Source organism: Physella acuta, unplaced genomic scaffold, assembly GCF_028476545.2.
Source record: "Physella acuta isolate Inbredline_101_S28 unplaced genomic scaffold, ASM2847654v3 ptg000500l, whole genome shotgun sequence".
Lineage (NCBI taxonomy): Eukaryota > Metazoa > Mollusca > Gastropoda > Physidae > Physella > Physella acuta.
In genome coordinates this window covers 42609-186787 of record NW_026732019.1, presented here as the reverse complement: position 1 = coordinate 186787, position 144179 = coordinate 42609, and the positions used below count along the sequence as shown (strand labels likewise).

Here is a 144179-nt window from a genome sequence, read left to right as displayed (position 1 = left end):
GTGCAGAGGCGTAGCGAGGGGGGGGGCATATGTCCCCGGGCGCCGACCTTAGGGGGGCGGGGCGCCAAATTGAAAGTTTGAGGGGGTGCAAATGAAAATTTCGAGGGGGGGGGGGGGTGCAAATCGAAAGTTTGTCCCCGGGCGCCGGGAAGGGTCGCTACGTCTCTGCTCTGGTGCTGTCTGTCCACGTTGATAGCGGTGACAAAATCAAGCCAACAGCTGAATTACTAACTGAGTCAGTGGCGTAGCCAGGATCGTCTCAAGGGGGGGGGGGGTTTCCAATTTTTACCCGGGGACAAACTTTCGATTTGCACCCCCCTCAAACTTTCGATTTGCACCCCCCTCATACTTTTTATATACCGAGGGGTCTATTGATGGGGGGGGGGGGGGGGGGGGGGTTATGACCCCCCCCCTAACCCACCCCTCCTGCCTACGCCACTGAACTGAGTTCTCCCCAACTGTACATGAATGATCTCCTAGGTCTAAAATAGTTATAGGGGAATGTGTTCGAGGTGTTAAGTAAGTGATAACTTTTATTGAAGCGCCTTTAGATTTACGTTGTTATTTTCTATATATTGTCAACAAAGAGGTAAGACAGTGTCAGACAAGATTTGGCTAATTTCGTCTTGTAGGCTACTACTTCCTAGGAATAATTTTACAATATGTGTTATTTGACTTAGAGTAGGTAAGTGGTATTCAAAGAGGCGCGGGGAGGGGGGGGTGTCAGATTTTCTTCCAGGAATCTCTTCGGGGGGGGGGGGGGGGGAGCACCGAAGAAAGTCTACCGCCCCCCGAACGAAATGGAATTTATATAGAAAATATATACTTTTGACGGTGTCCGCCCCCCCCCCCCCCCGAAAATTTCAAGTGCACTGTGCACCACCGGAGAAAAAAGTCTGGAAGAAACACTGGGGGGGGGGGGGGGGGTTGCCGGTACTTTGTTTTTGAAGAAGGGTGGAATAGAGTTAGGGTGGACATCGTGAGCAAGTGGTTTATGTGGCGTAGTACAGCAAATATGAAGTTAGTCTGTCCTGTATGAAACTCGAAACAAACTACTTAGCTCGATGAGCTGGCTTTCAAGGTTTCCATTGAATAAAGTTTATACTCAATGCAAATAATTATTTTAGGCTATACTGTTTCAGCTAGCAGAGATAGGCCGATATCTAGAGATTAACAAAAAGGGTCTATTAATATTTATCAAAACAGACGATGTTCGACTTTTAAAAATCTAAGTCAAAAGGCAAAGTCCGATAGAATTCTTATTTGAAGGAAGAATATATGCGTATATTTAAACAATTTATAAATATGGCCTATTTGTAGCTTACTAGCCTATCTTTTAAGTTTGAACATTCTTTGTCAATATTAATGACTTTTAACAAGGTGTGTGGAAAAGAATAATCTACATAAAGCATATGTCTACAAGATGTTGTCTATGAAAGGGTGATAGGGCGAAAGGAGGTGGGGGGGGGGGGGGGGGGTAAGATTTTTGTGATAAAGCGAAAATATGATAAACTTGTTAATTTACGTCTTTTTGTGACGAATGTGACTCAACATACAGACGTCATTTATGATCGACCCATTCTAACAATATTGGTTCCAAATGACCTATAGCTTCGAGAATAACACACATTACATTTTTCTACTCACCTCTTTATTCAAAATCAGTTTTAGGTTACAATAAATATTGAGGGCCTATATTGTATGAAAGGTCATGGTTGCCGGCTCAGTCACAGAAACAGCAGTATTTACTAGACAAAGGTATTGAGTACTGAAAGTAGACAGCAGTATTAACTAGACAAAGGTAGTGAGTACTGAAAGTAGACAAACAGGCACTGTAAATAAATACAGAGCAATATAGCCCGACAAGATCCGAAGGTAGCATTCCATTTAAATTAGAAGGAAATATTTTACGTTGGGGTTTTGAATGAAATGTGTGTTATATTCTGAAATAAAACATTAACATATCCCTACATTTTCAAATGTTCAGATCTATTAAATATATTTAACTCCAGACCTTCTTTTATTTTTCGTTAGGTTTCGGATATTAGTATGACCTGAAATATTAAAATTGGGAATCGACTTATAGTTACGTTTGTTTCCGGTTTAAGTTCATTTTATTAAATTTGTCAAACTTTTAGATTATTTTAGACTCTAAATCTAAAGCTATTTAACATATTTTGTATTTGCTCAGACCTGTTATTTAGCCGCGGAATATTGCTTTTAGATCACATATTTAGGCTAGCAATGTCATGCCCTGCTGCCACCCCCCCTTCCAGTGGAAGATGTGCAAGGAGACGGGCGGTGGATGAGTTTGGTGAGTACTCAGAGTACTGACTACTCACTCAGTGACTACACGACTTACTAGATTTCTAGATCTTTTATTTAGTTAATAAATTAATTGAATGAGTTTTTAGACAGGACTACTAATTCTACTACTAGAATTAACTCTAGATCTATCTGATTATGTCAGACAGGGCAACCAATCACAAATGAAAATGGGGTGTAGTTTGTGTGCATGCATGTCATCATGTGCCATTAGAACTCTAGATCTATATCTAATTCTAATTGTCCAATTTGATTATTGAGTATAATATTGAGTCATATTAAATTGGCTTTTGTATTTCCATTATACTGGAATTTGGGTTTTCCCTGTTACAATTAACAATAGACCTAATTAAATGTAGTGATTTATTGTTAAAAAGGACGAAAGTAAAAATTTTAAAAGTGGTTTTGTACATGATGGACCCATGGCCATGGCTAGGCCTACTGGTTATGGTTAGGCCTACTGGTTGACCGTAGAACATTGCATGTGATGGTCACACATTTCCCATCAGTTATCTGCTCCCAATAATAAGTAGTCATATTAATTTTACCATATTTATTTTTGCATTTATTCATGAAATATTGACAGCTTTTTTTTACAACAATTTCAATAAGGCATATTATTTTGCATTTTATTTCTTCTCCCCTGTGACATGATTTCCTGCGTATTCACTATCATTTAGACCAGGGGTTGCCAAACTTTTCAGTCCGAGGGCCGCATTAACTATCAGTTCGGGGGCCAGTTTATTCCAGGCATGTTCCTCAGCCATCACCAACAAACATTTATTCCGTGGACAAAAAGATCTCTGTGGGCCGGATGAGAGGACCTCGAGGGCCGCTTCTGGCCCGCAGGCCATAGTTTGGAGACCCCTGATTTAGACTATGAGAGAAAAAAAGTCATGTGACCTAGATCCCCCCCCCCCCCCCCTGCTTTGGCTATGCCAAAAAATAAAGTAGAAACATGAGTAGCAACTAATTAAAATGGACATGGTTATGCAATTTCACTTGATATTTACCTTTTCTTAATTTAAAAATGGTAATTTGAAAACATTGTGACCTACTTAGGGCTGAGACTAAATAATGCATAATTATTAATTTAAAAATTACTAATGACTAGTATGCATAATGTATCATTTACTTAACAGTAATTATTTTTATAAAAATATAACTTATTAAAAAATATTTCTACTCTCATCCTACTTCCTTTAGCTGTTGCAATAAATGTTATTGTTATGTTGATATTATTCCCAGAGGTTATTGCATGGAATTATTGACATGATAGCTATCTGAGAAGCATATTAGAGAGATTCCCAGCAGACTGATAATAACCTCGACCTTTTTTTTTGTTAAAATTTATTGATTACCAACCAAAAATCTTGAGTCTAGTTAAAGTTAGTTCTGTTTAGTTGTTTTTTTTATCTAAAATTGGCAAAAAACATAAGAATATTAAAAGTAGAGTAGAGGTCAATACAAAAGAATGTAGGTCCTAGATTGGACTAGAGTCAAATATTTAAATTAGTCAATCAATAGACCTAATCAACAAGTAAAGTTTTTACCCCTGAACAGTCAGAACTGTAATTGTTAACAAGTTCTTGACCCCTGAAAGTATTAAATGAAAGATGTTGGCTGACAGACTGAAACCACATCCTTATAATAAAAGTAGAAAGAAAAAAAAAATTATTGAATATGTTTGTATTTAATTTTCACCTCCAGCACAATTCATTTCTGCACGATGCAAAAGAGAAAGAACCAGAGGTTGTACTGATAGGGGACTCCCTTATTGCTCAGATGTGCCAGTCTCAGGTATATAAAAAAATATAATCCAGATAATAAATAATGATTGTCTATCTGTTGTAAATTAATACGAGCCGACCAGCGGCATATCATATGCCGCTATTTAGTTGTTGTTTTTTCTACTTTTCAGTTATTCATAATTTGTGCATTCGACACTTCCAATGCTGCCACTGAAAATATTTCTTTAAAACACTATAAGTAGCCCGTTAAGGACGATACCCCCCCCCCCCCTCCTTACACCCCCCCCTCCATTAAAGTAAACTCCACTTAGTTACCCCCCCCCCCCAAAGTTTAAAATTATTTCAAACTAAATTATCTGCCCCTAATAGTCGTCACTAAACCCGGATCTGTTTGTAAACATTTAGAGTGAACCACAGCTCACCAAACCATGTAGGGGTGGGGGTGGTAGGGAGCGCGCTTACAGCTTGTTTTCTAACGTCTCCCAGAAGAGAATTATATATATAGATGGTATAAAAAAATTAGTGTTTATAACCACTAATTTAAAAGTTAACCTGTCTGCACCTGAATAATATTGTTGATTGTGTTGTTGATGTATTTATTTGTTCTGAGCTAGCTGTGGCAACAGATGTTTGAACCCTTACACTGCCTCAACTTTGGCATTGGTGGAGATAGAACACAGCATGTTCTATGGAGAATTCATAATGGAGAGCTTGATCAAGTTGAGCCAAAGGTAGATTTTGTTTTGTTAGAAGATAGACTTCAAGGCTCACGTTTAGTTTGTTAAATAAGTAAAAAACAATTTAAACAATAAGTCTATTTAACATTGTTTGTTATGTTGCAGTAGATAGATAAAAATCCAGCAATTGAAATATTTTTTAAAATTTGCAGGTCATTGTCTTAATGGTTGGCACCAATAACTTTGATGACTCAGCAGAACAAGTTGTGGAAGGAATTTTAGCTATAGTAAAGCTGATTAAAGAGAAGCAGCCTGCTTCACATCTTATTGTTCTGGTAAGTTATGTGAGCTAAGGACATTTAGTTTTGCTACTACACAACTTGGTATTAGGAAGAAACTAGCATTAACTACACATATTGATATTTATGTTTATTCATTTGGAAGTTTTAATGTAAAATATTTGTTATAAAATTTAACATGTTACTCTACAGAATCTTTCAACCAATCTGAACATGTTTTTTTTTGTAATTAATTTGAAATAAAGACAAGACTTATTTAGAAACAGATTCTGGTTAAAAATTCTCTCAAAATTTAATGTATTTCTAAGAACAAAAAAAAAAAAAATGAATATAAACATGAAACTGACAGAAATTACTGAATTTGTATATTTTTTTTTACATTTTGTCATACAATAAACAAATAATATATCTAGACACTTTTCAAAATTTTAAAACAAACTAAATATTCACAAATATAAATTGTTTTTGCTGCACACTAGGACTTTGACCAAGTAACAAATCATATTGCTTTCCTCTAAAAGATTACTTATTGCACTAAACTATCTACAAGCTATTTACCCTATAACCTGCCCAACATGAGCACTACATTAATTGGAAGCTGCATTCTACTACCTGTTCTCATTTGCTTGAATCAGCATGTTATATGTCCATTATGTTCTGATTACTGTGTGGTCATCATGTTCTGATTATTGTGTGGTCATCATGTTCTGATTGTTGTGTGGTCATCTTGTTGTTTACTGTGTGGTCATCATGTTGATTGATGTGTGGTCATCTTGTTTTTATTACTGTTCGGTCATCATGTTCTGATTGTTGTGTGGTCATCTTGTTGTTTACTGTGTGGTCATCATGTTGATTGATGTGTGGTCATCTTGTTTTTATTACTGTTCGGTCATCATGTTCTGATTGTTGTGTGGTCATCTTGTTGTTTACTGTGTGGTCATCATGTTGATTGATGTGTAGTCATCTTGTTTTTATTACTGTTCGGTCATCATGTTCTGATTGATGTGTGGTCATGATGTTCTGTTTGATGTGTGGTCATCATGTTCTGATTGCTGTGTGGTCATCATGTTCTGTTTGTCATCTGGACTTCAGCATGCTCTATTTATCAAATGTTGTAGGCCTACTTGCTGCGTACACAGTAGTGAATACTTGGACTCGATATCAACCTTACTCATATGTTTCTCAATCTTTCATCAGGGTTTATTACCTAGGGGAGAGAAGCCTAATCCAGTTAGAGAAAAACATTCCGCCATCAACAAGCGTCTTGCTGAGGAACTTGAAGGGGCTGCGCTCACAAGTTTTCTAAAAATTGACGACAAGGAATTCATGTCCAGTGAAGGTATTATCAGAAGGAGCGTAATGTATGACTTCCTGCATCTGACGGCGCAGGAAGGATATCAAAAACTGTGTGAGCCTCTTCTAGAGGAAATTCAAAATCTATTAGGCACATTTATTAAGGTTGAGAGCACTGTGGATACTGCATCTTTGGCTGGGGATCTGGACCATTCACCCAGTAACTAGCTAGGTCACCAGGTGGATTTATAAGAAATCTTTTTACCTTACTTTTTGAGTGTCCAAGAAACAGCACTGTCGCAAGCTTGTCGCCTAAACATCAGTTGTGTGTTTTAACAGCTTCAGGTATCTTGTCTAACTGTTTAGTTACTGTTAGGACCACCACAGAGTTATTTTTCATTATCAAATTAGATGAGTATATCAACGTTTTAAATAGCTATTTAAACACAAGTTATGTTTACCTAAAAAGTAAATTTTGCTCTATTAAATCGCTTTCATGACACTTTCCATAGTTCTTAAGCACAATTTTTGTAACGGGCTATCTCTTTTAATTTTGAATCTAGTTCTGTAGAACTTGATTTATTTTCTGTCATTGGCTCTTTGTGCTTGATATTTATTGTTCATGAAAGCAATTCTGTGTTTCAAGCTGTTTTTTTTCTAAACCAGTGTCAATAAAGGCTTTTTCTTAAAAGTGGTCGACAGAATAAATTATTTTAATCATTTGAAGATTGTTTTGGTAACACTACCAATTCATTAAGTTAAAAAGATCTAGTTATGCATTGCATGTTGATTTGAGAAATTGTCTCTATCATGTCGTCCAAAATGTTATACTGATTGTGAATGAATACAGGAAAATAAGCCAAAACAGCCTGACATGTGATTCATTTTGTAGAGTATACAAGATTTTTAAAAAGTTTCAAGAAAAGAGTGCATTCAGTTATAGGCTGAGATTAATATTTTGTCTTATACTAGTAGTATTTATGTATGCTAAATTTATAAATTAGTTTTTCTGTTTTTTTCTATATTTAAAAGTTATATTATTTAGAACGACAATCTCTATTGAAAACTTGATTGAAGTTTGGCTCAGTAAAGATATGTATCATAATACTTGGTCACAACAGTAGACCAGTTAATCTGGCCATCAAAGTTTGTTTCAAATCTGTTTTGTAAGAATTGCCAAAGGGTTGCTATTCTTTGGACAGCCAACTCAGACTATATATACAAATGTAACTGGTATACTCCTTTTGTTTCTCCTTGAATATCAGTACACATCTATATTTGAAGCATGACCACTATCTGCTATTAGTCTTGTATTCTAAAAATATTTAGTTTGACAAGTGTAATCATTATTTAATCAGGTGCCAGTTTTTATGACTAAGTCTTGGAAAAGACTAAGTCTAGTATGGTCTGTACAAAAAAAGCTCTTACTAATGTTTATTTGTTAGAATGTCAGGGTCTACTCTTTATTTTGTCATGTTGGTTTTTTAGTTTCCTACAAAAATTGTTTTATTCTTTAATTTTTTTCCTGTGCTCCACTTACTATATTTTTTTTTAACCAAATGAATTGTAACAAAAGTTGCAGCTTTTGATGTATAAAAAATGTTGTGTTAATGATGAACGAATTATTAGCCATGTTGTGCATGTGTCATGCCGAAGATAGTATCAGTTTTCATATTTGCATTTTGTTATTATTTTTTTAATTTCCATCAGTGACTTGAAGATTTTGACTTCTTTTATGCTGCCAGTTTTAGCTTACCATAATCTGTCTTACCATATTCATGATTTTATATATAATATTGTACCTCAAATCAACCTCATACCATGGGGTATTTCCTAATATTTCCTAATTAAAAAAAATAAATAAAAATTCCTTAACATTCCAGTAAAAAATAAATACTAAGTGCACTGATCATTACTGATTTTAAAAGTTATCTGAAATTTTTATGTTGTGTATTTTATCAGTATAGTAACATTTCAAGTATTCAACAAAAACTAATTTGCTCAAAAAAAAAAACAACCACCCCAGTTTTAATTGTTAAATAATTAAATTTAGATACTATCATTTAATGCTTCATTTTTTTTTGTTTCGCTAATTTTGTCTCGCTAGTTTATGTCAATGATTTTCAACACACATATTTATATGTAATTATATTAGGTAATGCCCAGATTTTACAGCTGAAGAGAGTGACGCAAAAGTTTAAGGATGGGGCAACAACACTTCAATCTTTCATTTAATCATCTACTTTTTATTTCTACATGTATTGTAATCGAATCATTTTAATCCTAGATAATTCCTACATTTCAAAATTTTAAAAGGAGTTTTAATTGTGCATTAAAAAAAATTTACGATGCTTTATTTCAAACTCAGTTGGAAACAAAATAATTGTAGTTTTGATTTGGATTTACTGGATTTACAATGTGTGTGGTTTTTTGCATTTTAAAAATTAAATTTCTAAAAATGTTGTAAAGCATCATTGCTTTAGTTTGAGCTGACGGAGTAAACTGTTTTTTCACACGCCTTAATGAAAAACTAGGAGGTGCAGACAATTGACCAATTTTGTTAGATATTCAGTTAAAAACACAAAGCTTAAGCAAGGTATTTTTATGTGTTAAAATAACAATTACCTTTTTCACAAAATGTAGAAAATCTGATGTTGGAGCCATGTATTTTATAGAACACTAGTCTGCTTGTTTGAGCACAGATGTTATGTTGGAAACATTTATTTTTATAACTTGAGTAAATTCTGCTTAGATCCCTGAGCCATGTGACCTGATGCTATCCGTGTAAAGATAAATGTACTGTATATGCATACACACCGCAGGTTATCTGTGCAAGACTTTGTATTTTATCATGTTTTTTCTTGTCAAGGTGCAATAAAAATATTTAGTTAACAATTGGACGTTATGTTGTCAATTTTTGTCTGGCCTTTGTGATTTTTACAGAACATTTCATATTAATATATGCCAATGAGTTATTTCTTCTGTGTTCTTAATTGGAATATTGAAAGGGATTTCCTGAAACACAACCAGGAATAATTTGTCAGCATGTTTATGCACTATGTGCCCCATTGACTGATTTCAGTCTGCTTTTCTTTCTGGATTCATGTCATAGCTTTTGACCAGCCAAGAACAATTTGCAAGGCAGCAGTTTAATTTTGGAGTTTTCTATCATAGACGAGTAGCTGTCTGTCCTCAGCTAATGAGCTCATCTTCCAAGAGTTTACAGCTCCAACCACTGGACAGATATTTTTATGAATTTGTATTTTAAAAGTATTGAAATGTTATACAAATGATGACGAAACTATGTGTGCCATGAAACTAATGGACCAAGAAGCTGACAACTTTGAGCTCGAAGATCAATTTGGGCAGATGAAGTGGAGTTAATTTGTTTTTGAGTTTTCACCAACCTAAGTAAAAGTAGCAGTTTTATTTCAGAAGTATTCACATTTGTATTCTACAAGTCTTCACATTTTGTGATGTGTGATGATTTGGAGGAAGGGGGTGAAAAATATTTAAAAATCTTATTTAATCCAATTTATTTATAGCTTTAAAAAAAGCTTCAAAAATATAAAAAATGGAACAGGTGAATGCACCAAAATAAATAACCAGAAAGTAAATAATTAAACAAATAAAAAGGTTAAGGTTTATTTTGGTCATTTACATTAATAAATGGTGCTCTCTTGCTAATGCTATTAGCTGATTCCTAAAACAATTCATTGGGTGTTATTTTATTAGATTTAGATCTGAATATAGATCTATATTACTCATGAAAAGTCATGACTGGTAGGCCGATATATTTTTTAAACCTATAAATATTTCACAAATTTTAAAAATATATTTTGGTAAATTGTTTCAATAGTTTGGCCCTATCGCTAGTCTAGATCTAGCTATATCTTAAACTATATTATATATTTTTTCGTTAAATAAATTTTTGTAAAATTCAATTTTTTTAAAATGCAGCTGTATGTAGTCAGGGTAAACTAAAATCAAGAATCTAGAGTTAGATCTAGATCTAGATCTTGAATCTAGAGATACTCGAGATCTAAATAGAATCTAGATCTAGATTTCTAGATCGAGAACTAGAATATATAATCTAGATCTAGAAAACTATAATCAGTACAAACAATGTCTACCCCTGCCAATAGTAGTTGGCTGAAGGAGTGGATGTTGATGGTAGGCCTGCTTCTGCTACTGCTAGTGCACTGCTGCTACCGCCTGCTAGCCTGCTATAAAATCTGCTATTATAATATTAATAATATTATTATTAGCCTATAGTTTATAGTTATAGGCCTATTGATTCTATATAAATATTTTAATATTATTTAATATTTATTATTCAGTAGGCTCTATATTCAATTTTTTTATTGGGATATTTTTAAGATGTTATTTCGTGTTTTTAAAAATTCAACTGCAATTTTGAGGGGTGTTGTAGGCTGAGGTGTGACGTCATTTTAGGGGTGGGGGTCTGGCTTTTTGTGATGATGTGTGACAGAAGGGGGGAGGTAAAAATCGTCAAAAAAAGCATGACGTTATTTATGGATGATAATGGCAAACAATATCTGTATAATAGTGTGGAATATTAGTACTTTATAAATGCACATGCGTTTTTTAAGAAATCGGAAATAGCGTAAATTACTACGTCCGGTCAACCGAAATTACTCAAAAATTGACAGAAGGCAGAGAATTAGATCTTTTACTTACATGTGAAATTTAATTCATCTATCAGATCAGTACTTAAGTTGTAAGCTTTTGAAAAATTGAAAGTAGAATAAGTTCCACTTCCCATTACCAGAAATCGCTGAAAAGTTGATACAGAACTACAAATTTTGATATAATACTTATATATGAAATTTCCTCAACCTAGCTGTAACGGTACTCAAGTTATCAAGTTCACAGACATACACAAACATACATAGACGAAATTGCAAAACTATGTTGTGAAAATCTCGATTTCTATTTTTTGCATGATTACAATACTTCTTCTGTAGGCTACTTCTTCTATGAGAAAATAAAGAAGCAGTTGAGTAGTAAAGACATAGATCTAGATCTAACAGTTACATAGCATTCACAAATTTGAAGTAAAGATAAAGAAATAATATTACATAAATCTAGATCACAATGGGATAGAATAAAAATATATTTACATGAATGAGAAATTTTGCAATGAGTCAGTTTAAGAGGTCATTAAATGGCTGTTTTAGTTTTGAATATATTTTCAGATTGGCCCTATATTTTATTAGGAAGATTGTAACATTGGCCTACAATTTCATGCTAGTAATAGGTCTATTTAGTATGAAATGTACGGAGGAAGAAACAGTAGTAGTAATGTTAGACCATTTTTCTACATCTGGTTACATACTAGTACATAGATCTAGTTCCTTTAGGCCTTAGGATCGCCAACTTCGGTTTCCTTTCAGCAGCTCCTGTGACACTGCTGATTCTAAGTTGAGAAGATCTAGATCTAGGTAATGTCCTGTCCATTGGGTCCATCATCTGTGTGAAGAGAGGGGGTCTGATACATGGACAACATCTGGCACTTCTTATCTTAACGCCCAGGCATTGTGCTTGGATTTCCATAGCACAATCATCCAATAGTCTATTACTCTTACACTATGGAGCCATTATTATTAGTGCATAGTTTAAAACAATCCCGCACATTTCTCATGGGAAAAAAACAAGTTCCATTTATTGACTAATTAACACTCTTGTTTGTTATGAATACCATCCACAGCACAACAGTTTTATCAGTGAAGGAAAGCAACAACAGCCTGAAGTAGTGCTGTTAGGCGACTCTCTTATTGCTAACATGTGCTTGTCACCGGTGAGTCACTTAATTGACATTTGTCACTTGGAAATATTGATTTTTTTTTTTAACTTATTGAAATGCCATAAGCTAGCTCAGGAAACTTTTATGACAGCATAACCACCCTAACCATTACTACTTCTAGACTTGACGATAACACTTGTTAGGAAACTCAAACCACACCCTCTCCACAGCAACACAGGTTCTACCACAAAATGTCATTTTATGCACATCATCATTCATTATATCTCTTGCACCAACATTCATTTGCACCTAACTACTCTTGCAAACCCTACTCGTAACAACACTGACACAATACATGCCTAGAAGAAATACAGCAGAATAAAAACCTTGATACAATACTTCGGCATATTGTCCTACCAAATATTTTTATTATTACTCTACACTTCATATTTTACATTTTAGTATTTAATTTGTTTATTTGCTACTTAGAACACCCAGAGCTTAGATGATATTTTGCTATTGATTATGTGATTGATTGATTAATTGATTAATTGATTGATTAACTGATTGATTGATATTCAACCAGCTGTGGCAACAGATGTTTGAACCTTTGAACTGTCTCAACTTGGGTATAGGGGGTGACACGACAGAGAATGTTCTTTGGAGGATTCAAAATGGGGAGTTTGATAACATTCAGCCAAAGGTGGGTTGTGTTATTGTTTGGCTTGGTTACTCTTCTTGATTTGAGGAAGTAAATTATATGTGGTAGTTAATGTTGCAGTTTTTTTTATATAAAGATTTTGAATCGAAAGTTACCCAAATGTGTTGCAAAAAATATTCTTCTGTATTAGGCCTATATTATAAATATTGACTGTCATCAGATTTGTTAATAGGCTTGTATTTAAATAATAAACAGTTTTTTATATCCATACCAGTGTCTTATAACGAACTCTTCTAAAAAAAACTTATTTTATTTGATACCGTCAACATTAACCCTATCCCTAATCCTAAACATTTCCACGACAGCCCTAAACTAATATACAATGATACTTCCAATCTAACAAAATATACAATGATACTTCCAATCTAACAATTTTTTTGTTTTGCAGTGGTAGGAAAAAAATCACCCAATAAATGCAATGTTTTACAGTTTTTTTTCCAGGTTATTGCCATTTTAGTTGGCACTAATAACGTCGACCATTCAGCAGATAGGGTTGTAGAAGGAATCTTGGACATTGTGCGAGCATTAAGAGTAAAGCAGCCTTCTTCACACATTATTGTTATGGTGATAGGCAAGTAAGGATGACACCTCTGGACTATTTCCAATACAGAATTATGGGAAGTGACACAAGGTTTCAAAGAAACGATTATCTTTTTTATGCACTGTCTATGTATGAATATTATAAGGTGAAGGCTTCCATTTCTGCATGTGGAAAACTGGTTCAAGGGCAAGATGGTCAGGTCGAAGATATTCATTTGTATCTGAAAAATGTTCGTGGAACCGCAGCCTATTGGCGAACGGCACTTAATGAACTGATTGGGCAAATACGATGTCTGGGGCCACCTACGTATTTTGTAATGCTGAGCTGTAATGATTTACACTGGCTTGACATGCGCAAAGCTTTGTTAGTTGCTGACGGAAGGCCGGATGAGAATCCGAACAATTTGACCACGTATGAATTACAGCGATTGAACAATTTCCTGTTCTAGTTAGTCGGCATTTTATGATACGACTCAATGCGCTGATGAAGTTTGTAAAAAACAACCAGGTGGTGTTTGTTCGTCGTTTAAAGGATTACTGGTGGCGAATAGAGTTTCAAAACCGTGGTAGTCCCCACTTAAACATATGTTATTGTGGATTGAAACCCAACCCTCTTTTGATACGCCAGAGGGAATCGCACTTTTGGATCAAATATGCCAGTGTGAGATCCCGTTAGAGAGTTCTGATTTGTATGAACTTGTCAAAAAATGTCAAATTCACCATCATACAAACACCTGCAAGAAAGGGGATAATCCTTCACTAGTGTGTCGGTTTCGTTTTCCAAGACCAATTCAGGCTACAACTGCAATTATTGCAGAAAAATCCGATGATTTCATTCGATATGGCGGAAGAATATGCTTGTTGAAAAGAAGATAGGATGATATATGGGTAAACATTTACAATCCTATTCTTTTAAAGATTTGGGGTGCAAATATGGATATACAACCGTGTCGATCAACTGAGTCTATTGCATACTATATAGCAAAGTACATTGCAAAATCAGAGCCTACTGAACTAGCCCTTGCCATCAGACAAGAGGGAAGATTCGGATGCGTCTCGAAAACTGTTCAAGATTTGCATGAGAATAATGAACAAACGACAAGTTTCTGCTTGTGAATGTGTGTACAGATTATGTCACCTCAATGTCAGAGACAGCTCACGCAAATGTATCTTCTTGAATACTCGACAGCCACAACAAAGGTACAGAGTACTTAAATTTCACGAGTCTGGCCAATCAACTGGATATTGTGCCAATATTTTTGATCGTTATGAAAAGAGACCCCTGGAACACGCAGACTACAAATGTGCTTGATTGAGTTCACAATGCTATTTGAGCCTTACTATGCAAAGCAACAAGATGTTATGACATTAAATATTGACGAGGATGCATACGAAACGGAACAACGCACTAAAATCGTGGGACGCTATAATAATAAATATTTAAACAAGGGGTCCACGCTTTTATTTATAGTGGTATAAATAGTAGTGCATTAATATTTTTAAAGAAAGTAATTTTTTTATATTCAAAGTAACCGCAGATTTATAATATTTAAAAAAAATTATTTTATATTTAATAAAAATTGTATTATTTTCTTCTTTTTAGTGCATTTATAAAAGCTTGTAATTATAAACCTTTTTATGTATTTATTATTTAATTATGTGTAGAATATGTAACAAAATGAAACTTCACAATTACTATTTTATAATACATTTTATATTGCTAATTTGTATTCATTTATAAACTTTGAAGTTGTTGTATATAAAAAAGGCATATTTGAGAGTGGGTGAGTTCAAAGACAGGGTAGAAACGGACAGACGAGAAATTAATTTGTCTGGACCTAGACCCTCATATTGTTACACAGAAATATTTTTTTCTGTCACGCTATTATAGTTGTTTCTATGCTACATAAACTATGGGACAACGTAAGCTGCAATCTGAAAGTCTGGAGTTCAAATCCGGGTCCAAGTCAAAAGAATGTCATTCAGTCCACCTAGTTCTTGTTGGTACCTAGCTTATGTTAGGGAAAGTAAAGGCAGCATGGCAAAGTGCTGACCACACCTTCCCTTCATATGCCGAGGTCAAGAAACATGAACTCTTCCTTATCTGCTCAATGGATCACTAGATCTAAAGAGGATTCTCTATGCTACATAAACTGCTTATTTTAACTGTGACATTAAAGGGTTAATTAACTAATGACACCCTGATGTGTAGCTGGCCAAAGTTCAGCTGTTTTTATGCAGATATTATAAATAGTTTAAATAGATTTTTATTAAGATGGATATTTGTGTGGATATTATAGATTTATAGTAAATTTATAGAAGTTATAAATAAGGTCATATTATTCATATGCTCAGCAAAATTAAATGCATACTTTTTCATTAACTTTCTATTTCCATATGCAACACATATTTCTGTCCTCATTATTTATTCCTTTTCATACATTTAATTTCATGTAATTATTGAATATACGCACCATCAGTTTTATAATACTATTAATACTGATATTTTTTATTGCTTCATGCTCGCATAACCTGTTTAGTAAACATATCATAATTAATTTCATATATAGCTAAAAAATTGAACACTGCAATAAAATATTTATAAAAAATAAAGATACCACCTCGGTTCAACAAAGTTAACACTGGTATAGATCTTAAACTTCCATAACAAACTTTGTTGGTAACTATAGATCAGCACTTGTCAAACAACATATTGAGCCACATATTTCTTACAGTAACTAACTAAACAAACATCTTTTAAAAAACATTGCATCTTCTTGTAATTTATATCTAAGTCCTGAAAGTAAAGCAGTACATTTAATATTGTCTTTTAACGTTATATTTCCTAGAAGGGGATTAATGCTTTTCAATTGCGATGTTTTGTGTTAAGTTCCTTACTTTCATAATTAAATTGTTAAGACATTAATAGAAAAAATATTTAAATGACAATACAAGCCTTGCTCAGGCTAGATTACATCAGCACATAACAAAACTAAACTCTGCCAAGACTGAGGTAGTCAGGTACATTACTAATCTAAGTGACAGCATAGGCTTTGTTTACAAACAAGTATAAAAAATGATACACAATATGATGTATTGAAATATTAAATTTCTTCCCTTTGTGTAAGACTTGATTTGAACTTAACTATCTGAAACGGATGAGTATTGAACTAAATCTGCAGGTTAATATATGAGGTTTTCACAATATAAATGGTTTGTCTAGATGTTCACTGTTTCAGAGAATTCTTTAAAATTCATAGAATAATTATATTGAACACAAAAAAAAAAAAAACACCTAAAGGCATGCTTAAAATTGTTGAATTAATGAAAGTAAGAACACAAAAAAATGAAATATATTCAGAGTACAAGTAAGAAATTACATAAATATTAATTAAAATACTTAGTTTCACAGTAATTTAAAAAAATAATGAAAATGAGAAAAAGATTTTAAAGAAAAAACAATCACTTTTTAAAAATAATAATCAATTACTTACATTTTTATATATCTTTGCATACTACTTTCCCAACTTTTATTTGTAATCAATTACCAAATCCATTTACACAATAAGATGTGTGTTTTAATGAAACAAATGAGATTATATGCTATTTTACAAATATAAAAAATACAGAAAGTTAAAATAACTCACAACAGTATAATTATGTTTTCACTAGCCATATAGTAGTACACCAGATTAAGATAAACATAGAATAAGTTCGGTTTCACAGGGTTATTTGACAACATAAAGAGATTCAAGAGCATAAATAATCACCAATTATTTTTTAACCAAAGAGAACATGCCATAAAAGAAAATTGAAAAAAGATTTTGGCACAAAATACTTAGGTAGATATATTTATCTGGCATTGTTAATACACATTGCCAGAGTTGAGCTAAAATATTTAATTTGCTGGCTTTTCAGCATTGTGATGGTTTAAAAATAATATTTTTTCCTAACTAAGATGAAGATAAAAATATTCTTCATAGTTAGGGCTAACAAATTTTGATAAATCTATTCAATTTAATCTTTATTCCTAATTTTAAAAAATAAACACAGCTTCAGTTTTTGTTAAGCCTTATGGTCATTAGTAAAACTGGTCTCTTCAATCGTGAGATCTGCTGCTAACAAGGGGACACCACTAGCGTCAAGTTTTTTCGGGGAAGATTGCCTCTTTTCGAGTTCATAAATGACCTTTGAGACAATTGGAGACAACTCACTGCTTTCATGGTCATGAGGGATGTGCCAGAACGGACTGTCTTCAAAATAGCGATCTCCTGAAGGCTGGCCAAGGAAATCACATGTTTTCAGCAGCAGACCTGTCAAAATAAAAAAATTTAAAATGTGAATTTTGTTTTTTAAAAATATGTATCAGGTTTTTGAAATATAAATATTTATTTTTCATTTTAATGTAATTGAAGGTTTTTAAACAGTTCTCTCTACTCACATCATTAAAAGAAATGTAATAAAAAATAGAAATTAGTCCTATAAGCAGAAATGAAGTTGAAAAAACATACAAAATGTGCTTTAAAAACACAAAAGAGTTATTTAATCATCTCCAGTTTATGAATTGAAAAAGACATTTTCCAAAGCTTTTTAAATAAATCTTTTTAGATTTTATATAATAATGAATAAAACTATAACTTCCAAGTAAAGTTAACACTATTCATTTTACTTTCATTTATATAATTTAATGTTTGCATAATGTCCTTGTTATAAATTGAGCAGGTTTAAATCTATTTCTATTTGCTAAATTTGCTATGTAACTAAATGTTGCAGTAATAAATTAATACACAGAAATTCACATTATGCAAATGTAATTTCTACTAGATCATGGTTTCTAATAATATAAATAAATCTCAAAAAAATTTCTTTGGCACTTTAAAAAGTGATAAGAAAATGACTTTAAATTACATCATAAATAGATGTAAAGGAATAATGATTATTAATTTGGGGATGAAAATGAATTTTTAAAAATGTTTATTATATTTGAAAGAGTGTATTATTTTTATGGTATCAAGAATTGCAAATGACAAACTCACCCACAAAAAGACCTCCGACCAGAGCAAAGGATAGTGTTATTGCAAGGGCAATCATCTGATAAGCTGCTTGATCACCTGCTGACCTCCCTTTGCCAGGCTCAGCATCCATATGCCCTTGCAGCTCTGCCCACTCAGAGCTGGAGCTGTTAGGTGCCATAGCAGGGAACTGTCTATACAGCCTGTAACATAACAAACAAGTAGTTTAAGAGAAATAGTTGCCAAGATTAATTGACAAAGATGTTATATAAAATGAGTTAAATACATTTTTAAAATTCACTTTCTTAATAAAATAATTTTTAAAACATTATAGTAAACTAGCAATAAACTTTTTGGCTCATTAATCTCATTCCAATTTAGACATAATTATAATTAGAGAGTTGATAAAAATGTAAACTGTTAAACCCAATAAAATTATTATCAATTCATAGGCTTACGTGTAGCCATAGGTCTCTTTGTCAGCAAAACTAACGACTATGGCACCAATAATTCCAGCCATGACAGCAGGCATTCCATGCAGATTGTGGACACCACATGTGTCATGGATCTTGAGCTTGGACTTTAAGAAGGGCTGTGAAATCATCAGGATATATAATATGAGCATATATATATATATATATATATATATATATATATATATATATATATATATAGTCATATATATATATATATATATATAGTCATATATATATATATATATATATATATATATATATATATATATATATAGTCATATATATACACACACACACACATATATATATACACATATACACAAACATGTATAAACACACATATATATACACATATACACACACATATATATATACTCATATATACACACACATATACATACACACACATATATACACACATATATATACACATATATATATATACACATATATATACACACACACATATATATATATATATTATATATACATATATATATACACATATATATACACACATATATACACACACATATATATGCACACACACACACACATATATATATATACATATACATGTGGGCAGCATGTACACTCACACTCACATTCATCATATAAGATAATAGAAAAATGTAGCAGATAACTTAAAATAATAAAAATGTTCTACAACTACTGGAAACCATTGTTAGGAATTCTTCTAAATGAAAGTTTAAAAACCTACAGTGATGTACTTGTAGCCAATAGTGGAGAGCAGTGCAGCCAGTGAGCCAATGATCAGAGCCCCATAAGGTTGGATCATCATGTCAGCACTTGTCCCTACGGCCACACCCCCTGCCAGTGTTGCATTTTGGATGTGAACCTGGTCATAATACAAAGAAGTAAGGGTCAGGCTATTCTAAATCAGGGGAGTCAGTGTTTGGACATATTACATTTTTTAGTACACATAGGCAGAAAATAATTTTTGCGTGCTCCCCAACTTTATGTAAAACCAAAAAATAAAATAAAAATTTTTTTTTTTTAAAATTTAAAAAAAAAAATAATAAAAAAAAAATAAAAAAATAAAAAATGAAGTCATTGTTTACCATGTCAAACCTGCCGTCTTTGTCGACCAGACTTGAGATAGCAAAAGTAACAACACAGCAAGCTGCTAAGGCGTAGTACGTGTTGAGTACTGCTCTATGCTGGGCGTCGTCTATGGCCAGGGCACTGTTAAAACTGGGCCAAAACAGCCAAAGGAAGATTGTGCCTGTGGGTTAGTAAAAAACATGAAATATGTAGTCTACCAGTTTAATTTTGTTTTCTCCATGATATCTGAGCTCCTTTTGACTTATGATTTATTAAAAACTAAAACAGGAAATACATACCAGTTTAATGTTACCTTCTCAAGGAAAGGCAAGCTCCTCATTGTATTTGGTTAATTAAAAACAAAATATGCAAGATGCACTAATTCATGTACCAGTTTGCTTATAATGCTAACCATACTATCCCCCTGTATGTTGAATTAACTGAAACAGATGAACTCTACTTCATCTGCCCACTTTGTCTCGGGCACCAAGAGGTAAAGGTGATGATATACACCAGTTTAATTTTTATCCTCTAATAGGTAAGTTCTATTTACTTTTGGGTTAGTTAAGAAAAAATAATTTGTACGAATTTGTTTTCGTAGACAAACTTACAGTAAGTTAGTAAGCAATCTAAAATAATTTTTAGAACAAAACATAAACTTGGACTAACCTACGACTGCAAACATGTCAGAATGATACACAGATCCTTCTTTTGTTGACTTCTCCACCTCTGGGTTATGTAGAACTCGGGAGATGGCCAAACCAAAGTAGGCGCCAAATGCATGAACAAACATTGATCCTCCCACGTCGACCACCTGTAGAAAATACGTTTGTCATTTTGTCATCATTCTTATAAAACATACGCCCCTATACTTTTTTTCTTTTCCCCTCGGGTTTGAAAATTAAAACAAAGTACAACAACACGTCATGTCATTGTGTGTGAGTGCATTAGTCTGTTTTGAATTTTTATCCCCTACATATCTAGATCAACTCTTAACAAGAAAAAAACGCCAATGCTGGCTGACATACAGTAAATTTTATTAAAATTAGTGATAGATATGTTAACTCATATTATAAACTAAAACTGTGTTGTTAAAAAATTACTGCACCACATACTTTATTACAAATAAAAAGCCATATGCAATCTTCAATACTCAAGAAATACTTTTAAAGGAAACAAAATGTTAACTTGATAACAAACCTGTAATCATGAACATATTTCAGCAATACATTTTTTTTTCCCAATGTCTAAAAAGTGTTTCTGTAACCTAGAGTTATCGGTCCTGATTTTACAGTTATGGTTCCTGTTTCTCGAGTTATGGTTCCTGATTTTTTGCGTTATTAATATTATTCATGTGATTGGTGTCAAACTGTCAGTAATTACACACCCGACCCTACCTGTAGCAGGACGAGCCCGATGTACTCATTAGCTGAGAAGAGAACGATCTCAATCAACGTGACGACCATCATTTGCATTGGGCTGGTCTTACCCAGCAGGGCACCAAACGTAATCAACACAGCAGCCGAGGCGAAGTCTGATGTTAACATGCTGAAATGTTAAATTTTGGTGTTAACATGCTGAAATGTTAAATTTTGGTGTTAACATGCTGAAATGTTAAATTTTGGTGTTAACATGCTGAAATGTTAAATTTTGGTGTTAACATGCTGAAATGTTAAATTTTGGTGTTAACATGCTGAAATGTTAAATTTTGGTGTTAACATGCTGAAAGTGTTAAATTTTGGTGTTAACATACTGAAAGTGTTAAAATTTGATGTTAACATGCTGAAAGTGTTAAAATTTGATGTCAACATACTGAAAGTGTTAAAATCTGATGTTAACATACTGGAAGTGTTAAAAACTGATGTTAACATGCTGAAAGTGTTAAAATTTGATGTTAACATGCTGAACGCGTTAAAATTTGATGTTAACATACTGAAGTGTTAAATCGCGATGCTAATATACTGAAAGTGTTAACATAATTTGATCTTAACATACATAATTAAATGTGTCTTATGTTAACATACTCTGTTAGAATTTGTCTGATGTTAAAATACTTTAAGTGTTAAAATGTGCACATCTATGACATTAAATTAAAGTGGATTGACGGCGGGAGGGGGGAATTGTTAAGGAATATATCCGAACAAACCCACAATTTGCAGCGAATCAGTTTTCTAAAGATATATGGATCTACAACAATTTTACCTGATAGTTCTTTGACAGATAAACTAAGACAACCCCTTTTCAAAATAGTAGTTTAATAACATTGTGAAAAAATAGACACGATGAGTAACAGCTTATTTACGCAATAGGGCTGGTAAGTAGGTTACCAACCAGTTCTATGGCTCATGAGTTGTAGAACTGGTTGGTGACCTACTTACCAGCCCTATAGAATAACATAAACTAGACATAAAATATCTACATTGGTTAGCTATTAAGTTGTTCTAATAAGTTGACAAAATTTGTTATGGTTTAATTAAAAATATAGCAGCTAAAAGTTAATGGTTTAAAAAAAACGTAAAAAAAACCCCAACATACGTGGTGATGTTGACTTTAAATTTGGCGCCATGATGGTGGATCAGCCCACCAATCAGCGTCGACCACTGGATACAAAGGGCGGCAATCAACATGTTTAGCCCGACACTGCTGAAGCCGTAGCGCTTGAGGAACATCATGAGAAAACCGAAGCCTATAAACATCATGACGTGCACATCCTGGAACACTGGGGAACATAGGGAAATAAACATCATGGGACAAAAAAGAGACACAAGTAAAAAAAATCATCAAGGAACATTTGGGACACAAAGATGTCAACATCATGGGACAAAGGAAGACAAGAAAAAAATCATCAAGGAACACTAGGGACACAAAGATGTTAACATCATGGGTCAAAGGGACACAAGAAAAAAATCACATGGGACATGAACACAGGGGAGGAAAGGATTTTAACATCATGGAACACAAGGATATAAACATCATGGAACTCGAGGGAACACGAATAATAATCAATTGCGGAACACTGTGGACACAATTAGAACACTGGGGTCAAAAGCAAAAAAAAAAAACATCATTGAACAGTGGATATACAAGGAAATATGCATCATTGAACACTAGGGACATCAAGGAAATAAACATAATGACACTAGGGAACAAGAAGGAACATTACAACGAGATAAATATCATGGGAATACTTAAAAACATATTGAAATAAATAATATCAGGGTGTGGAAAGTGATAATTGGAGGCTAAATAAACATTAAACATAAACTCACTCGGGTAATAGTCGTGCACCATATTTTTCTCCTTGGCGTGGACATGAGTGCTGCTGTTGTCTCCCTTTACAATCAGCTCCGGGCTGGCGCTGTCGTCGTACTCGACAAACACAGAGAAGAGGATGATGAAGACGAGCTCGAGGACGATGAGATACAACGGCAGCTTCAGCTTGGTCAGCCACACGGACGCCATCTTGTTTGATTTTTTTTTGTCACTGTAAAAAAATTTTTTTCAGTCGCTGGTCAAACCTGAAGAAAGCAAATATTGGTTGTCAGTCTTGTAAACAAAGATGGCCGCTGGGAGATTTAAGGCGAGGCAGATACCGACAGATGTCCGGTTGGTAATTGTTGAAGCGCAATAGCAGGGCTGAGATAGCACTCTATTCGTAGTTGTGTTGGGGGGGGGGGGTGGGTGCAAGGAGGCATTTTTTGACAGATAAATATTAATATCCTACGAATGACCCAGAAACTAAATAGGAGTACCCATAGGAGTCATCCATAAACAACATCATGTGTATTTCTTTGACGATTTTACCCCCCCCCCCCCACCCCTCCTCATCGTAACAAAACAACAGACCCTTCACCTAAAATGATTTCACACCCCAGCTGCAGGTTAATTGTTTTTTTTTTTAAATAATCGATTTCTTTCTAAAATATTGACTGAACTCGGCCAACTTAGAGCATATTAATCAATTTCCATTACAGATTACAAAAAGTTTACAAAAAGAAATTTATAAACATTACTATTTTTGTAAAATAAAAAAGTGTTCCAGGAGTGGGAGGGGGGGTGTCAGTGTTTCTGTTTCTTTCTTTCAGACTTTTTTCTCCGGGAGGGGGCACTTGAAATTTTCGGGGGGGGGGGGGGAGGAGGGAGGGGGCGGATAATTTTCCGGGATGGGGGAAAGGTCCGAAGAGATGCCAGGAAGAAACACTGGAGTTGGTGGGGGTTGGGAACGGTAGACTTGCAGAAGAAATGGCTTGAAGAAACTCTGCTGGTAAGGTTAAATTTACACACACAAGAAATACATTTTAAGTTAACAAACTTATTAAAACACAAAAAAGAGAATAAAAAACAAAATCTCCGGCCTGTTTTAACTAGTGGCAGTGCATTAAGTAACACACATTTTGATAAGAAGTAAAACTTTTAACTTGGTATTTTAAAAAGTACTTTTACAAATCCTACGTCGAGATAAAACAAAGCAGACAAAAAAAAAATCGGTTCCTATCGGCGCCAGTGCTAGTTCAGTACAGAAAGGGCCGAGTTTTCTTCAAGAACATCTCAAGATAAGAGACGAACTAGATCTAAGATAGACTTCAGACAGACATTCCATTTACCATTGGAGTGAACCACTTTTTGAAAGGTCATTAACAGTTATGTGTAGATTTTTTTTTCTTAGCGTGTGCGAACAAGCGCGTGTAGTTATGTGCATGTGTGTTTGTGTGTCAGTGTTTGTGTATTTCTCTCTCTTTCCGTATATGTTTAAGTGTGTATTTGTGAATGAGTAGGCCTATGTGTGTTGCTGTATGTGTATGTTTCTGTATGTTTGTTTGTGTAAGTGTGCGTGTATTTGTGTGTGTATATTTCTCTCTCTCTCTCTCTGTATTTGTGTCAGTGTATTTTTTGTGTGTGTGAGTTTGTTGTTTCTCTATGTGTGTGCGTGTTTATGTGTGCGTTTTTGAGAGAGTGTGAGTTTGCGTGTATTTGTTTGAGTGTGTGTATCTCTCTCTCTCTCTCTCTCTCTCTCTCTCTCTCTCTCTCTCTCTCTCTCTCTCTCTCTCTCTTTTTCCGTATTTCTGTGAGTGTGTGAGCGTTTGTGTGAGTGTGTGTTTCTTTGTGAGAACGTGTGTGTATTTGTGTGTGTTTTTAACATAGAATTAGGGATGGAACAAAATGAATATAAATACCCGTATATTGCTGAATCAGGTAGTTTTTTTTTGTACATAAAGGTCAAGGTCTAGCATTTAAAAAGTAATCCCATGATACGGGTGGGGAAGGGGAAGGCTTGCTCGTGACACCCCTCCCCCACCTTTGTAAGAAACCTAACGTAAACAAATCTAATGTAGTTTGATATAGGCTACAGCACGGATTCGTAACTTGCATCAAACCACGTGGTTTCTATTACAACTTCCGGGGTGTGTGAGGCGGAGATTAGTTTAGCCACCACTAAAGTTGACATTCATTTAGGGAGAGCTCACACCCGCCTTCTGAGGGTAATATTTCATTGACCTCCCTCCCCCCCCCATGCGCTCGTCCCCAGAGTTTCTTCCAAGAAGGGGGGGGGGCGGCGAAGAAAGTCGCCCCCTCCCCTAACGAAATGGAATTTATATAGAAAATATATACTTTTACCAGTGAGGGAGTCAGAGTTGTGAATTAGCTAATTTGTTACGGTAATTAAAACAAATTAAATATCCCATATTATTTTAAGGCCTTGCTTAAGGTAAGAGATATTTTCTTCTCATTATATTCTAAAATTTTAATAATTCAAAGGTGTGTGCGTGGGGTGGGAGTGAGGAGAGGGGAGGAAGGGGGAAAGTTGGCTATCATGCATCTCATTTTAACCTACCTATAACACTTAGTCCATGCATGTTATCGTTATCAATGTGAGTTGGCCTCGTTTATTAACCAAACAACTTAAACCCAGCCTCTTTATGGTGAGCTTGCCATAAACCAATTAAAGTCTCTTGTTATTAAAACACATCTTAAAACAACATTATTGGACGTAATCTAAGCTATAACAGCCTGCATTAATCTACAAGGATATAATTTCAATGGGAAAAAAACCTTACCTAACATTTTCTCACGACAGAAAATAAAGGGAAACAATCATGAAAACAGCAATATAATTTTTGCATGCCAAGGGAGATAAGGTTTTAAAAAATACGTTCTGAGGACGAAGATTAAAAATAACTCGGCTATAGACATATAAATGTCAGCTCACCGATATCTGTCACTCAGAGATTTATCCCACGATCTTCTATAAATAAAATAAACACACAACAAGGACACAACACATTCCTTCAACAGAGTGCGAGCTCTTTTATTTTCTAAATGAAAACCGTTATCTTTTGGAAGGCAAGCAAATAATTAACATCAACTTCTAACATCGGCAGATCTTAATAAGCAAACTAAAACCTCTGATCGCGCATTACGTAAATATTTACCATCTGTGAGTATTTCGTTTGCACAGTGTTGGAGTTGGGTTTTTTTAATTCGACAAACAACCTTGACCTTATTACTAAATGTCAGAGGTTGGATATTGTGTAGTGTTTGTATTTTCAAGAAAGAGAAAAAGCTGAAATACTAGAGAGCAGGGGAATGATTTAAAAACAATCAAACATAGTATTATTTAAACAATAAAGCAGGGGATGATTTAAACAATCAAAGGGTAATGATTTAAACAATCATGCAGGGGATAATTTAAACAATGAAACACGAAGTGATTTTAACAATCAAGCAGGGGATGATTTAATGATCATTTTATGAAAAAATCAATGCTGGATATTTGAAGTAGACCAGGGGTTCTCAAAGCATTGTTTGACGTGTCTATAGTGAGGAATGTTTGCGTGAGTGATATGTTCAAATGTAGAACATAAGTAAAACGATGAAAAGATTATTTATCCTTATGTGTATAATCTGACGCGTGGCCGAACGGTAGAGCGCTAGACTGGTAACCCGAAAGTCTCGAGTTAGAATCCCGGTTAAATTCAGCTGGACGATCTTGAGTCCACCCAGCTCTGATGGGTACCTAGCTCACGTTAGCGAACGTAGAGTAAAGTAAAGTGCCGACCACACAATCCTTTCATATACCGAGGCCATAGAAACAGATCAAGTTCGAAAAGGGAACACTTTAATTACTTTTCATTTTATCATATTTTGTCTCTCTGTGTGTGTTTATGGGGGGTGGGGGGGGGGGGGGTGGGAGGTGGAGGGTGTCTCAAATTTTGTGACGCTAGGGGAGGTCACCCATGTGTAACAAAGTGCGACAAGTGCAGTGAGAAATACCGTCACGCCACAATGCAACACTATGCAGTACCTGATGTAATAAAAAGGACCAACAAAGCTTATTAAAAAAACAGGGGTGGGGTGGGGGGGGGGGAAGGAAGAATTTAAAACGGCAAGAAAGTAATAAAACAAGGACCGGGTTTCATAAGATTTATATAGTACAATGGTTTTTTTCTGCTACACAGTTCAACTTTGTCTCTGATGCTAAACGTCTATATCAAGGCTCATGCAGTCGTAATTAAAAAGTTAAAATTTCAAAAGGATTTTTTTAAACGTATAGAGGTCTACACAGATATCAAATACATCAAAGGGATTTTGCTTTATTAACATTTACCACATATCACATCATAATTTTAAAAGTACAGATAAGCCATCTATTCAAGTTTATAGACGCCGGTAATTTTCGGAACTAATCATAATACTTATCTCAACACAAGTATCAATCGTGTTAAAAATGAGTTGAAGCTTTCAAAAAGCTTGAGATCCACTGCGACAGTGTGTGAATGTGAAATCGTGTTAAAAACGAGTTAAAGCTTTCAAAAAGCTTGAGATCCACTGCGGCAGTGTGTGAATGTGAAATCGTGTTAAAAACGAGTTAAAGCTTTCAAAAAGCTTGAGATCCACTGCGACAGTGTGTGAATGTGATTGACTTAAGACTTAGGGCAACAGATGGCGTCGAGATTATGTTGACATGACCTAGTGTGTGAGCGCCATCTACGTGCTGTGGTGTGCTGACCTGTGTGACCTATTAGAGGAAGATGTGTTTTAAAAGTCGTGAGTGAAAGACCTTCATACAAGGTCTATTGGGTCAAGCGGAATTTAGTGGATACTCAGTCGCTAAGAAGAGTTCTTTAGTGAGACGTTCCAAAGCCGTGTTGTAAGATGTTCCCTAGCTGTGTACTAAGAAGTTCCCTAGCCGTGTAGTAAGATGTTCCCTAGCTGTGTAGAAAGAAGCTCCCTAGCCGTGTAATAAGTTCCCTAGTTCCCTAGCCGTGTAGTAAGTTCCCTAGTTCCCTAGCCCTAGCCGTGTAGTAAGTTCCCTAGTTCCCTAGCCCTAGCCGTTTAGTAAGTTCACGAGCCATGTACTAAGAAGTTCCTTAGCCGTGTAGCAAGAAGTTCCCTAGCCGTGTAGTAGGTTCCCTAGTTCCCTAGCCGTGTAGTGAGCAGTTCCCTAGCCGTGTAGTGAGCAGTTCCCTAGCCGTGTAGTAAGTTCCCTAGCCCTGGCCGTGTAGCAAGTTCCCTAGCCATGTAGTAAGTTCCCTAGCCGTATACTGAGAAGTTCCTTAGCCGTATAGCAAGAAGTTCCCAAGCCGTCTAGTAACAAGTTACCTCGCTCTGTAGTGAGCAGTCCCCTAGTTCCCTAGTTCCCTAGTCGTCTACCAAAACATTCCGCACCTCTGCTGATTATAGTGGTTTACAAAAACAACTATATGATTGTTGGAATTAAACCCACGGAAACAAAAACCCTACATTAATCCTCCTAGCTGTCATTTGGTCATGAAAACTGATAGTTAACAACACTGTAATACTGCTACTCCGGTTGAGCAATATATCCACGGCTACATTCATTTTAAAACCATCTTGTGTTAAGCCGATACCCCCTCTCCCCCATCACACTAACGATATCCTTACGCCACCAAATTCTAGCGGAAGTGTTGTATTTCTGGTTGCCTATTGCATTACTTGTTTCAAAAAATGTTCACGGCAATTTCCGGTTTCCGACACCCGGTTCATTGGTGGTGGGCTCCCGCACAGTAGTGGGTTTAGTAAGGTAGTGGGCTAGTTACGGTAGTGGGTTTAGTAAGGTAGTGGGCTAGTTAGTGGGTTTAGTAAGGTAGTGGGCTAGTTAGTGGGTTTAGTAAGGTAGTGGGCTAGTTACGGTAGTGGGTTTAGTAAGGTAGTGGGCTAGTTACGGTAGTGGGTTTAGTAAGGTAGTGGGCTAGTTAGTGGGTTTAGTAAGGTAGTGGGCTAGTTAGTGGGTTTAGTAAGGTAGTGGGCTAGTTAGTGGGTTTAGTAAGGTAGTGGGCTAGTTAGTGGGTTTAGTAAGGTAGTGGGCTAGTTAGTGGGTTTAGTAAGGTAGTGGGCTAGTTAGTGGGTTTAGTAAGGTAGTGGGCTAGTTAGTGGGTTTAGTAAGGTAGTGGGCTAGTTACGGTAGTGGGTTTAGTAAGGTAGTGGGCTAGTTACGGTAGTGGGTTTAGTAAGGTAGTGGGCTAGTTACGGTAGTGGGTTTAGTAAGGTAGTGGGCTAGTTATGGTAGTAGGTTTAGTAAGGTAGTGGGCTAGTTACGGTAGTGGTATTAGCAAGGTAGTGGGCTAGTTATGGTAGTGGGTATAGTAAGGTAGTGAGCTAGTTAGTGGGTTTAGTAAGGTAGTGGGCTAGTTACGGTAGTGGCTTTAGTAAGGTAGTGGGATAGTTATGGTAGTGGGTTTAATAAAGTAGTGGGCTATTTACGGTAGTGGGTTTAATAAAGGTAAAGGTAGTGGACTAGTAAAGGTAGTGGGCTAGTTATGATAGTGGGTTTATTAAAGGTAAAGGTAGTGGGCTAGTTACGGTAGTGGGTTTAATAAAGGTAAAGGTAGTGGGCTAGTAAAGGTAGTGGGCTAGTAAGGTACTGAGCTAGTAACGGTAGTGGGCTAGTAAAGGTAAAGGATTTGATGTCCGACACTGTTTCTTTCAGACATTTTTCTTCTTGGGGGGGGGGGGGGGGGAGGGCACTTTAAACTTAAATATATATTTCCCATTTCGTTCGGGAGAAGGATGCGGTATACTTGCATGGAGGGGGGGGGGGGGCGGATAACGTTATGGAAAAGAAAGGCGGATAGGCATAGTGCTGACCACACTATCCCTTTATATGCCGATGTCGCAAAACAAGTAAACTCTACTTCACTTGCCTCATGGACCGTCCGGTTCAAAAAGGGAAGTTTACTTTACTTACTTATAATGTATACACACATTGTAGCTACGGACACCAAACTAACTTTCCATTTTAAGGCATTTGAATAAAAAAAAACGTGTTACAAATGTTATACATTTTCGTTTGTTAATAAATTAGACACTACGTCAAACAAACTGATGTAGGTACTGAAAGCAGCGGTAGCATAACTTCTATGTAAATAAAAATAAAATTTAAAAAAAAATCATTATTGACAGCAGGAATGTAAAATAACATCCAGTTACCCAGGCCAATAGCAAAAAAAAAAAAAAAAAAAAAAAAAACAAAAAAAAAAAAAAAAAAAAAATGAAAACCCCCCATCAAGATACCATTTTTTTTGCAATACTAAGATGAGTAACTAGTTTCACACTCAAGGGAGACGACTTGTCGCTTTATTCACAAATGTCATAGAAATACAAAAAAATATTATTATAAAATTAACTAAAATTAGGGTTATTACTTTTTTCAATTTACTAAAAATATTTTTAGAACTGTTGATTTACTTTATATAGTTCATGAAATATAGACAAGTCACGTGACTCTATACTTTTAATATAAAGCTAACAATTTTATCAAACACGTAAACTTAAAAGATGTAAAACTACTTAAATTATTGATTGATGGTTCAAGCTATATGTTACGTTTCTTCTCATCAAATACATATAGAGCAGGGGTCGGCAACCTGCGGCTCGCGAGCCGCATGCGGCTCTTTTGATGTCAAGTTGCGGCTCTTCAGCTCCAGCACAAATATTAAAAATTAATTTAATTTATTTTTAAAACTCAAAGTAGTATTAATCTGCAACGATATGTAATTAACGATATAATAATAAATGTAAACAATAAACACTATATTCTATTAGAATATTTAGATAATCCCTATTTCAATGTACCTACTTGTTTTCTTTTTTTCCTTGTTAATCCCTAGCTCGGATTAATCATCGATTGTCGTATTGTAGGGTGCTTCTTAAATCTAAGGATAGGCGCTTAGTGCTCGCGAGATAGCCCTGGGCATCCTGCAGAGACACATGATGCGCCTGATTTAGTTAGCGACTATAGCAACTCATTGTATCCATAGCCTATCGCGCTGTTTAAAATGAACGTATTGTTGCCCATCGTGTCTATAGTGTATGGCGTTTTTTTTATAAAAACAAACGTAGGCGCCATAGTGCTCGCAGGTGAGCACGGGACGCTTCGGGTCGCGCAATGGACAAGGTGCCGGTGGTTGCGCTTGTTGCAGTTTTGCCGCTGAATATAGTAGTACCCCTTACCCGCTCTGCAGGACGCCCGATTTACGGATGCCAAGTACTAACATAGCCGCTCTGGAACTCTAGACAAAAAATGCACCACCCGGGCGCCGCCCATTAGAAATTTTTTTCGCATAATTTTTTTCAGGAGTATTTTCATTTACTCCCCAAAGTTTCATGGCACTCGGATAAACTTTTTCTAATTGTATCCGACATTTTTTTACAGTATATAGAGAAAAATCGAAATTTCCCGGGGCACCTCGCTTGCGAAATTTAAAAAGATGATATTTTTTGCACAAACCTCCCCTGGAGTGTTTTAATAACTCCTTTAAGTTCCATGACGATCGGATGAAGAGTGTCAATCCAAAATCGACTCCTATTTTTTATATGCCGTATATAGAGGAAAAACAAGCCGCGCCATGCCTGGGCGCCACGCCTGCCAATTTGAAATTTTTTTTCGCAGAAACCTCTCCAGGAAAATTTTTAACAACTTCCCAAAGTTTCATGGCGATCGGATGAATGATGTAGTAATGCGTAAAAGAAAAACTGACATACAAACACACATACATGGCTTTATATATATATAGGTCTATATATATATATATATATATATATATATATATTTATATATATATATATATATATATATATATATATATATATATATATATATATGCCTAATATTGAAATAAAAATGTTGGCGGCTCTTTAAAAACTTGGAATTTGTGTAAATTGTAACTTTTGGCTCTTCAGTCACAAAAGGTTGCCGACCCCTGATATAGAGCATTTTTTTCCTTATTACTTTCTCGTATAGAGAAAGTCTTGTAATCGTGCAAAAAAAATCGAGATTTTTACAAATCTCGACGTTTTACACCTCACTGATACGGAAAAACATAATTTTGCAATCTTGTCCGTATGTCTGTGTGTCTGTCTGTCTGTGTGTAAACACGATAACTTGAGTACCGTTACAGCTAGGTTGATGAAATTTCATATATAAGTATTTTATCAAAATCGTAGATCCTGATCAACTTTTGAGCGATAACCGGAAGTGGTACTTTTTCTACTTTGAATTTTACAAAAGCCTATAACTTGAGTACTATTTCCGATAGATAAATGAAATTTCACATGTAAGTAAAAGATCTAATTCTCTGCCTTCTGTCAAATTTTGAGTAATTTCCGTTGACCGGAAGTACTAATTTACGCTATTTTCGATTTCTCAAAAAACGCATGTAAATTTACAAAGTACTAATAATATTGCGCACTATTATGCACATTTTGTTTTAGCGTTCGCTTGGTGCACAATTCTTTTTTTCTTCGAGATTCTATTCTATTTTTAAAAGTAATTTAAAATCATGTCTATATTCCGAGTTATATAAGAATATTCGAGAAAGTTTAGGGGAGATCACTCCCGGTTTATTTTTTATTTTTTTTATTCTTTTTTTTTCTTTCTTTTTTTTCTTTTCCTTATTTTTTTCAAAAAAAAAAAAAGAATAAAAAAAGAAAAAAGAAAAGAAGAAAAAAAGAAAAAAAATACATATAGAGCCTACTTACGGAGAACGGGAGGAAGGGGGTGGGGATTGGGGTGGAAGAAAACTCCAAGGCAGCACAAAGACTTTGTGTGTGGGAGAGGGTAGGGTAAAAAATTTAATAACAGAAATGAGAAATAACTTATAAATCCAAACAAGTTTTACCTGCAGAGATACAAGAGGTGACAGGTGTCTCACCTTTCCATCATCTGACTCAGGTGTCTGACCTAGATATGCTCAAGGTGTTTGCAAGACACCCTTCTTTCACCTGATTTTTACCCCTTAATTTACAAATGAGAATAACGATAAACAGCTTTGGGGGAGTTTGTTGCTAATTGGGTCTCATTCCGGTACATAGAAATTACATTAGCAAAGTTATGAGCCAAACGAGATTCAAACCCACGCCATCTAAAGAACCTGAGATGGTAGGGTGACTGGTGATGTGGCAGACGATAGCGCAGGTCGACATCTTTAGGAACTGGGAGAGTTTCATGCACGGGATGTTGTAGGCTAGAGGGGGGGGGGAGGATCGGTTGATTGGTAGACTTCAATGGGTGATGGTGTAACGACCGATGGTATCAAAAGGTGATGGTATCGGGAGGTGATGGTATCGGGAGGAGATGGTATCGGGAGGTGATGGTATCAGGAGGTTATGGTATCGTAAAAGATGGTATCGGGTGGAGATGGTATCGGGTGTTGATGGTATCGGTTGTTGATGGTATCGGGTGGTGATGGTATCGGGTGGTGATGGTATCGGGTGTTGATGGTATCGGTTGTTGATGGTATCGGGTGTTGATGGTATCGGGTGGTGAATGTATCGGGTGGTGATGGCATCGGGAGAGATGGTAACGGTTAGTGATGGTATCGGGTGGTGATGGTATCGGGTGGTGATGGTATCGGGTGTTGATGGTATCGGGTGGTGAATGTATCGGGTGGTGATGGCATCGGGTAATGATGGAATCGGGGTGATGGTATCGGGCTTGATTTTATCAGATATTGGTGGAATGGGGATGTGAAAGTATCGGGAGAGATGGTATCGGGTAGTGATAGTATCGAGGTGATGGTATCAGAAAGTGATGATATCGGAGGTGATGGTATCGGGAGATTTTGGTATCGGGAGGTGTTAGTATAGGGAGGTGATAGTACCGAGACGTGAAGGTATTGAGAGGTTATGGTATCGGAAGGTGGTAGTATCGGGGGTGATGATATCGGGAAATATATTATCGGAAGGTGATGGTTTTGGGAAAGATGGTATTGGGAGATGATGTAATCGGGGAGGGGGGGTGATAGTATCGGTGTTGATGGTATCGGCAGCTGATGTTATTGGGAAAGATGGTATCATAGCAAGAAGTCAACTTTATTTGGGAAACATATTTAACAATATTTCACCCCTCAGGGGCAGATAAGACTGTTAAATTTCAGTCAAGGAAAACATATGAATGGACAGAGACAATTGGCTAATGTACATAACTAGTGTGTGTAGGGGGGGGGTGGTGGGTGTGTGGGTGCTGGGAGAGGGGTGGCGAGTGGGAAAGGTCTTACATAGAACCAATTATATGCCCTTGTTGCACAAACAGGCCTATAGTTGGCAGCTGTGGTGTCTTGCTTAACAACAGTCACTGAGATAATTAATAGTAGACCTACTTAGTAAATCGACCTACAAGAATCGACAGCTGGGTTTTAAACTGAAATTAAAATCTAATAGCGATCTTTTAAAATTGAACGGACTATATACTGGGATTTTTCAAAGTGGAAGGATACAATTTGAAAGAATGGTTAGAGATGTTTTAAAGAGTATTGTTAATGAAAATAAAAACAACAACATAACGTCTCCATGCATATATATATATATATATATATATATATATATATATATATATATATATATATATATATATATATATATACTGTCTCTCCATGTACATTATACAGAGTCACCAAGTGCAGCATTTTATTTGCACTACAGTTAATAGTTTTTAGAGTTAACCTTTGATTTATCGCCATCTATTAAAGGCAATGTACGATATAGGTTTCGAGCATTCGATTTGTTGGTGCCTTCAAGAATTTACGTTTGATAAGTCGAATTCACTTCCAAGTAATACCCGGAGACGTGACATGGAAGAAGACACCAAGAAGATTGGATACACCTGGGGACAGTTGGAGAGACTAGCCCAGGAAAAATGCCCAGAAAGCTCTTGTCAGCGGCCTATGTTGCAGGTGGGGGCGACAGGCTAATCTATTCTAACATTAGTTGAGTTTATTTACATTTCCGTTTTTAGTTATAGTACTTAAGACATAGGACTGAATAAGTAAGTACAAAAAAGACTAAATTGCTTTGATAAAATATACGTAACTATTATACCGAGTCGTTTCAAAATAGAACATACAATAAAATTCTTCAAACGTTATACAAGGTTATACGGACATTCTTTTCTAAACGTCAGATTACCTACCTTGTGACGGAAATCTAGGTCAAGGCTATAATAAAAACTGAATTAATTCGATGGTTATTGTCATTATAGTGTTTGACTGCAACAGCTTACTGATGCAAGACGGATTATCCCCCTTTCAAAACTATTCAAACCTCAAACATTTTACTATCTTTAAACTCGCATAATGGCTAGTAGTAAATAAGAAGCAGACGCCTTGCTCATGTTTTCTGTGTGATAAAATATTGCTATTTCCAATATTTTTTCTAGTACTTTTTTGTATGCGCTTTTTTTCTGCGTTCGTAAAATGTGCACGATTTTGTTGTGCATTTTCCCGTTGCGTTTTTTTTCCCATCAACCCCAAAAAGCTCGTGACATTAAGGCCATTCCCACCCCACCCCACATTGATTTATCTGCCCTGTACCACGTTGAAGATATTTCTATTGATGAAGGTGAATCGCTCACCTGTCAACGCCTACCTGTTCATGCAGGAGTGTGAGTAATATTTGCAAGATGGAGGGTTAACTTACGTTAGTATACTACCTGTTACCTGCCCAGCATAACACAGTCGCAACAATCAAACCTGCTCCCCTCTCTCCATGTTGTACATAGTCACAACAGTCACACCTGACTCCATCCCCCCCCCCCCACTTTCCATGTTACACAAAATCACAAACGTCACACCTGTCCCCACCCCCCACCCCGCCCCCGAACCTTACATGAGACACATAGTGACACCAGTCACTCCTGCCCCCCCCCCTCCTTACCTTCCATGCAACACAAAGTCACCACCGTCACACCGCCTTCACCCCCCTCCAACTTTTCCATGTTTCAGGGGGCACACAAAAAAAAACAACACCTGACCATATCTTTTAACATACTGTCACATGCTGTAACTATCATGGTATTTAAACTTTTTCTGAGAAAAAAAAATGTGACAAACTGGCGGAGCAGCTTGTTCCGTCTAGTTAAAGAAATAATTGTAGGTGAGAACTAAAAATGAGAGTTTAATCCTGGTGAACTAATCCGGTTAAAAATTAAAAATATCAATCTCAAAAGTTGACTAGTAAAGCGTCCCACTATCCGTCACACGACTTTTCTTTGAAAAAAGTCAACATTATGGGGGATACACAGCAAAATTTGACCAAAGGGTTTTTGATGTTGGGATGTTCGTGGATAATTTTTGAGACTATCTAAGATATGGGAGTCTGAGAAAGGGAGAATATATGAGACCCGGGAGAATGAGACCCGTAAGAATATCAGATACCCGGGGGACTATCTTAGGCCTATCTGGGACCCCGGGAATATCTGAGACCCGGCGACTATCTTAGGCCCAGAGGACTATCTGGGACCTCGGTAATATCTGAGACCCGGAAGACAATCTGAGACACGGGATAATATCTTAGCTCTGGATCTAATTAAGCTCCAGTAAATAAAACATGATGTATTCTGTGTTATTGTGTCAGATTTTCTTAATTTACTGACTTTAGTTACATTTTGGTTAAAAATGTTAGAGACCCCCTCCCCCCACCCCTCGCCCCAAGTGCTCTGATTGGATTTGATGTCACATTGATGAAACGAAAAAAAAAACGAAAGTCAAAGCCACGACATGGAAAGAGTTTCTTTAGTATAACATCTTTCGTTTGATGGTGCGGGAGGGATGCTGGTAAAGGTGTGTGTGTGTGTGTGGGAGGAGGGGGGCGATTGCATGCTTGTATTGTCTAGGTAGGAGACATTTGTGTTCTGACATGTAATAAAGTACTACGTAGGGGGAAGAAAAGTGAATGTAATGTAGCAAAATCAACATTTTGTAAGCGCTTCTTTATATATGAACTAGCGTACCCGACCCCCGCGCGTTGCCGCGGGGATAGAAGAAAGTCTGACGAAATATATTCGAAAGATATCACCAATGCATTACCAATCATATGTTCTTAAACGCGTGACGTCTTTTCTAAAAATGAGTTATTTAAATGTAAACAATGCCTCCGCTTGGATCATAAATATCGGGACACGGGTTTACCTACACTACCGCATGAAAACATTGAGTGTACATTAATCACTCACCGAAATAATATGGTAGAACACACTTCGGTGACCGCCCATGTGTCAGAGACATAGAGGGGCGCTCTCAGGGCCCCCACCCCCTGATTACACTACCGCAAAGGCGCGGTGTAAGACCCCTGGCTCCTTAAAACTAACAGGCGCCATCGTGCCAAATAGCCTCCTGTTAATAATGATGCAGATTTCGTCATTCGCTAAAGTGAAACAAATAAACAGGATTTTCTTTTAACACGTAAAAAAATTATTTGACGTGTTTTAAACATCAGTGTGAATGATGCAATATGCTAGCGTTACTAATGGTCTATTATTAGATGCTCGATCTCAATTTCTGACTGGATCGTCTAATAAGAGATGCTTATTGCATCATTCGCAAAGTGACGAAACTCTACAGTAGGCTCCTCATATTCAAAAAGTTATTTTTTCATCTTTCGCAAGTTGACGAAACTGTACAGAAGGATTTTCTCGCGTTACAAAGTTATTTTTAGAAGCCTGTTGTAGTTTTACTGCTGAATATAGTAGTACCCCTTACTCGCTATGCAGGACTCTCGATTAACGGATGCCAAGTGCCAACATCGTCGCTCTAAAACTCTGGGCGCCAAACCGTGTATTGACGAAAGTTGTACCCTATATGGCGCCGTCCATAAGAAACTTTAGTTTTCTTTTTCGCAGAAATATTCTCGATAGTATTCTCATCTACTCCCTGAAGTTTCATGGCACTCGGATGAACCGCATCCGAGTTTTATTTTTTATATACCGTGTATAGAGAAAAAAATCGCTCCACCCCCCCGGGGGCGCCGCCCTTGCAATATTAAAAAATATTTTTTTGCAGAACCCTACCATTGAGTGATCTAATCATCTCCCCAAAGTTTCATGGTACACGGATGAACGGTGTGTAACCGAAATAGACTTTTATTTTTATAAACCGTATATAGAGAAAAATTGCAGCCTCCCGTGGCGCCGCCCTCGCGAAATTAAAAAAGGATTATTTGTTTTACAGAACCCTTCCCTGAATTGTTCTAATCAACTCCCCAAAGTTTGATGGCGATCAGATAAATGGTGTAAAACCAAAATGACTTTTATTTTTATATACCGTATAGTGAGAAAAATCGCACCCTCCCGTGGCGCCGCCCTTGCGAAATTAAAAATTATTTTTTACAGAACCCTTCCCTAGAGTGGTATAATGAACTCCCATAAGTCTCATGGCTATCGCATGAACGATGCCAAACCAAAATCGACTTTCTTTTATTTTTATATACGGTATATAAAGAAAAACAAATCGCGCCCTGCTGGGGCGCCACCCCAACGAATTTGAAAATGTTTTTTTCGCAAAAACCTCCCCAGGAGTATTCTCAACATCTTCCCGAAGTTTCATGGCGATCGGGTGAACGGTGTCACTGCAATTCACTTTTATTATTTTTATATACCGTATATAGAGAAAAACAAATCGCGCCCTGCCGGGGCGCCACCCCTGCGAATTCGAAATTTTTTTTTCCGCAGAAACCTCCCCAGGAATATTCTCAACAACTTCCCAAAGTTTCACGGCGATGTGATGAGAGGTGTAGTAATGCATAAAGGACAGACACACAGACACACAGACATACATTGCTTTATATATATATATATAGATATGTAGACTTTGGTTGATTTTTTTTTTCAAATTTTCAAAGGGGTCGGTATTTCTCCCCTGAGCACGATACTCACTCGGATACTGCAATCCTCAAACGAAACAATAAATTAAAAATAAATATTGGCATACAGAAAATATATACTTCAACCTCCATCACACCCAAGGGAGTGGTGCAAGTCCACCCCTCCAATCGGACCCCACACCAGAAGAAAAACGTCGGAAAGAAACTATTAGAAACCACAAACAAATGTATTGTAACGACGTGCCAGCACAATTCCTGACAGCAGACTTTTCAAAACATCAACAAACACATCACAACATTAAAAATAAAAAAAATAAAAAAACCGCCTTGTCTTACTAGTGTAAAACAACGAAACAAAACATCCTCAAACATTTTTTCCCCCTACAAATCAAATCATCTCTTACCTCCCGCTAGTTAATCCTTGGGACTGATTTAACTCATAAACATCAACAGACACAGTAATCCGTGCTCACACATCAACGTGTGCACTACTACAGTCTACAACCCCTCTAGGTCGTGTAGTGTAGCAGACGATAGGCCACCACACAGCGCAACATGTGACACGGAGACCACAACTTTCGTTTTCACGCGGGGCTATTTATAGACAGGGGCGGAGACTAGTAGGGTGGTTTCCAATGAGTTTTTTTTTTTAAATTATGATGTTGCCCTCGGCGCCATCTTTGTAGGTCAAGGTGAGTCGCATGATCTCTCCCACCACATAGCCCCCCCCCCCCCACCTCCCATTTACGTATTTAACAATTGTAATAAATAACACCAGTTAGAAATGAAGTTCACATGTTAATATTACGAGATATAGTCCATGATAATGGAATCTTCTAAAAAAAGGGGATGTTAGGCTACTGTTTACCAACTTAATACTAAAATCGCTTTTTTACGTCAACACCCACCCTACCCATAACCCAAACACTAACACAAATCCTACTATAGCTCTAACCCTAGTTCTGACCTAAACACTAAACCTGATATTACAAAACCGCTATAGCAACCTAACACACCTATTTTCAGAAGAGTCTATTATCGGACACGGGTAGCGCTAATACTCCTCTATTACTATTAGATAAGGTCCAGTGAGCCAACTAGCTCTACTAACATTAGCAAAGTTATCCTACATAAAATTACAGTGATCTCCCCTGAAAAAACAGCTCACTGTGTCATGTTGATATCACGTGATTTGTGTTGTTGTTTATATCACGTGTTTTGAGTTGTTGTGATATGGGACTGAGCTAAACAAACTTCATCTACCTTGTTTGACGTTTGATGGAAAAGTAATTTGGTGACAAAATCATCAAAGACTTGCCAACATCAAACACATTTTTCCCCGCCGCCATCTCTAGGCGCAAAGTTTCAATAAGATTTATAGAGCAGAAACAAATAGATTTCAGCGTGGGTTGCCGTACTCGTGGGTAGAGGATGGTGTGTGTGTGGGGGGAGGGGGGGATTAGTAATAACAAGGCGCAAAAAAATTCAGGGGAAATGTTTTTATTGAAGTTGGATTAGCAAGGTACTGCAGCTAGATGAAAAAAAAATGTTAGGTAACCGCGTCCCTATAGTTGCCTCCGTTTCCTTGTACTAAGAAAGGGTTAGGCGTACAGATTAGATGCATGATTAATTTGGGTTAGGGTTTTAGGGATGTAGGACACAAGATACACAAGGCCGACACGAACATGGTATTTCGGCCTTGTGGTGTATCGGCCTTATGGTCATTCGGCTTTTTTTTATATCGGTCTTTTTTTTTTGTCACCGTCTGCCGTTTGTCCGTGTCGGCCTTATGTTCATATCGGTCGTTTATCTGGATCCCGGCATTTAGGATTAATGTTTTGGATTAAAGTAAAATTACGGATTAGTGAAGGCAGTTATTCAGGCCCTGCTGAAAATAATAGTAGCAGTACTTTAAGGTACTATTTGATTATTGCCCAGTAGCAGTACTTCAAGGTACTATTTGATTATTGCCCAGTAGCAGTACTTTAAGGTACTATTTGATTATTGCCTAGTAGCAGTACTTTAATGTACTATTTGATTATTGCCTAGTAGCAGTACTTTAAGGTACTATTTGATTATTGCCTAGTAGCAGTACTTTAAAGTACTATTTGATTATTGCCTAGTAGCAGTACTTTACGGTACTATTTGATTATTGCCTAGTAGCAGTACTTTAAGGTACTATTTGATTATTGCCTAGTAGCAATACTTTAAGGTACTATTTGATTGTAACCTAATACAGTTACACGAAAGCCGACGCTGAGTTCACGTGACTGCTATAAATAGACTACCTGAGATTCGCCCGAGGGCAATAATTTAGAAACGAGGACGTCTCCATTACTGTGTGAAATTATGATAGCCCAATAAAAAATATTCAAGGACTAGGAGGATGCTGATGTAGGGCAACTAGCGCATCACACGTTTTGAACTGTTTAAGTTGGGCAGTCGGCAGGGGCGGATCATGAAGGAGGCTGAACGGGCTTCAGTCAGAGGCCCAAACTTTAATGTCAAAAATATTTTTTTCTTTAGCTGTGGCAAATAATATAAACCGTCTTTTAATCAGCAGCAGGGGCAATGGGTGTTTTTTCATTACTGAGCGGCCTTATGATCAGAGTTTCTTTTAGGTATCTCTTTAGGGAGTGGGGGGGGGGGGGGGAGGTGAAGTGTGCGCCCCCCCCCTCCCCAAACGGAATAGAATTCATGTAGAAAATATAAACTTTTACCACTTTCCACCCCAGAAAGTTTAGCGTCCCTCCCCATGTTCCACCTAAACAGCGCAGTAGTGTTGAACTGCCGCGCTGTTATTTTGTAAATTACATGCATCCTTGTATAAGACCTTTAGAACGCCGCGAACACAAAATACAGTATGCAAGCTAACAGTTTTCCCATAGACAAAACGTTGAAGACCCCCCCCCCCACACACACACCGAAAGTTTCAAGGTCTGAAAGAAACACTGCTACTGACCATCGACTGTCCGCCACTGACTGTCTTCCTGTCTCTCCCCCCTCCCCCTTGCCCAGTCATTTGATCAATAGTCCGGTCAATGTGTGCACTAGTTAACCCCTTTTTCTATTAGGGTTAGGGTTATTTGCCAGAGTTCGTAGTCTGAGAATTTATTGAGCCTGTCTTTGGGATAACATGGTCTAGCGGTAGAGCGCGCGAATGCTCACTCTAAAGTCACTAGTTTGGATCCCGGGCTCGAGATCAGAATCAGCTCAAGCATGACGTCATACAGATAACAGAATCAAATGACAACATCCATCTTCATCCATCACCATCATCATCTTTTCCCGTTCGTGCACAAGACCTCGACATACAAGAGGATAGTGTGGCCAGCACTATGTTCAGACGTTTTGTTTCGCTAACGTGTGTCAGGTACTTATCAGAGCTGGGTGGGCTCAGGGACGTCTTACAGACTCAAGAACGAATCCGTTTAGTAGTCTAGCGCTTTACCTCTCGGCCACTCCGTCCCACACCGTCCCACACCATCCAAATTACGATCTTTAAAACGTGTATTTTCCATATGTGTAATAAGCGTGTTATCGCGCTACTTAAAATATAAATCAAGATAAGTTCCCTACAATAATAAAACAAGTGTCATTAAGTGCAATAGACAAACAGGAACTGGCTCCACCATGTTAAGCCGGGAACATCAGCTTGTTGTATCATGCATGTCATAAAATTACAGGCAACCTTTCCAACAGTGAGTTACTGTACTCACACACGGATGCACGTGAAATTAAAATAGACAATGGACCAAGGATTGCCCAATGCTCTGAGTCTAAGTAACTGCACTATAAATAACAGCCAATAGAAATCTAAACTTGAATGCCATAGTCACTTTAACTGTTTTCCTGATAGTCTTATGTGTATTCTTTTTCTTGTGTTATTTTTAATTCATAGGGGAAAAAAGTATGACAGCTCTACAACCGTTGTATTAGGATCCTATTCAACACTTAACTAAACATCTATAATTAATATTATGGCGTTTCATAATTAAAACGACCTCTCACAATAGTCGTCTGTGATAGACGACATAATTCAAATCCTGTTTACTTTAGATTTTATAAATACACCTTATAGTGGATGAATACACGGTGATGTTATTTTAAGGAGATAAATATAATTAAAGGTCAGGTTGACCGTGCACTCAATTAACCTTACGTTATAAAAAAACCAGCTGTTGAACATATGACGTGTATGTTCTGCTCTCTACTGTTTACAGTCACATACACGAAGATGCGGAGAGAGAGAAGCCACTATTGATCCAACATCTCAATTAGCTTAAAGAGGGTTAAGTCAGTTGTCCGTTAATCGTTTTTGTTTTAGTATGTTACATTTTTCAGTAGACATTTATTCAAAGAGTTGCAACGAGAGTTGTATTATATTAGTAGCTTTATTTTAAATATACAAAATATTACAAAAAAGCTTTTTATACCTACCTTAAAATGTACAAAAATTACAATAAAAGTAATCATCTTCTTCTTCGTTCTTAAATTTTAGTGTTGGAAGAGATTGAGCCTAATCTGCCAAAGGGTTAAACTCGAGACTTTTTCGAATTTATCAACCATGAGCTTTTGCCGACTCGACCACGCCTCCATCACAATTAAGGATTGACTCCGATTTCAGCCTTCTTTTCTTTTTGGATTTGCTTCCATAGCCTTTGTTCAACCAAGAACAAAATAACAGAGGCAGTTGTAAAAGAAATGTTATAACTATATTTAAATGTATAAAAAGAAATGTTATCGCTACATTTTACTCCAATGTTTTTGTATGCACATTTTTGGTTCCATGTCATGTGGTTGTCCAAAGGGTTTACCCCCCCCCCATATCAGACTGCAACATGTCTTTACAAAACTCCACACCCCTTTCCAGGGTTTCTTTCAGATTATTTTCTTTGGTAGGGGTCAAAGTGTATATTTTGTATATAATGTAGGGCGTAAATGAACGCTACCAATCTTCTTTTCCATCATCCTCTTTCCTAATTAACTAATTTGTAAGAATGACAAAAAATAAATTTTTCATATTTCCAGGGTACTAGCCGGGCCCATCGTCACACAATTACGTCATCTCTCTCAGCTTTCGTGTGTGACGTCATTAAAAAAATCGTCATTTCTTACCAGATTCCTAATAAAATCAGTCACCGCTAGTCTTTAAACCTGGCTACATTAAGTCGGGGATTATAGTTTAGTCGTATGTATCAGCTTAATAGAGATCGCCATCACAGACAATAATACTCATTTAGTTTTACCTTAACCTAACCTCTAACTAATCTAAATAAATCAGCTAATTAGGTGATATCGCTGATTACATTAGCTGAGTAATCGATTACCGCTCGGGCCACGTGGCAACATGATCTCACATTTCAACTCGAAAAAATCTGGACAACCGATTCCACCATCTCCAATGGCAACCTAGACCATACGAGAACACGCTATCAGCTGGTGAAACCGACTCGTTTGATTGTAATTGCATGCGAGGAAATCACAACCTGCAACTAATTACTAATTAACGGTCTCTAGGACGTAAAATCAAACAATTTCTTGCAGTTTTGGCCCCGGTCATTAAATAATTAAAGCCTTTGACCCCAGTCATTAAGTAATTAAAGACTTTGACCCCGGTCAATAAGTAATTAAAGACTTTGACCCCAATCATTAAGTAATTAAAGCCTTTGGCCCCGGTCATTAAGTAATTAAAGACTTTGACCCCGGTCAATAAGTAATTAAAGACTTTGACCCCAATCATTAAGTAATTAAAGCCTTTGACCCCGGTCATTAAGTAATTAAAGAGTGTAAGTACGACCACAGTGTTGTCGTAGACAATTGTAATTGACCCTAGGGGTTTTGACCATAATGGTTTGACCGTAGGGGTTTTGACCATAAGTGATTAGACCATAGGTAGTTTGACCATAGGCGGTTGTTTTGACCAAAGTAATTTGACCATAGAGGCTTTAACCTTAAGGGATTTGACCATAGGTTATTCTAGATGCACACACTGCGTATCTTGAACTGGCCCCTCGTTGCCATTCAAGGAGCGTAGGTTTTACAGTTACCATGTTAGCCTTGTTATTCTAAATATAATGGCCCCGTGTATCCTTGGGCCTATGTTTCGATGGTCTTTGTTGTTTATATATATATATATATATATATATATATATATATATATATATATATATATATATATATACATATATATATAGTTATATATATATATATATATATATATATATATATATATATATATATATATATATATATATATATATATATATATATATATATATATAGTTATATATATATATATATATATATATATATATATATATATATATATATATATATATATATATATATATATATATATATAGTTATATTTTTTGCATCGACGAACAAATCATCTTTTTATACACCGAAAGGTCCCATTAATACCTTTAAGGGGGCCCGTTGTATAAAAGATACTTATCATTTTGGGCCCGTCGTCTACGCCCTATCATTGTTTATAAAATATACTTAAACATTGTGCAATGTCACCTACATCCTTCAAAAGACGATCTATTTACATCCTTCAAAGCACAATGAACTCACTTATTTAAAAACAAAACAACTAATTATTACCATATCCCCCCCCCCCCCCACCAGTTAGCCTCTCCACTACTCCACACATCTTAGCATCCCTACCTTTTAACACCTCTTGCTTAACTAATTAGTCTTCAGCAACCTGTTGTCGCATGAATTATTTCCCTTGTCAGTACAAGGATAATTGAACGAACACGATCTGCTGAGAGTTGTTTTTGTGACAGTTACCTCCCATATTATCATGATTCATCACATATTCTACACCAGGGGAGGTAAACTCTTTAAGAATAAATACCTTGTTATAGCCTGCAAGTTAATGGCAGGATGATTGCTGTTTTAATAAATTATTTTAAAATTTTATTTTATATTACTTGTGTCATAGTATTCTTGGTGCTTGTTATTGGAATTTGTAGAAAACAACTTTTAAATTTTAAAAAATCTGTGAATGTAGACAGTATTTAATTTAAATATCACCCATAGTAGTAGAGGGGAAAAAACATCTTATGCTCGCTTGTAAGTTTGCACTTATTTTAGTCTAATTCTTATGCCAATTTATTTTCTCCCTTTGATTATTATATATGCAATTGATGTTCATGTCTTTGATGCTGTGTAAAACTATCAAATAAATTATTATTACTGATTTAAATGTTTAAAACAATTGAATTAATAAACAAAAACAAAAAAAAAAAAAAAAAAAAAACTGTTTGAGGACTATAGATATAGATGTTTAAAAGGGAAGAATGTTTGCTTTGATGTGTCTCATTGTAATAACATAACTTTTCCGATTGCCTAAAATTTGTATCATTTTAATTTTCTGTAATCCCAAATTTATTTCAGCTCTACTTAAAAACCCAAATTCCACCCCGTCCCCCCTCACGCCGAGGGAAAAAAATCCCTTGAATCATCATTTAATTACACATTTGCATTTTCAGGTTGGTTTTTTTTATTTTTAATTGTTTATATATTTAGACGTTTTGTATTAGTTCTAAGTATAAGTAAACCATCTTAAATGAATGAAAGTAGGCTACAAGTTAGACAGAAATATTACTATTGTAAATCTGTATCAGTTTTCACAAGCCGATGATGAAAACTGTAATACTAAAGCGAACACACAACTGACGCTGTAAATTACATGTCTGAGGCGGAGAAAAAAAAAATAAAAAAAAAATAAAAAATAAAATAAAACTGCAAATAAAAAATAAAAAAATTACCGCGGAACTGATTCTTCCTCCCCCACCCCCCCCCCCCCTTTACATAGATCATTAATTAAATAACTAAATTATCAGGTTGAAAATACATTCAAAATTAGATGTTTGGTATAATGGTATAAGTACAAAAAATTTTAATGAATGAAAGTACATGTCGTAAAGAAGTCTTTCTATTGTAAATCTGTATCAGTCCTCACAATGAGGATGAACACTCTAACACTAAAGGGAATAAGGTAAACTGACGGTGTAATTACGTCTGAGGCAAAAAATAATAAAATAAAATAAACCTATCTCTAAACAGAGACACCAGAAACAAACTTTAATTGTAACGCAACATTTTTTTTTGACATGAATGAAATGAATTTCTATGTGCTCCGGCTTGACGATACAACTATAAAAAGCATGTAGTATTCTCAGGGGCGTAGCGTGGGGGGGGGGGGGGGGGGGGGGCGGGGGGTGCGGACCGCACCGGGTGACACCATTTAGGGGGGTGACACCAAGGCAAAAAATAGCAAAATATATAGAGAAAAGCTTGAGGGGGGTGCAGATCGAAAGTTTGAGGGGGGGGGGTGGGGTGCAAATCGAAAACTTGAGGGGAGGGGTGCAAATCGAAAGTTTGAGGGGAGGGGGGTGCAAATCGAAAGTTTGAGGGGGGGGGGATGCAAATCGAAAACTTGAAAGTTTGTCCCCGGGAAGGGTCGCTACGCCTCTGTGGGGTGACACCCCATCAAGTGCCGCACCGGGTGACACCCGACCTCGCTACGCCACTGAGTATTCTATTCCTTAACACCGGCGTACTAGAATCTAGACAAGAAACTTAATGAGATTCTAGCAGAATCTTGATACGTTATAAAAGTCAGCCAGTGTAATATAATATTTAGCACGCATTTAATTTTACCACAAATTAAAGTTCCCTTTTCGAACCTGAACCTCAATTGAGCAAGTGAAGTTGAGTTCACCTGTTTTGTGAACCTTACCATATGAAGGGATAATGTGGGCAGCTTTATGCCCATTCGCCTTTACTTTCCCTAACGTGAGTTATATCTAGGTATCCCAGAGGCGTAGCGAGGGGGCGGGGGGCGGGGGGACACATGTCCCCGGGCGCCGACCTTAGGGGGGGTGGGCGCCAAATTGAAAGTTTGAGGGGGGTGCAAATGAAAAGTTCGACGGGGGGGGGTGCAAATGAAAAGTTCGAGGGGGGGGGGGGGTGCAAATCGAAAGTTTGTCCCCGGGCGCCGGGAAGGGTCGCTACGCCTCTGAGGTATCCATCAGATCTAGGTAGACTCAGGGACGTACTACTGACTTGAATCCGGATTCGAACTCGAGACAATCGGGTTTGCAGTCTAGCGCTCTACCTCTAGGCCACGTGCTAATTCATCCAAAAATAATATTTAAACACCGTTTCAGATTCTGCGGTAAACTGCACTAAAATTTAAAAAAAAAACATCACTTACATGAACAATGGAGTAAAGGCTTTCCCGTTTATCTCGATACATTCTGGCACGGAGTGATTGCCCTTGTCATGGGATGGTGTTGACAAAATTACAACAACACACTGATTCGTTACGGTGAGGTCTATGCAGTATGTGTTTGTGTGTGTGTTCATGTGTCTGTTCATGTGTTTGTTCATGTTTGTGTGTGTGTGTTTGTACGTGTGTGTGTTCATGTTTGTGTGTGTACATGTGTGTGTTCATGTGTGTTCATGTGTTTGTACATGTTTGTGTATGTATGCTTGTTTGTGTTTGTGGGTTTGTGTTTGTGGGTGTGTGTGTTTGTGGGTGTGTGTGTGTGTGTGTGTGTGTTTGTGGGTGTATTGGTCTGTCCGTGTATGTCTTTATGAGAGTAGTTTGTATGCGTATGTTTTTTGTATGAGTTGGTGTCAGTCTGTTCGTGTGTATGTCTGAATTTGTATGTGTAGTTGTGTGTGCCTGACTTTTTATGCTACTGCGTGTTTTATATATGTACGTATTTATGTATCTATGTGTATATTTGTCCTGTATTTGTATTGTTGTTTATGACTATGTTGTTATGAGTGTGTGTGTGCTTATGTATGTGTTTATGTTTATATAGGTTAATACGCATATTTGAGTGTGTAGATTTCTGTGTTAGCCGTGTGTGTGTGTGTGTGTATGTTCATGATTGTATCTGTATGCGCTCTTCAACCATTGTCAAACTAAACGTATTAGTAGGGAAAAAACAACTCACAAGCAACAGCGTAATAAAATACTTAAAAAAAACTTTTTAAAAAACCATGTTTTTCTTGTGGACTAAAAAGTAGAAAATAAATTTTCATACATTTGATGACAAAAAACGTGGGTACGTTCACCATCAAATTTCCCGACCCATCTGCCCGACCCACGTTTTTTGTCATCAAATGTATGAAAATTTATTTTCTACTTTTTAGTCCACAAGAAAAACGTGGTTTTTTAAAAAGTTTTTTTTAAGTATTTTATTTTCTCCTTTTTAGTCCGTTGCTACACATGAAAAACGTGGTTTTTTTAAAAAAAAGTTTTTTATATACTTTATTTTCTACTTTATCTAATGACTTGATTAAGTATGACTTGACTAAGTGTTTATAAATACACGGACTAAAAATCTTGAGCGACCAGGATTCGAACCTGGGTTGTCGCGGCCACAACGCGAAGTACTAACCACTATACGATGACGGCCAGCGCGCTCACATCGATTAGGGCCGAAGTAACTGTGTCAATAGGCCTCCAGTCTTGTCGGTATCTTTAGAAATCATGTCCTCAATTTTATGGTCCTTAGGGCGTAATTAAATTAAGCTAATTACGGTCTCTAATTGCTAGTTTTTATGATTGCATCTGAAATTGTTAGGCGAAAGTAACCTGCATGCCAAATTTCAGATCTTTAGAGCAATCAGAAGTGGGCTAATTTTCGATGTCAATTTTAACAACAAACAAACACACACGAAGCTGAGTTAATAAAAACGTGTTAAAAACGTGTTAAAATTTGTTTCATCAAACAACCCGCTATTAAGGGGAGTTAACTCTGTTAATAACGACGAGAATCTTGATTTGTCCGGTTACCGAACTTTAATGTTGTTTTGGTGGTGGTGGTCAAGAAGTACTTGACTTTAAAAATGACACATGTTATATACTCACTACACAATCGACACGCCACACTTAGTGTCCTGCTACATCCGGAAAATGCCGAAGATAGACAGTCTTTGTCCTATTGTGTCAACACTCAATGTGTGTTTTAAAATCTCACATGAGATCACGTTTAAACCATCTCATTACACACTTGTGACGCGTCCTGTTCATAAATCAAGAGATCTACCAAACTATTCAGTGAGTCAGTGGCTGGGTTACAATGTCACCAAACAAAAGAGGGGAGGGGTGGGGGGGGGGGGGGGAAAGAAAGGGGACGTTTAGGGGGCAAATATCCGCCCTTTTATGAAATGCATGGTATCTTTTGTCCTGATATTTTTTGTTGTTGATAATTTCTGGCCGTGAGATCAAATGTCTTGAAATCTTGTGTCCTGAAATCGTTAGTCCTGATATCTTTGAGGCGTGGTGGAGGGCAAATAGTCCGAGAATTTCAAAATTAATAAGTTTAATTATATAAAAAACAAACTATTTTTGGATATTTTACCCTGATTATTATGTATTTGTCGTTTTTTAAGGGGGGGGGGAGACGTTACAGCGTGATTTAGTTAATGCAAACTTAAAATATTTTATCCCCCGATCAAACTTGAAGCAAACATTAATTAGACGAAAATAAAATTTTAATTTAATTCTAATTTTTAATTATGGTCTGTTTTTTTAGGCCCATCTTCCCTCTCTGCCCCCCCCCCCCCCCCTTTCCCCCTCCACCCACCCATCTGCCACTGCTTGTTTCTATCCTTGTAGCCGGAAGAAAAATAGCATTTTAAAATTGTATTTAGAAAAACCGTCTCAGCAATAGAATATATCAGCGTGCTAAGCCATCTTGAATGCGCGGTAGGTAATTTTGAATCAGGTTTTTCGCTAACCGATGCGGGCTAACTACACTCACGTGGTAGAAGATGAAGCGCTATTTGATATTTTGTGGACTGTTTATATTGTGCTTTCAAAGTAAGTTACATGTTCTTAGCATTATATTAAATTGAATCATCATCAGTTTTAAAAAAAAGTTCAACGGGTAGTTAATTAAATCACGCGTTCTTATACGACTGAAAAGCTTTCTTGAAGCCACAAGTTTGAGTTTCTCAATTGAAAAGTGAACGTGAAACAAGATTCAAATAAATTAAGTCCCATCAAGATTTTTATCAAACAATATATTTCATTGATTTAACATTTGATTTACTCTTTTTTCAACTAAATTTTCAAGAGTTGCTTTTTTTCTTTGTGATATTTATTTGCTATGATGGAAATAGAATTGAATGCAATTTCATAGCATCAGTATTCATTTGGAAATAGTTTTCGTTATTGAATCACAAAGGTTATTTTTTTTGTTTAATTAGTAGATCTAATTGATTTTTGAAAATTCGTAAACTTGGAAAAATTTTACATTACTGTTTTTTTCTTCTCATCGTTGTTAATTTTTTCCATATATAAAGCTCAAACATATATTTGGTCAAGGTTTATTCCACAGGACTTTTTGTTCGCAGCTTTGAAACCTTTTAATGACAGATTTTATTTTAGTTTTTTTACAGATAATAATTGTGAAATATACTAATTGAAAGAGTTACATTTAAATGTAAACAATGCCTGCGCTATCTTACTTGGATGATATTTGTCGAGTCACGGGTTCACACAAACTACCGACTTGAGTGTACCTTAATCCCTCTCCGTAATAGTGAGGTAGAACACACTTAGGCGGCATCGTGTCAATATTATAGTGTGCTCTTTAAAACGAACGCAGGTACTATAGTGCTCACAGGATACCCCTGGCGTCAAATCACACCCTGCCGGGGCGCCGGCGATTATCCTGATTCAGTTTAGTGAACGACTATAATACCTCATCTTATCCATAGTTTAATCGCGCTGTTTAAAACGAACGTAGGTGCCATAACGTTCATGGGAAAGCCCTAGGCGCCAAATTGCAACCTGCCGGGGCGCCGCCCCCAGGAAATTTTTTTTCCTCATAGAAACCTTCCTTGGAGTATTCTCATCAGCTATCCAACGTTTCATGATGATCGGATGAAAGGTGTAATATTGCATACTAGGCATGCTGCCCAGCTTCGCTTAGGCTTTCGAAAACATTGAGAATTTGAATGCTTAATTAATTCGCCCGAAGGTCGGTCTACGACCTCAAGAGTTATGAAGAGGTTCCTCCGTGGACATTTTTTTTCGATATAGCTCATATAAGGTACCGGTCAGTCGAGGTCAGTTTTGACCCCCACATCGTAGACTTTTCGGCCAACCGGCCCCCGTGTTCTGTCGCACCAAGGCAAGATCATGCCAAATTTGAAGCGCCTGCGGCGCCGGGAAGTGCCCTATCGGACACCCGACAATCTAGATCTAGAGCTAGATTCCTAAAAGAATTTTTTTTTTAAGTTTAGCCCGAGCATAATAAAAAAGAATACATTAACCAAGTTGACTTGCTGTTTCTCGAACCCGCACCACCTGCGTGGTTTAATGTACACTAACATCTCCGCTATTTAGGCACCTTATAAAATACGGAGAATGAAACACGTATTTTAAAATCTTAACTTACGCGAATATGCCTATTCTTTCAAATTAATTTTTTATCCCAAATTAGCCAGTTCCAAACAAAGATTTTGTATAAAATAAATAAGTCTTGAAATAGTTTAGTCCTAATATAGAAATTTATTTTTGGAATTGATTTTAGAGAAGTTAGAGTCTAAATCTAAATCTTAGCGTCTACGTCTAGATCTAGTTATTGCGTGGATTTAGATTTAGATTTAGTCTAGATCTAGAATCTCTAGATCTAGAATCCAAATACATAAAATAAATTTTATGAGTTTAGGCCGGAAAAATTATATTGTATACATTTCATAGTGTACGTAGATCTAAATCAAATTTGAATGAAATAGTTCATTTCTTTTCATTCTAAACACGGCATGATGACGTCATTAGTTAATGTATAAGCAATAGTGACGTCACAGTTTTATGCGTTCTTTTTCACATATATTAATGCTTTTCCGGTTGCATAAATAATACTGTTTCTCTACATTCGAATACGCCTTTAATTTTTATTTTTCTTCTTTAACTAAAATTGTGGTTATACATTTAAAACATCTAACATATTATTTTCAACAAAAGTCCGTAAAAAGTTCTTCATATATCGCTGCCGATTCTGACGTGATGTCCGGCGAAAATATTTTGCGGACAGAGAGAGAGAGAGAGAGAGAGAGAGATGTGCGAACGTGGGGATTTATATATTAGGATAGGACCAACAAACCCACAAATACACGTACATTTTTATATACTTATTTAACCAAAAACTTGCAACATGGAGTCGTGTACAAATTACATCCTAGAAAGATTGAAGTTGTTGCATAGGGCAAGTAGTTGTATAGATCAATGTTATAAAAGACTGAGTTTGATGTCCTTAATCAACAAGCTGACATAACTGGCTTCCATCTTTTTGGTTAGAAACACAATGTTATTCTTTCCTCTTCTTCTTCGTTCTTAATTTTTAGTGTTAGAAGGGATCGAGCCTTATCTGTCAGGGGGTTTGAACTCGAGACTTTTTCGAATTTGTCAACCAAGAGCTTTTGCCGACTCGACCACGCTTCCATCACAATGAAGGATACGTGTCAACTGGCTATTCGCCATTGAGGCCATTGACTCCGATTTCAGCCTGCTTTTCTTTTTGGATTTGCTTCCATAGCCTTTGTCTAACCAAGAACAAACTACAAGGCAGCAGTTGTTTGATTTTGGAGTTGCCCCTCCTAGAAGAGTGACTGTCCCCTGCTAACGAGCCTCATCTACCCGAGGGTTCGAACTCGGTTTAGCAACCATGAGCTTTACCGACTCGACCACGCCGACCCCACAATGTTATAAATTACAGCGATTCATACAATTTATTTATTACATCACTGTTTTTATTATGAGCGGAAAGGTTTCTTATATAATGTAGGCTAACATGAAATCGAACAACGCCATGTGGTGTAGGTGAATCATCTTAAACTCTAACTTGTTATACTTAAAGAGTTTATAATTTCAGACGCCTCATCCCAGATACAGCCTGCTGTAACATCTTTAGAAAATGTAGGTGCCAAGCTGACAATTATCATACCCAATACACAGCTAGCAAATGATGCCGTTCTAATTACCATCACAAATAACTTAACTGTTGGTACTGTTGGTACTGTTGTTTATCTGTTTCCAAATACTTGGACAATTAAACCAAACAAACCCAATGACACTATTGTGACAGTGAATAAGTCAGAAAGGAAAGTGGAAATCAATATAAAATCTGTGAGAGCTCAAGATGCTGGCAACTATAAATGCTTTCAGGGCTCAAGTAATGTTGCTCTGGATAACTGTGGGCAGATGCTGATTGTCTTGCGTGAGTACACTTTGTCTTTTTCTCTGCTCATTAAATTTTTCTGTAGGGTCTACTTTTACAGTCTTAAGAAAAATTAACATTGTGTGTCTATGTTTTTTTGTGCGCATTAAAACCTAATTTGTATTCAATTTATGTGCAAAGCTCGTTGCTGTTAAATCTTTATCGAGGTAGTCCCTAATAGACAGTGGCGTAGACACTTTTACTTATTTAAATCTATTTCTGAATCAGTATATATGTATAATTGTATATGTATGTTTAGAACAGTCATCTAAAAACTGACGCTATGCTTACTCTGAGTTGGTTATTCCTTTCGCCCACCTCACAACCACAATTGTGTAGAGCTATATTAATGTCACATCTAGGTATACACTGGGTAGGATAATTCACCTAATGTGGCTGGACAGTGGTGAATTAAGTTGATTATTATTATTCAGAATGTTCCACCTATTAGATTCAGTTTTTCGTCTACATAGAAAAGTTTGATTTTATACCAACTCTGATTTCAAAAACTTTCATTATGCTGTAATATTTTAACATTTATGAAAACAATATATTTAATTTTGATTGTAGACAACATATTTTTGTAAAAAACGAATAGTGTTAAGCTACTATATTACATACTAAAGTAATTACTGATCTGTTTTGACATTTACAATTAAATTTGTAGTTATAGTTAGAGAGTGATTATTTTACCTAGTTCGCTTGTCTTAATTAATATTCTAGGAATCATTATGTTAAAATTGTTTTTACAAGGATTACAAAACAGATTATATTGTGTTAATTGTTGTTTGGTCGTATTGTGTGTATATTTTGTTTTTGTTTAGAGTGATACATTTTGTTGTTGTTGACGGCCTACATTGTGTTTATCTTATTTCTTCAGAGTACTACTTTCAATTTATGTTACATCATAGCGAAGCAATGACATACAGCTAGTATATACATATATATATATATATATATATATATATATATATATATATATATATATATATATATATATATATATATATATATATATATATATACATATATACACATATATATATACACACACACACACACATATATATATATATATATATATATATACACACATATATATATATATATATATATACACACACATATATATATATATATATATATATATATATATATATATATATATATATATATATATATATATATATATATATATATATATATATATATATATATATATATATATATATATATATATATATAATGCTGAACAAAAAATTTGAACCCCCCCCCCCCATTAGACGATCCTGGCTTTACCACTGCTAAGAGAAATCAAGAAATTCAAATGATTTTACACCCCCCCCCCCTGCCACTTTCACAAGTCTTCACACAAAATCTAGACAGCCCACACGCAAAAATTTGGAGCTTAAATCAGGGGCCGGCAACCTTTTGAGACGAAAGAGCCAAAATTACAAAATTTCCCAGTTTTGCTTTCAATATTATGATCTTTGATTAGGTATATATTACACACACACACACACACATATATATATATATATATATATATATATATATATATATATATATATATATATATATATATATATATATATATATATATATATAAATGAATGTGTGTGTGTCTGTCTTATATTCATTACTACACCCAGAGGAGTCGCAAGGCGGGGGCCGGGGGTGACATCATATAGGTGTGTGACACCCAGACAAAAAAAATGCAGATATGTAGAATAAATATTTTTTCCCAGTTCAATAAATGGTTAATAAGAAATAAAAAGTATTTTAAGCACATAATGACGATCCCCAAAAGTGTGGGGGGGGGGTGACACCATGAGTTTCCTCACCGGGTGACACTCAACCTAGCGACGCCACTGACTACACCTTTCATCCGACCGCCATGAAGCTTAAGGATGTTGTTGAGAGGTATCTGCGAAATAAAGGCTAATTCGGTTGGCTCCCCGGCAGGGCGCGATTCGATTCTTCTCTGTATACGGTATATAAAAATAAAAGTCGATTGCGGATTGACACATGGAGTACCCGTGAGCACCATGGCGGCTACGTTCATTTTAAACAGCCCGATAGGCTATGGATACAATGGGTTGCTATAGTCGCTCACTAAGTCGAATCAGGCGCGTCCTCCGACGAATCTACGGGGTGCAATTTGGCGCCCATGGCTATCCCGCGAGTACTACACGCCTATGTTAGTTTTAAGGAGGACCCTACAATGATGATAATGAGGCACACGAAATTCGACTTTCCGTCTCCGACACTTAGGCGTTGAGTGATTAACGGTGATATTACGGTGAGTTATTAATGTGCACTCAAGGCTTTTATGGGCTGTAGTGTAGTTATACCGATAAACATGATCCAAGCGCAGGCACTGTTTACATTTGAGTAATTCACGTTTAGAAAACAAGGAAGTATTTTGAAATAGGGAGTAACTAAATATTTTAATAGAATAGTAAGTGTTTATTGGTAATATGTATTATTATATCACTCATTGCCGAGTGTTACAGATTAATATTTTTATGAGTTTAAAAAAAAAATATTTATGAACATTTGTGCATGGAGCTGAAGAGCCGCATCTTAGCATCAAAAGAGCCGCATGCGGCTCGCGAGCCGCAGGTTGCTTAAATCAACATGTTTAAGTATTCAATAAGTAGTACCATTTTTAACAATATCTGGCAAGTATATTTGCACAAATTCCAAACCAACAAGAATACTGTTAGCCCTTAACAAATGCTTAACTAAATTGAGAAGATTAGACCTACATCATTGGGGGAAGTAGAAGCTTTGAATTGCTTAAAATTTATTTCATCTATTCATTTATAAGATCTCAAATGAGTTGTGTATGTTTTGTTTTTGCAACTAGTAGCAGAGACAAACTTTTCTATTTGCACCCCCCAACCCTTAAGATTTCGAGTTCCACCCCCCCCCCCCCCTCAAACTTTCGATTTCCACCCCCCTCAACCTTTCAATTTATTTTTTCAACCCATTTAGTCTAATATAATGTACACAGAGTGATACTATTTCTACAAACGTTTTATACTAATACGATGCTTTATCTCCCTTATGCAGTAGCTGGAAAGAGTTAGTTCCCTTTATTTGATTTATGTCACTAAAGTATATAAATTATTTCATTCCTCCCAGGCAAACCCAATCCCCCAGTGATCACAGTATTGTCCAGCCCACTGGAAGGTGAAACACTTAAACTCTCTTGTACAACAAACTCATTGGCTCTACCCCCTGACCATGGTCTTCCCACTCTGGTTTGGTGGATGGAACAAAATGGAGTTTACCTAGTTTCAGGATCTAAACCTAGAGTAAGTTGTTAAAATCTATTTTTGATCTTTATTATACCTGCCTAGAAAGATGAATTTAAAGAATAAAGATTAGTCAGTAGTGTGTAGCATTACATTTTTCGTTTTAAACACGTTTATATATTTTCTATTTTACCATCAATATACTAAATGCGTCTGGATAATTCTTTAAATAAATTTTATAAAATAAAATTTTGTTTTATCGTTTCAAAAAGAAGATTTTATTAACCTAATGCGTATCGAATCTTCATATATAATATTGTTCTCACCAGATCAACATTAATGCTAAGAATGAATTGGAACTCAGTTCTGTCCAGCGAACAGATAAAGGCCAAAAATTTTCATGCAAGTCTGCTGATGGAACTATTGACTTCCCTAAAGAAAAACTTCTTGAGTCAGCTACAAGCAATGTTTATGAAATGATTCCAGAATGTGGGTATTTTTTTGCATTATTTCTTGTAGAAATTTTGTTTGATGAATAATTGTAACTTGAAGTAAAAGTGCCTATTGTTTTAGTAATTTTTTGAACCAACCTATATTTAATAAGCAAAGGCATCTGTTCACTTATTTCATTAGCCTACCAATTTTAGTTTTTGTCACTGCATTTTTTTTAAAAATTGTGAGGTATGATTTTTTTCATGCAACTGTTATAGATTCTAATCTTGCTGATTCTTCTCTTGAGTTGATGTTGAGAGGAGTTTTGTCAACACTTGCTAGGCATTACTTTCTTAGGTTTGGTGTTATCTGCTCCACTGTAATTTTTGCTGATCACAAAATGTCTTCACTTTGTTGATTCTTTGTGTTAGAATTAGGTGCTTTAGTTTTGTTCTTAAATTTGCATCACCTCTGTCAAGTTTATCTTTCAGCAAGCTTGAACTATGCAAACTCTTCCCAAGGACAATTAAATGTTAGCAAAATGTTAACCACATATGCACACAATTCTTCAAAACATTATTAAATAATGAAAAGGTATTACTATTACAAATTAGGAAAATAGAAAAAGGCTAGAAGATAAGGTGAAGTTTATTTGAAGACTTTTGAACTGTGCACTTTCTTTACAGCCTCTTTTGGTGTTGGCTTAAAATAAATAGATCAACAAACTATTTCTTGTTCTGCAACTGTTCATTTTTTACAGTCAATCGTAAACAATAGCTTTTAGGTATGTTTGTTTTGTTTAATTTCTAGATACGCCCCTTCTAGCTGATATGACAATAACACCATCAGTTTCCAGCGATGGCCAGATTTCTAAAAACATAGGAGACCAAATCAGTTATACTTGTGCTATTTCTTGTTATCCTGTTTGCGAGGTCAAGTGGTTATTTAAAGCCCATGGCAAAACAAGGTAAATTCAACAGGGTTTTTAATTAATATAATAATCTTTTGACCTGTACATTAATTATAAGTTGAAAATTGTTCTTCTTTTAATAAACTACCATGTTTTTTTTAGCTTTGATCCCATGCCATCACTAGCAGACACTAAAGTTTTGACATTAGGAGTGAGTCGGTCCAGTCATGGAGTATATCGGTGCATGGGGACAAACCCTCATGGGTTAGTTCAAAAAGATTTCAATCTTAATGTTCAATGTAAGTTACTCTATGTTTTTTAGAGTTTATATTATGATCTTTATTTTATTTTAAATAGTGTAAGTTTTTTAAATTGATATGAAAACGTCACCATTTTGCACATCCAATTAGACTATCAAATACATTTTGTTTTTCAGACCTGGAGTTCCCTCGAATAAGTATAAATGACAAACAAATTAGCAGTGATAAAATTGTGGAAAGAGAAGCAGCTGTTCTACAATGTACATTTGATGCTAACCCAAAACCGCATATAAGGTTTGATATTTTTAGCAATGCTTTTTGTATTTATTTACGACATAAAAATGTGTTTGATAGAATGACTGTTAGATTTATTGTATTACTTTATATAAAAAGTATAATATATAAAAAGATAATTTTTGTGTCCGTTGTCATATTCTACAACTGAGCATGAATACATGTAGGCCTACATCAGAATTAACTAAAAAGCTAATTTAAAAAAAAAATAATTTAAATTTTTATTATGTAGGGCCCTACTTACATAATTTGTCAGTTTTGTTGTGATTAATAGTTTTATACCAAAATTATTATTTTTAAAATCTTCAAAAGAAAATTGAAAATCATGGCTCTTTTCCTACTTGACCCGTAATATTTAAGTTAGTGTGTTACTTTAATATAAGTATTAGTCACTAACAAGCTGTTTTCCTCTGTAGATGGTTTCTTCCTAATGATGAAGAAATAGTTGTGTTTGAACTCAACTCCATTCCTCAATTAAACACAGCCAGTTCAGGTATACTAGAGCATCTCTACACCAGTAAAGCAAAAATAAATGATCTCAGGTGTGAGAACAGTGGTGTGTACAGATGTGAGGGAAGTAACTCTTTGACACAAGTTGAGGGCAGGATGGAGTTGTCTGTCATGTGTGAGTACTGGCAATCGGAAAAATTAATAATTGCATGTTATTTAAATATGCAACCAGCACTCAGATTTTCTAGTTAAATTGTTAAACACATGTAGCCATACTTTGAGCTGTATATAATTATATTGTAATAATATTTCCGGGGTTTTAATTCCATAAGATTTATTTTTTCTACGTACAAATGTTGCTGTAGTTAAGTCATATTAACTGATACATTATTATTTGGCTTAAAATTAAGAGATAATTAGCTACAGCATTAAAATTGTAATCAGAAAACTGATATGGTAAAAAAAAACCACTCACAATATGGTGTTGATAAAGTTTGATTTCTAAACAGTGTTTGACAAACCATTTTTAAAGAGTATTGAAATTATTGATAATTTTCATTCAAATTAGGTCCACCAACCAGTTCCAGTGTTTACCCAGACTTAGAACTTAAACCAAATTATGTTTGGGAAATCCCCAAATCTCTCAGTTTTTCTTTTGTGATCAGAGGTTTCCCAGAACCAACTGTTCAAAGGGTTGTATCTGACGTCAAAGGAAGGTATGTTTGGTTTTATTTTAAAAGTGTTTCAGTCCTGGTTAATTAATTATAAACATATAGCTTAATTCTCTAAATAAAATTGTATAATGCTCCTATGATTGAAAAACAGCAAGGGAAGAAACTGACATACATCAATTTTGATAAAATTTCTTACAGTAAAAGACAGGAGAAAATTCCAGAGGACGTCGAGTTTACTAAAGAAAGCAAATATGATGGAAAACCCTACATGACAAAATTCACATTTTTTAGCCGCAGAAAGTTAGATCAAACTGATATGGACAGGGAGTTTACAGTAACTTTTGAATCCAGTGAATTTAAAAGAGATTTAAAGTTTGTTATCAGTGTTAGGGGTAAGATGTTAATTTAGCTAATTAGATTCATGTAACTAATCTGAATAATTTATTATTGTTCATACATGACTTAAAGTTTTTCTATATTTGTAACTGCAAATAGATTTAGTTGACAATTTCTTTAATACTTAAAGGTCCACCACATGTTGTCACCAATATAACAAGTGTTGATGTAAAACATGATTCTGTGAAAATTTTCTGGATCTCTGGCTTTGATGGAGGAGAAAAGCAAACATTCTCTATTTATTATCGTCCATACTCTAGCAAAGTAAGTTTTGTCAATTTAACATTTAAATTTCATTAATGATTCACTTTGCTGCTGTGTTTGCTATTGTTATTTTGTATGATACATTTGAAATATTTATAAATTGTTAAATTAAATATTTTTAGATGGATGGTGAATGGAGTGTTGCTGTTGAAAACATCCAACCAATGATGGCGCTAGAAGTCTGGAATGAGGCAATTGTGAAATCTCTGTCTGCAAGTACAGAGTATGAAATGAAAGTTGTGGCCATCAATGTGTTAGGACAGGCTGAATCTGAGCCACTGCGGATTAAAACTACAGGTTTTTTTTAAAGTCAGGCTGTGAATTTGTGTTAATTTCTATCATAGGGAAGCAAATACAGAATTATTGCTTTTAATCATCATGTATTAAGAATATATAAGCAATTATCGTAAGTAGTAAAAATTTAAACGACGGTCTTTTTCTAAGACAGTGGGTAATTGTTAATAAATATTCCTCATTAGATCCATGTACATTTTACTAGCCTTAAATAGTGGCATGCTGTAAGCATGTTCTACCATAATCCATATTTGCATATGATAAATTTAATACTTTTAGTTTTAGCCAAAAAAGTAGTGCAAAACCAACTATTTTGTTTTATCAACACATTTACAATGCTGTTTTTATTTTTCAACAGCTGCCCTTGATGAGCCCTTGTCTGCTGGAGCTATTGCAGGAGTTGTTTTTGGAGTTCTGACCCTTATTGTCATCATTTGTCTTGTCATATACCTCCTAGTTTTGAGAAAAAAAATTAGTAAGCTGGTTTTTAGTTTAAATTTTAATCTATTTTCTCAATTTCCTAGCAAGACCAGACCTTTTGTCTGAGTCTAAAGCTGACAAAATAATCTGTTTACATGCTGTAGACATGGAAATAGGGAATTCCATTTCATCAGCCAGTGACTAACAATTTAGTTAGATAGAAATGTGCAATAAGTATTTTTTTTTAAATTTAGCTTTGCAACATTTAAGTTCTCTTTTCATTATCAATTAATATGGCAACTGATTAGATTTCTTACACCATAAGTCATAAGTTTTATTTTATTGGGTATCTTGTTGTTCATTCACATAATAAAAACTACTCACGTTTTTATTTTCAGAAAAAGAGAGGACAACTATAACGACTGAGAATGGGTCAGCTTGCAAAATATTTTAAATATTTAATTGCCTTATAATTTTGAATCAACATCATACATATGTACCTGAATCATAAACTCACATTTCCACAATATCTTTAAAAAACATTAATAAAAAATTAACACATTCTGTTTAAATAGAGCTCCAGTTGTTTGCCTAAGATTTTTCAACTGTTTGGGGACAAAAAGACAAAGAGGAACATTAGCTCCAGGTTAGTACGCCTATCGATAAACATGCCTCTAAGTTGTCATGTCCTGCTGCATGGGCGTTTAACTCCAGTTTAACATTAAATTTGAAAGAAAAGAAAAATCACAACCGAGGGAACCAAAAGCTATATACTAACTCTAAAACTATTTATGTGCTCTGCAATTTTGGGATTGTTCTATTAAATACTGACAGTTGCTTTCAACTAATAAGTTTGAAATTATTAGTTTCTATTATCTTCCTTTTCACAAGATGTTTATTTATTTTTCTAAATTTTAGAGTTGTAAATATTACCATTAAAAAAACAATTATTATTTTGATCTGCTCTTTAGACAACTCTATTGGAAATATAGTCCTTTATGAAAATATATAACATTCACCCAGAGCAGGTAAAAGATTAATTTTAAAAATACAAATATTCCACAACCATTATTTATCTTATTAGTAAAAGTAAAGTTATCATTTTGGAGCTGAATGTTTTAGGGAAGATGAAGTAAAGCGGCATCGTGATACTTCGTCAGAGTTCATTTCATTTATTACAAGCTATTGATAAGGTATAAAGAATTTTTTTGTCATGCGCAAATAGCCTACACCTTACTAAGCATAACACTAAACCAGCTTTAAATTACATATTAACTGAAGAATTTATATGGTCTGTAATTACTAAAAAAAACTTGAAAGAAACATGTATTTTTAAAAAATCCAGTATAGTAACATGGTTTTAAGTGCACTTCATGTAAGAAAAAGCCAACTATCTATAGCTTTCATGGTAAAAAGATCAGTTGTTATATATATTGAAACTGTTTAATGAGTGACCAAATTTATTAAATTATTATTTCAAACATTAAATTATTTTAATTTTTCTTTTCAGAAACATCAGCAGTAGGTTAGTATCAAGTGTGAATATTGTGCAGTATTAATTATAAGATATTAAACTACATTAATTATGTAAAAAACACACCTTATTTCAATAGAACATTGCTATTATAGGAACACATTGATTTTAAAACAATTTAAAAACTAAAAATTATTATTAATGAAATCGGACAATATTTCCCATCAACACTGTTCATGTCCATTTGTTTGATAATTTTCAATTCTTTTAGTTTGTACAATTTTTTCTTTTCTTTTAACTTTCTGTATTTCAAAGTTAAAAAATAATGTAAGTTACTCATGACTTTAAAATACTTTTCAGCCTCCTACTCTATTGGAAATGTAGGCCTATATGAAAGTCTTCAACATTCACCTACAGAAGGTAAATTTTTTTTAAATGGATCTATTTGATGTTGACAAAAAACTTAATATTCATTATTTCAATATTAAGTTAAATAGATCTACTTTCTTGAAATAAATTTGGTCACAGTTTTTTTCTAAAAAAATCTATGTAATATTAAATCCTACATTTCTAACATAATGTTGCTCAAAATGTATAATACACATTTTTTTTTTAAAGTGAGATTTAAAATATTTTACCTTGTACTGATAAAAATTAAAGTAAGGTAGGACTGTGTAGGCTGTAACTATTGCAGCTATTGGCATTAGTTGCAATATAGCAAGAGATATATACATATTATAAGCTAAGTTAAAATAATTAGGCCTATTTAACTTTTTACAGTATTTTAAAAATAAATAATTAAATATCTTTTTTTCTGGAAAGACCCTGAATATTTACCATTTGTTGATGGCTCATCAGTAAATAGAAACTCAGCCGGTAAGTTTGGAGATAAGTTTGACTGATATTAATATACAACGGCGTTAATTTATAAAGTATATAATTTTTTTTATTATTTTGATCTGCTCTTTTGACAACTCTATTGGAAATATAGTCCTTTATGAAAATATACAACATTCACCCAGAACAGGTAAAAGATTAATTTAAAAAATACAAATATTCCACACCCATTATTTATCTTATTAGTAGTAAAAGTAAAGTTATCATTTTGGACCTGAATGTTTTAGGGAAGATTAAGTAAAGCGGCAGCGTATTACTTTGTCAGAGTTCATTTCATTTATTGCAATCTATTGATAGGGTAAAAAGAAATTTTTTTGTCATGCGCTTATAGACTACACCTTACTAAGCATAACACTAAACCAGCTTTAAAATAAATATTGACTGAAGAATTATATGGTCCGTAAATACTAAATAACGAAATAAACATGAATTTAAAAAAAACCTTTATAGTAACATGAATTAAGTGCACTTCAAGTAAGAAAAAGTTAACTATAGTGTAATAGATTGAAATAATTGTGAGGTCAAGGGAACTCACTCTTCTGTATTAGTTATATTTATAATATTGTTATCTTGAGTGATGTCCCTTGTGTACTTGCTTCCGTCCTCTCGGTGTCTTACCATCGTGGTATTTAGACCCATTAAATGTGTTATATACAACCACAGGCTTCTGTCGTCAATCTATTATAACTGGCGACGAAGGATAAACATCTACTAAAAAGAGCACCTACTTACGCAAAAAAGAGGTTTGCTAGAGCTTATTAGCTAATTATTTCTAGAATTATGGCGCTGTATGGCCAAATAAAAGAATTTGATGCGAATGATGAAATCATTCAAGATTACCTAGAGAGGTTAAGCTTTTACCTAGAAGCTAACGACGTGACGATAGAAGCCAAAAAGAGAGCTGTTTTGTTAACAGTCATAGGGCCTCAACAATTTAGGCTACTAAAAGACTTATGCGCACCAGCTAGTCTAACTACCAAGAGCTTTAACGAGCTGAGCAAATTGCTAACAGACCACCAGGCGCCTACCCCATCAAAGTTTTTATGTAGAGCTAGATTTGACAGTAGGACTCGTCAACCAAACGAGTCAATATTAGAATATGTTGCTGCTTTACGTCATTTAAGTAGATTCTGTGAATTTGGAGAAACGCTGTCTGACAGACTATGTGAAAAGTTTGTGACAGGTGTAAACAGCCCTGATATTCAAAGAAAGTTGCTGCTCGAGTCAGATCTAACATTAGAAAAAGCAATACAACTTGCAACTTCATTCCAGCAGTCATCAGATGCGGCGAAATCTCTTACGCCTTCAGGGATCCATGCAGTAAACAGCAGGTTAGTCAACAAACATCAACCCCATCAGAGCATTCCAACTTATGCTAAACAGCCTGCTCGTTCAAATCCTAGATCTAAATCTAGTAATAATTATCAAAAATGTCATCGATGCAAAGGTCCCCATGCATCTCATCGGTGCAAGTTCAAGTCTGCAACTTGTTATAAGTGCAGTAAGCAAGGTCACATTGCCAAGGCCTGCTTTGCAAAGTCTTCGTCTGTTGCTAAATCTAGCCAGTCAAGACAGTACCGCAACCAAAGGCAGCACTATGTTAACTCTCACCAAGACTACCTAACCCAACCAATGAACCACTCTACCTGTGAAAATGCTCAAACTGATTCGCAGCCGGATTTCAACCTGTTCTCTGTGAAATCAATAAGTCATGCTCCCATCAATGTACCAGTTTATATCAACGGTAAGAGCATCAGCTTCCAACTTGACACTGGAGCATCTCTAACAGTCATAACAAAGAAAGATTTTGACGCTGTCACAGGAGGATCAGTGTCTCTACAGCCGTGTCACAAGTGTCTAACAACATACACTGGTGACAATGTTCCGGTAATAGGAGAGTGTATGGTTCATGTAAGTTATAATGGTCAAAGTGTTAAACTTCCTCTTCTTGTGGTTGAAGGAAATGGACCGCCATTACTAGGTAGGAACTGGTTAAGTGATCTTAAGTTAAATTGGGAGAGTATTTGTTCATTGAAGAATGTAAAAGAATCTAGTCTTACTTCACTAGATAAAGTTATATCTGAAAATAAATGTGTTTTTGGTAACTATGGATTACTAAATGATAGAACAGTGAAGTTAAGCATTAAAGATACAAATCCAAGATACTGCAAAGCTAGAGTTCCACCTTATGCAATGAGGAATAAAATTGAAAATGAGCTAAGTAGATTGGAATCTAATGGCATTATAAAGAAGGTAGACTATTCCGATTGGGCGACACCCATTGTGCCAGTGTTAAAGAAGGATGGTTCTATAAGAATTTGTGGAGATTATAAAACTACACTGAATAAGCAAATAGAGCTAAATAGGTACCCTATACCTAACATTGAGGAAATTTCTTTGAATTTGGCAGGAGGAGACAAATTCACTGAATTAGACTTTAGTCATGCTTACACTCAACTAGAACTGCATCCAGATTCAAAAGTCTATACGACAATAAACACACATAAAGGACTCTACCAATATGAAAGACTATGTTTTGGCATATCATCTAGCCCTGGAATTTTCCAAGCTGTCATGGACAGTATTTTTAAGGATATTCCAAATGTTTGTGTTTACTTTGACAATGTGTACATAACTGGTAAGAATGACACTGAACATCTTAAAACACTTGATAAAGTATTAAAAATTGTTGGTGAAAAAGGTTTAAAGATAAACAAAGATAAATGTCAATTCATGTTGACAGAAATTAGTTTTCTTGGTTATATATTAAGCAAGCAAGGCATCAGACCTCAACCTGAGAAAACAAAAGCCATTAAAGAAGCACCCAAACCTGAAAATACCCAACAACTAAGAGCTTTTTTGGGCTTGATAAATTACTATGCAAAGTTCATAGGAAATCTGTCTGGTAAACTATCACCACTGTACAAGCTGCTACAGAAAAATGCAACTTGGCACTGGGGTAAACAACAAGAAGCTGCTTTTAATACAGCAAAAGAGGCTTTGTCTGCTGACACCTTACTAACTCACTATGACCCAGGGAAAAGACTTATATTAACATGTGATGCTTCACCAGATGGTGTAGGAGCAGTCTTGTCCCACATGGATGAGAAGGGTGACAGACCCATTGCTTTTGCCAGTAGATCTTTGAACCAGGCTGAGAAAAATTATTCTCAGTTAGATAGGGAAGGCTTAGGCATCATTTTTGGTGTTAAGAAATTTCATAAGTTTCTGTTTGGTAGGAAGTTCACCATCTTTACAGATCATAAACCATTGCTAGGTTTATTTGGAGAAAACAAAACCCTACCTGAGCATGCCTCACCAAGAATTCAAAGATGGGCTATCACACTAACTGCATACAATTATGAATTGAAATACAAACCTGGATCTGAGAATAGTGCAGATAGTCTTAGTAGATTACCTTTAAAAAACCAAAGCCTGAGCTATGTACCAGAAGATGTATTTGTTCTCTTCACTATCATGGATAACTCCAATATAAATGTGAATGATATTAAGAGAGAAACACAAAAAGATGAGTGCTTAATAAAAGTATATGAGTACTGTAAGAATGGTTGGCCTGAAGAGTCAGTGAATGAGGACTTAAAGCCATATAAAATAAGAAAAACAGAGTTAAGTCTAGAAGATGGATGTATACTATGGGGGTCAAGAGTAATTATCCCCAAAATGTTACAAAAAGAAGTTTTAAGAACTTTACATGATACTCATCTTGGTTCTTCCAAAATGAAGAGTCTAGCAAGATCATGGTTCTGGTGGCCACATATGGATGCTGATATTGAAAAATATGTAAAACTTTGTTCAAGCTGTGCACAACATTCAAATCAACCAGCTACAGCACCTTTGCAAAACTGGGACTGGCCAATCGAACCATGGAAACGTATACATATAGATTTCGCAGGACCTTTCATGAACAAAATGTTCTTAATTGTTATTGATTCACATTCTAAATGGTTAGAAGTTAAAATCATGAACACAATCACTGCAAATGATACCATTATAGAACTTAAGGAAATATTTTCAACTCATGGATTACCAGATCAAATTGTTTCAGATAATGGGCCTAGTTTCACAGCTCATGAGTTTAATCTGTTTTGTGTGGCAAATGGTATTGAGCATATAACCACATCCCCCTATCATCCTGCTGGGAATGGTTTAGCTGAAAGAGCGGTAGGCATATTCAAAACCGCTATGGTAAAAATGAATACCGGTAACAAGTTTTCTCTTAGAGAAAGAGTAAACAGGTTCTTAACCAAATACCGCACAACTCCTCATATAACAACAGGTGTTGCACCATGTGAATTGCTATGTGGTAGGAAAATTAAAACTCATCTTGACCTACTACATCCAACTGTTCAAAGGTCTGTTTCCCAACATCAACATACACAAAAAGTAAATCATGACAAATCATCCATTGAAAGAGAATTTGCAGTTAATGACAATGTGTATCTAAGAAATTATGGGAGAAAGGAAAAATGGATACCAGGTCAAATTGTTCAATGTACAGGACCTGTGTCTTATAAAGTAAAAACAAATGATGGACTTATTGTCCGTAGACATGCAGACCAGTTAAAAATAACTTGTGCAGATAATAAGTGTGAATCTGTCAATCCCACCAAGTCTGATCAGTTCACACCAACTCAGTTTGTTCCACAACCAAGTTCTGTTGATATGAGTGAACCAAGTTGTCTGGAGTCAGAAAATGTAAATCCTGGAGTTAATGATTTAAATCCTAGACCTCCTGAGATAGGGAATCCAAATGGTCAGAATATTGAGTCACCAAATCAAAAGCCACTGAGAAGGTCAAGCAGGACAATCAAAGTCCCCAATAAGTTAGACCTATGATTTTAATGGTCAAAAGGACTTTGACATCATTGTTTTGTATCTTGATTATGTTGTGGCATATTGTGCATTGTTTGTAAGGATGTAATCTACCATAATGTTCATGTTACAATATAATTGGTGATTTTAGGATACTATCAATTGTTCTATTGAGAGATGTGTTATTGTGTTCTAAGGGTAAAGGGATGTAATAGATTGAAATAATTGTGAGGTCAAGGGAACTCACTCTTCTGTATTAGTTATATTTATAATATTGTTATCTTGAGTGATGTCCCTTGTGTACTTGCTTCCGTCCTCTCGGTGTCTTACCATCGTGGTAGTTAGACCCATTAAATGTGTTATATACAACCACAGGCTTCTGTCGTCAATCTATTATATATAGCTTTCATGGTAAAAGGATCAGTTTTTAAAATATATTGAAACTGTTTAATGAGTGGCCAAATTTATTAAATTATTATTTCAAACATTAAATTATTTTAATATTTCTTTTCAGAAACATCAGCAGTAGGTTAGTATCAAGTGTGAATATTGAGCTTTATTAATTATAAGATATTACACTACATTAATTATGTTAAAAACACATCTTATTTCAATAAAACATTGCTATTATAGGAACACATTTATTTTAAAACAATTTAAAGACTAAAAATTATTATTAATGAAATCGGACAATATTTCCCATTAACACTGTTCATGTCCATTTGTTTGATAATTTTCAATTCTTTTAGTTTGTACATTTTTTTCTTTTCTTTTAACTTTCTGTATTTCAAAGTTAAAAAATAATGTAAGTTACTCATGACTTTAAAATACTTTTCAGCCTCCTACTCTATTGGAAATGTAGGCCTATATGATAGTCTTCAACATTCACGTACAGAAAGTAATGTTTTTTTAATGGATCTATTTGATGTTGACAAAAAAAAAATAATATTCATTATTTCATTATTAAGTTAAATAGATCTACTTTCTTGAAATAAATTAGGTCAGTTTTTTCTAACATAATGTTGCTCAAAATGTATAATACACATTTTTTTAAAAAGTGAGATTTAAAATGTTTTACCTTGTACTGATAAAAATTAAAGTAAGGTAGGACTGTGTAGGCTGTAACCAGAGTTTCTTCCAGGCATTTCTTTGGGGGGGGGGGGGGGGGAGAAATAAGTCTGGAAGAAAAACTGGCTGTAACTATTGCAGCTGTTGGCATTTGTTGCTAATATAGCAAGAGATAAATAAACAGTATAAATTAAGTTAAAATAATTATGCCTATTTAACTTTTTACAGTATCTTAAAAATAATTAAATATCTTTCTTTCTGGAAAGACCCTGAATATTTGACGTTTGTTGATGGCTCACCAGTAAACAGAAACTCAGCTGGTAAGTTTGGAGATAAGTTTGACAGATGTTAATATACAACGGCGACAATTTATAATATATTATGCAGTTAAAATAATTATTTAATTTTTGTTTGCAGTATGTTGTATAAAAGATAATTTTCTTTTTTTTCTGAAAGACCCTGAATATGTAACTATTGTGGATGACCCACCATCAAGTGGGAACTCGGACGGTGAGTGTGGAGACTGGTTTAGATGATGGCAACATATTATAGCAACAGTTTAAAAATGTATCCAATAATCCAACATCATCCCAACATATAGCATCTCGATACTAACGTTTAAATGTTATTATTTCCCCTCCCTAACTTACGTGCATACACCCCATTGTTCCATTTTATATTTAGCCCAAACCACAACATCGTTTCAATTTCAGAACTGTTGAACTCAGTACAACATGAAACGTACATCACACAGTTTCACTCTACAATATTTACCCTAAGCCTATGTACATTCACATGCAACAAATGAACATTATGACCGAAAGTGCTGAATGTGATTGCCAAACACACTACACTTAACTTCAATTTCTACTTTTTTTCCAAATACCATCTGTACCAGTTAAGTTTGACTCGTGTTTGTCACTGCATATCATAGAAGCTTTTGTTGAGATATGACATTTGTGTAACTTGTTGCAGTGTAGAGCATTCTTGTTGTCTATTACAATTTGTTGGATAATCTAAATTTGATTACGTTTTAAAACATCTAATTTTCGCATTGGGCCACTTTGAAAAGGAACTTAATTAATTATGAAACAATAGATCACTTGTGGGGTTTTATTTAGATCACGTGGAAAACACACACTTGCAGTGTTTCTTCCAGACTTTTTTCTCCGGGGGGGGGGGGGGGCACTTGAAATTTTCGTCGGGGGGGGGGGGAGGCGGACAATGTTAAAAGTATATACATATTTTCTATATGAATTTCATTTCGTTCGGGGGTGGGGGGGGGGGGGGGGCAGTGTTTCTTCCAGACTTTTTTCTCCGGGGGGGGGGGGGGGCTGCTTGAAATTTTCGGGGGGGGGGGGGGGTAGAATTTTTTTCGGGGGTGCTTAGTCTCCCCCGAAGAGATGCCTGGAAGAAACTCTAGGGGGTGGGGGGAGGGCGAGATGCCTGGAAGAAACTCTGCACACTTGAATGATATAACAACAATGCTTGTAATTATTAGTATTAGTCGAATCAGACATTGTGCACATATTATAAAATTAATATGCGACTTTTGTATTTCTCACTACTTTTCCCATATAATATTTTGGTGAGTCTTATTGTTGTAATTTAGGATCTGATGTTTAGGTTTGTATCAAATGTATTTATTATTCATTTTTTCCCCAGGCTCCCACTATACAAATGTAAAATGTTGAACACTCTACGAATTACACACCTTGTGTGTTGTTTAACTAAAATCAGTGACAAAGAACTTTATATCTACTTGGCAATTGACAGATAAAACAAAATCTGGTTGAAAATGTGCTATAGGAGATATTGATGAAAGGGGGGGGGGACTTGCAGTAGTTCGCTGACAAATGAATAATTGTGTGTACCTTTCATGAATCTATATATAAAATCCTCTTCTGGGAAACGCTAGAAAACAAGCTGTAAGCGCGCTCCCTACCACCCCACCCCTACATGGTCTGGTGAGCTTTGGTTCACGCTAAATGTTTACAATCATAGAGCTGGGATTAGTGACGGCTATTAGGGGCAGATAATTTAGTTTGAAACGATTTTAAACTTAGGGGAGGTAACTAAGAGGAGGCTTCTTTCACGGGGGGGGGGGGGGGGGGGTTGGGTAGGGGTTGGGGGAAAGGAGGTTGGGGGTAGTATCGTCCTTAAAACGATCTACTGATAGTGTTTTAAAGCAAATATTTTCAGTGGCAGCATTGGTACTGTCGAATTCACAAATTATGAATTACTGAAAAGTAGAAAATAAAACAACTAAATAGCGGCGTATGATATGTCGCGGGTCGGCTCGTTGTAATTACTTTGTAAATAATACTTTTCATGGACAGCACGAAGCAGCAAGCCGACTCTCTAAACCTCCTCCCGCTCCCTCCCTCACTCTCCAGTCTGGTGAGCTATAGTTCATGCCCAATGTTTACAACTGTAGAGCCGGGTCGAATTAGTGACGGCTATTAACGGCAGATAATCTAGTTTTTAAACAATTTGAAACTAAGGGGAGGTAACTAAGAGGGGGCTGCTTTCCAGGGGATGGTGGGGGGGGGGAGGGGTTGGGAACAGGGGGTATAATCTTCCTTCACGAGCTACTGATAGTGTTTTAAAGCCGTATTTACAGTCGCAGCATTGGTACTGTCGAATTCACAAATTATGAATAACTGAAAAGTTGAAAATACAACAACGAAATATCGTCGTATGCTACAACGCGTGTCGGCTCGTTACTCTGTAAATACATTCATTACAACAATAAAGTACTTGAGAAATCGAAACAGTTTTTGTGTCTAGTGAGTTTATGTAAATACGTATATACATGTATACATATAGTCACTATATATGTATGTGTGTGTGTATTTTTTTCAACAAAAGACACCCTTTTTATAGATCATTTAATTAGTACGCGTCGACCCTTTCGTTTTGTTCTTGGTTGGACAAAGGCTGTGGAAGCAGAATCCAAAAAGAAAAGCAGGCTGAAATCGGAGTTAACGGCCTATATGGCGCATAACAAGTTGACACGTAATACTTAATTGTGTTGAAAGGAATCTCTTCCAGCATTAGAATTTAGAACGAAGAATAAGAAAACAAGTTAATTAAAAAAAGTCTAGTGACATGCGCAATTTCCTTATGTTATCTAAAAATAGCTCTGACGTATAATACTGGGGTGCGTTCAAGCTAGAAGAACGATCGGTTTGTAGGTGTTTATGTAATTTTAAAATTTGTGACCGAACGAGAGGATATTTTTGAAAACTTTCTTCGGCAATATTGTTCTAAATTATGACAGAAATCGATTGGTACATGTTTCAAGTCGCTAAGTGGTCTGGTTGCCGAGATATGGGCCAAAAACTGAATTTTTTCGAGGTTTTTTGGCTTTTCCGGGAAATACATGAAAGAAACCCGGAACTTTTATGGCCTATGCTCATTCTCGTAACTTGCTTAACATAATTGCTTTTGGAACTAGTCATCGATATTGCTTCGTTGAGGAGGAGATACGACTTAAAGCCCGGACACACATTCATCCATACATTCATTCATTCATTCATCCATCCATTCCCAAAAATGACAAGTTAATAAACGAAATTCTCCAGAATGGAAAATGCGCTAAAAAAAGATGACACCCTTTTGTCCTGTCACTTTCGGTATTCCCGGAAACGAAACTATTTTTAGAGTTATTTCCCCGAAAACGAAACTGTCTGATTCCCGTCTTGAATGGGTAGTCGAGATATGAATGAATCATTGACTGGGCTGTTTGCCTTATAGTAAGTTATAGTGTACATGTGATCTACACTGGTGGAGGATGAAGCGCTATCTGATGCTATGTGGAATTTTGGTCCAATACTTTCAATGTGAGTTGCTGAATTAACATAGACTTGTATGTGATTGTTTTAACACGTTTTGCTGGTACAGTTTTAACATGTTTTGCTGGTACAGTTTTAACGTTTTGCTAGTACAGTTTTAACGTTTGTCGGTACAGTTTTAACGTTTGTCGGTACAGTTTTAACGTTTTACTGGTACAGTTTTAACATGTTTTGCTGGTACAGTTTTAACGTTTGTCGGTACAGTTTTACCGTTTGTCGGTACAGTTTTAACGTTTGTCGGTACAGTTTTAACGTTTGTCGGTACAGTTTTAACGTTTTGCTGGTACAGTTTTCAAACGTTTTGCTGGTACAGTTTTAACGTTTTGTTGGTACAGTTTTAACGTTTTGCTGGTACAGTTTTCAAACGTTTTGCTGGTACAGTTTTAACGTTTTGTTGGTACAGTTTTAACGTTTTGGTAGTTTTTTTCGTTTTGCTAGCACAGTTTTAACATGTTTTGCTGGTACAGTTTTAATACGTTTTGCTGGTACAGTTTTAACACGTTTTGCTGGTACAGTTTTAACATGTTTTGCTGGTACAGTTTTAATACGTTTTGCTGGTACAGTTTTAACATGTTTTGCTGGTACAGTTTTAATACGTTTTGCTGGTACAGTTTTAACATGTTTTGCTGGTACAGTTTTAACACGTTTTGCTGGTACGCAGTCTAGAAATAAATAAACAAACGGGAGTCAAAATAACGCAATTGGCCAATCGGGGTCGTCCATAAATGACGTCACATTCGTAGGGGGGGGGGGGGAGGGGGATCCGTAATTTTGTGACGGTGTGTGATGAGCGGGAGGGGGGGGGGGATTCAAATGGTGCGACGTTACACTTTTTTATTTTTAACGAATTTTAAACGTTATTTCGCGTTTTAGAAAACTGTTTTAATAAATTGTAATAGGAATTGATTAAAATACTCTATTTTGACAGAGTTCAGACAAGATGTTAGAAAAATATCGATGTTAAAAAAAAAATTCAACTGCAATTTTGAGGCAGGGGGGGGGGTTGTAGGTTGAGGTGTGACCTCATTTTAGGGGGTCTGGCTTTTTGTGACGACGTGTGACGGAGGGGAGGGGGGTAAAAATCGTCCAAAAAAGCGTGACGTCATTTATGGATGACCCCATAGCTATCAGTAGAAAATATACACAACGTTTATGATGAAAAAATGGTCGGACGAAGTAGCGAACAACAAACTACACACATAAGTCACGGGTTCGATTTGCGAGTGGATGGAGAGCCTCTTAGTTCATAAAGCTTTAATATAACACCAAACAACCAGATCCATATAACAAATAACAGTATAACAAAACTATACATTTCTCCCCCTCCCAATTCGTGCTAGCTCCTACAACACGTAGGCCTACACACAATGGCATAGCGAGGTAGGTTGTCACCCGGTGCGGCACTTAATTGTGTCACCCCCCCCCCCCCCCCCCCCCCAGAAGCGTAGCGACCCTTCCCGGTGACAATCTTTCAAATTTTCGATTCGCACCCCCCTCAAACTTTCGATTTGCACCCCCCTCTCAAACTATCGATTTGCACCTTCCCTCAAATTTCTCTCTGTATATTTTGCTATTTTTTGCTTTGGTGTCACCCCCCTAAATGGTGTCACCCGGTGCGGTCCGCACCCCGCCCCCCCCCCCTCGCTACGCCTCTGCCTACACACCCTGTCCTACTTCATTGCAATCGTATATTTCAAATAGCTGAAGTGAATATCCAACGGCGTAAACGACACTTTTAATTACAGATAATGTTTCTTTGCAAATGTGAACAAATTACTCACACACTTAGTGATTACAGTTCACAGAATCTCAAGGTCAAAACACACTTCCGCCTACACGCGATCGTAGATGAAATGAATCATAAAATTGAGTGTTCTAAAAAGGCGACTATGCTAAAGTGTTAAACAAGCAGTGAGTGTACACTAATGTGACGTAGATTATTTTTTACGTCCTTTTTTTATGGAGAGGGAAGGCGTGGTCACACTGTAAAGCGCGCGACTGTTAAGGGTGTGAGTACTCTTGATCCGGATTTGTTTACATTTGTATTGCTACTTTGAAGTGTGATGACAGATTTCATTACTAACAGAAACTACCCATTTAATACTTTCAGCAAAATAATCCTAACTTGGTTATGCCCCTTTACGTTGGCTATTAGCCATTCCTGAACTGAGACAAGCAGTAGGTTTATGTTTAAATCATCAAAAGTGACTACTGTTGGTCAGTGGCGGGATAATGAGGGGGGGGGGGGAAGGCAGGACTGGAATCTTAGAGTTCCTATAACTTAATAATATAATAGTCCCATGATCCAAGACTAAATTTCAGATGTAGACCCAGCCCAAGTTAAATCGCCCGAACTTACAATCTTACAGGGACGGAGGGGTCGAATGGTAAAGCGGTTGAATGCTAGTCCGAAGTCTCAAGTTCAGTTCTCGTTTCGGATTTGTGAACGTTAGGACATCCTGGGTTCCTGACTTAGTTGGGAAAAGTAAGGGCGGTTGGGTATAGTGTAGACCACACCAACTCTTCATATTTCAAGGTCAAGAAATATTATGAACTCTACTTCATCTGCCCAATGGATCGCTAGGTCAAAAGAGGAATCTTCACAATTTCTGTACATGTAACATTTTCAAGCAGAGGCGTAGCTAGGGGGGGGCGGGGGGGGCGGCCGCCCCGGGCGCCGACCCTATGGGGGCGCCAAAAGGGGTGGGAAAAAATTTTTAAAGCTGATTTTATGCTGCAGTTTTGAATTATAAACTGTCTAAGTTGAGAAATGTAATGGCTACACGCATTTACATACTGATTTAACTGTTTTCTATCTTGATTTCTTAATGTAAAACATATACTCTTAAGAAACAGTGACCGGCAAAACCGCTTTGAAGCTTTTCCTAGATGGGGGGGGGGGGGGGGCGCTTTTTCGAGACTTAAAACGGAAGAATTTACACTAGATTGTTGAGTCGATAAACGTTACCACTATTAAAAGAAACCAATTGTATTAAAACGTATTGTACGATTGTTGAACTGTAAAATACGTTAGTGACTTTTATCAAGATGGTGCAGGGGGGCGCTTTTAGGCTAAATAAAATAGCAAAATTACACAGGATTCTGAGTAAACAACCTGTAGCTCTCAGAAAGAAACGAATTGTACTGTGCATTGTATAATTGTGTAACATTTTTTTTTAAAAAGTTAGTTACGTTAAAAACCGCTCTACAAACTTTGTCCAAGATGGTTGTGATGAGTGTGTGTGGGGGTGGGGGGGGGGGGCTTTTTTCGCTAACAAAAATCGCAAGTATTTGTACTGGATTGGTGAGTAGATAACTCTCTTAACACTTAGTAAAGAAACCAAGTGTATTAACGCGTAATGTACAATTTCAATAGCCAGTTTTGTTAAAAAAAAAAGACGCGACTAGTTCTTTGTAAGATTCTAACGATTCTCTCAACTTCAACGTGAGAGATCAGATACTTTTGATCAGTGTTTCTTCCAGACTTTTTTCTCCGGGGGGGGGCACTTGAAATCTTCGGGGGGAGGGGGGAGGCGGTAAACTTTCTTCGGGGGAGGGGGCGGACACTGTTAAAAGTATATATTTTCTATATATAAATTATATAAATTTCATTTCGTTCGGGGGGGCGTAAAAATTTTTCCGGGGGGCTTCGCCCCCCCCCCCGAAAAGATGCCTGGAAGAAACTGTGTGCGAGAAGGCAGGGCAAATCTGCGAAATCCAAGACTACGAGCTGTTAACATCCGTTGGATTCCAGTTTGTTTTCTCTAGCTTGTTTTGTCATACCATCAACCAATCAACGAAATACCCATGTCGTATTCCAATGTGAACAATAAATATTTCTGATAACTTCTTCTTGTATGTTACTTGTGTGTCCTTACTCTAACAAACTTCGAATCCAACTATGCACCATATCACAACAGAGATCGTTCAAAACTAGAACATAAAAGGCTGGTCTAAACATATTAGCGTTAGCTACAATTTACCCTCTAACACAGATCAGGCTTATTTTTTTTTACTGACATTACTAATCTTTCGCAAAAAAAAGTTAAACGCATCTTAATGGGAATTAAATTGTCGTAAAGTTTTAAGGAATGAAAATCATACAATGTAATTATTAAACCTTGTCCGGACTGTAGCATACACGCTTACACACACGCTTACACACACGAATACACTCTTACCCACACACAAGCTTATATATAAACACACTATCACACACACATAATTATACACACACACACACACACACATATATATATATATATATACACATATATATATATATATATATATATATATATATATATATATATATATATATATATATATATATATATATATATATATATATATATATATATAAGCGGGGGGGGGCGCCAAATTGAAAGTTCGCCCCGGGCGCCGGGAAGGGTCGCTACGCCTCTGTTTTCAAGAGTATAAATTTAAAATGTTTTGTTTATATTCCAGATGTCTCATCCCAGATACAGCCTGCTGTAACATCTTTAGAAAATGTAGCTGCCAAGCTGACAATTATCATACCCAATACACAGCTAGCAAATGATGCCGTTCTAATTACCATCACAAATAACTTAACTGTTGGTACAGTTGTTTATCTGTTTCCAAATACTTGGGCTTTTAAACCAAACAAACCCAATGACATTATTGTGACAGTGAATAAGTCAGAAAGGAAAGTGGAAATCAATATAAAATCTGTTAGAGCTCAAGATGCTGGCAACTATAAATGTTTTCATGGCTCAAGTGATGTTGCTCTAGATAACTGTGGGCAGATGCTGATTGTCTTACGTGAGTATACATTATGTATTTCTATATTTCCTCAGTTTGCATCATGTATTCTTAGTATCATTTTGAAGCTAATTCTTAAGGATAAGATAACTCTTGTGATGCCAACTAATAGATATTGTGAGCCCTACATGCTGGTCACATAAATATAAATGTGATTAATAATTATGGCAAAGTTGCTGATTAGTCCAAAGCTGATTTTTATCTATTTAATGTATGATCCATTCCAGAGTGGACCCCACATAAAATGTTACATGAAATATTTCCTTAAAAAGATCTACATCAAAGTATAATTTTTATTATCATAATAGCATCTAGATATTAATACTACAAATTATTTTCCTTATTTAACAGTCGTTAAGATTTTGTTCCCACTTATGAGATCGATGTCACTAAAGTATATAAATTATTTCATTCCTCCCAGGCAAACCCAATCCCCCAGTGATTACAGTATTGTCCAGCCCACTGGAAGGTGAAACACTTAAACTCTCTTGTACAACAAACTCATTGGCTCTACCCCCTGACCATGGTCTTCCCACTCTGGTTTGGTGGATGGACCAAAATGGAGTTTACCTAGTTTCAGGATCTAAACCTAGAGTAAGTTATAATTTTTTAACTAAAATCAAAATTATTTTACATAAAACCTATAATATAAATTAAATGCTGATTTAAAGCAAATAAAGTAAGTTTTTGTGTCTTTAAAAACAATAACAGAATCTTATTCTTTGACTATGTTTATCGTGTTCATGTTTCAACATGTCAAATACAGTGCTTTACTTTTATTTCAATTATCATCTTTTCCTTTTTGTGCACAAGACACATGGGGCCGCCACAAAAAAAAACCTCCACTTTTGTCTCTCACCTGCTATTTTCCTGGCAGTCCCCCATGACAGTCCTGCCTCTGCTTCCCAGCTGTGTGCCTCCACATCTCCCTTGACCTTCCTTGCTTTCTTTTTCCTTGAGGCATCCAGTTTAGCACCATTCCTGCAATGTCTTCTTGATCCATTCTTCTTAATTCAGTGCCATCTTTTTTTCCAATTATTTTGGAAACTGCTTCCATTTCTATCTCACCTAGTAATTTATCATTTGAGATGGTGTAAGGCCACTAACTTAGTTTAGACTCTTTTTAAATTATAGTTCATTTAAACTATTGATTTTAGAAAATATCTTCCAATTTTTTCCCCTTTGCAGATCAACATAAATGCTAAGAATGAATTAGAACTCAGTTCTGTCCAGCGAACAGATAAAGGCCAAAAATTTTCATGCAAGTCTGCTGATGGAACTATCGACTTCCCTAAAGAAAAACTTCTTGAGTCAGCTTCAAGCAATGTTTATGAAGTGATTCCAGAATGTGGGTATTTTTATTTCTTGCAGAAATGTAGTTTGATGTATAATTGTAAATTAAAGTAAATGTTCCCATTGTTGTTAGTAATTTTTTTAACCAACCAAAATCTAATAAGCAAAGGCATCTGTTCACTTAGTTTATTAGCCTACCAATTTTAGTTTTTGTCACTTTGCATATTTTGAAATCGTGAGGTATGTTTGTTTCATGCCACTTTTATAGATTATACAGGCAGGCCTGTTACAGATTCTAATTTGGCAGGCCTGTTATAGATTCTAATTTGCCAGATTCTTCTCTTGAGTGGATGTTGAGAGGAGTGTTGTCAACGCTTGCTAGGCATTACTTTCTTAGATTTGGTTTTATCTGCTCCACTGTAATTTTTGCTGATCACAAAAAGTTTTCACCTTGTTGATTGTTTGTGTTAGAATTAGGTGCTTTAGTTTTGTTCTTAAATTCGCATCACCTCTGTCAAGTTAATCTTTCAGCAAGCTTGAACTATGCAAACTCTTCCCAAGGACAATTAAATGTTAGCAAAATGTTAACCACATATGCACACAATTCTTCAAAACATTATTAAATAATGAAAAGGTATTACTATTACAAATTAGGAAAATAGAAAAAGGCTAGAAGATAAGGTGAAGTTTATTTGAAGACTTTTGAACTGTGCACTTTCTTTACAGCCTCTTTTGGTGTTGGCTTAAAATAAATAGATCAACTATTTCTTGTTCTGCAACTGTTCATTTTTTACAGTCAATCGTAAACAATAACTTTTAGGTATGTTTGTTTTGTTTAATTTCTAGATAAACCCCTTCTAGCTGATATGACAATAACACCAGCAGTTTCTAGCGATGGCCAGATTTCTAAAAACATAGGAGACCAAATCAGTTATACTTGTGATATTTCTTGTTATCCTGTTTGCGAGGTCAAGTGGTTATTTAAAGCCCATGGCAAAACAAGGTAAATTTAACAGGGTTTTTAATAAATATAATAATCTTTTGACCTGTACATCAACTATAAGGTGAAAATTGTCCTTTTAATAATAAACGTCCATGTTTTTTTAAGCTTTGATCCCATGCCATCACTAGTAGACACTAAAGTTTTGACATTAGGAGTGAGTCGGTCCAGTCATGGAGTCTATAGGTGCATGGGGACAAACCCTCATGGGTCAGTTCAAAAAGATTTCAATCTTAATGTTCAATGTAAGTTGCTCTATGTTTGTTAAAGCGTTTATATTATGATCTTGTATTTTATTTTAAATAATGTAACTCTAGGTTTTTTTTAAATGGATATAAAAATGTCACCCGTTTGCAATCCAATTTGACTATAAAAGACATTTTATGTTTCAGACCTGGAGTCCCCTAGAATGAGTATAAATGACAAACAAATAAGCAGTGATAAAATTGTGGAAAGAGAAGCAGCTATTCTACAATGTACATTTGATGCTAACCCAAAACCGCATATTAGGTTTGATATTTTTAGCAATGCTTTTTATATTTAGTTACAAATGTGTTAGATAAAATGATTGTTTAAATTCTTATATTACTTTATTTAAAATGTATAATATATAAAAATATAATTTTTTATTTCCATTGTCATATTTTACAACTGATCATGAATACATGTAACTAAAAAAACGAATACAAATTATTTTTTTTAATTAAAACTTTTATTATGTAGGGCCCTATTTACATCATTTTTCATTCTTGTTGTGATTAATAGCTTGATACCAAAATAATTATTTTTAAAATCTTAAAAACAAAATTGAAAATCATGGCTCTGTTCCTTCTTGACCCTTAATATTTAGTGTGTTACTTTAATATAAATAAGCATTAGCCACTAACAAGCTGTTTTCCTCTGTAGATGGTTTCTTCCTAACGATGAAGAAATAGTTGTGTTTGAACTCAACTCCATTCCTCAATTGAACACAGCCAGTTCAGGTATACTAGAGCATCTCTACACCAGTAAAGCAAAAATAAATGATCTCAGGTGTGAGAACAGTGGTGTGTACAGATGTGAGGGAAGTAACTCTTTGACACAAGTTGAGGGCAGGATGGAGTTGTCTGTCATGTGTGAGTACTGCCAGTCTGAAAAATTAGTAATTGCTTGTTTAAGTATGCAAACTGCACTCAGATTTTCTAGTTCAACTGCTAATCACATGTAGTCATACTTTCAGCTGTATATAATTATATTGTAATAATGTTTCTGGAGTTTTAATTCCCTATTTTTTATTTTGTGTATGTACAAGTTTTACTGTGTTTGGTTGTATTAACTGATACATTATTATTTGGTCTAAAATTAAGAAATACTTAGCTGCAGCATTAAAATTGATATGGTAACAAAGACTAACAATTTGGTGTTGATTAAGTTTGATTTCTAAACAGTGTTTGTCAAAAGTGTATTGAAATTATTGATAATTTTCTTTCAAATTAGGTCCACCAACAAGTTCCAGTGTTTACACAGACTTAGAACTTAAACCAAATTATGTTTGGGAAATCCCCAAATCTCTCAGTTTTTCTTTTGTGATCAGAGGTTTCCCAGAACCAACTGTTCAAAGGGTTGTATCTGACGTCAAAGGAAGGTAAGTTTGGTTTTATTTTAAAAGTTATTTAGTCCTGGTTAATTTACTTAATTATAAACATATAATTCTCTAATTAAAATTGAATAATACTCTTATGATTGAAAAACAGCAAGGAAAGAAACTGACATCAATTTTGATAAAATTTCTTACAGTAAAAGACAGGAGAAAATTCCAGAGGACGTCGAGTTTACTAAAGAAAGCAAATATGATGGAAAACCCTACATGACAAAATTCACATTTTTTAGCCGCAGAAAGTTAGATCAAACTGATATGGACAGGGAGTTTACAGTAACTTTTGAATCCAGTGAATTTAAAAGAGATTTAAAGTTTGTTATCAGTCCTAGGGGTAAGATGTTAATTGAGCTAATTAGATCCATGTAACTAATCTGAATAATTTATTATTGTTCATACATGACTTAAAGTTTTTCTATATTTGTAACTGCAAATAGATTTAGTTGACAATTTCTTTAATACTTAAAGGTCCACCACATGTTGTCACCAATATAACAAGTGTTGATGTAAAACATGATTCTGTGAAAATTTTCTGGATCTCTAGCTTTGATGGAGGAGAAAAGCAAACATTCTCTGTACATTATCGGCCATACTCTAGCAAAGTAAGTTTTGTCAATTTAACATTTAAATTTCATTAATGATTCACTTTGCTGCTGTACTCTTTATTTATATTGGGTATGATACAATTGAAATATTTATAAATTGTTAAATTAATTTTTTTTAGATGGATGGTGAATGGAGTGTTGCTGTGGAAAACATTAAACCAATAATGGCGCTAGAAGTCTGGAATGAGGCAATAGTGAAATCTCTGTCTGCAAGTACCGAGTATGAAATGAAAGTTGTGGCCATCAATGTGTTAGGACAGGCTGAATCTGAGCCACTGCGGATTAAAACTACAGGTTTGTTTATCTTATAGGAAGGTGAATAGTCGTTACTTTCTTTCATAGGGCAGGAATAAAATAAACAGTGGTCAAAGTTATTTTGCCACTTAAATGCAATTAGATGATAATCATCATAAGATGTTCCATGTACCCGTCACAGCCTTCACCCACTTAGTTTCAACTCTGACTTTCACTCAGCACACAGTGAACTGTAACGTTCACTCAGCACACAGTGAGCTATGACCTTCACCCAGCATTCAGTGAACTCTGACCTTCACTCAGCATACAATAAAGACAGACATATCAATAATGTTATATGTCAAGGTCTAATAAACAAATTTAGAACCTTAAAAAAACCCATTCAAGCTAGTTTAGTTTTGTTAATTCTTTTGTGATTATGTTTTTCTAATAAACAAATTCAGAACCTTTAAATAAATTCAAAGCTAGTTTAGTTTTGTTAATTCTTTTGTGATTATGTTTTTCTAATAAACAAATTTAGAGCCTAAAAAAACTTCAAAGCTAGTTTAGTTTTGTTAATTATTTTGTGATTATGTTTTTCTAATAAACAAATTCAGAACCTTTAAAAAAATTCAAAGCTAGTTTAGTTTTGTTAATTCTTTTGTGATTATGTTTTTCTAATAAACAAATTTAGAACCTTAAAAAAACTTCAAAGCTAGTTTAGTTTTGTTAATTCTTTTGTGATTATGTTTTTCTAATAAACAAATTCAGAACCTTTAAAAAAATTCAAAGCTAGTTTAGTTTTGTTAATTCTTTTGTGATAATGTTTTTTCTTACAAATTTAGAACCTTAAAAAAACTTCAAAGCTTCACTCAGCATACAATAAAGACAGACATATCAATAATGTTATATGTCAAGGTCTAATAAGCAAATTTAGAACCTTAAAACACCCATTCAAGCTAGTTTAGTTTTGTTAATTCTTTTGTGATTATGTTTTTCTAATAAACAAATTTAGAACCTAAAAAAACTTCAAAGCTAGTTTAGTTTTGTTAATTATTTTGTGATTATGTTTTTCTAATAAACAAATTGAGAACCTTTAAAAAAACTTCAAAGCTAGTTTAGTTTTGTTAATTCTTTTGCGATTATGTTTTTCTAATAAACAAATTTAGAACCTTAAAAAAAACTTCAAAGCTAGTTTAGTTTTGTTAATTCTTTTGTGATTATGTTTTTCTAATAAACAAATTTAGAACCTTAAAAAACCCATTTAAGCTAGTTTAATGTTTTGTTAATTCTTTTGTGATTATGTTTTTCTAATAAACAAATTCAGAACCTTTAAAAAAATTCAAAGCTAGTTTAGTTTTGTTAATTCTTTTGTGATTATGTTTTTCTAATAAACAAATTTAGAACCTTAAAAAAACTTCAAAGCTTCACTCAGCATACAATAAAGACAGACATATCAATAATGTTATATGTCAAGGTCTAATAAGCAAATTTAGAACCTTAAAACACCCATTCAAGCTAGTTTAGTTTTGTTAATTCTTTTGTGATTATGTTTTTCTAATAAACAAATTTAGAACCTAAAAAAACTTCAAAGCTAGTTTAGTTTTGTTAATTATTTTGTGATTATGTTTTTCTAATAAACAAATTGAGAACCTTTAAAAAAATTCAAAGCTAGTTTAGTTTTGTTAATTCTTTTGTGATTATGTTTTTCTAATAAACAAATTCAGAACCTTTAAAAAAATTCAAAGCTAGTTTAGTTTTGTTAATTCTTTTGTGATTATGTTTTTCTAATAAACAAATTTAGAACCTTAAAAAAACTTCAAAGCTAGTTTAGTTTTGTTAATTCTTTTGTGATTATGTTTTTCTAATAAACAAATTCAGAACCTTTAAAAAAATTCAAAGCTAGTTTAGTTTTGTTAATTCTTTTGTGATTATGTTTTTTCTTACAAATTTAGAACCTTAAAAAAACTTCAAAGCTTCACTCAGCATACAATAAAGACAGACATATCAATAATGTTATATGTCAAGGTCTAATAAGCAAATTTAGAACCTTAAAACACCCATTCAAGCTAGTTTAGTTTTGTTAATTCTTTTGTGATTATGTTTTTCTAATAAACAAATTTAGAACCTAAAAAACCTTCAAAGCTAGTTTAGTTTTGTTAATTATTTTGTGATTATGTTTTTCTAATAAACAAATTGAGAACCTTTAAAAAAATTCAAAGCTAGTTTAGTTTTGTTAATTCTTTTGCGATTATGTTTTTCTAATAAACAAATTTAGAACCTTAAAAAAAACTTCAAAGCTAGTTTAGTTTTGTTAATTCTTTTGTGATTATGTTTTTCTAATAAACAAATTTAGAACCTTAAAAAACCCATTTAAGCTAGTTTAATGTTTTGTTAATTCTTTTGTGATTATGTTTTTCTAATAAACAAATTCAGAACCTTTAAAAAAATTCAAAGCTAGTTTTGTTTTGTTAATTCTTTTGTGATTATGTTTTTCTAATAAACAAATTTAGAACCTTAAAAAAACTTCAAAGCTTCACTCAGCATACAATAAAGACAGACATATCAATAATGTTATATGTCAAGGTCTAATAAGCAAATTTAGAACCTTAAAACACCCATTCAAGCTAGTTTAGTTTTGTTAATTCTTTTGTGATTATGTTTTTCTAATAAACAAATTTAGAACCTAAAAAAACTTCAAAGCTAGTTTAGTTTTGTTAATTATTTTGTGATTATGTTTTTCTAATAAACAAATTGAGAACCTTTAAAAAAATTCAAAGCTAGTTTAGTTTTGTTAATTCTTTTGTGATTATGTTTTTCTAATAAACAAATTTAGAACCTTAAAAAAAACTTCAAAGCTAGTTTAGTTTTGTTAATTCTTTTGTGATTATGTTTTTCTAATAAACAAATTTAGAACCTTAAAAAACCCATTTAAGCTAGTTTATTGTTTTGTTAATTCTTTTGTGATTATGTTTTTCTAATAAACAAATTCAGAACCTTTAAAAAAATTCAAAGCTAGTTTAGTTTTGTTAATTCTTTTGTGATTATGTTTTTCTAATAAACAAATTTAGAACCTTAAAAAAAACTTCAAAGCTAGTTTAGTTTTGTTAATTCTTTTGTGATTATGTTTTTCTAATAAACAAATTTAGAACCTTAAAAAAACCCATTTAAGCTAGTTTATTGTTTTGTTAATTCTTTTGTGATTATGTTTTTCTAATAAACAAATTCAGAACCTTTAAAAAAATTCAAAGCTAGTTTAGTTTTGTTAATTCTTTTGTGATTATGTTTTTTCTTACAAATTTAGAACCTTAAAAAAACTTCAAAGCTTCACTCAGCATACAATAAAGACAGACATATCAATAATGTTATATGTCAAGGTCTAATAAGCAAATTTAGAACCTTAAAACACCCATTCAAGCTAGTTTAGTTTTGTTAATTCTTTTGTGATTATGTTTTTCTAATAAACAAATTTAGAACCTAAAAAAACTTCAAAGCTAGTTTAGTTTTGTTAATTATTTTGTGATTATGTTTTTCTAATAAACAAATTGAGAACCTTTAAAAAAATTCAAAGCTAGTTTAGTTTTGTTAATTCTTTTGTGATTATGTTTTTCTAATAAACAAATTTAGAACCTTAAAAAAAACTTCAAAGCTAGTTTAGTTTTGTTAATTCTTTTGTGATTATGTTTTTCTAATAAACAAATTTAGAACCTTAAAAAACCTATTTAAGCTAGTTTATTGTTTTGTTAATTCTTTTGTGATTATGTTTTTCTAATAAACAAATTCAGAACCTTTAAAAAAATTCAAAGCTAGTTTAGTTTTGTTAATTCTTTTGTGATTATGTTTTTTCTTACAAATTTAGAACCTTAAAAAAACTTCAAAGCTTCACTCAGCATACAATAAAGACAGACATATCAATAATGTTATATGTCAAGGTCTAATAAGCAAATTTAGAACCTTAAAACACCCATTCAAGCTAGTTTAGTTTTGTTAATTCTTTTGTGATTATGTTTTTCTAATAAACAAATTTAGAACCTAAAAAAACTTCAAAGCTAGTTTAGTTTTGTTAATTATTTTGTGATTATGTTTTTCTAATAAACAAATTGAGAACCTTTAAAAAAATTCAAAGCTAGTTTAGTTTTGTTAATTCTTTTGTGATTATGTTTTTCTAATAAACAAATTTAGAACCTTAAAAAAAACTTCAAAGCTAGTTTAGTTTTGTTAATTCTTTTGTGATTATGTTTTTCTAATAAACAAATTTAGAACCTTAAAAAACCCATTTAAGCTAGTTTATTGTTTTGTTAATTCTTTTGTGATTATGTTTTTCTGATAAACAAATTTAGAACCTTAAAAAACCCATTTAAGCTAGTTTATTGTTTTGTTAACTCTTTTGTGATTATGTTTTTCTAATAAACAAATTTAGAACCTTAAAAAACCCATTTAAGCTAGTTTATTGTTTTGTTAATTCTTTTGTGATTATGTTTTTCTAATAAACAAATTTAGAACCTTAAAAAACCCATTTAAGCTAGTTTATTGTTTTGTTAATTCTTTTGTGATTATGTTTTTCTAATAAACAAATTCAGAACCTTTAAAAAAATTCAAAGCTAGTTTAGTTTTGTTAATTCTTTTGTGATTATGTTTTTTCTTACAAATTTAGAACCTTAAAAAAACTTCAAAGCTTCACTCAGCATACAATAAAGACAGACATATCAATAATGTTATATGTCAAGGTCTAATAAGCAAATTTAGAACCTTAAAACACCCATTCAAGCTAGTTTAGTTTTGTTAATTCTTTTGTGATTATGTTTTTCTAATAAACAAATTTAGAACCTAAAAAAACTTCAAAGCTAGTTTAGTTTTGTTAATTATTTTGTGATTATGTTTTTCTAATAAACAAATTGAGAACCTTTAAAAAAATTCAAAGCTAGTTTAGTTTTGTTAATTCTTTTGTGATTATGTTTTTCTAATAAACAAATTTAGAACCTTAAAAAAAACTTCAAAGCTAGTTTAGTTTTGTTAATTCTTTTGTGATTATGTTTTTCTAATAAACAAATTTAGAACCTTAAAAAACCCATTTAAGCTAGTTTATTGTTTTGTTAATTCTTTTGTGATTATGTTTTTCTAATAAACAAATTTAGAACCTTAAAAAACCCATTTAAGCTAGTTTATTGTTTTGTTAACTCTTTTGTGATTATGTTTTTCTAATAAACAAATTTAGAACCTTAAAAAACCCATTTAAGCTAGTTTATTGTTTTGTTAATTCTTTTGTGATTATGTTTTTTTTTCAACAGCTGCCCCTGGTGAGCCCCTGTCTGCTGGAGCTATTGTAGGAGTTGTTATTGGAGTTCTGACCTTTATTATCATTTTTCTTGTCCTCTACCTCCTAGTTTTGAGAAAGAAATTAAGTAAGTTGGTTTTAAGTTTAATTTTAAAAACATTGGGTTTTTTTTCAATATACAAACAGGAATAGATTAGCAGAGGCGTAGCGACCCTTCCCGGCGCCCGGGGACAAACTTTCAATTTGGCGCCCCCCTCGAGAGCAAACTTTCGATTTGCATCCCCCCTCAAACTTTTGATTTGCACCTCCCCTCAAACTATTTATAATGCAAAAATAAAGCAAAAATGACATTTTAATTTGTCTTTACAAATCATTTTGGCGCCCCTAAGGTCGGCGCCCGGGGACATATGTACACCCCTGCCCCCCCCCCCCCCATCGCTACGCTCTGGAGATTAGCTCTAATTGGGTTCCAGGGTAAGTAAAAGTTAGAGAGACAAGCAAGGTGCAAACCATACAATTTATTTTAGTATACCATGGTCACGACCACATAAGACTTCTGTTTTATCTTCTGCTCTTGTGAAGGTCTTGAGAAGAAATAGATAAGCACGACCTATGTTGCAAACCAAAAGTAAAATTGTCTTAGGGGAAATGAAAATATTTAGAAACTAAGATGAATTTTATTATATCATTCTATATCTAACGTCTTGATCAGAGGCGTAGCGAGTTGGGGGAGGGGGGGGGGGGGGTGCGGGGGATACATATGTCCCCGGGCGCCGACCTTAGGATGGCACCAAAATGGGTTGTAAAAAACATTTTAGCTGCAGTTTTGCATTATATATATATGAAAAATATATGGGGGGTGGGTGCAAAATGAAAGTTCGAGGGGGGGGGGGGGGGGTGCGCAAATTGAAAGTTTGAGAGGGGGGGGGGTGGGGGTGCAAATTGAAAGTTTGGGGGGGGGGTGGTGGTGCAAACTGAAAGGTTGTTCCTGAGGGGGGCGCCAAATTGAAAATTTGAGCGGGGCGCCGAGAAGGGTCGCTGCGCCTCTGGTCTTAGTAATTGCATTTATGAAATGCCCGTGTTATGGTAGTTACGATAAAATAAACTGAATTGTTTTTTTCTTGCCTGAATACAGGAAAAATCAATCCTTTAAAATAAATATACAAAGTAGAATATAAAATGTGGGTAGCTTACGTATTTTGCAGCTTATAAGTTAAAAAAGAGAACTGCATTATTTTAAACATTTATTGTATGTCTACTCTCTATTTTCAGGAGAAGAAAAGACAACTTCAAGTACAACCACAGAGAGTAGGTGAGCTACTGAAATGCTTTACACAAATATAATATATATTCTGTTCTCTTACTATTCAATATCAAGATACTTATCCAATTCTCAAGTAATTTTTTTATACTAAATCTTAATGAAAAGCTTAAGTAAGTATATTTTATCTAACACACCACAGATAATAACATTTGCTTATTCTTTGTTTTTTTTCTGTATTACTACAACAAACTAAAAAATGAATAAAGGTTGTTTGCCCTTCTTTGTTTGTTTAGGGCCCCACACTTTTGCCCAATCTTCCCAGACTGTTTGTTGACAAAAAAAGGAAAGGAAACAAATGTCCCTGGCAAGTACCCAAATAAGCTTATTATTGACGTTATGTATATTTTATACAGAGGCGTAGCGAAGGGGGGGGGCAGGGGGGTACATATGTCCCCGGGCGCCAACCTTAGGGGGCGCCAAAATGAGTTGGAAAAACAAATTAAAATATTATTTTAGCTGCATTTTTGCTTTATAAATATAAAAAAATATATGAGGGGGGTGTGCAAATCGAAAGTTTGAGGAGGGGGGGTGGGTGCAACTCGATAGTTCGAGGGGGGTGCAAATCGAAAATTGAAAGGTTGATCCCGAGGGGGCGCCAAATTGAAAGTTTGTCCCCGGGCGCCTGGAAGGGTCGCTACGCCTCTGATTTTATATTTATTTTTTCATCAAAGAACACTCCAGTAATCAATTTTGACTTTTTAAAGTTAATTCCTTTTTTTTCCAATGCTTGTGTTTTATTTTCCATTTCTTTTTTTTTATTACAGACCCGGATTATTTAATCATTGTTGATTCTCCACCAACAAGAAAGAACTCAGTGTGTAAGTTTTGATTTAACCCTTTAATCGTTGATTTACACTGTATATCCTTTTACCAGCTGAATGGGTTATCTTTGGTTATATATATCAGTACTTATTAAAACATGGTGTGTCATGTGTGTCTATGTGCTTTTTATACAATGTGTACTTTATGGTCTAGACTTCATGGGATAAACTAAATCTAATCTGTCAAAGTAGCTAATTGCATTTTTAAAATTAATTTTTTTTTAAAGAAATATAAAAAAATCTTCATGCTAGAAAATTATTTTCGCAATTTTTAGGAGTATGACATATTATACCATTTAGCTAGTTCTAATAGCATAACGATTCCACAAGTATGTCTCGCAGTCATGAATGGACATAATGAATGTACACATAACATGAATAACAATGACTGGCCTATATTGCAGCAGTAAGTAAAGTAAAGTTTCCCTTTCAAACCTGACGGTCTATGGGGCAAGTGAAGTAGAGTTCACTTGTTTCTGTGACCTCGGCATATGAAGAGATAGTGTGGTCATCGCTATGCCAAGCCGCCTTTACTTTCCCTAACGTGAGTTAGGTAGGCTACCCATCAGAGTTGGGTGGACTCAGGGACGGTCTACTCCAGGGGTCGGCAACCTTTTGAGACAGAAGAGCCAAAAGTTACAATTTACACAATTTCCCAGCTTTTAAAGAGCCACAAACATTTTAATTTCAATATTATAATCTTTGATTAGGATTGCGAGACCCGAAGAACCCCGGGCTCATCTGCGAGCACAATGGCACATACGTTCGTTTTTTTAAAAAAAGGCCAACACTAAAGACACGATGGGCATCAATAACCATTGACTTAATCGAATCAGGCGCGCCCTACGACGCGCCGACAGGGAGCGTTTTGGCGCCCCGGGCTTACCCATGAGCACCATAGCGCCTACGTTCATTAAACGATACAATGAGTTGCTCTAGTCGCTTACTAAATCGAATGATGCGCGTCCTCCGGCGTCTCTGCAGAGTGCAATTTGGCGCCCAGGGCTATCCCGAGAGCACTACGCGACTACGTTAGTTTTAAGGAGCACCCTACAATATTGATAATGCGGCACACGATATTCGACGATTAAACCGAGCTAGGGGCTGTACATGACAATCCGCGATAGTGGAATCGGGTTCACAAAGCGCCACTTTCCGTCCCCGACACTTAAGCGTTGAGTGATTAACGGCTATTAGGCTATATAACGGTGAATGATTATTTTTCACTCAAGGCTTTCATACATACGCCTCATGGAGAGCTGGGTTGTAATGTATGTCAACCCGTGCCCCCATAAATATGATCCAAGCCCAGGCATTGTTTACATTTAAATAACTCAGCTTTAGAAAACAAGGAAGTACATCGAAAAATGGAGTAACTAAATATTCTAATAGAAAAGCGAATGTTTATTGTTTATATTTATTGTTCATTACTGAGAGATGCAGACTAATATTTTCATGAGTTTAAAAATAAAATAGTCTACTCACTTGAACCCTGATTCGAACTCGAGACTTACTGGTTGGCAATGATTGCTGATCAAAGTAAATTTAAACTGTTGTTTGGTTGTTTTTTTTTTGCCTGATTCATCGTGTAAACTATCTAACTTTCTTTTAAAAAGCTCTACTGACTAAAACTTGATTAGGTTTTGCTTAACACCACAAATTATATGCTGTATTATAGCTGTAGAATAATTATTATCACTGTAAAAATTTGACTTGTGTTTGTCTAATAGTTATTTGTTGGTGAATATTTTGTTTCTCTCCCTTAGTATGGTTGATACTGTCCCCTTAATAGAGCCTCTAACATGGTAAAAATGTATTTGATAAAATCTTGTGGGTTCATCTTTCAGGTGTAAACACCGACGAACCAGAGTATCTGATTGTTGTTGATAGCCCTAACACACAGCGGAGACTAAACGGTAAAATTTTGTTTAGATATTTCTAGTGTTTTAATAGGCATAAACGATGTGTTTTGGCGGATTTAAGTGGTGTGAGTTTAGGTTCAGAAATATGCGTAAACGGAAAACTGCGCAAATAGAAAAATGCGGAAATACAAACTAATTATACTAATACACTTTAATTGTGTCATATTTCGTGGAAAAGTGTTTTATAATGCTACAGTGTCAGAAAATGCTTGATTTAAGAAAAAAAAATGCCCTTGAGATCTTTTTAGTGCGCACTTTTCCGTTGCGCATTTTGCCATTGCGTATCATTCCGGTCACCCCTAACAATGTAACGTCAACAAACTGAACTTTACTTTTTCAATACAAACGACAATCAACTAAACTAAACAAAGTGAAAAATAGCCTGTCGTTACATAATGTGTACCTTAAAAGTTAAAAATTAAAACAACGTATTTTAAAATATTATTTTCAGGAAAAGAGAAGACAACTGCAAATAGAACTACAGAGAGTAGGTGAGTTACTAACATGCTTTGTTAAAAACATATAGTGGCCTTTTTTTTCCTTACAACTAAATTTAAAGATTCTTATTTAGTTCACAATTATCTTAATGAAAAGTTTAAATATATTTTCCTACTACACTACAGGACCACAACATTCACTCAAAAAGTTTTTTTTTTTTTTGAAATTTAAAAAAAAAAATTAATAAAAATATTATTGCCATCCTTTTTGTTTGTGTATAGGGCTCCAGTATTTTGTCCAATCTATCGTGGCTGTTTAGTGAGAAAGAAAACATTGGAAAAATATGTTCCAGGCAAGTTGCCAGTTAAATTGATTGGTTACCCAAGTGCACTCTCGTATGTTTAATATGTGGCTCGTTTGCTTGTATCATTTTATTAAAAGTTTATTTTTATGTGGTAATAATTTTGTACATCTAACCTGGAACATAAGAGGCTCAAATTTCATCTGTTTAGTTATTTAAGGTTTGGTGCATTGTTGTTTTCAACTAATTTACGTTAAAAGAGTTTTCGAAGTTTTTGGATATTTTCAAGATTTTTTGTTTTATTTAGGATTCTGCCAGTTACTTTAGCAATCAAAAACACGTTTTCAATTTATCTTTTCTTATAGACTACTACTCTAATGGAAATATATATGAAACTATTCAAGATTCTATCAAGAGAGGTAAGGTTTTTTTTTTTTTAAATTCATGTATTTATTTCCTTAAACGGCTATATACATTATGAAACAAAACATTACCTTGTTAACATATTCGTCTTATCTTTTAACTAGCTCATAACTCTCAATTTTTTTTGTCTTAAAGTAACTCAAAAAAGTAATTTTTTAGCGCAATTTCCATTCTGGAGAATTGCGTTTATTAACTCGTCATTTCTGGGAATGTATGGATGGATGTGTGTCCGCAGCTTTAAGTCGTCTTTAAGTCGTATATCCTCCTCAACGAAGCAATATCGAGGACTAGTTCCAAAAGCAAATATGTTAAGCAAGTTCCGAGGATGATTGTGGGCCAAAAAAATTCCCGGAATTCCTTCCTGGATTTCCCGGAAAAGCCAAAAAACCTAGAAAAAATGCAGTTTTTGGCCCATATCTCGGCAACCAGACCACTTAGCGACTTGAAACATTTACCAATCGATTCCTGCCATAATTTAAATTGCGCTTAAATTGTCACTAGACTTTTTATTAACTTGTTTTCTTAAAGTAACTCAAAAAAGTAATTTTTTTTTGGTCTTGACACTACACTAAAATGTGTGAATAATGAATCTGGTTGTTTGGTTTTGTTAGTAGTATGTAGTGTTGCTAATCTTCAAAGAGTTATTCATCTTTACCATACAATCTTGTAATATACCATGCTTTCGTGGCTTCAGTACATTTTAATAAAGGTGATTCATTTATTTTGAGTACATTTTTAAAAATTATTATTCCGTTTCTTTTTTTTTTTTTCTAAAAAGAACCGGATTATTTAATCATTGTTGATGCTCCACCAACAAGAATGGATTCAACTGGTAAGTTTGGAATTTTTTTTGTTTCAAATTTCTCAATTTAGCCTAATCACCGGCTTACACTGCTTAACCCTATATCAGCTGAATAAGTTATCTTTGACTTATTGAAGCATTTTAGGACACACGGTCGAGTTCTCTTCCCTTACTCTTAAAAAGTTTTAAACTCCGCAATTTCCTAGTTTACTAAGTTCTGTAACATACTTTAAAACTTTACTAATTAAAACTAAATTGACCCATAACTTTGCCAAATTTAAATTAGTGAAATCTTGAGGATTCAGCGTTCAAATGTAAACAAAGTTGAAACAGAATACATGTTGGTAGATCGAACAAAAAGCGGAAACTAAGAGGAAATATATTGTTTATTCTTTCTATTCTTTGCTAGTGATGGACACCATCTGTTGGTGAATCTCAGTGGTGTGGTTACAGTTCTGTATGTAAAGTCAACATTTGAACCTGTTTATAAAGCCAACATTTGAACCTGTTTATAAAGTCAACGTTAGAACCTGTTTATAAAGTCAACGTTAGAACCTGTTTATAAAGTCAACGTTAGAACCTGTTTATAAAGTCAACATTTGAACTTGTTTATAAAGTCAACATTTGAACCTGTTTATAAAGCCAACATTTGAACCTGTTTATAAAGCCAACATTTGAACCTGTTTATAAAGTCAACATTTGAATCGGTATATATAGTCAACATTTAAACTAAAACATTTTGTAATTTTTTTTCAGACTCACATTATGTAAATGTAAAACGTTAAAGACTTGATGAACTCAACCCTGTCTGAAAATCTGGGGTGTGTGTGTATTAAACTGTCTCACAATTCGACATGCATGGCAAATCAGACCAAACAAATCTGGCAGAAAAACTACAACTGTTATTCAGGGAGTGCTAGTTGTAAAACAGTTCACTGAGAGAAATGAGGAATTTTGTTACACACACCAGTTTAAAATAAAATTATATTTAAAAAAAGAATAAAAGCATGTATGAAGCTATGTTTTATTTATGTATAAAAAGTATGAAAATAAAATAATTTTCTTTAAATATAATAACACACTACTATTTATATAACTATAAAGAATCGCATGAGTAGTTGTAGTAAGTATTGAAACTTTTTTTAGAAATCAGTAGCCATATCTCTAAATATAACCTACCTATCAAATTTCAAAAGAATCGGTTCAGTTGGTTCTCATGTGAGTTTCTTGGTAAGACTGGGTTAGATGAAAGATTAGTCATCATCATCATCATCATTCCTTTGTGGCCCCTGGGGAGCAAAGGGCTGCAACCACACATCTCCAGCGGACTCAGTTTTGGGCTGCTCCCTTAATCTGTGCCCATGTGAGCCCAGCTGTTTTCGCCTCTTCTTCAACCGTTCTTCTTGGCCGGCCCACCCTCCTTTTTCCCTGGGGTTCCATTCCAAAGCATGTTTTGCGATGTTTTCTTTTCTTAATGAGTGTCCGATCCATCCCACATGACGGATTAGTACTGATCTTATATTTTAGAATTAGTGTTAGTAGTAGGGATTAATAGTTCAATGTGTCCTATTCCCAGTCGACTGGTAATAGACGTATTAGGGCTATTTACTGTTATGAATGTTTTTAATACCCCATGATGCATGAAGCTGTGTGTTTAGGTAAAGGCGTAGCGCCGACCTTAGGGGGCGCCAAAATGGGTTAAAAAATTATAAATAAGTTAGAGCGGGAGGTGCAAATCGAAAATTTGAGGGGGGGGTGCAAATTAAAAATTAGCTCCCGAGGGGGGGGGGGGGCAAATTGAAAGTTTGTCCCCGAGCGCCGGATAGGTTTAGGATAGGTTGCCCGAGAGTTGATTAGCTTTAGGGGTAGATTCGAGTTAATAGACACGCCCCCCCCCCCCCCCCATCCGTTAGGGCATGCATATATTTTAGGTAAAAACAATATTTTCATTGGTAAAACTCCATTTCAGCGTATTTTATTCTCCGTTGCTTGTTTACCTCCAGTTGAGCGTATTTTATTATAACAACCGAAACACACCAAAACATTAGGAAAACACGATTTATTTTTTGTATTGTATTTCTGTTTTCACAAATGAATAAAATGAATGTTTAAAAAACACGACTTATTTATTTGTATTGTATTTTTGTTTTAACAAATGAATAAAAAACAACAAAGAGACTGACTGAAGTGATTTGTTTGTTGGTTACAAAAATAGAGATGCACACTTTGTACAATTAAGTGTTCCAATTTCAACTAAACTGAATAAAAGTATTAAAAGGCACAATGATGCTGCCGAAAGTGGGCCGAGGGGGGGGGGGGGTGGAATTTGGTGACTGATGGCTTGGAGTGTTAGAGAAAGTGTGACAACTCACGTTGTCATTTTAAAAAAAAAATGTTAGAGGTCGTCCATAAATGACGTCACACTCGTAGGGGGAGGGGGGGTCCGTAATTTTGTGACGGTGTGCGATTAGAAGGGGGGTTCAGATGGTGCTACGTCATTTTGGGGGGGGGGGGGGGGGTCTTGCTTTTTGTGACGACACGCTTTTTTACGATTTTTACCTCCCCCCTCCCCTCCGTTACATGTCGTCACAAAAAGTCAGACCCCCCCCTAAAATGACGTCACACCTCAGCCTACAACCCCCCCCCCCCCCCTCAAAATTTCTGTTGAATTTTTCTTAAAACATCGATAATTTTTCCAAAATCTTGTCAGAACTCTGTCAACATAGAGTATTTTGATCAATTCATATTACAATTTATTAAAACCGTTTTCTAAAACGTGAAATAACGGCTAAAACTTGTTTTTCTAACATTGCTTTTTTATAATGCAAAAAAGGGACGTCACACCATCTGAAACCCCACCCCCTCCCCCTCATCACACACCGTCACAAAATTGCTGACCCCCCCTCTCCCTTACGAGTGTGACGTCATTTATGGACGACCCCACATCCATTTTTTTTTAAAGTCAGAAATTTACTCATACAAAAAAGGGAAGGATGGTAGATTTACTATGAATTTAAATAACATACAACTCTATAGTAAAATATTTTTTTCAGTTTTAGCAAAACTGTCAAATTAAAAAACACAGAGTTTGTACATTTATTGCATAAATACAAAAATATAAAACAGAATGATTAACAGTGTATCAGTTTCACCATGAGACAAATGCCTTTTTTTAAAAATACAATAAAAATAAACAAGTCGTGCTTTTTAAATATTCATTTTTATTCATTTGCTAAAACAAAAATACAATACAAAAAATAAATCGTGTTTTCCTAATGTTTTTGTGTGTTTCGGTTGTTATAATAAAATACGCTCAACTGGAGGTAAACAAGCAACGGAGAATAAAATACGCTGAAATGGAGTTTTACCTTTTCATTAAAGAAATTAACAAATTCGTTAAAGATAAGCTTATTCATTGTGTGCAGATGGGGAAAGAAAAAAAGCTTACGACAAATACGGTACAAGTCTACTGGTGAACTGACTTTTTTGCTGCATCGATTTATCGAATGCTTCAGTCTGCTTAGCAAACTGATTCAGTTTCCAAAAATAGCAGCGCCTTTTGAAACAGTTGTATATAAAGATATGTTTGCAATAAATTAACTGGGGAAGCTTGGCTGAGGAGCTACTTCGTTTTTTCAAGGGAATGCATCGTCCGCGGTTCGAATACCGTGAAGCTTCCGGCGATATCTGCCCCATTATTTTTGTGATTTTTTTACGCGTTTAATGTAAAGCGCAGGTAACCCCTCCACCCCCTCCACCGAAGAAAGTCTACCCCCCCCCCACACCGAAATAGAATTTATCTAGGAAAATAAATGTTTATGTTTTTACCTGTCTCCCCCCCCCCCCCCATCCCACCCCACTCGCGGAAAATTTTATCCGCATCCCGGAAAATTGTGTCAGCCACCCAGAAAGTTTCAAGCAGAAAAAGAGTCTGAAAGAAGCACTGGGTGTACGTAGGCTGAAATGTGACGTCAATTTGGGGATAGGAGTGCCTAACTTTTTTATTTAGGTACAAAATCGGCTAGATAATTAATGGATGACTTCTCCGTAAAAATAAAAACCTTACTATAAAAGCTACTACGTCCCTACTTCAAAACTGTATCTGTTTATCGATTACTTCTGGCTTAGCCCGCCTTCTGCCGGCTGATTCAGTTGCCAAAAATAGCACAGCGTTATCAGCCCGTAGTATTTAAAGATATTTTGCTCTTAACTGCTCTGGGGAAGCTTGGCCGTGGAGTTACTTCGTACTTCTTTAACAAAAAAAAAAAAAAAATGGCCTAAAAAAATTATATACAGTCCGCGGTTCGAATACCGCGAAACTCCTGGCGATATCTACCCTGTTATTTTTGTGCGTTTTAAATGTGTTCACGGGACCATAAGACGTAGCAGTCTATTCTGCTATCCGCTAAACCATTACATAAAATATTATAACGTTTATCGTATTGTGTTACATTAGACATAACATTCAATTCTATTCTCCTAGACGCTAAAACATGAAATATCACTAGGACGTTCATCGTATTATATTACGTAAGACGTAGCATTCAACACTCCTACCCGCTAAAACATTACATGAAATATCCTTAGGATGTTCATCGTATTGTGTTACGTAAGACATAGCATTCTATTCTGCTACCCGCTAAAACATTGCATAAAATATCATTAGGGTGTTCATCGTATTATATTACAAGTCTAGGATATATTGCCAATGTTAACCAACCACGGGCGATCTCAAACGTTATACCATCTGCTTCCCGTCAATGGTCTAGGTAAAGGGTTCCTATAAACTGCGCAAACGGAAAGCTGCGCAAATAAAAAAAATTCGCAAATACAAATTATATTATACTAATACACTTTAATTAGGTCATTATCCGTTGAAAAGCTTTTTATTATGCCTCAATTACAATTTACATCTGTTCATGTTTAGTTAAAATCAATAAATGCTAGATTAAAAAACAAAAATTTGTGCGCATTTTTCCGGTCATCGGAAAACTATTAAAAGTAACCTAAACACGAAGTAAATATCGGCATCGACAAAAAACGCTTTAACATGGTACCAGTTAACTAACACTGGGATAAAATACAACCGCATAAACCAACTTTACAGACATCTCCAGGCTTATTCTTTCCGTGTATCGATTCGTTTACGCCGCCATTCCGGCTTAGCAAGATTCCAAAAATAGCACGACGTATTCTAACAGTGGTATACAAGCTTATTTTTCCCTGGAATTGATTGGGGAAGCGTGGCTGAGGAGTTACTTCGTCGTTCTTTTGGATAACCCACGCGTGAATCTGATTCCGCGGAACTCCTGGTGATATCTACCCCCACTTTTTTGACAGTCTGTTTTGATGAGTTTTTTTTTATTAAACGTAGTCTCATTCTTGTAAACACTTTGTCCTCGTCTTGACGTCATTACAAAGGTAGTTTCGGTGGCATTTTAAAACCGTTAACCTAACCCAGAATGACGTCACATCTTTTTTAAGGAATTAACCCCATCCCCCCTCTACCTGTGGTCAGAATTGTCAGAAAAATAGTTGAAATTAAAGTTTCTGTTCCTTGAGTCGAAGGAATAAAGTGACATCATGGCAGAGATAAAACGTAATGAATACACACCTACACCAAAGAAAGAAGAAACTCACATAAAAAAATAACCCTCTATAATCTATAAGATTTATCACAGTGTCCAGCGACCCAGTCCAACACTTATTGAGAACAATTTCCTTCATAATTCTCATAAAATATACTCATGAAGCCACATTACAAACTCTGTTTAATTTTAAGAAAGTTAAAATTATTTACATGCTATATATTCGCCTGTTCACTTTTAAAATAAGTAACACTTTCGTATATCTTATGGAAAGAGCTGCATTCATACATTCACAGAACCGCATATAGCTACATATCTGTATATTGTCAGTCCGTGTTCTAGATTCTAGATACTAGTGCCGAAAGACAAAATACAAAGAAACAAAGATATACATAAACACAGAAAAAGATACACGAAGACATAAATAAATTAAAACAAAAACAAGAAGAATAAGACACAAAAATACAGATGCCAAAAGATAAAGAGAAACATGGCTAGATAAAGATTTGATTCATCTGAATCATGTTCGCCCATTTAATGCTACCAAAAACACCACCATCTAACATACACAGAAGCCATTACGACAGAAGATTAACATGGAAACTAATTTCCATTTGAATGCCATGTCATAACCCATGTGATGAAACTGAAAACATAACTGCCTTACTAAAATCCTCGTTAACCTTTCTCTTGGTCGTTACATCTTGACGTTAACCATTACCTCTACCATTATCTAACGCATACAAAAGCAGGATTTGTTATTCACGTGAATGTTAGTTTTTGACGTTAATCGTACTTTATACAATTACTTTTTGTTTTACAGCTAAAAAATTGCATACTAATATTGATCGCAATGGCTAAATTTTGAAGTTGGATTTTGATGTTTAACTTTAGAAAATGGATGAAAGACCACTTAATGAGCACATGCAACGGAAAATCTAATACCAAATCAGTAAACACAATATATGCCTAGATCTAGTTTAAAAAGTTATTGATTTAAAATACCGATGCATGAAATATTATTTCAAATAAAAACTTCATTGTTTTTTTAGTACAACGAGGAAAAATGAACCACCGAAATACAAAGACACCGAAACAAGCGTAAAATATTTTATTGCCGAATAAACTCAAAAGATAGTATACTTGAGTCATGACTAAACTGCACAAGAATCAGCCGTAAATACAGGAAAGAATAGAAACAAAGAAAAAGAATAAAATTTAAAAAAAAACAGGATAAACTTGCATGTCGACGGCAGTAAAAAAAAAAAACAACATGCAAGACATTGTATTGACACCAAGATATAAATAAAGGAATAAAACAAACATAAAGGCAAGTATTAATACCGTCGTAAAACGATCTAAAGAAAACGAAATCAACTTTTTTGGACTATTCACTTTTGTATTTAAATATGAAGTGTTTGCGTGGAAAGTTACATCAATATTGTTACTATAGAAGAGTTTTAAGGTATAGTCTACCACACATGAACTAGTCTATAGCTTATATATATATATATATATATATATATATATATATATATATATATATATATATATGGTACTTACTTTTTAAAGAATTATATGAGCCTTATGTCTTGTCTATATCTCAGCAAGTACACTGATTAACAACACAGAAAATTGTGCTTAGACATCCGTTCTATCGAAGGGGTTGCATTAGAGGATTGAATTCCTTTCTCGAACTCGAAAACATAATTAGTTGCTGCTACAATTCTTTGTATAAATACTTATTTTTTTACTTATTTTAAGGTAGGTGTCAAACTCTGATTAAATTTTTGGACTGTTCCACATTGCTAAACTGTTAACAAATTTCTAGAGCTTTCCACTTGCTAAACTGTTAACAAATATCTCCACTGTTTCACTAGTAAAACCCTTCCAGGCTTTTCGTAATGTCGTACACCATGAACAACTTTTCTAAAAATAGAAGTCTGGTGTGGAATTTATTTTCTGATTTTGAGCCAAAATTTTTGCTCACAGAGCATGTTGTCAACTATGTGAATTTGCTTTTACTGTGCATTTTGTGTGTTCTTGGCATTATGGGAAATGTTTTGACGATAGCAGAAGTGGTAGCTCGCGGAATGAAAGAACCGACAGACATTATCCTAGCATCGCTTTCTGGTACACATCTGATGTTCTCGGTGACTGGGGTTTTGAATGTGGTTTTAGTGATGTGTTCCCAGCACTGCTATACTGTGATGTACAGCATACACATCGAGTATCTTAACGTTGTCGTTTTTTTAACTCGTTGTGCGCTTCTTGCAAGTTTTCATCAGGTGGCTTTGATAGCAGTGCAGAGATTTGTTGATGTTTGTCTGCCGCCATGTTTTTCAGAATTCTTTTCTGCAACACGACTCAAGATTATGATCGTTTTAATTTACATATACGTGGTACTTGCGAGTTTATTTGAAAACAAATTCACAGAATATTTTCTGAATAAATATTTATTTACCTTTGACGAGCCGGAAGTTCTGAAACAACTGACGCGTATCTCAAGTTATTTTAATTTTGATCGATTTGTTCTTGTATCAGCCATACCTTTTACTATTATACTCGTGTGTACTACACTGACTTTACTTAAACTATGCGTGACCAGCAAAACATCAAACAAAACCGCAGTGTCTTCTACCGTGTCTAAGAAAATCAAAGACCTAAAACTGACCAGGATGTTGGTCACTGTGTGTGTGGTGTTTGTTGTTGTTTTAATTCCCTCGCAACTTCTGCTCAAGTTTTACATCTCGCCAGAGACATTGTATCACGTCGACGTCATCATGTGTGTCGTGACGTCAATACTCTACCAGCTTAGTGATGCCGTCAATTTTGTTATTTACGTCACGATGAAATCAAATTTTTTTAAACATCTGAAAAGCTGCAACTAAATATAGCCTTTAAAGCGAATTATTTCATTGGTGTAAAATAAATTGATTTTTTTTTGTGAAAAAATAAAGTAGGAGCTGTCTCCCCTAAATGTTCTCGTATATAGCAACAGAAAGGGTTGGGATGGCACTTACAGTGGAATGAGGCCATAGAAATACAGACATTTGTGACAAAACCGCTCATTTTTCGAGAAGATACATAGAGCCAAAAATGTTATTAGAAAGTGCTGCTTTAATAAAATATAAATTATTATATAAAATTATAAAATTCTGAAGTTTTTTTAAATAATTTTAATCGAAAGTAAAGTAAATCTTCAGGTAACCGGAAATCGCTTATTAATAAATGCTGAGAATAACCTACGTTATCAGGATCTAGTACTTATATAATATGTTGGAACTGAACGATACTTAAGTTTATCGGGTTCACACGGAAGTGAAATAAAATACCATTTCCGGTTACTGGAAATCGTTCAAGAAAAGACAAGAACGTGTAAAACATCGAGATTTGTCAAAAAATAAATAAATTCTGAATTATTTGTTTTGCTCGAATACAATACTTATTTTATACATCGTATACAAGAAAGTGACAAAAAACTGTAATTCGGAACGCTGAGGTACGGGTGGGCGGCAAGAAGAATCCTTCCAATATAAGTTTGCATGAACGTAACTTCCATTATTAGCTTGCATGCACATCACTAGTACAGCTTTCTTTGTTACTACACATAGATTGTAGGTCTCTTTAAGCCGCACCCACTCAACCATTTAACTATGCTGCAGATATGTTTTCGTTATTGCTTGCAAATAATTCTACTCATGTAATTATTGTTACTTTGTGTTGTTAAAGGGGGTCAAATTGTATCTTATTATTATCATTAAATCGATGCATCTGTGATAACAACTACGCCAAATTGTCTTAGTTTTTATTTTATTTTTACCATTACAGCCTAGATTTGGATACAATTTCAGCACGAGAATTAAAGATTTTTTGACGGGACAGACAAGATGGCGGGTATTGGCGTCGATAAAAACTACCTCGGCTTGTTTGAAAGTCTTGGTTTAAGAAATTTTACCAACAAGGAGGAAGAGGTTCCAGAACATTCCATTGAGCCAGTTATATTCCTGCTGTATCACGTGGGATTGGGGCTCTACTACCTCCTCGCTGGTTTTGGATTTTTCGGCAACGCCGCCACAATTTTCGTCCTGGTCAGACAAGGGTTAAACTCCACAACTGCAATTTTCCTCTGCTCGCTGTCCGTGTTAGACTTCCTGTTTACAGTGGGTCACCTAACCAAACACTGTTACTTGCTGTATTTTAGAGAAAACAAATTGATACCTTCCAACACACAAACCACTGAGTTTTTCAAAGTGTTAGATTATTGTAATATATTTTCCTCCACCTTTAGCTACCACATAATAGCTCTAATCTCTGTTGAACGATTATTTGCCGTGTTTTTACCGCTGTACCTTCATAAACTCAATACCCCATATCGCATGAAGTGTGTTATAATCCTGCTGTTTATTTACTGCGGTATTGTTAACTCATTTGATAACGAGTACAGTAGACATTACTTCGACAAAATGATCTCCGATAAAAAATCTTCTTACCTCAGTTTCGCCAGTGCCATGACCTTACAGGTGGTGTTTGATGTCTACAGACTATGTCTCATCTCGACCGTCCCACTGACCGTTGTCCTGCTGTGTACGTCATTGACCATCTTAAAACTGCTGGTGACGTCACAGAAATTTAAGAACATGTCGTCCAGTATTCTACACCAGAAGTCAGCCAAGGAGATGAAAGTGGTCAAGCTGTTGTTGACGGTGTGTGTGGTGTTTGTAGCGCTGCTGGTGCCGGCGACTGTGCTGCACACGTATGTGCACATCACCTGGCGATATAGTCGCGGCATCCTGCTGGTGCTAGACATCCTGCACCAGATGTCGGCCTCGGTCAACTTCATCATTTACGTCAAGATGAACGCCAGATTTTTCAACACATTTCGATGCCACTGTAGGGAATGTTAACGTTTTGGAACCATAGTGAGCCTACACATTAGGCCAAACTATGCGAGTGTAAAGGGAAGTAGCCTACACACCATTGCAAACATAAACATTTCGAATTTGATAAAGAGGCTCCTGTCCGCAGGGTGTCCTTGGGTGACTTAAAACTCACTAACTCAAACTAAAGGGTGTTGGTTGGGTCGTGGTGTGGGGTTTGCGGTTACACTGAAGTTACAGGCACATTCTTGACTACGTTATCCATCAGGAGCTTTCACACAAAAAAAAACAAAAAAAAAACACCAGCCTTTGCTTTATCCTATAATCTATATAAACCGTTAGGTTCAAAGCTCAAGTAATATTTTAACTATTTAAAATTATAAACCCGTTCTTAGGTATTTTAGTAATCAATTTTTCAAAAAGTTTGTGTTTGGTGTTACGTTCCTTGTTATTAAATATATATATATATCATGGTTACGTCCCTTGAATGTTCAGTGTCTTCCGCGATGTGTGGTTGATGTCTACATGTAGTCAGTTAACGAAAGGTAGTGTCAGGGACAGGACGTGTCGTCTGAGATTTGTGTATATAAGAATAAAGTACCAAGGTTAACTCAAATAAATAGTCTGTGTAAGTAAGGTAACAATTGGATTAATATTATGTAATACAAAAATCTAGACTTTAAGACTTTTCCCCCCACCCCCCTACATTTGCATATAGTCATATACGCGATATTTTGTGCACATTGAAACGTAATATCAATGAAGAAAAAATTTTGAAGATAAGTAAAACAAATTTATTAACAAATCCACAAAAAAATATCCCTCAAAATTATTTGGACACAACCATGAGATCAAATAAAAACAGCTTTACATTAAAAATATTTTACACTTGTTTTTTCATCACACATTAACAAAGTAAAAAGGGCCTACCTTCATTATAAGTTAAACTAATTTTCTCTTGTTATCTCAATTTACCATATGTATGTACACAATTAATGGCACTTAAATTTAACTAGGCTGTACAACAGCTGGCAAATCAAGAATGTTTAAGGAAACACTTGGGAATATTTAAAGTAAACCACCTTCCTACATTACTGCTGACTTTAGCCCATTTCAGTGGCCAATCACAGAGTACAATACCAAGGGCTATTTAAAGTCACAAAGTACTTCAAAGTCACAAAGTACTTCAAAGTCACAAAGTACTTTAAAGTCACAAAGTACTTCAAAGTCACAAAGTATTTTAAAGTCACAAAGTAGTTCAAAGTCACAAAGTACTTCAAAGTCACAAAGTACTTCAAAGTTACAAAGTAGTTCAAAGTCACAAAGTAGTTCAAAGTCACAAAGTACTTCAAAGTCACAAAGTACTTCAAAGTCACAAAGTACTTCAAAGTCACAAAGTACTTCAAAGTCAAAAAGTAATGTAGGCCTATACTAATAGACGTGGAACATATTTATTTAATAAATAGAAATACTTAATAATAAATAATGGAAAATCGGCCAAGAATGGTTTTAAATTTGAAGTTTATGAACTGACTAGATATTGTAATCCAACTTCAATTTGACCACAGTTACAGCAGAAAAAACATTGTAAATACAATGTTTTTACAATGCTAAAATGTAACAAATATTTCTGTGAAGAAATAACGCAGTTTAATTATAGAACTTCTGCTGCTCTGCATCACCGAGATTTAAAAATAAAAGTATTCTTGCATTGACTGCAACACATTTGTTCTCACAATAAGTCATACATGACTGGGCACAATCAATCATGTTACAGTTCCAGGGGTCAGGGAAATTTTCCGAACCTTTCACAGAAACAGACTTATCAGGTGTAGAGTCAGGGAAAATCTTCCGAAGATTTCACAGAGACAGACTTATCAGGTGTGTAGTCAGGGAAAATCTTCCAAAGATTTCACAGAGACAGACTTGTCAGGTGTAGAGTCAGGGAAAATCTTCCGAACCTTTCACAGAGACAGATTTGTCAGGTGTGTAGTCAGGGAAAATCTTCCGAACCTTTCACAGAAACAGATTTGTCAGGTGTGTAGTCAGGGATAAGCTCGGCCACTTTCTTCCTTAGCTCCAGCTTTCTTTTCTTTCTCTCCTCTTCTTTCTTCTGTCTCTCTTTCAGGTACCTCCAGCCATTGAAAGATTTCTTCACCAGGTACCTGCAAGTATATGTTCATAAAATGTTATTTAAACTGTCCTAAACACAAAGTAAAATACCCTTTCAAGAGGTCCATTGGGTATGTGACAAAGTTCAATGGTTACTTTGATCCAATCATATGAAGAGATTGTGTGGTCAGTACTTTATCCATGGCCACTTTTACTTGCCCAAGTTTCAGGCAGGTACCCATTAGAGCTGGGACGACTCAAAGATGTCTTAAGGACTCCAGCCCAAAACCCAAACTAAGGAGTTTTGGGTTAGCAGATGTGCGATCAACCTAACCTTCACTTCACCAGCTCTTCACATACTTCATGCACTTAAATAAAGATACAATAAATATAACAAAAACCATATGTCACCATTTTCTTTTTCCAACTCATGCTAGGCGCCCATCAAAGCTGAGTGGTCTCAGTTCAGCTGTACATTTACTGGACTTACAGAAATGTTTTTGAAGAGGCTGGCTCAGTGAAATTATTTACTTACAACATGAAAGTAAACTACTGAAACTTAAAAAAAAAAAACCAAACAAAATCACACAAAACTAAAAAAACAAAAAAAAAAAAAAATCAAAACAAAACCAAGCAAAACTCACTGTAAATAGTGCTCATGGGCGAGCTCCATTTGATTCAATGAGTTCTCCCTCTCAGCCACCACCCACTCCGTCCACGCTTGAAAAAATTTGGATTTGAGATTATCCAGGTAGTGGCGTTCAGCTTTTATCTCCAAGAACTGTGCATGGTACTTGTACTGTCAGACAGGTGGGTGAAGATTAGTGTGATATAACATGGTACTGTCATACAGGTATGTGAAGATTAGTGTGATATAACATGGTACTGTCAGACAGGTATGTGAAGATTAGTGTGATATAACATGGTACTGTCAGACAGGTATGTGAAGATTAGTGTGATATAACATGGTACTGTCAGACAGGTATGTGAAGATTAGTGTGATATAACATGGTACTGTCAGACAGGTATGTGAAGATTAGTGTGATATAACATGGTACTGTCAGACAGGTATGTGAAGATTAGTGTGATATAACATGGTACTGTCAGACAGGTATGTGAAGATTAGTGTGATATAACATGGTACTGCTAGACAGGTGGGTAAAGTTTAGTGTAATTTAGTGTGGTGTTTAGTTTACAAGTATAAAAGTTAGTAGGATACCTGTGATTTATACCTGCCAGCTCATTTACCACTATACCAACAACAAGAACATATATTAGATGCTGTTTTTAGATTGAGGGTAACTACTATCGGTAGTACTTGACATTAGGTATTTCATTGGGTGGGGGGGGATGGATAAGGACTGGGGGCAGGGGTGCCGACAGGGTTGTGGGGTGGGCTATCTGTATCCCAGAGGATATCTCAAAGAGAGAGATAGCATTTTATTGAAGTCTAAGGGTCTGACAACACAACAGGAAATTAAAAAAAGACTAAAATATAAACTTGAAAACAGAAGAGCTTCCCTACATTTCTCCAGCTGTGAAAACTGTGTTTGATGACCAGGAACTGGTGCATCTGGTCGGCCAGTCTGTTCTTCTTGTCCAGTTCTTCATCAGTGACCCTTCTCCAGGCATGCAAGACTTGCCTGGTCAAAACAAAATGCCATTCCATATTTATCTAAGACTAGAATCTTTTACCGTAAAGTATCAAACACCAAACTGTGGAAACTAAAAAGTTCTTTAGAAAACAAATAACTAAAGCGATTTTTTAAATAAGCAAATAATTTTTCTTAAAATTATCAAATATGTTCTAAACAGTAAATATTTTTGGAAACCATAGTTATTTAGGAACACAGATAATTAATTTCCAGAAAAAAATTGATACATAGTAAGATTAGCTGTCCAATGTTTTTTTTTTAAATACCAAAAACGCAGGAATGATGATGTTCTATAAATTTAATATTTTTAATACTACTTGCTTAACAGAATTTGAGTTCTAGCCCCTATGTAAAAGCATGATTTAGGTCTAATGTAGATTAACAACCATCAAATGTTGACAACTCACTCCTCTTATGTGTATAAGTGGGAAAAAAATGTGTGCAACTATACAGATGAAAAGTTAGACCCACGTGTTTAGTTTATCTTAAAGACTAATTACTAACCTCAGTAAAACTTTCTCCTGGTGTTTAATGGCCTTGACCCAGTTTCTCTTTGACATGGAGACCAGTTTCTTAAAGGGAAGTAACCCTCTGTACTTGAGGATAGATCTGACATAGTGATCATCAGCCATCTTGTTCAGTTTCTCAATGTGGGCCATCTGTTTCTGCTTCTCTTCCTCTTTCTGGAATAAAATAAATCAATTAAAATACAATTTGTAGTGACTGCCACCTCATTAACATAATGTAAAATCAAGTAAATATCAAGAAAATAAAAACATCAATAAAGTTTTGGCTCACTGAATTCATCATTATCTAGTTTAGGACATTTTTCAATTTACTTCTTCATCTTCTTCATTTTCTTAATTCTAGTGTTGAAAGGGATTCCCTCCAATACAATAAGTAGGCTAATTGGACATGCACAATATAGGCAGTTGACCCCCATTTCAGCCTGCTTTTCTTTTTGGTTTGCTTCCATAGCCTTTGTCCAACCAAGAACAAACTACAAGGCAGAAGTAGTTTGATTTGGGAGTTGTCTCTCCTAGAAGAGTTGCTGTCCCTAGCTGTTGAGCCTCATCTGCCCGAGAGTTCAAACTCGGTTTAGCAACCATGAGCTTTACCAAGTTGACTAGGCCAAGTTTACTTTGTTATTTAAATATTTAAAAGACAGGTGCTCCAATAACTGAACAAACAAAGGATGAAATATTTAAAAATTCTCTGGTGAACTAGACAAGGCTTAACATCTGGCCATGAGACAATAAAACCTTTCCCAACCTGTTTCTCTAGAAGTTTTTTCTGCCTGTACGCTGCAGCTTTTGCTTGCTTCTCTGCTTCAATTTCTTTCTGTTTCTCTGCTTGCTCTTTTTCCATTTGTGCCTTAAAGTAGTAGAATTGTTATGGTAATTAACAGTTTTAACAAGTACATTTGTTGAACAGTTCTGAAACCCAAACAACAATTTTAGCAGTAAAAAACTGTCTTGATTAAATAAACATTGGCTAAACTTGGTAAAATGCAGTGATATAATATCTAAAACAAAATTGAATCTAATTAATATTACAAAGCATTTTTACTAAGAAATTTAACTAAATTGGTGACTAAAATCAAAGTAAAAATTATATTAAAAATAAAGTTGACTGTTTAACTGAAGTCTTAAAGTTTTTGTCTTTTAAAACATTTTTTTAAATATAAAGCATACAGTGACAGATTATCTTCTAGATACAGACCAGCTTCTCCTCTTCCTGTTTCCTTCTCTTTTCCTCCCTCTCTGCTTTAATCCTGGCTCTCTCTGCTGCTCTCTCCTCCATATCTAAAATGTATTAATAGAATAGGGGATTCAGGTTTACTTATAAATAGAACATGTACCGCGCTCTTCCACAAACATTAAAATCCATAACACAAACTGTAGTGTAAAATATAGGCACAAATTTTAATGATTTCTGTGACTTACTGCTCCCCTTTGATAGCCAAATAGGGGACACGTAACTGTTTGACCGATCATCCAAATTTAACTGGCAGGATGGTGCAGGTGGGGGCCAAATAGGTGGCATTAAAATTGTCGTCAAATTTATTTAAATATTTTAAAAAGCTATTTATAATTGTATTTTTTAACCATCGTCAAGGCCAAATTCCATTTCCCCTATAGTCAAACACACGCTGTACTAAATGTACCAAAAAGAATGAAATGTTTGAAAACATCTTAGAGTAAATAAACAACATACTTTTAAGCACTTGAAGGTATTTGGTATTGTGTGGATTGACTGAAGAAGTTTTTGTTGTGTTGGATGCTGTAGTTGTTTCTGATCTTGAGGTTGTTAGACAGCTCCTTAAAGTAATTTCAAGATTAGTTTTTAGGAATATAAACATAACAGATATAAGCTTTAAAAATATAAGGTACAAAAAAATTTGAATCTTTTACAAGAATGCTAAAGTTAAGTTAGGATTTATTAACCAAGTTAAAGCCAATAATTCTTACATATACCATAATAATTAACACCTTGTTTTATTCTTTAACAAAAATTAATAATATAATATGAATATGCTCCAGAACATGAAAATTTATGACAAAGAAATTGTTGAAAAGAAACCAACATTCTTCATAAGCTTTTAACTACCAGCTAGAAATTTATCTGTCAATAAGAAATGAAACAAACATGTGGACCTAGAGTCTATATTTTTATGATCTTTAAAAAAAATAAGCCTTCTTTTCACAAATTTTACCTGTCTGTATCAATAGTGGTTTGAACTTTTTCTTCTTTGTTTTCAGTGTTTACAACAGTTTTATTTTTGGCACTATGTGAGATTATGTCAATGTTGTTTTTGTTTTCATCAGCATGATCTCCCCTTGGTATTTGTTTTCCTGCAGGAGGCACTATGTGATAGAACAAACAAAAAATGCTTTAAAAAGTAATTTTAATATCAAATATTAAGTATTAAAAAATGCTGAAAGAGATCATTGTTTTAAGATTGTTGCTGATAAAGTCTAAAAATAAAATTTTGTGAAATTCAACTTCTCAAAGACCATAATGTTTAACCCACTAAGTGTATACAAATGTAAAACATCATCATAAATGATTAATTTAGAGTCAACTAAAATCATCAACAAAAAATATTGTATTATTAAATAATTTTTTTACAGACCTTCAATTTCTTTCATAGGCGGAAGAGGGGTTGCAATTGATCCATTCAACAGCTGTTGCTTCAATGCTTGCTGCCTCTGCTCATACTGCAGCTGTTCTATCATTCGCTGTTGCTCCCTAATTTGGTTCTGCTGCTCCTTCAATGCCTGCTGCTGGGCGGTGTAGCGGTGCTCAAGGTTATTGACTACATAATGGCGGTTCATCCATGGCTGAGTACCAAATCTAAAAATAGAAACAGCCAGTGAGTAAAAAAAAAGTAACGTAACCTTTATAGAAGTCCCTAATATTAAATCAATTTTGATTTGCTTCTTTGATCTAAAAATATAACATGATTGAGTGGTTAGCACAATCATAAGCCATTTTTACTTTCCAAAAAATCAATTCAGGTACTCATTACAGCTGGGTGAACTCACAAGCATGTTAGAGGCTTAAACCTATAAACCAAACCACAATTAGCATACCAATGGACCCCCATTCTGTCATCTAATAGGGCCAAGAAACTTAATTGATTAAAAATCTCATTATGTTCTGATACATCAAAATGTATATTAAAACAAAAGTATCAGAACTCCACTCCTTTCTTAGTAACCAGCTTGTATATCTAATGAAAAGAACTGCAAGTATTCACATAATGGATTTACAGTTTCCCCAATTTCTAGGCGGTCTATGTGCATAATGTCAGTAGTTACAAGACTTCATGAGCAGAGTTAACTCTATCACCTTTGAAATAACCTTTTAACCACACATTTCGCCAATAATATAATTATTTCTAGTTATAAAACAAGTGCATCTCTTTTGATAGACTATTTTAAAATTTTGCCAGGAGAGGTAACTATAAAAAATAACACAAGAGTCACCTCCCTTACCTTTTCCTAATCTCTGCATCAGTGTGTGTTCTCTGCTCTCCATCAAGGCTCTCCACTTCAATGTCCTGAACGTCAGTTTTAGAACTTTCTTTTCTCAGCATCTTCAAATGTTGTCTGTTTACTTGCCAGGGTTCCACGGGCACTGACCTGATGCTAGACTGGGAGGCTGAGTACCTCCGGTCACTTTTAGCAGCTGAGCTGGTTTGGCTAACTGTTGCCTCACTGCGTGATGAGTGTAAGCTCTGATCTTCCCCCCATGCCTGTTTCCTTGCTGGGGCTTGGGAGGTATTTTCCTACAGGTACAACATAAATGACACATTGTTACATTTAGTAATAAATTATTTAACAGTTATTTCTTGAAATATTTTGCTAGAGGTACAACACCAATGGACACAATATTACATTTTGTTATAAACTATTCAACAGATAGATCTTGAAATCAAATAGAAACACCCAAAAGAAGTGTGAAAATAAAAGTAATTAAATACATTTGAACTTTAAAATCATTAAAAGTTACTTTTCATGCCAGTCCATAGAAATTAAAATTCTCAAATTAATAGAACTAAAAATTCACTCCTCACATTAGAGCTGAAACAAATAACTAATAGATTCTATTTTAATACAACCTTAGGGAAAAGACAGTTCCATGACATTAAAACAAAGTTCCTATTTTGGTAACTGCCAGTTAAAAGAAACACAAATTTTCAAAGTAAATAATAAGGTGCTTAGATTGAAAATAAAAAGTAAAAGAAATTGCAATTCATCATTAGGGAAAAAATTTATAATTTGATAAAGCTTAAGAAATATAATGTACCCAATCTTAGACTGCTATTCTAGTATATTATGGATTCTGGGTATGTTTATCCCTGAAAGCACGCCAAGCCACGATTGTGGCTTTACAGTTACATAACTTATAACGCGTAAGGCAACGTGGCACACGCTTTAAGGGTTATTTACTAAACTAAATTGTTAGTTCTACCTAAAAAAAACTGAAAGTATTACTTTTTTGTTGTTGCCCGGGTGTGAAGACTGTGATCTAGCAGAATTCTGTCTGGTCCTGCTCGACTCCTGCCCACCTTCCTCCTCCTTCACAAACTTGCCCTCAGCAACTGCGTTCAACAACGCCATCATCTTACTTTTTGTTTTTTCCTTGTCCCTCTCCAGGTCTCTCCTCTCAATGGATTCCTGGGTGAAAATCTGCCAGGCTGTGAAGCATTTCCTCAAGGAGGACATTGTCCAGTGTCTCTCAGCGGTCAGCTCTTTCCTGCAATGTGTATCACAGTTTATTGTAACTGTTTTTTTTTTTTGTTTTTATTATGAAATTGGTGTTTAGACCACTGACTAAAGGGAAATCACTCTTTAAAAAATAGTTGAAATAACTCATGTTATAAATCCATTTTAAAGTTTTATCTTAAATGGAACATCTCCTTAAGTTGTTGATTAATAGATTTTTACACTAATGTCCAGTAGCAATAAACTTTTTTAACCTATTTTTTTTTTATTACTAGCTCATTTAATTTTTAAAGAGAAATGTGGTCGAGTGTTACACCACACTAATTCTGCGAGTCTCCAGTTCGATTCCATTCTGAAATCTTAAGGATGATCCCGAGTCCTCACAATCTTGATTGGCGAAAACTCAAGGCAGCTGGTTCTGGTGCCGACTACAAAATCCCTTCATAAGACAAGACTACAAAAACTTACAACCACCACTTTCTATAAAGCAATGGTCCCTCATATCAAGCTGGCAAAACTTATCATAGACAAAAAACCCTAAAGCAACCACGACCTCTGACCTTTGTGAGTCGATCAAATTCCTCTCATGCCTCTCTGTCTCAATGTCCAGCCGACGACCTTTGACATGATTCCTCCAGGCCCCCCACACCTTTAGCATCAGCTTCCAGTCGGACATGGCTTTGATCTTACCCATCAGCAGACGTCTGGACAAAACTAGGTCATACCAGGCAGTGAAATGGCGGTGAAGGCACTACAAAACAAAAATTTAAGCACAAGATACAAAACAAATAAATGAAAATGAAATAATCTATTTATACTATAACAATAGTCAATAAGATAACATGATTTTAGTTGTTCATAGCTACAAGTGAATGAATGAGATCCACCTGACCATTTAGTAGCCTCTGTGAGTCACCTGACTTAAGTGAAGGAAAAGAACTATTGCAGATTTTAATGCTGCCCACACTATACAGTAATACACAAAAGGCATAGAGGCAGATGAACTCTACTGCACCTGCCCCAACAGACCATCTAACCTGTAAAGGTTTCTTTTCAATAAACTGCAGCAGATTTAGGGTTAAATTTAAACTAATGGTGGGTAAGATTACATCCTCAGTCTGGTGTTGTGGGGAAGGGGGGGGGGGGGGGGGTGCAAGGATAGGAGGATACTGCTAACTTCACAATACTATCAAAATATTTTTAAAAATACTTGAGAATTTTGCATAATGCATCATCTGCTTCTACACAATTTACTGGTGTATTATACTAAAACAGTAATTTATTATCAGAACTCAGTACTTTTTAAAACCAGCTTAGTCTAAGTGGTATAAACATAAGAGGTACAGCAAATTTTATCAAGTTTAAACCTGTAGGTTTTTGGAGGTTATCCTTGATTTAATGGCTTCCTTCCTCATCATCAGCTTGTGTTTTCTCTCGTTCTCTTGCCTCAGGGAGAGAATCTTCTCCTTGTCCTCCTCTGCTCTCTGTCTCTCTAGTTCCTCCCTGGCTAATTTATTCATCAATTCCTCTTCTTCCCTTCGCCTACAATATCACAGGTAGAAAAGAAAAAAAAAAACGTATGCTAGTTTCAATAAATGGCTTGAAACCTTAAACTAATCCATTTTTATAGTCTATATCTCTTAGTTACTTTTGAAAGAACCCATTGTACACACAAATCTTGCACTTAATGTTTTTAAATTTTCATTCATGTCAATCCATCCATCTACTAACTGCTAGTTTTTTTTTTACTGTATTTATATTTACAAGTAAAATGTCTCACTGAATATTGTAGATAAAACATGTGTAGCTGTTTCTAAAGCTTTGTTTCATTGTGTGTTAAGTACATTGTCAGGTTACACTTACATTTTCCAATCCTGTTATTTTACATAAACCTTTTGTATTAACACATGCCTTTTCTACAAAAAAGATAGCTCTCTATGTTAAACAAATGTTTTAATCCAATCCACCTTTTAATTTCCTCCTCCTTTTTCTTTCTCTCTTCGTGCATCTCTTTACGTATTCTGGCCATTTCTTTTTTTAATTCCATTTCTTCTCTTCTTGACCTCAGCTCTCTATCTTTTTGTTCCTAATGGAAAAATAGTATTTGATTATTTTAAATGCAATATTTAATGTCTATTGGGCTAAATTGAGGTATAGTTTATAAATTATTTGAATATCTTGTATTATAAAATTACAATTCTTTCATAATTTACATTTTGTAATTTAAAAAAAAGAATGTTCTACTTTATGCAGTTTTTATAAATTTAAAAATAATAGAAGGCAACACCTTATCCCCTTTATGTTTTTTCATATATTTATACATTTGAATTACAATATCATTTTTATCATCCACTCCAGACCCACATAAGATGGCTGCCTTATAATTCAAGAAACAAACTTCACTTTTTAATAATTTTTCATTGCTGTGAGTGAATTTTAAAATTCTGAAACAAAAATACACTTCCTAAATGCTTTCTAAATAGATCCTAACAAACTATCAAAATTATTTTTGAAAAATGTCTAGAAGTTAAAAACACCTACCCTGATTACAAACTGTTGCCAGAAGATAAAAACACCCACCTTGAGTATAAGCTGCTGAGCTTGCAGCCTTGCCTCCTTCTTCAGCTGTGCCTCCGTCTTTTTCTTCTCCTCCTCCTTGTGGCGCCTCTCTCTGTTGTCCTTCACCATCTTGTGCCGGAGTTCCATCTTTGTTCTTGGGTCAGGTTTGGACGTGTTCTCTAGGCCAAGATCTCTCCTGGTAATTCAAGGGCAGGGTACAGTCAGTTGGGAACAAATGAACAGCTTATCAGCTCAGTTTAAATACAAAATTGTAAGCAAGGCCGGTCTCACTTAATCTGTCCCCTTCAGACTTGACATGTTTTTTACATTGGAATGTAATTATTGTCAATAAATTATTCCACCATTTTTTCAGATTTTTCAGCACTTTTTTTATAGCACTTTTGCTCAGATTAAATATTTCACAGTGAATTAGTAATGTTTAATACCATGTAGGATATAAAACATTAGATCACCAACACTGATAACATTCATACATGATACAATTTTAATAATTTCAATTCTCATGGACAATTTTAGAAAAAAAGCTTTGTACTACAGCTTATTAATGTATTTGAAAAAAAAAACCAACAATTAAACATCTAAAAATCTTCTTTAATTGTATTTTATTGAAGCAATGTCAGCATTTAAATATTTAACAGTGAACTCATCCATTTGAAGTATAATCTACCTCTTAATCCATTTACTTGGATGACAAAAGAGTTCCAGATTCTAGAACTAAGCTTTATGTAAATCAGGTTAAAAACAGTCAGCGTGCAGCAGATTAAAAAATTTAAATAAAAACCCTTCTTGTAAAATAAAAATCTAATTTAACACAAACCTACTTGAATGTATCTTTAACCATTTCTTTAGACATCATATTTTTTAACACTGTATGTACAGCCTCATCGTCCTCCATCTCGTACAAGTTGGCGTATGGATCTTTGGAAGTGAATCATTCATTCATTATGTTTATATGTTAGATTAAGGATCTATAAAAGTAAGTCATTCATTCATTGCTATTTTAATCTACTATAACTAACTTGTACTGTCTTTAAAGAAAATTTTACAGTTCTAAAAATTATAACTAGAAATGTGTGGTTCAAAATGCATAGATTCTTTACCGAAATCAGAAAACAGTGTACTATTTATGTTGTATATCAATTAGAAAAGGGAGCAAATCAAAAGCTTGATAAAATCTAGGAAGTAAAAGTCGATAGTGTCCATTTTTTTGTGAAAATAATTTTAGCAAACAGAAGAAATAATCTAAACATAAGTCCTGTAATACAGGGGTTCCCAACCGTGTGCCCGCAGGCGCCATGGCGCCCGCTGAACGATTCGTATGTGCCCGCCTCTCACTATTCGACAGAGACAGATTTTTTTTTCATAAACATTATTGAAAGGTTGAAGGGGGATGGAAATTGAAAGTTTGAGGGGGGGGGATGCAAATCAAAAGTTTGATGGGGGGTGCAAATCGAAAGTTTGAGGGGGGGGGGGGGGGGTACAAATCGAAAGGTTGGGAACCCCTGCTGTAATATAACACACAAGCCCTTATATAATATTATATTATTATAATATTATATAATTTGACCTTTGATTTACATATTACCTTTGACCACAGCTGTTTTAGATCAGATTTACCTGAGTCTCCAAGAGCATTTCTTTTGACCCTCTCATAAATAGCTGCCTCATCTATCATGAAGTCATCTTCAAGTGCCAGCCTGGTCAACCTCTCCACTGAATAATCATCATAGTCGTCATCCTTTGCCTCCTTTTGTTTATTGATGATGTCATCTTTATTTTTCCTAGCTCTACGCCAGGCTTCCAGGTCATCAAAACCATCGTCAACATCAAACATCACTTTCTCATTAATCCACTGGTTCAAAAGTTCTTGTGCTTTAAAAAAACCATATTATTATAAATGATTTAACGCACCCTAATTAAAAGATTGTGTTATTTTTAAAGATAATTTTTTTATGATGGAAAACCATGTAAATCTTTACTGAAATCTAAGCACAAAGATACTTTAAATGCTTTCATATTGAGAGAGTGTAAAGGGTTAGTATTTAAACTGCCTGACAATGAACTTTATTTTAGGTAGTGAAAATAAAAATGTGTTGTTTTTATAATAGTTCTGGTTTTATAATTTATGACAATGCAAGTCTGTAGGCTACAGGTTTAATTTTTGACAGACTCTCATTCAGCACAGCATACCTTCAGTATAAGCATATTCCTGGTCTCTGACTTCTTCCGTCATAAGTTTGGCCACAGCTCGTCCTTTACTTTTACCAGTGGGAACAAGTCCAAATGCTACGTCTGCTGCTTTATCCGAGGCATCTTCAACTTTCTATGAAAACAGTAACAAACAAATTCAGGATAAAAATGGCAGATTCTGTTGATTTGCCATACCAACATAAAGATGGTATTGCCAGATAAAATTTACTTTAAACCTAGGAAGTTTAGTGATGTTTCCATCTATGTTTAAGAAAAGGTATATGGTTAAATATTTTTATTGTCAATACTAGCCAGGGTACATCTTTAAATGACACCAAGTAATTTTAGCTGATTTCTAATCCCCCAACTTAAACATTGTGGGGGAAAGAAAGCAAAATCCTGTCATCTAAACTGTCAACACATATGATGAACTGTTTTTTAATATCAAACAGCTCACCAGTGCTAACAAGTTTTTTTAACTATGCATACCAAGGGAAAGTGTGGTCAGTTCAATATCAGGTACTCATTTGAGCTGGGTAGGCTCTGGAACATCCTACAACCTTTAGGTTTTTCTTTTAGTAATCATGCGCTCGACAGCTAAAAACATAAAATTCCCTTTGTCCCCTCCCCCGCATAGCAAATCATCACCATTAAAAAAAACCTGTTCCCAGAAGAGGTGCATGATATCATTAGTGAAAAAAGTATGTATGGCTAATAGAAAAGTATCAGAAAAGAACTATGTCTTCACTGACACAATTTTATTACATTGTTTACAGCCACACACAGTGATACAAAACTCTAGCCAAGGAAACAACTGTTTACCTTACTGTCCTTACATTCTGTTTCCATCATATGACTTCCCCAAAGTTAGAATGTTCTAACTTCATTTCTACTTTTTAAAATTATTATTTACACATTTCTAAAATATTTCTTCTGCAGAGTTAGAATGTTCTAAATATATTCTTGATTTTTTTATTACTATCTTTGGATTTAGAAAATTACGATGTATAAATTTATCTATAAATTTATACATCATTATGTCCTAAATCCAACATGGCAAAGTATATATGGCCATATAAATCACCATTAATATGCAACAAGTATTTAATGTAGAAATATTAAAGAACAATAAAGCAGCCTTGTGATCATTTTTGAAAAATGGAGTTAGAACTGACTGGCTGTGGGAAGCAATTTGCATGTGTAACTTTAGTTTTACTTGCCTTTATCCAATCCACAATATCATTTGAAGACTTGACATGCTATGGATACAAATCATAAGATTAATACCTAGATCAGAACTAAATTCAGAGTATTTTTTCTATCTACCCAAAAATGGACTAAAAATCTGTGGGAGTAAAATGCAAATGGCTAGGCAGTAAATTTCAAGGAGAGTGCAGATATTGTCAATTATGTAACACGAGCCGCCCTGTGGCATATCATATGCCGCTATTTAGTTGTTTTATTTTCTACTTTTCAGTAATTCATAATTTGTGAATTCGACAGTACCAATGCTGCCACTGAAAATATTTGCTTTAAAACACTATCAGTAGGTCATTAAGAACCCACCACCCTCCTTTCCCCCAACCCCTACACCCCCCCCCCCCCCCCCCCCCGTGAAAGCAGCATCCTCTTAGTTACCTCCCCTAAGTTTAAAATTGTTTCAAACTAAATTATCTGCCCCTAATAGCCGTCACTAAACCCGGCTCTACGAATGTAAACATTTAGCATGAACCACAGCTCACCAGACCATGTAGGGGTGGGGTGGTAGGAAGCGCGCTTACAGCTTGTTTTCTAGCGTCTTGTCACAGACTGTATTATTAGGTATCTTTATTATATTGTGTTTTACATGAAGTTGCATGAATGTAGAGTACCTGGCTAGCGGAAGGACTGTCTGAGCGACTCGTCATGTATTTTTGCACGCTTTTGTGAGATCGCTCATGGACGTAAGGGGAGAGAATGGACCGTATAAAAGGTAGAGCGAAAGGTGAACGGGGGTGCTTGGAGTGGCTTGCTGTGAATATGAAGTAGGATGTCACCACGTCACTTTGATTCGTGATTGTGATTGTACTTATACCAGTTATCTTCTACTATGGATTTACTGTGGATTTATTATTTCACTGTATAAAGTGTAAATAAAGTTATAGTTTGAAGTTACGACTATTGCTCGTATGAGTTTATTAAACGTACCCACAATAACAACAATGAAATTGATGTTGTTACACGTCTCCCAGAAGAGAATTATATATATAGATTTTTGACTTACTTTACAACAAACGGGTGGGTATGCTACTGTCTGGTAAAATGCACAGATGTTTGTGAAAAATTACTTCATAAGATAGTAAGATATTTAGATCTAGCTATCTACAAACTAAATGAAACTAATGTTTTAAATGGACAAAATAAACAGAATTTCACAGTAGGCATCAGCCCTAATGCTGACATTTTTAGACTCTCGTTGGGTGATATTAGTTTAATAGTTACTTTTAAAATCAAGTGCAGATTGTTTTGTCATTTAATTCCACAGGTAATATCTGGCATTTGTTTTCTAATATTTTACTACTGCCTTGCCATTTTGCATTTAACCACTCACCAGCCTAGTTGTCTTAATTTTATTTTGAAATTTAGTAAAAAAGAAATTAAATGAGATTTAGTCCAGCAGTTACTTTAAAAAAGTAGATCTACTACTAGTGTAAGTTTAGGCCTAGTATTTTAATTTAGTTATTTTTAGTAGTAGTAGATCTAGTAGTAAATATCTAGATTCTAGCTCTAGTTACTAGATCTAGATTTAGTAGCTGAGGAAGTAGCGGCAGTACCAGATCTAGGCTAGAATTAGATCTACTTGATCTAGAATCTCTAGACTAGATTCTAGCTAGAGTGCTAGAGTCGAGGGTAGGTCTAAGTATTTTATTTAGTGTATTTTTAAATAATTATGCATAAGCCTGTGCTAAAATGCTGATTAAAGCTAACACATACATTTGATTTTGAAAGGATCTTTGGTTTAGATTGCCTTTGCCATCGATACAAATGGTTTTTATGGCCATTTTCCTCCATATTTATAAGATTATCATTACTTTTAGCTGACAACGACGCTAGGAAATATAAAAAAGTTAACAACCATGTTACCTGCCACGGAACAAATAAAGGACTTGAAATATGTAGGCCCTTATTTTATTAAATACATTATTTCGTAATTACTTTATTTTATCAGTTTTGAAATATCGAGATAACTGTGATGCTATGTTATTGTTTCAGCAATCAATCTGTAGAAATAACCAACTGAAGGCATTCCAAAATGTTATTTTATTATTTTGCCCTTTTGCCTTTTATATTATTGCGGCTTATATAATAAAACTTTAATCTAAAGGGTCTTCAATAAATGACGTCACGCTTTTTTTGACGATTTAACCCCCCCTCCCCTTCGTCACACATCGTCACAAAAAGCCAGACCCCCTCCCCTAAAATGACGTCACACCTCTACAACCCCCCCCCCCCCCCCCTCAAAATTGCAGTTGACTTTTGCTTAAAATACGATATTTTTCCAAAACTTTGTCTGAACTCTGTATTTTAATCAATTCCTTATATTACAATTTATTAAAACAGTTTTCTAAAACGCGAAAAAACGGCTAAAGTTTGTTTTCTAATATTGCTTTTTTATAATGCAAAAGTGTGACGTCACACTATCTGAACACCCCCCCCCCTCATCACACGCCGTCACAAAATTACGGATCCCCCTCCCCCCTACGAGTATGACGTCATTTATGGACGACCCCCTAATTGTAGTCTATTTCACGGGCATGTAGATCTATAGCAAAACACGGACAAGTTTGTGTTTTAGCAGGGTTGTAGATTCTAATATCTAGATGTCTAGTACAGAATTAAAATTCGTGAACTAGTTTGTGTTTACTCAGTCTCACAAATATTGAAGAACTTGCTCAAATTATCAACACCTCCCTACAGTAAAAATACAACGGAGGATCTCTATTTTTAGAAACACTTTTATCATTTCGTGAAAAAAGTATGAACATAATGTTTTGAGTTTTGAGCAAAGCATGAATCATGATCATGTTGGCCGCTCACTGTGGTACACACCTAAAGCGTGCTACCGTAGTGCTAGATCTAGTGTCGGTAGGTTGACTGGCATAAAACCTTACACTGTAGCATTGCTGTTGTGCAGTCAATCAAAAAGTAAAAAGCACTGCAGAATTGAGAAATTTAGAATGGAGAATTTCGATTCTGCTCCGTAAGCCAGCTAAGCCCTGCCTAAACAAGTCAAAATGTCACTAATGTGGGTGACAGGCCGATGATGTGGACAAAATTGATGATCTTTTAGCCTATTCAGCAGTACACATATTTCTTCATATAATTAAATTAGGACTGGATATCTGTGACAGATGTCATCTAGATCTATCTAATGTCTATGGTGACATAATGCTTTTCAACCTTTTGAAGTTTGGGCACTTGTGGAAGTATTTTGTACCTTAAAGGGGAAATGTAAGGCAAGTCTAGAATCTAGATCTAAATGACAGGGCCAGACAACTCTTGTGTAGTGGAGGCATTGCAGAATGAGAAGACAATAGGACATTTATTTTATCCAGCTGAACAAGTGGCAACAAAGACAAGAGAGTGTCTTGTCACTCAAAGCAAGCTACTGTTTGTGAAAACTGCATCTGGTAACGGCAATGCAGTCACAGTAACTGTGACAGTAGATATAGTCGTCTCTAAATTGAGGTGATTGTTTCCTATTTACATTTTTTTTTTACTATGGCTTACTTAAAATTAGTAGACTTATCATCGCATTCTTCATTGCAATGTCACAATGTGCTTGGCCCTCTTTGCTATCAGTCTTAAATATTTTGTGCTGAAGGAAAGCTTGCTTTAGACTAGACTGCTGCATTTCACATTCCAGGAGATGTACAGTTAGTGCTTTACACCTTGTCAAGAGATTGCCACCCTAATCTGCAAGGATCTATTTGCTGATCAGATTAGCATCCCTCCTTCTGCTAAACTTTGACACACAGTCAAGGAAGGAGATCATGTTTTTGCTGACATTTATCAACCTTGTGAGATAAGGTGGAGTTACCTCTATCTCCAGGTCGCAACATTTTCTTGGCTGGGGACCTCAACCCTTTTTATCCCCTCAACTGGGTTACGCCAAGTTACGAAGAAGAAGGTTAAACAGCATTAACAGAATGCTTGCCAGTCAACTCCCTACTTTTAGGCAAATTTCCCATGAGACCAATTTTTGGTATCTGGTAGTCTCGATGGGGCTTGCCAGTTCTTCACAGACTGATGAACAACTTGAGACTTGACCAAGATTGAGAGAAGTATTTTTGATAATAAAAAATAGTTGTATTGAAATGTGTGATTTTAATGTAATCTTATAAAATCTTGTAGGCATATTTATTTAAATCATGTTAATTCATTTACAATGAATTTACTATTTTCATTTTGCAGTAATATAATATTGATCTACATTTATTTTGCTGGTATTAGTTTCCATCTGTTAGTCTGAATTTTTTTAATTAACTAATAATAATATTACTGTCAGATACAGCCCCAAAAATATCATGGCAGCCTAACAGGACATAGTTAAAGCTTCATGTACCAATTGGAACTGTAGTTTGATATGCTGGTAATCTGATGCATGTTCTTGTTCATGTCTGGTATTGTGTGAAGACATGGAAATCTTCTAAGGAGGATTTAGTCAAGAAGTAATAGTTTTAAAATACGTATTTGAAAATCAGTCATTTTTATCTTAAATTTAAATTTATATTTACTAGATGAATAATTCAATATTATTATATAAAATAAATAAATTTGGTGCATTATTTATTTATATTACAATACAAATATATATTATATATATGATTTATTTATTAACAATAATTTTTCAGCAAACCAATTGGTGCAAGTATAAGCTAACAAATGGATCTCTGAATGAAGATATGGTGTAGCTTCAAGTCTTTGGACTTAAACAAGAATGTTGCCCAGAGGTCAAATTTTGGGTTTGTTCTTGTCTCAGCTGAAATACTTTTACATTGTGGCTGAAGATTTTTAAGTCAGTTTTATTTCCTTTTGATCAGCACTATTCTTCCAGGCTGCCATGTATAGGATTCAGACTTTGATTCATGATCCTGCATTTCTGATTACAGCAAGCTGTTTCTGCTGAATTTGATGTTTTAGAAGTCTCCAGGGATGATAAATACTTCTAAACAGTGATGAAAGCCATGTGGATTTCTGCTGAGGGTGCTCTTCTGCGTCTGCCACAGATTTAACTAGAGGCAGAGCTTTCATAGCCCACTAGGGAGAATCTAGATGCCACCAAATGTGCTCCACCCCACATGGCTTGCATAAAGTTAACATAGCATGCAGACTTAGCATCATCTTAGGTGTGACTCTAATTTGTCATTTGGATTCTTGGATTCTAAGTTTAAGGAAAAAGCTAACAATACCTTGAAATAGCTGGGGAAAAAACACTATTGGCATAAGATATGTGAGCTATTGCAACATGAAATCATAGACATTATTCAGCACATGACTGAGCTTCAAGAAAAAAACGGATTGGGAAAAAAAGAAGAAAGTGTGTACAGGATTGTGTCAGGAAAAGTTGAATCTTTGTTTTATGCTGTTGATAGCTAGCAAAGACTTTTTCTCAAAATACGTTTGGGGAAAGATCTCACTGCCTCCCAAATGGGACTCATGTTAAGGTGATGTTTACAATGGTGGGGTTGTGAACAGAGCAGCTGCCATTAAGTACAGCTGCCAACAAGATGTGCTGTTATACCATCAGCTACTGCATTGATGATGAAGATGATGCTGTGAACTTTAACCTTTCTGTTGATTTAGTTATAATTCCTATGTAGACTTGTTGACTGGGGACCTCTGATCTCATCATTATTAGCAGAATCTTTACCTTTATGGTTTCAACTGGACAGACTGAATACTTGTAAGAGCATATGAAGGTACACAAAGAAATTGGATGGTTTGAGACATTGTTGCCAGACCATGAAGATATCTTGAAACCCTTCCATTACTTCCATCAGAACTTGATGCTCCCATCAGGAAGGTTACAGGCTAATGTTCAACTGGGGAATGCTATGTGTGCAATTGAGGTGTCGCTTCACATTCAGACTAAGTTTTATCTACAGTTTTCGCCTTCATCTACCACACATCTTAGAATAAGCGAGTCGTTATCACAAGAATTTTAAAATGTGTGCATTTCACCAGTGTTCAGTCAATCTCCGTGCATTTGGAAAGCTGGTTTAATGAATTTTTAAATAACCCTTTATTGAGTTTTCATAAGTGCAATTCTTGTCATTTTGGATTTCATACTTGTAAGCTTGCATTTGACTTGGTGGTTTGGCTGACTATTACATGTAAGGTTTTCTTTGAAAACAGCCAACAGTTGCTTCGGATAATCCATGAATGTATTCACCCTGGATTCATGGTAATGACTGTTTCAAATCATCGCATTGATTGATTCATGAGGGTTTTGTCCATCTGATCACTTGAAATACAGTGAATCTGCTGCTTACACTAACAGAAACATTACAGTAGACACTAGGTTGGCCAACACTAGAGCACTGCTAAGATATGGATGTCCTGGGCAATTGGCTACTTACTTGGCTGATTGTACTTGGTGGCAGGATCCTAATCTTTGTGCTATCAAGTATGTATATAATCCTGTATCTCATGGTTAGTTCATCAGCAGGCAACATGATTCAGAGCAAAACTTTAAGAAAGCATGCGTTTGATTGGTGGTTTCTAGCACCTGATGATAGGGATTTTCTTGAATACATTCCCCATCTTCAATGGTGACTTTTCAAATGTTCCACCTCTCAAGCAGGGCGTGTCTTAGGACTCTTCATCGTCATGCATTATGTTTCTTGTTTACATAGACAACACTGGATATTATCAGATTTGTATGGTTGAGCCCCCACCTTGGATATTCTTGTGAGTGATCTTGTGGTAGATTTAGACGCTATTGTCAAGACTAGAGAATATCCACACAGGACCTAGTCATGCTATCTGTGTCGCTCTTGAAAAGAAATTGCTCTATCTTGACGCTCTTGAAAAGAAATTGCCCTATCCTGTCGCTCTTGAAAAGAAATTGCTCTATCCTGTCGCCCTTGAAAAGAAATTGCTCTATCCTGTCGCCCTTGAAAAGAAATTGCCCTATCCTGTCGCCCTTGAAAAGAAATTGCTCTATCCTGTCGCCCTTGAAAAGAAATTGCCCTATCCTGTCGCCCTTGAAAAGAAATTGCTCTATCCTGTCGCCCTTGAAAAGAAATTGCTCTATCCTGTCGCCCTTGAAAAGAAATTGCCCTATCCTGTCGCCCTTGAAAAGAAATTGCTCTATCCAATTCACCTGCATAAACTCACACAAGACTGACTACTGATGGAACTATATGAAATGCTAGAGGTGCCATTGGAAGAATGGATGATGAAGCTGACCATAAGATTTCCTCTTTAGAGAATGGAAATGTCTGGTGTTTTTATGCACTTGCCAGTTGTGGATGTTGAATGTATTTTTCTGGAGAAGTGTAAAGCCACCCTAAATGGTAGGGCCACAGTCCAAGAGTGTAGTGGTGCAGTGTGTGGATAAAGCTGGTCGGACTTGTCATTCTATTCATGTAATTTTACATTTTTCATTATTTGTCTAATTAAATCTCTCCAGTTAACATGTAAATGACTTCTGTAAAAAAAAAAATGACAATACCTAGCCCTATATTAAAATTAATATCTTGCTAAACTATAAGTACAAGCCCTAGAATTTTATTTTATTTATCCTTTTAGTTTAATTTGAAAACATAATTTAAAAAAAAATGTGTACTAGATGTTTTGTTTTGTTTCAGAATTGTAATTTTCTTTAAAATATTTACACATATTTTATTCAGCTGAACTGTGTTGTTCACCCTTTGAATACAGTCTGGGTAATCTTCCGCTAGAAGTGAAAGGGCAATACTCATTTATTTGACATCACAGTTAATGTATCAAAGTTGAGGTAAGAAAAAATGTTCCCTTCTTGAGTAATGTTTGGTAATATTTTACTCTACTGAAGTGCTGGGAACAATTTTTTTTTAGTTTTCAAATAATGTTATGCTACTTAAACTCTAGTGTTATTGTTTTCTGATGTTAAGTGTTTGTTGACAGTTGTTTTGCTTCTTTGATGATACAGTGTTTTAATTGAGGTAAAATAATTTATTATAGCTCCTCACTTAATCAAAACAGCAGTTTCATTGTGTCTAGGTCTGTTTAATTTTTCTAAGTTTGTTTTGGATGAATTAATTTTAAATTGAAAGTACCTATTTAAATTAAACAAAAAATTACATGAAGTAAAATTGTTAAATATTGATGTCACAATGTAAAATTTGGTTGTAACCTGATTAAATATTGATGTAACATTATTTTACAGCAGTTTATGATAAGCGATCTATGTGCCTGTCAGAGAGGGAAACCATTGCACATCTCTCAAGTCTTTGGTCAGATGGGAAACTTTCTACAGGACCCTGGTCAGATGGGTAACTTACTACAGGACCCTGGTCAGATGGGTAACTTACTACAGGACCCTGGTCAGATGGGAAACTTACTACATGACCCTGGTCAGATGGGTAACTTACTACAGGACCCTGGTCAGATGGGTAACTTACTACAGGACCCTGGTCAGATGGGTAACTTACTACAGGACCCTGGTCAGATGGGTAACTTACTACAGGACCCTGGTCAGATGGGTAACTTACTACAGGACCCTGGTCAGATGGGTAACTTACTACAGGACCCTGGTCAGATGGGTAACTTACTACAGGACCCTGGTCAGATGGGAAACTTACTACAGGACCCTGGTCAGATGGGTAACTTACTACAGGACCCTGGTCAGATGGGTAACTTACTACAGGACCCTGGTCAGATGGGAAACTTACTACAGGACCCTGGTCAGATGGGTAACTTACTACAGGACCCTGGTCAGATGGGAAACTTACTACAGGACCCTGGTCAGATGGGAAACTTACTACAGGACCCTGGTCAGATGGGAAACTTACTACAGGACCCTGGTCAGATGGGAAACTTTCTACAGGACCCTGGTCAGATGGGAAACTTACTACAGGACCCTGGTCAGATGGGAAACTTTCTACAGGACCCTGGTCAGATGGGAAACTTTCTACAGGACCCTGGTCAGATGGGAAACTTTCTACAGGACCCTGGTCAGATGGGAAACTTTCTACAGGACCCTGGTCAGATGGGAAACTTACTACAGGACCCTGGATGAAGTTGGTCTACAAGGTCAAAACCCTGAGGTCTAACCTAGTTTGTCATTGCTTCAGATACAAGTCTTCACTTCAGGAGATTCAGTTTGTTTTTCTCACTTTATCTCATATTTCCAAATGGAGCTTGTTTTTTTCCTGATCATTTCAGTAAAAACTTCCACCTAATATTGCAGAAATTAGGCTTAGCAGGTCTTGGCCTATTGAAGCCTTTGAGAAATATTAGCCAACCAAATTATCATCATTTTCTGTTTGTGCCCAATACACATGGGGCATATTAAGTAAGCAATAGTGTGGTCAGCACAATGCCTTTTTGCCCTAACATGAGTTAGGAACCCATCAGAACTGGGTGGACTCTGGGAAAATGGTACTAGTCAATTCAATGGTCTTGAATCAGGCTTGGACAGTTCTGTTATGGAGGTTCAGCTGACAGCAGCAGATAAGAGACTTGTTTTGTCACTCTACACCAGGGGTCTCCAAACTACGGCCCGCGGGCCGCATCAGGCCCGCGAAGTCCTCTCATCCGGCCCGCGGAGATCTTTTTGTCCACGAAAAAAACGTTTGTTGGTGATGGCGGAGGAACTTTGCCCAGAAAAATCAAAGACATGTCTGGAAAAACTGGCCCCTGAACTAAAATTTAATAGTAATTGCGGCCCTCGGACTGAAAAGTTTGGAGACCCCTGCTCTACACAGATAATGGAGGAATTGGATAAAAACCCCTTGAAAATATTAGTCAAGAAACTCATTGAAAATGCAACAGCCGCCTTTGTTTCCCTAACATAAGTTAGGTACCCATCAGAGCAGGGTGGACTCAGGGATGTTCCACCGATTTGAACCCATTTTCAAACTTGAGACCCTCGGATTAGCAGTCTAGCTCTCTACAGCTAGGTCACGCCGTCCCTTTTCTCTATTTAACGTTTATTATTATTATTTATTATCTTTAGTATAAACAAGTTCATTGTACTGTGTTATACGTCTTTTGTTGTCTTGTCTGAAGTGTATCACCTAGAGAAACTACCAGACAGATGTGTATGGCATGTATGAGATCACTGTCTAGAGTTACTGATGGTGGGTGTGGTGTAAACAGCTAAACAAAAAGTTGTGTAAAGATGGAAAAGATTATGAATTGATTTGGTTTTTCCTTTGAGGAAAGTGGTATTACCAGGAATGTATAAATAATGTAGTATTGTTGTAAATACCTTTGTATTTAAATTTTGGATTTTTTTTTTTTTTCAAAAATTGTCATTTTTTAAATTTTACTAGGCCTATTGTGTGAATAAAATATTTTACTTTTCACTTTAATTTAACCTCAATGTAGATTTCTAAAATAGTCACAATAGGTTAGGAAGTGAGATAAATGGAATCTTATATTATTGCCAACATTTTTCAGACATTAAGATATGAATGGGTCACTGTATTTATTTTATTTGTAACACTTTTCTCACAAATAACCAAGATAAAGATAACTAAATTTCTTCTTGTCTCGCTATTTACCCTTACTTCATTGGTTATGTCTCATTTTACCCACAGCCTATTATTAAAGGAAAGGGATCTTTAGGAACACAGAAAATAAGCACAAAACAACTCTGGTAGTAAGGGATATTTTTACTCTCCTTTCTATTGTAACCCTGATGAGAGAATGAAGGAAAAAACGTAACACATGTAATCAATCCCCATTGCATTTAGAAGTATTTGGTCTGTTTATTTCTAGTTAAATATCCGTTTGTTAAAAACTGCAATAAATGTATTGTATGACTAAGTTGTATTTTAGATTTTTTAAATTTACTTTCTTGTTCTCTAGTTGACCTGTAATTGTAATATAGTTTACTGTTCCTGGTGTAATACATCACATAGGTTCATTAAAGCTTGCGTGGTTATTCTATGATTCAAGAAAGTTTATTTACTCTGTATTTTTTAAATCTTGCAATAAAAAGTTTTTTTTACATCTCATGTTGTTTAACATTGTAATGAAAGAGTAAAATTGTCACTTCAACTTCAATTATTATTTTAGTCTAGTCACATTTCTGAAGTAAGGGTCAGTGTCATATTTCTGAAGTAAGGGTCAGTGTAAGAGCTGGTGTTTGTTACTTTTTGTGGTCAATCAGTAGGTACGTAGTTATAGTTGTCAGAGTTTCTTCCAGGCATCTCTTCGGGGGGGGGGGGGGGGGGGGCTTTGCCACCCGAAAAATTTTTACCGCCCCCCCCCCCCGAACGAAATGAAATTTATATAATTTATATAGAAAATATATACTTTTAACAGAGTCCGCCCCCCCCCCCCCGAAGAAAGTCTACCGCCCCGCCCCCCCCCCCCCCGAAAATTTCAAGTGCCTCCTGAGAAAAAAGTCTGGAAGAAACTGATAGTTGTAGGCCTATAACCATAACAGATACAGCTGAATCAACAAAAACGAAATTTAACAATTTCATGAAATTTTATTTGCTACAGTCCACACAATTACAACTTTTTAATGTGCTGTAGTTGAAAAAGGCAGATATAAATGTACTGTTCTATTAGAGATGTATGCACTCAATAAGTGATCTGGCATTGTTCTTGAAAAGCTTCATTGCAGTTTAAATTTACATTACAAATCATAATTGTAAAGTTCTATAAAACCTTCAGTTTCAACATTTGTGCTAAAAGTTTCAGAAATGTATAATGGAAACTTCAGCTTTTTAAATAGGTGTCGTAGGGTGTGTTAAAACTAATAAATATATGTAAGATATATATATATATATATATATATATATATATATATATATATATATATATATATATATATAATATATTCTTATATTTACATATATATCCACATAAAAGCAGGTGCCTTCATATGCAGAAAATTGTGTATATATAAATCTAAATATATTATATATATACTTATACCTAAAAATATACATACACATGTATACACTACACACACCACGAGAGAGTGGAAAATGTTTAATTAGCAACAGATACTGTTTCGGTTATTAAGGCTTCCGCCAGCTAAGCCCGATAGATATTATATAGAAATATTTCTTGCCGTTTATTCCTTTTTTGCTGCTGTTGTTTATAAAACCCAGTGTTTTTTCCAGACATTTTTCTCGGGAGGAGGGGGGGGGGTAGAGTATATGTTTTTCTATACCCCCTCCCCCCAAAGAGATGCCTGGAAGAAACTCTGATAAAACCAGACTCTACTGTCCCTTCTCAGTGTACCTTTCATCATCATATTTTCCCGTTCATGCCAAAGACTCATGGGGCAGATGAACTAGAATTCAACTATTTCACTGACCTCGGCATGCAAGAGGATATGTCATTATGTGGTCAGCTTTATGCCCACTGGTCTCCCTTAACATGAATCAGGTACTCATTCGGGCTGGGTGGACTCCGTGACGTACTACAGACTCGAGCCCGGGATCCGAACTCAAGTCCGGCCGTCCCGCAATAGACTTTCAGCATTCTAGACCTCTACTAGATCACCCGGGATAAATATCATAAGTTGATTTATCTTGGAAATGGGCGGATTCCGTGTTGCTGTCGTTGAGATGGTGTGTTGGTGTTAGGTGTTATAGAAAAGGATAGGCCTACATGATGATAGTATTAAAATTAGACGGATGGTGATCTTAATGTTAAACTGTTTTTGGTGAATGAAAAGGACTCCACCCTTGAGAAAAAAAGTAACTTTTTATAAAGTAGACTTTTTCTTTCAAAATAATTAGTTATTTGTTTGCTTTTTATGATCTTGTGAGTAGTATATTAGGTCGCTTTTGGGTCGTATTCTTGGCGGAGGAGGGAAGGGTGAGGAACAATGACATATAGCAAAATACTCGGGAGCAGGGAAGGGTGAAGGCGCAAAGACATATAGTAAAATACTCCCAGCCTGGCGCATCGCAGGGTGAGGAGCGAAGGGTGAAGGCGCAAAGACATATAGTAAAATACTACGCCAACTGGGGTTGGCGGAGGAGCTGCAGGGACAATGAGATATAGTAAAATACTCCCAGCCTGGGTGAGCCTGGCGCAGAGACTGGGTGAGGAGCGAAGGGTGAAGGCGCAAAGACATATAGTAAAATACTCCCCCACCCTAGGGTGGCGGAGGAGCGGAGGGTGGGTCACCTTTTGGTGACCTTGTGACGTAATCAGTGACATTATGACGTAATCATTGACCTTGTGACGTAATTTTAATGCGTTTTTTAATGAGTTTTAATGAGTTTTTTAAATTTTTAATTAATTTTTATTGACTAGTTACGTAATTTGATTATTTGTTTACTTTTTAATTAATTTTTATTGACCTAGTTACGTAATTGGATTTTAATGAGTTTGAATTTAATTTTGTAATTTTAATTAATTTTTATTAACGAGTTACGTAATTTGATTATTTGTTTGATTTTAAATTGTTTACTTTGTTTGTTTACTTGTTGTTTATTTGTTTATATTGTGTAATTTTTATTCAATAGTTACGTAATGTGATTTTAATTATTTTTATTTTGTTTATTTTTAATTTTATTTTATAATTAGTTTGAAATTCATTTTATTTCTTTGATTTTAATTACTTTGTTTATTTGTTTATTTAATATATTTCTTTTCTTTGATGTCTGGTTTTTGAAATAAAAGACACTGTTTATTTGAATGTATGTATGTTTTAAATAAAAGACTAACACTAACGTGTACAAATAACAGGTTAAATTCTCCAACACAATGAACGTTACAAAAATAGAACATTCATTAAAGATAACGATCAGGCGACAGCTGTGTTACTTATCGAGCCGCGATCCTTTGTTGACACACGCTGAGCGGTTTTTAATGGGCTTTATATTGATTCCACCCACGGGCCATCAAATGATGGCCTACCTAATTAAATTTGGTCACGCCTCGTGGGTTTATGCGTTGTTCGCCGACCCGATCACAGCAGGGGTTCCGCGTTTAATCGAAAGAGCTAAGTGGTTAACCACAAAGCCCGCGTTAAGTGTGGGAACATCTGTTACCATGACACGCGCCTCGTAGTGATTAATGGGTTTTATATTGATCCCACCCACGGGACATCACAGCATGATGTCCCACCTAATTAAATTTTGTTATGCTTCACCGAGTTTCCCTGTTTGGTTTGATAGGTCATGATAATTAACGACGTACATTAAGTGCCTCTCCGCGTTAAGTGTGGGAACACCTGTTACCAAGCGGGTGGTGGTGGTGGTGGTGGTGGTGGTGGTGGTGGTGGTAAATTTGCTTAAGATTATAAACTTCAAGTTTTAAAAATCAACAACGTTATGGACCATTCAGCAACACAACGAACGGTTACCGAAAATAGAACATCCATTTAACCACATCTGTTACTTATCGATCCGTGATCCTTTGTTGACACGCGCTGCGCTTTTAATGGGAATGTATTGATCGCACCCACGGAGCCATCGGGACAACGGGCGCGTTAATATTGATTCCACACACAGCCATCAAATGATGGTCCGCCTAATTAATTTGGTCATGCATCGTGGGTTTATGTCGACTACAAACATCCATTAGAGACACCTGTTACTCGCTAATGGCACCCGACACGTATCGATCCACATGCGATCCTTTGTTCTTGTCAACCACCGTACAAGGGCCAAGTTAATATTGATCGCACCTACTGACCATCAGTATGATGGTCCATCTATGTGTAATTTTTTATTAACGAGTTACGTAATTTGATTTTAATTTTTTAAATTTTTAAATTTTTTAATTTAATTTTATAATTAGTTTAATTATTATTAACGAGTTACGTAATTTGATTTTAATTTTTTAACTTTTTAAATTTTTTAAATTATTATTTTTAAATTTTATTTTTAATTGTTGTTTACTTGTTGTTTAATTTAATTACTTTGTATAATTTATTTGTTTGAAATTCATTTTAATTAGTTTGCTTTTAATTTCTTTGTTGTACGCCGTTTGAAATAAAAGACTAACACTAGCGTGTACTAGAAAGTGTCATTGTGTATAACATCCATTTAACCACAGCTGTTACTTATTAGCGACAGCTTGTACTTATCGATCCGCCCGTAATCCTCCCAGGCGCTCCCCGTGGTTGCTTAATAGCGGGCTCACTGAAGCGATCACAACAGGTAATTAATCGAAGCCATTAAGTCCCTCTCCGCGTTAAGTGTGGCGACAGCTGGTGCTGTAATTAGTCACGGCTCTCGGCTTTTTTCATTAGACTACAGCTGTACATGAACTATGTTCACATATCGTACGCCCGGTCATTCTTTGATCAAATTAAAAAATTTTGTTTCCACATGTCCTGCGAACCGTCCCTTGCTATGTATAAAAGATTAATGGTTGTAACTATTCGCTTATAGCGAGGGTCAGCGAAAACAAAAATATATTTAAGGGTCGGAATTTTCTTTCAACCACCGTTAAGTCAGGTTTTGAGACGAAACGAAGTCTCGGTAGGTTCGTGTTTTTTAATGGGCGACAGGGCGACTTGGTGCGTTGGTACGTAGGTATGCGGGGTAGACATGTTTTTTACAAGTCTGGAAAAGTAATTACGTTTTTTATGACCGTTCCGATTTTCTTTTGATCTGACCACCATTTGACCACACTGGGCCAGATAAATTTAACAATTGTCGCAGCGGGGTTTATTTTAAGTGCACCCCGTGCACGCTTGTTTACATTTTAAAAGACGTGTCGCGTGTCTTCCCCTTACGGCTTCCCTAATAGAGAAACGAGAGGAAAGACAACTGTTCTAAAATTAGAACAACCTTGTCTACAGACACGAGTATCGTCCCTTGTGAAAAAATTCGCGTCAGAATCCTTAACTAAACAGTCAATTTCTTTAAAAAGTTAAAAAATAATTTAGGAAGACAAGGGTTAACAAAATATATATCTTAGTCTTGCAGCAGATTACCTTCCCATGTTCGCTTTAGTATTACAGTTTTCATCAATCTTCTTTTTGACTTGAACTTCTTTAATTTTTAAGAAAGTTAACTTATACATAATACATTACGTCTAATGACATTTTTTTTATTTTTACCACTCAATGTATTTTCTTTTTCTATATCTTACATTGTCATCTTAATTTTTGATCACCTTAGGTGGTGGTAAGGTGGTAAGGTGGTGGTAAGGTGGTGGTAAATTTGCTTAAGATTATAAACTTCAAGTTTTAAAAATCAACAACGTTATAGTACGTCGTGTCAAATGACACACCGTTAAAATGTCTACATTTAAAGTTCACCAAAATAATGACGTAAAAACTAAATATGATATGACGTTAGCATACATATCATTCAATCTAATCACTCTAAAGTACAAATCAATAATTTTGATTGATTAAGGGGCTGGGTGAGTTATTTTTATTCGGGTGCCCAGGGAAGGTTTGGAGTTGGTTGGGACAGATTTTATACACGAGTCGGTGACGTTTTCACCGAGGGAGGTTCGAAGCTAGACCATGCATGTTTTGGAATTGTTAGGGGTCGAGTCTATAGTAGGGTCGGGGGAGTTTTGTTAACACAGAGGGATGTTTCGAAGTTGGTACATCCATGTTTTAGAATTGATAGGTAGAGAGGCCATACTAGGGTCGGTGAAGTTTTCACCGAGGCAGGTTGCAAAGTTGGGACATGCATGTTTAGGAATTGTTGGCAGTTGAGTTCATACTAGGGTCGGGGAGTTTTGCTAACACCGAGGCAGGTTGTAAAGTTGGTACATGCATCCTTGGAATTGTTAGGGGCCGTGTTCATACTAGGGTCGGTGAAGGTTGGTTTTGAACTCGGAACATGTATGTTTTGGAATCGGTAGGTCTAGAGTTCATACTAGGGTCGGTGAAGTTTTCACAGAGGCAGGTTACAAAGTTGGGCCAGGCATGTTTAGGAATTGTTGGCAGCCGAGTTCAAACTAGGGTCGGAGATGATTTCACCGAGGCAGGTTGCAAAGGTGTTACATGTATGTTTAGGAATTGTTGGTAGCCGAGTTCATACTAGTGTCGGTGAAGGTTGGTTTTGAACTCGGAACATGTATGTTTTGGAATCAGTCGGTGTAGAGTCCATACTAGGGTCAGGGGAGTTTTCGTTAACACCGAGGTAAGTTGCAAAGTTGGTACATCCATGTTTAGGAATTGTTGGTAGCCGAGTTCATACTAGTGTCGGTGAAGATTGGTTTTGAACTCGGAACATGCATGTTTTGAAATTGTTGGTAACCGAGTTCATACTAGGGACGGGGGTGTTTTCACCGAGGCAGGTTACAAAGTTCGTACATGCATCATTGGAATTGTTAGGGAGAGTTAAACTAAGGTCGGTGAAGTTTTCACCGAGGCAGGTTACAAAGTCGGTACATGGATGTTTAGGAATTGATGGCAGTCGAGTTCATACTAGGGTCGGGGAATTTTGTTAGCACTGAGGCAGGTTGGAAAGTTGGTACATGCATGTTTGGGAATTGTTGGTAGCCGAGTTCATACTAGTGTCGGTGAAGGTTGGTTTTGAACTCGGAACATGCATGTTTTGGAATTGTTGGTAGCCGAGTTCATACGAGTGTCGGTGAAGGTTGGTTTTGAACTCGGAACATGCGTGTTTTGGAATCGATAGGTGTAGAGTCCATACTAGGGTCGGTGAAGTTTTCACCGAAGTGGTTTCAAAGTTAGTACAGGCATGTTTTGGAAGTGTTAGGGGTCGAGTTCATACTAGTGTCGGTGAAGGTTGGTTTTGAACTCGGAACATGCATGTTTTGAAATTGTTGGTAACCGAGTTCATACTAGGGACGGGGGCGAGGGTGGCGGACAAAGTTGTCGATGTAGGTAGGGTGCAAGAGATATTCAACGAGGAGTGGTGTCTACAAGTTATGTATCCCAGTCTGTTGGAGTGGTTTCTAGGGGGTTGTGATATTAGTTGAATAAATATTTGTCTGTAGGATTGTCATACAGCCTTTGTCTGTCCAAGGAATAGTGTGAGTAGTAGTACGGTCTGTTTATCTAGCGGTTGGTATTGAGGTTAGTGTGATGACGCAAGGTTGGATGGGAGAAGGGGAACGGGGTTGCGGACAAAGGGAAGGGGAAGGGCGAATAGTGATAAAAATAACTCACCCAGCCCCTTAATCAATCAAAATTATTGATTTGTACTTTAGAGTGATTAGATTGAATGATATGTATGCTAACGTCATATCATATTTAGTTTTTACGTCATTATTTTGGTGAACTTTAAATGTAGACATTTTAACGGTGTGTCATTTGACACGACGTACTATAACGTTGTTGATTTTTAAAACTTGAAGTTTATAATCTTAAGCAAATTTACCACCACCTTACCACCACCTTACCACCACCTTACCACCTTACCACCACCTAAGGTGATCAAAAATTAAGATGACAATGTAAGATATAGAAAAAGAAAATACATTGAGTGGTAAAAATAAAAAAAATGTCATTAGACGTAATGTATTATGTATAAGTTAACTTTCTTAAAAATTAAAGAAGTTCAAGTCAAAAAGAAGATTGATGAAAACTGTAATACTAAAGCGAACATGGGAAGGTAATCTGCTGCAAGACTAAGATATATATTTTGTTAACCCTTGTCTTCCTAAATTATTTTTTAACTTTTTAAAGAAATTGACTGTTTAGTTAAGGATTCTGACGCGAATTTTTTCACAAGGGACGATACTCGTGTCTGTAGACAAGGTTGTTCTAATTTTAGAACAGTTGTCTTTCCTCTCGTTTCTCTATTAGGGAAGCCGTAAGGGGAAGACACGCGACACGTCTTTTAAAATGTAAACAAGCGTGCACGGGGTGCACTTAAAATAAACCCCGCTGCGACAATTGTTAAATTTATCTGGCCCAGTGTGGTCAAATGGTGGTCAGATCAAAAGAAAATCGGAACGGTCATAAAAAACGTAATTACTTTTCCAGACTTGTAAAAAACATGTCTACCCCGCATACCTACGTACCAACGCACCAAGTCGCCCTGTCGCCCATTAAAAAACACGAACCTACCGAGACTTCGTTTCGTCTCAAAACCTGACTTAACGGTGGTTGAAAGAAAATTCCGACCCTTAAATATATTTTTGTTTTCGCTGACCCTCGCTATAAGCGAATAGTTACAACCATTAATCTTTTATACATAGCAAGGGACGGTTCGCAGGACATGTGGAAACAAAATTTTTTAATTTGATCAAAGAATGACCGGGCGTACGATATGTGAACATAGTTCATGTACAGCTGTAGTCTAATGAAAAAAGCCGAGAGCCGTGACTAATTACAGCACCAGCTGTCGCCACACTTAACGCGGAGAGGGACTTAATGGCTTCGATTAATTACCTGTTGTGATCGCTTCAGTGAGCCCGCTATTAAGCAACCACGGGGAGCGCCTGGGAGGATTACGGGCGGATCGATAAGTACAAGCTGTCGCTAATAAGTAACAGCTGTGGTTAAATGGATGTTATACACAATGACACTTTCTAGTACACGCTAGTGTTAGTCTTTTATTTCAAACGGCGTACAACAAAGAAATTAAAAGCAAACTAATTAAAATGAATTTCAAACAAATAAATTATACAAAGTAATTAAATTAAACAACAAGTAAACAACAATTAAAAATAAAATTTAAAAATAATAATTTAAAAAATTTAAAAAGTTAAAAAATTAAAATCAAATTACGTAACTCGTTAATAATAATTAAACTAATTATAAAATTAAATTAAAAAATTTAAAAATTTAAAAAATTAAAATCAAATTACGTAACTCGTTAATAAAAAATTACACATAGATGGACCATCATACTGATGGTCAGTAGGTGCGATCAATATTAACTTGGCCCTTGTACGGTGGTTGACAAGAACAAAGGATCGCATGTGGATCGATACGTGTCGGGTGCCATTAGCGAGTAACAGGTGTCTCTAATGGATGTTTGTAGTCGACATAAACCCACGATGCATGACCAAATTAATTAGGCGGACCATCATTTGATGGCTGTGTGTGGAATCAATATTAACGCGCCCGTTGTCCCGATGGCTCCGTGGGTGCGATCAATACATTCCCATTAAAAGCGCAGCGCGTGTCAACAAAGGATCACGGATCGATAAGTAACAGATGTGGTTAAATGGATGTTCTATTTTCGGTAACCGTTCGTTGTGTTGCTGAATGGTCCATAACGTTGTTGATTTTTAAAACTTGAAGTTTATAATCTTAAGCAAATTTACCACCACCACCACCACCACCACCACCACCACCACCCGCTTGGTAACAGGTGTTCCCACACTTAACGCGGAGAGGCACTTAATGTACGTCGTTAATTATCATGACCTATCAAACCAAACAGGGAAACTCGGTGAAGCATAACAAAATTTAATTAGGTGGGACATCATGCTGTGATGTCCCGTGGGTGGGATCAATATAAAACCCATTAATCACTACGAGGCGCGTGTCATGGTAACAGATGTTCCCACACTTAACGCGGGCTTTGTGGTTAACCACTTAGCTCTTTCGATTAAACGCGGAACCCCTGCTGTGATCGGGTCGGCGAACAACGCATAAACCCACGAGGCGTGACCAAATTTAATTAGGTAGGCCATCATTTGATGGCCCGTGGGTGGAATCAATATAAAGCCCATTAAAAACCGCTCAGCGTGTGTCAACAAAGGATCGCGGCTCGATAAGTAACACAGCTGTCGCCTGATCGTTATCTTTAATGAATGTTCTATTTTTGTAACGTTCATTGTGTTGGAGAATTTAACCTGTTATTTGTACACGTTAGTGTTAGTCTTTTATTTAAAACATACATACATTCAAATAAACAGTGTCTTTTATTTCAAAAACCAGACATCAAAGAAAAGAAATATATTAAATAAACAAATAAACAAAGTAATTAAAATCAAAGAAATAAAATGAATTTCAAACTAATTATAAAATAAAATTAAAAATAAACAAAATAAAAATAATTAAAATCACATTACGTAACTATTGAATAAAAATTACACAATATAAACAAATAAACAACAAGTAAACAAACAAAGTAAACAATTTAAAATCAAACAAATAATCAAATTACGTAACTCGTTAATAAAAATTAATTAAAATTACAAAATTAAATTCAAACTCATTAAAATCCAATTACGTAACTAGGTCAATAAAAATTAATTAAAAAGTAAACAAATAATCAAATTACGTAACTAGTCAATAAAAATTAATTAAAAATTTAAAAAACTCATTAAAACTCATTAAAAAACGCATTAAAATTACGTCACAAGGTCAATGATTACGTCATAATGTCACTGATTACGTCACAAGGTCACCAAAAGGTGACCCACCCTCCGCTCCTCCGCCACCCTAGGGTGGGGGAGTATTTTACTATATGTCTTTGCGCCTTCACCCTTCGCTCCTCACCCAGTCTCTGCGCCAGGCTCACCCAGGCTGGGAGTATTTTACTATATCTCATTGTCCCTGCAGCTCCTCCGCCAACCCCAGTTGGCGTAGTATTTTACTATATGTCTTTGCGCCTTCACCCTTCGCTCCTCACCCTGCGATGCGCCAGGCTGGGAGTATTTTACTATATGTCTTTGCGCCTTCACCCTTCCCTGCTCCCGAGTATTTTGCTATATGTCATTGTTCCTCACCCTTCCCTCCTCCGCCAAGAATACGACCCAAAAGCGACCTAATATACTACTCTTGTGATAAATCTTTTTTTTTGTATCTCACATTAAGCCTATAAAATCTCGAGTCGATCTAGTGAAGCCCAATGAATGGGACCTCCTACCTGGTAACGCTATTTGTATAGGCCACACAGTGGCGTAGCGAGGTCGGGTGTCACCCGGTGCGGCACTTAATGGTGTCACCCCCCAGAGGCGTAGTGACCCTTCCCGGGGACAAACTTTCAAGTTTTCGATTTGCACCCCCCCTCAAACTTTCGATTTGTACCCCCCCCCCTCAAGTTTTTCTCTATATATTTTGCTATTTTTTGCCTTGGTGTCACCCCCCTAAATGGTGTCACCCGGTGCGGTCCGCACCCCCCCCCCCTCGCTACGCCCCTGAGGCCACATGTCCTACATCCCCAACTTCAATACGCACGTTTAGCCTTATACTTAGGCCTATTCTCCATAAATGTGACCCCGGAAGTGTATCTATATATATATAATTCTCTTCTGGGATCAGTTAGAAAACAAGCTGCAATCGCGCCTTTGCAGTCCCCTCTCTTCCTCTCTATCACTACCACCCCCACCCCACCCCCACATGATCTGATGAGCGGTGTTCACTCTGTTTACATTTTACAATCATAGAGACGGGTTTGGTGACGGCTATTAGGGGCAGATAATTTAGTTTGAAACGATTTTAAACTTAGAGGAGGTAACTAAGAGGAGGCTGCTTTCACGTGGGGGGGGGGGGGGGGGGGGTTAGTGTTTTTAAGCAAATATTTTCAATGGCAGCATTGGTATTGTCGAATTCACAAATTATAAATTACTGAAAAGTAGAAAAAAACAACTAAATAGCGGCGTATGATACGCAGCGGGTCGGCTCGTAGCTAATAATAAGATAGTCCAGGGGTTCCCAACCTTTTTACTTTCTCGTATATACGAAGTATAGAGAAAGTATTGTAATCGTGCAAAAAAAAAATCGAGATTTTTACAAATCTCGACGTTTTACACCTCACTGATACGGAAAAACATAATTTTGCAATCTTGTCCGTATGTCTGTGTGTCTGTGTGTGTGTCTGTCTGTCTGTCTGTCCGTGTGTAAACACGATTACTTGAGAACCGTTACAGCTAGGTTGATGAAATTTCATATATAAGTATTTTATCAAAATCGTAGATCCGTATCAACTTTTGAGCGATTTCCGATGACCGGAAGTGGTACTTTTCCTACTTTGAATTTTTCAAAAGCCTATAACTTGAGTACTATTTCAGATAGATAAATGAAATTTCACATGTAAGTAAAAGATCTAATTCTCTACCTTCTGTTAAATTTTGAGTAATTTCCGTTGACCGGAAGTAGTAAGTTACGCTACTTCCGATTTCTCAAAAAACTAATGTAAATTTTTAAAGTACTAATAATATTGCGCACTATTATGCGCTTTTTTATTTGGCGTTCACTTGGTGTGCAATTAATTTGTCTACGAGATTTTATTCTATTTTTTAAAACTTTAAGAATTTAAAATGGATTAAAAATCATGTCTATAGCCCGAGTTCCCATCCCCTGTTATTTTATATAAGAATATTCGAGAAAGTTTAGGGGAGATCACTCCCGGTTTATTTTACTTTAGAGCACATTCTAAAATATCGGTAGGGTGGCGGGCACCACCTATTTTAAATCGACAAACTCCTTCCAGATGCGTAACGACCTTTCCCGTCACCCGGGTACAAAACTTTCGATTTGCACCCCCCCCCCCCTCAAACTTTCGATTTGCACCCCCCCCCCTCAAACTTTCAATTTGCACCCCCCCCCCCCCAAAAATTTCGATTTGCACCCCCCTCAAACTTTCGATGTGCACCCCCCCCTCCCCCCTTAAACTTTTGATTTCCATTCCCTTCAAACTTTCAATAATATTTATGAATTTTTTTTTGTCTCTGTCGAATAGTGAGAGACGGGCACTAACGAATCGTTCGGCGGGCGCCATGGCGCCCGCGGGCACAGGGTTGGGAACCCCTGAGATAGTCCATAATATGCTATTTTAAGTTGATTTTTTTTTTCTTGAACTAAGTTGAAGTAAAGTAGACAAAAGGTTTATAGGCCTACATAGCAAACACTCGCACCGCTTACCATACACAAGATCGTTGACAGTGATTTAATGTCAG

General features: G+C 35.5%; 8 protein-coding genes and 1 long non-coding RNA gene across 9 annotated transcripts; 7 read left to right on the top strand and 2 right to left on the bottom strand.

The window, feature by feature from the left end:
* Positions 1 to 2082: 2082 nt before the first annotated feature.
* LOC131944609 (platelet-activating factor acetylhydrolase IB subunit alpha2) lies at positions 2083 to 9234 on the top strand. Its single transcript, XM_059305294.1, has 5 exons — positions 2083 to 2314; positions 4036 to 4125; positions 4691 to 4807; positions 4966 to 5088; positions 6250 to 9234. Exons 1-5 carry the CDS (start codon positions 2306 to 2308, stop codon positions 6571 to 6573), a joined length of 663 nt encoding a protein of 220 aa, XP_059161277.1. The 5' UTR covers positions 2083 to 2305; the 3' UTR covers positions 6574 to 9234.
* Positions 9235 to 10334: 1100 nt separating this feature from the next.
* LOC131944608 (platelet-activating factor acetylhydrolase IB subunit alpha1-like) lies at positions 10335 to 13822 on the top strand. The gene is made up of 5 exons (XM_059305292.1): positions 10335 to 10518; positions 12077 to 12166; positions 12699 to 12815; positions 13275 to 13397; positions 13520 to 13822. The coding sequence occupies exons 1-5, from the start codon at positions 10471 to 10473 to the stop codon at positions 13820 to 13822; spliced, it is 681 nt and encodes a 226-aa protein (XP_059161275.1). The 5' UTR covers positions 10335 to 10470.
* Positions 13823 to 15867: 2045 nt separating this feature from the next.
* On the bottom strand, positions 15868 to 39589 carry LOC131944610 (ammonium transporter Rh type B-like). The gene is made up of 10 exons (XM_059305295.1): positions 39444 to 39589; positions 23196 to 23444; positions 22462 to 22645; positions 21324 to 21474; positions 20596 to 20740; positions 19944 to 20107; positions 19583 to 19720; positions 18844 to 18977; positions 18410 to 18588; positions 15868 to 17686 (listed from the first exon to the last, which is right to left on the bottom strand). The coding sequence occupies exons 2-10, from the start codon at positions 23386 to 23388 to the stop codon at positions 17439 to 17441; spliced, it is 1536 nt and encodes a 511-aa protein (XP_059161278.1). The 5' UTR covers positions 23389 to 23444; positions 39444 to 39589; the 3' UTR covers positions 15868 to 17438.
* A 19611-nt stretch (positions 39590 to 59200) lies between these two features.
* Positions 59201 to 72315, top strand: LOC131944607 (uncharacterized). Its single transcript, XM_059305291.1, has 16 exons — positions 59201 to 59213; positions 59347 to 59464; positions 59881 to 60089; positions 60483 to 60630; positions 60787 to 60980; positions 61115 to 61248; positions 61371 to 61545; positions 61901 to 62017; positions 62361 to 62394; positions 62538 to 62608; positions 62934 to 62990; positions 63473 to 63487; positions 63797 to 63856; positions 64259 to 64312; positions 70691 to 70744; positions 71900 to 72315. Exons 1-11 carry the CDS (start codon positions 59201 to 59203, stop codon positions 62972 to 62974), a joined length of 1254 nt encoding a protein of 417 aa, XP_059161274.1. The 3' UTR covers positions 62975 to 62990; positions 63473 to 63487; positions 63797 to 63856; positions 64259 to 64312; positions 70691 to 70744; positions 71900 to 72315.
* On the top strand, positions 63775 to 93847 carry LOC131944606 (uncharacterized). The gene is made up of 22 exons (XM_059305290.1): positions 63775 to 63856; positions 64259 to 64312; positions 70501 to 70554; positions 70691 to 70744; positions 78559 to 78894; positions 79316 to 79488; positions 80083 to 80242; positions 81034 to 81190; positions 81296 to 81432; positions 81580 to 81697; positions 82094 to 82302; positions 82664 to 82811; positions 82964 to 83157; positions 83292 to 83425; positions 83548 to 83722; positions 88951 to 89064; positions 90210 to 90249; positions 90495 to 90565; positions 91026 to 91079; positions 92930 to 92998; positions 93456 to 93495; positions 93724 to 93847. The coding sequence occupies exons 1-22, from the start codon at positions 63775 to 63777 to the stop codon at positions 93845 to 93847; spliced, it is 2697 nt and encodes an 898-aa protein (XP_059161273.1).
* A 259-nt stretch (positions 93848 to 94106) lies between these two features.
* Positions 94107 to 95972, top strand: LOC131944611 (uncharacterized). Its single transcript, XR_009387058.1, has 3 exons — positions 94107 to 94162; positions 94945 to 94998; positions 95725 to 95972. It is a non-coding gene; the product is annotated as an uncharacterized LOC131944611 (long non-coding RNA).
* An 8474-nt stretch (positions 95973 to 104446) lies between these two features.
* Positions 104447 to 105463, top strand: LOC131944604 (mas-related G-protein coupled receptor member B5-like). The gene has a single exon (XM_059305289.1). It carries the CDS (start codon positions 104447 to 104449, stop codon positions 105461 to 105463), a length of 1017 nt encoding a protein of 338 aa, XP_059161272.1.
* A 1832-nt stretch (positions 105464 to 107295) lies between these two features.
* Positions 107296 to 120056, bottom strand: LOC131944603 (coiled-coil domain-containing protein 191). Its single transcript, XM_059305288.1, has 19 exons — positions 120030 to 120056; positions 119208 to 119340; positions 118635 to 118889; positions 117839 to 117935; positions 117018 to 117192; positions 116405 to 116523; positions 115805 to 115979; positions 114998 to 115188; positions 114207 to 114468; positions 113205 to 113497; positions 112340 to 112560; positions 111920 to 112070; positions 111421 to 111524; positions 110926 to 111008; positions 110476 to 110577; positions 109708 to 109886; positions 109074 to 109191; positions 108193 to 108347; positions 107296 to 107601 (listed from the first exon to the last, which is right to left on the bottom strand). Exons 1-19 carry the CDS (start codon positions 120054 to 120056, stop codon positions 107430 to 107432), a joined length of 3012 nt encoding a protein of 1003 aa, XP_059161271.1. The 3' UTR covers positions 107296 to 107429.
* Positions 120057 to 127683: 7627 nt separating this feature from the next.
* Positions 127684 to 129474, top strand: LOC131944602 (spidroin-2-like). The gene is made up of 3 exons (XM_059305287.1): positions 127684 to 127800; positions 128105 to 128140; positions 128623 to 129474. The coding sequence occupies exons 1-3, from the start codon at positions 127684 to 127686 to the stop codon at positions 129472 to 129474; spliced, it is 1005 nt and encodes a 334-aa protein (XP_059161270.1).
* Positions 129475 to 144179: the final 14705 nt, after the last annotated feature.

Bases quoted from the DNA above. Each gene is read 5' to 3' on its own strand.
- LOC131944609 (XM_059305294.1), top strand. The intron at 4,808-4,965 runs GTAGATTTTGTT...TAAAATTTGCAG, and splicing joins TTGATCAAGTTGAGCCAAAG to GTCATTGTCTTAATGGTTGG. The intron at 5,089-6,249 runs GTAAGTTATGTG...ATCTTTCATCAG, and splicing joins CTTCACATCTTATTGTTCTG to GGTTTATTACCTAGGGGAGA.
- LOC131944608 (XM_059305292.1), top strand. From the start codon at position 10,471: ATGTCTACCCCTGCCAATAGTAGTTGGCTGAAGGAGTGGATGTTGATG. The intron at 10,519-12,076 runs GTAGGCCTGCTT...TACCATCCACAG, and splicing joins TGAAGGAGTGGATGTTGATG to CACAACAGTTTTATCAGTGA. The intron at 13,398-13,519 runs GTGATAGGCAAG...GAATATTATAAG, and splicing joins CTTCACACATTATTGTTATG to GTGAAGGCTTCCATTTCTGC.
- LOC131944610 (XM_059305295.1), bottom strand. From the start codon at position 23,388: ATGGCGTCCGTGTGGCTGACCAAGCTGAAGCTGCCGTTGTATCTCATC. The intron at 22,646-23,195 runs GTGAGTTTATGT...TATGTTCCCCAG, and splicing joins GGTGCACGACTATTACCCGA to TGTTCCAGGATGTGCACGTC. The intron at 20,741-21,323 runs GTAGGGTCGGGT...TATTTTCTACAG, and splicing joins TCGGGCTCGTCCTGCTACAG to GTGGTCGACGTGGGAGGATC.
- LOC131944607 (XM_059305291.1), top strand. The intron at 61,249-61,370 runs GTAAGTTTTGTC...AAATATTTTTAG, and splicing joins ATCGTCCATACTCTAGCAAA to ATGGATGGTGAATGGAGTGT. The intron at 62,609-62,933 runs GTTAGTACGCCT...TCTGCTCTTTAG, and splicing joins AAGAGGAACATTAGCTCCAG to ACAACTCTATTGGAAATATA.
- LOC131944606 (XM_059305290.1), top strand. From the start codon at position 63,775: ATGACTTTAAAATACTTTTCAGCCTCCTACTCTATTGGAAATGTAGGC. The intron at 82,812-82,963 runs GTAAGTTTGGTT...AATTTCTTACAG, and splicing joins GTATCTGACGTCAAAGGAAG to TAAAAGACAGGAGAAAATTC. The intron at 90,250-90,494 runs GTGAGCTACTGA...TTGTTTGTTTAG, and splicing joins AGTACAACCACAGAGAGTAG to GGCCCCACACTTTTGCCCAA.
- LOC131944604 (XM_059305289.1), top strand. From the start codon at position 104,447: ATGGCGGGTATTGGCGTCGATAAAAACTACCTCGGCTTGTTTGAAAGT.
- LOC131944603 (XM_059305288.1), bottom strand. From the start codon at position 120,056: ATGGAAACAGAATGTAAGGACAGTAAG. The intron at 115,980-116,404 runs GTGGATTGGATT...GTGATATTGTAG, and splicing joins AAGGAGGAGGAAATTAAAAG to GCGAAGGGAAGAAGAGGAAT. The intron at 109,887-110,475 runs GTTGGGAAAGGT...ATTTTATTCCAG, and splicing joins AAAAACTTCTAGAGAAACAG to AAAGAGGAAGAGAAGCAGAA.
- LOC131944602 (XM_059305287.1), top strand. From the start codon at position 127,684: ATGGAAATGTCTGGTGTTTTTATGCACTTGCCAGTTGTGGATGTTGAA. The intron at 127,801-128,104 runs GTGTGTGGATAA...TATTTTATTCAG, and splicing joins TCCAAGAGTGTAGTGGTGCA to CTGAACTGTGTTGTTCACCC. The intron at 128,141-128,622 runs GTAATCTTCCGC...ATTATTTTACAG, and splicing joins ACCCTTTGAATACAGTCTGG to CAGTTTATGATAAGCGATCT.